Below are 104,951 nucleotides of genomic sequence, written 5' to 3'. Positions count from 1 at the left end.
AAATAACACATAAAAATAAAGTAATTTTATACTTTGTGTCCCAGCCTCTCTCCTTGCTGCAAAATTTTCATGACAAAAGCCAGGTGGGGGTGCTCGGAGGTCGGGGGGCTGCGACGGGATCTCTGCAGGGCTCGGAGGAGAGACCTGTTTGTAGGGAGCCGTGGTGCCTCTGAGTAAATCGACTGGTGCAGCTGATCCTATGGGCCCGGGCACATGTCCTGCGTTCCCAGGACTTGTTGTTTTTTAATCCCCCAGGCTCCAGGAGGTAGGGCCAGATGTTAAGGAACGTGGAAATTCGCTGCCTTGAATAATCGCGAATTGGGCTGTGACCAAAACCTGTCAGAAACCAAAAAAAAAAACACCCTGCCCTTTTTGACCAGTTCCTGTACAGAAGCACTGCTGAGCGACTGAGGCCAGGTCTAAAACAGCCCAACTCTTCCAGCGAGTTTCAGCCCGATGTGCTTAAAAATCGCTGCACTGTGAGCCCCTGGAAAAGGTGTCTGTCTTCTCTCAAAGCAACCTGGCAGGCTGCGAGCAATCCCGTCCATCAAATCTTTCCCAGCCTTCCTCTGCCGTGGGGGTGAGGGAAGGAGGGGTGTCGCAGCTTCCACAGGCTGAGCCCCACAAGCCCTCTTTCACTTTGGGAGAAGCTGGGGGCCTGGGGGCCAAACCCCGCTTTGCACAAGCCCCGGCAGTTCCGGAGGGTTTAACTTGCATCTGGACGTCCGTCATGCAAAGCACAGCAAGCCCCTGCCTGTGCCGCGGCCCTTTGGGCTGGACCAGAAAGGGCTTGCCTCCCGTTTCATGGCCAGCAGAGGACACGGTGGCCCCCAGCAGCTGCTTCGTGCCAGGCGGGTGTAGGCTCAGGCCACCAGTGACCAAGAGCAAAAGTAACTACCTCATTTGAGGGACTTGACTGAAACTCTTGAGGATGAGGTTAAGCTCAGTCAGGGCGGCGAACGCCAAAACTGAGTTTCGACGTCTAAAGAGCATCCTCGGAAAGGGCTAGTGCAAGGCCGGTTTTGACAACGTCCAGAGTTGATGAGCAGCAGATTACTTGATTCCATATTTGTACGGCCCGAGAGAATGACAGAAAGGAAATAGAGCAGCAGGTAGATAAGGGTGGGAGCATGAGTCCCACCACTGCTTCACTCGCGGGAGGAATCTGCGATGTTAGTGGACAAAGAGTAATCGCAAAGGAAATTATACATTGCTCTTTCACCTTCTTCCCTCTTCCTCACCAAAGGATGTAAAGTTAATCAAGGGAAGGCGCGCTCCTATTCAGCGTATCAGAGACTCAGCCGGCACCTATTGGGGTTTTTTTCTGCAAACGTACGGAGATGAGGCTCTTCAGACCTCTAGGAAACAAACCCTTTGGTGGAACAGAAGTATTTGGGAATAGACCTCTCTATTTTCAGCTTTCAACAAACCAACCAAGGAAGAATCTGTAACTTCCCTCAGATCATGTTTTTTTTTCTGACTTTCTTTTTTAAGGGTCATGCGTACATTTTCTGCCATTACTTTTTATCTGTAATCTAACATCTGTAAGTTGTTTTGCAGTCGGACCCGCAGTAGCTCACCACCTCGGCGGGGGGAAGCAGCCTTCTTGCCGAATGGCCGCTCTGGATGCTGCTGACCTTCGCCAGCTATGTAAAGTACATTTCCTTCCTACGCCAAAGGATCAAATCAGCCGTCTGCAGAACAATGCTCGCGCGGACAACATGGAAAAGGCTGCCGAAGCCCTTTGGATAGGGAACCGTCGCGCTGGGCTTGGCCTCTTTCCAGGCTCCGCACGCTTGAGCAGACACTTTGATGGCAAGCGCCTTCCAAGAGGAATGGCAGCCAAGCAATTCAAAGGCATTTTGGTGTTTAATTCGCAACGCTTTCAGCGAACGTGAGGCAGCAAAATACCTTTGAAGTTTCGTGCTCAGATTTATTCTTTCTGTGAGACTTGGGTTAGGGGTATTTCCAAGCGAGCAGATGATTAACTTGAACTTTCTACTAGAGTGGAGATGTAATACTACACTGACTTGCAGACCCTTCTGCTGCGATTAGATATGGTCCCACAGTTTTATAGTTCCTGCGAGTTTTACAGCCCATGCCTATTAAGGACTGAAGGGGTCCACGACTGCTGCCGTAGCACAGGACCAAAATCTGTGTGCCTGTCTGAATTAACTTATTCTACACCCTATCCCTTGAAGAAAAAAAACATTGCTCGTTTAATCTGGTTTTGTTCCTGCGGGCGAGGCTTACACGCTGCATTTACTCACGCAAAATAATGCTGACAGCTTGTAACCCAGCCCTGCTCCACGTGGCAATCGCAGCTGCCCGTGGGGCGGCGGGAGGCAGCAATTTGGGGAGAAGCAGCCCCGAGTGGTGCTCCCTGGTTCGGTGGGAGCGCCAGGCACATGGCCGCGGCCTTGTGCCGGGGCGGCACAGCCCTCCAGGGCCGGCGAGGTGCCGCGGCCGCCGGCAGGCTGGGGCAAAGCGCTGCCTGCCTGGGTAAACAGGGAAGTCGTGAACGAGGGCGGGGAGGGGATCATCTGTCTTTACTTCTTGCTGCCACGTTTGGCTCTGGGCTCACGTTGCAGAGAGCTGGAGAAAACGCAGAGAAAGGCCCCCCCCCCCACCTCCCAGATCATTTTTCTGTCTGGGAGAAAACGCCCTCAGGTTTTGAGGCACAACAACAGCGCGGGGCTGTATAGTTTATGGAAAAAGACGATTAGGAGGTGTCTGGGTGACAATTTATAGCTAGATCTCTCTCCAAAAGCAACTATCGTATACTCACTATTTGCAAGAGAACCAGCATGAGGAACCAGCGGCTGGCAGCACACCAGTTTCTTTGTGGACATTTCCAGGTCTAATCCCTGGTGCCTGTGCCCCCGCCCCGGGCCGTAGCTGTCCCAGGCAGGTTATTTCCCGCAGGAGTATATGCATGCCACCTTGAAATGCCTGAGATACGTACTCTGGTGTCTTTTAGCAGGAAAGCAATAAGGGTTTTCAGTGCTAGCATATAAACAGAGTGAACAATTTATAAGGCAGATGATGTCTTTCCAGGATGGAGCCTGGCTTGGTTCTTGCAGGAGCAGACGCATCTCTCGGCTCTCGCAAGGTAGCGCCGCAGCATCCCCGGACTCTGCATTGACTGAATCCCACCGGGAAACGATGAACGCTCCCTCCGGCTTTCTAAGGAGCTTTTCAATAAATGTGCAATTTATCTGCACCAGCCGGGTGCTTTATACCAGGGGGATGATGCCCAAGGCAGTAGGGTAAATAAGAGGGTGACGAAGGGAAGGATGGAGGGAGCTGGCAGTGGGGTGAGCCCGGGGGCGGCTGCGGGCGGGAAAGCCAGGCTCAAGCCGGTGGGCCAGGCTGCTGAAAGGGGCACTGTGGAGGTGGAGATGCCAAACCTCAGCCTCTGCCTTCCGAAAAGTTTGCAGGAAGGCAGCAGGGCAGGGTTGGGAGATGTTGTTCCTCCCCACCGCTGCTCCAGGCGCCTCTGCATTCCTGCGGGAGGCCTGCCCTGCCTGCTGCCCGGCTGCCGCCTCCCGCGCTGCCTCCGCGTTTAACCCCCGCGTTGCAGGGGGAGGCTGGGGGCTGCGGGCAGGCTGGTGCCCTCCCCTGCAGCCCGGCTGCCCACCGTGCGTGCGTCCCCTGCTCCCGCGGTCGGGGCAGAAACGGGTCCGGACTTGGATGTTTTGCTTCTGTTGCAGTAGGACTGCCTGCTACGGGGCATGATCTCTGCCATAAATTACACTAAGAGTCATTTAATTAATACTAACGGCACAGAAGGGCCAGGGCAGCACTGGGACAGCTTTCCAAACTGCCTTTCTGGAGTGGCACGGGCGCTTCACAGAAAGGCTTTCAGGGTCACGTCCCTTAAATGACTACACCCTGCAGCATCAGTTCAGTGGGGATGCTGCCGGCCCTGCTCACAGGTGGGTAAACTGAGGCAGGGAAGGGTTACCTGGCAGGGCACACCGTGCGGAGGCGAGAGAAGCCATAGGGAATCACCAAGATCCCAAACAGGAGCCCAGGCAGCAGCAGAGAGAGAAAAGGCTGCGAATCCCCGAGCTGCAGCGGTTCGGTCTCCCCGAGGAAGGCCAGAGCCGGGTGCCAAGCGCTCGGCTGCCGCTCCGGGGCAGAGAACGCCCTTCGCCTGCCTCTCTTCAGTTTCTCCAGGTGCCATGAGCAGTGGCAGAGACCCTGGTCTCCCTTCGCCGTCAGTCCACTGAGCCAAAAACTTGCTTTCGGTGGCGTCAGGGTTGCACCAAAATAATGCAGGTAGCTTTGGTGGTTTTCCTACCCCTGCTCAAAAGAATATGGAATAGTTTGTTTTCTCCGTTTTCTACTAAAAAGAGCCCTTTATCAGGACAAGAACTTGCCTGGAGAATTTTCCAGCTCCGTTTCCCTGCCTCTTTATCAGCGCATTAACACAAACAGCAATGTGACCTGTTTAACCAACATACGTGGCCTTTAGTAATCCTCAGCTGGAAGCACTCCGCAGGTCAGACGACATCCTGCCATCAATCATTGGCCTCACGTGGCTTGGTGGACTTTGGGTGGACTTGCCAGATGCAGTCAGTGCACCCACCCCATTCTTCCGTGCATGTCCTAGGAGAAGCTCTCTGACCAACAGATGTTTTTAAATGCTCTTTCACATGGGAAAATTGGGAAGTATATATTTTTATTGCACCCTTGCTATTTCATCCAGCCACGTGGATCTCCAGGGATGGAGACGTACTTAAGAAAAATATTCATTTCTAAAAGCTTGTACATTTTTTTTCATAACACTTTCTTGGCTTAGCCAGCCCGACAACGCACATTCACATCTCTATTTTGCAGCAATTGCTAAGAATTGTTAATTACACTGCTGTGTATTTAAAGACAATTGATTTCCCTTTGTAGCAGAAAACAATTTCCTGTTATACCAATTCTCTTAATCTTCATCAGAAACAACCCCAGGCTGCCAATACCAGCAACGTGTCACGCTCCGATATTAAATCGCTCTCTTTTCTGCCCTGGTTATGTGTCCTGTGTTTATTATTCCTGATCTGTGCACTCGATCACCTACAGCTGTTATGACTGTATGTATTTCGCCTCACATCTTGTTGGCACCAAGCACGGTTATTGGAGAGCAACTCCCCTCGCTCGGCAGCTCGTGCGTCTCTTCTGGCAGCGGGAGGTGGGTGTACTGGGAGAACCTTGGACCTTTTATGCTCGGTTTTGGCACGTGTAAAAAATTACTGGTAGATAAGGAAGTTCAGAGCCTTAGATGTGACTGTGAGCCTTCCCCTTGCAACCAGCCCAGAGAGCGTGCTTGTATCTAAGAGAGCAAGCGCATTTCTGTTCATGTGAATGTATACGTTCTGCTCAGACTTATACTGAAGAAGATCAGGCTCTTCAAATAAAAGAACTTCTTACTCCCCAGATGTCCCAGGCCGAGTGTCATGAGGGCAAGCAGAAAGAATATGGATATTTAGCTCATTGTACTTGAGCCTTTCCCATTTACGTGTTCCTTTGCTGAGTGAGCAATTGGGCAGCCTAAAACGGAGAGCAGATTGGCATGGCGCAGGCAGATGAGCGTCCAAGGAAATATCCTGGATGTTCAATATCGTGGGGTATTTTTGATGAGATTCCTGTGATCAAAACCTCTCGGGGGTTTGGGCTATGTTCACCTGACAACAAATACAAACATCCACTTGACCCTGAGCGAGTTTCCAGTCTCTCACTGCCAACATAAAGGCTGGCAGATAGAACAAGAGCCATCAGGGCTCCTCTCTGCCATGACCCATGCAAAAATACTCCCATTCAGAGACCCCAACAACTTATAAATCCAGGAAAACCTGTTCAAACTCTCTGACTACACATAAAAACTAGAGTTAATTTTATATGAAAGATGATGCTGGCTTGCGACTCTCCAGGGCTAAAAGCAGACCTGAACTTACCCAACCCAAGGCTTACTTGAGCGAGAGAAGTGCCGCGAGACAGAAAGGTCGTGTGTGACCCGGGGCCTCGTGGGACAGAAGGGGTTCGTGAATTGCAGAATGCTTTGTGGTACCGGAAAGTCACTTTAATCAGGAAAGGGAAAAAAAATCCCACCTTTCCTCTGTGTGTCAGGCAAGATCTCTTTTGTCATCTGGGCTGCAGATGAGAGCTCTGATCCTGCTCCCTCCTGCGCAGAGATAATGCTCCAGTTCAGCTCTTCTCTTGCTATGGCTGGGACATGCTAAAAACTGCCTCTGATCTACTGGGATCAGCTTCATGCTGCTTCTTTGAGACATAAACCGCATTTCCATAAAAAAAATGACACGGCTGTAGTTCCAGCAACATTTTTTAAAGTCAAAAGTGGACATTACCTGGACTGATAGAAATCAATGGGCTAATAAGTATATTCACCACTCGGGTTCTGGTGATAGACCTGGCTTCACATGCGAGACTTCTCTTACAGCACAGTCCTTTGATACAAAATTAGCTCAGATCCTAACAGGAGGGAACTGAAGAAATAAAGCAGCATAAAAAGCATCCAGCAAAACCAGTGTGTGTGCACTGTTTCAAGTCGGTAAATATACATAAATAAAGCCAATCCCCTCTCTGTAAACTGCAATAAGTATTGCAAAACTAGGAAAAAAACCCAGTGATTTCTTACCCTGTCCTCATTTATAGCCAAGCCTTTAGAAAAAACTTATATACTGCAAACTTCCCTAGGAAGGAACAACCAGCAAAGTGCTAATTAACATTCTTTCTAGTTCATGTTGATTGTAAAAAGTTTAGAGAAGAGGAATAGCTTTCTGTGAGGCTTTACACTGAAGACGGAGAGACAAAGAAGAGAGGCTGTATAACCTGCGTTATCTGTGGAATTTCTCCCACAACAAGAAACAGGCAGGCTTTTACAAAGTCAGATCAGAAAAAGCCATCATTAACCAGATGTCAGTTCTGAGGCATTACTTTAATCCCGTAAATCACAGAGAGAGAGCAGAGATTTTATTTTGCATCAAATCTCCACTTTTAGATTCTGGTGAAGGGCATGGAAAAATACATGCTTGTTCAGCAACACCCTTGTATAGGTTTTTGTTTGAAGCATAGGTGGGACAACCTGCCTAGAGAACTGCCTTAGCTGGTGACCTGAGCTGTAACATTGTTCCTTAATGCGATGTAAAAAGCCCTATTGCCTTGCTGCAAAGCAGCATTGGTGTGTCCATGTCATCTCAGTCACTAGAGATGGCAACGAAACACCCACGCCTAATAACGCATTTTTCTACACTGTGCTTTCTTCCAGCACATTACACTGCCTCCATCTCCCCAGCTCTGAGATCCTTCCTGTGTGAAATCAACAGCATCAGAAAGGTACTTAGTGACTTTTCAGGACTTTGCCAACTTTTATTTTTCCAGGATCAGTGTTTGAAGGCTGGACATTTTGGAAATTCAGTTACACGAATGATTACGGGGTAGAAAATGTACCAATAATTCTTTTTAAAATTTTTTATTATTTGAAATAGAAACTTGATACAGACTGGATCGGTGCTGTGACCAGTCTTCTATCACCGTGAGTGACAGGATGGGGGGAATGCCCCTTCCGTGTCATGGATCCGTTTCTTGGAGTAGTTTGTCCTGGGCCTGTCCCACGGGGTTTAGCAAATGTCCCACACCTTCTTTGGCTCATCACTTTGTGGAATAAGGACAGTGGCACCATATCCATTTTAATGTGTGTGACAAACGCAGTGCCATTTGATTGATTGCCCATCAGCGCCTTTCCTTCCCACTCCTCAACCAGCCCTGCCCAGACTTAAAACTCCCATACTATTTAGCCACTGAACTCTTCAAGGCCACACAATCTCTGACAACGCTTTATACCACCTTCAGCATAAAGATGCATCCGTACTGTGACACAAGTAACGACTGTTAAATAAATGAGAGGCATCTGCGATAAGTTATTTTCAAAAGGCTTGGTAACAGGCTACAGCCTGTGCATCAGTGTCAGTTTCCATCTAGGCACAGACCAAACCTGTGAGTCACAATTATCGTAAGACAAACGGCAATCGTGCTTCAGAGCAGGTCAACCTTATGAGAAATGCCAGCAGCTGTCAGGACAACGGCACAGCTCCACATCTGGCACCTCTGCCGTACACGTACCAGGGGACTGGGCTCTGTCAGACTTACCGCATCATCTCTCTCACTCACTTTTTCACCGCCTTTTTTGTATCCTCTAGACCACACTGAATTTCAACTTACTGTAAACACGCTGGCGTGACTTCTGACCGTACACTTCTTGTGCAATTGCTGTCCACTACCTTTCCTTTTTTAGCGTGTAGAAGTCCATTCCTTATTTTGATTTTTGCCTGACTCGCCAAGTGACATCTACAATTCATTTCCTCTGGCAGGAGCAAATACCCGCCAGTGCTAACAGCAATAAACGCCGTGGGCTGCTGCTCAGCCCTGGAGTGACTGCAGCTTTTGTTTAAAGGCACCGGAGGGCTGCTGGGCTTACAACATCTTTCTTCATCCTTGTAAATTTTAAAAGTTTTTATTTACACCAAACATGTCACCTTCCCCCCAAAGAAAAACTCTGTTAAAATGGTTCCACAGGGTGTGTTAAACTTCTATACAGAAAAAAAAGCAGGGCTGTGCTGTGCTACAGATTTTACTTTAAAGGATCTCTTTCACAGTCCTTTTAGGGGCTTCTGAACAGGAGTTTTATGAATTTATAACAACATATATGTCAGGCAGACACTGGAATTCAAATTATTTTAACTCCAACTAAAGGCCTGTGTTTGAATGTCTGAATGCATTCCTTTGTGGCTGAGATTTTTTGAGTTTTAAAACTGCAAAGACCATATCTTCATTATAAATATTCCATTTCTTAGTCATTCTTGTGTCAAAGGACTGCTGGAGAGAAAATCTGCACGAGTGTGGTCCAAGAGGAAGCAGAAATCAGAAGAGTTTTATTGCAGAAGTAGGGATGTGTAGAGCTGAATCTGCTCGCTGAGCCTGGCATCTCTGTTATGCAGCTAAATCTTCGGTACCAAAAATGCACAAAACCTAAATGGGTATTGGTATTGCTTAGCTAGTACTCACACTGCAATGTGATCTATCTTGATCCTAGTGGCTTAGGATCTATTGGACTTATTTACTGTTACGTGGGAGATTTTTGCTGGTTTCCTTGTAATCCTACACACAGTCTGGATGACTGCTGGGCTGGAGGGTTAATACAGACCCCCGTATTTGCCTAGCTGGTCCTTATTGCCGACTTCTTAACTGTCAGAATGGCTCATAAATGGCTGGCTTATTGGACTACTTAGTTTAATGGCTGTTAAAGAAAAGACATTCTTACACAATGAACCCTGTAATTGTCTCTTTGGAAACCCTTTTTCAAGCATTTGCTAAATACAATAAACATTTCCATGTGGATATAACAGCAATGGAGCGTACAAATAAAATGACTGAAATGAGGCATGAGAATGGCTTTGTGTTTTATGAAAGTCTGATTGATTTTTAGAAACATGATGGCTATTTCCACTTAATGAAGCCCTCAGAAAAAAAAAAGAAAGAATTTTGATTCAAACTTTACGATCTAGGCACTACAAGAACTAGGAGTAGAGGCAAATGCATGCTGTCTGCCTTCACCACTGCTGCATTTCTAGCAGCCGACTCATCCCTTTCTTGAATCCCCCCGAAAGTCTCTGAGATGGCTCGTGCGTAAGAAGTAACTTCCATTCTGCTCTGTGCAGAAACAATGGCCGGCACTTTGCTGAAGTTGAATCTCTCACATATGAGCCAACAGAAATAAGCCAGCGAGGAAGGAGGATCCTGGCTGAGGCAGGGCTTGGCTAAATAATCTGACCTTTTTCTTGGTTTGGCTCTGAAACGTATCAATGTGAAATGTATCAAACCACCCCAATTCTGGCTACCTGCTGTGCCCAAGGCCATTGGCCAGTGCTAAACAAATCCTTTTTTAAATTAATGCTCTGTAGTAACATTTTCTTACAACTTAAAATGTTAGTTAATGGTAGGTATCTCAAACATGAGATATATGCAGCAAAGACTGACTGTGGCACACCTAACATTTGGTGTAGCACATGCTCAGGGCAGTTGTTTAGTCCTGGAATCATATTTATGCCTCTCCATTTAGCCAAGCCAACTTTCCAACAGGATATATTCCCGAGGCTGACACTAAAGCCCCTGCGCTTTATATCATTTACATTCTGTTACAATCATTTCGTTCTTCTGTGCTTCCTTCTCATTATCCCAGAGAATACAGACAAAAAGCATCTCACCGTGACCCGATAAGAAACTTTTAATTCCGCGCATTTCTCCATGCTGAAATGAAGATTTAGCAGCAACCTGATTTTAATAACATTTCTTCCCCACTGCTACATGAAATTTAAATAACAATAACTAGTATTTTTGAATTGGCTTCATCTCGAAAGATTCCAGTTCCCTTTTGCCCAGCAGAGCCTGTGCTATTCTTGCACTAAGAAGTTGATCAGGGCAGTTCTGGGAGACAGAAAGGCCTTTTTAATGGTTCGTCCCTGGAGATGCTTGACTCCAAGTTCACTTTGAAGAACAAGTTCATGGACTTCTTCAAAATTGCGGGCTGCTTGCTGAGGCACAAAAACCTTGCCACAGGCTTTGTTATTGATCTGAAAAAGAGAGACATGAAAACAAGAAAACCAGAAGTTACTAGACTGATTTACACAAATTCATTTCCTGAATCCAGTCCATCTCATTATGTGTGGGGGAAAAACCTGGATCAAACTCTCTTTTCTCCAACACCAAACTTTCTAAGTAGAAGATAAAATTCTCCATACCTCCTGTCCCTCTACCATAAAAGAAGAGAATGAAACTCTGACTCACAATACTCAAGGAAAATTGAAGAAGTGGCCATAGGAAGTCTTAGTTTTGAAGACAGCAAGCAGCATGTGACTATGCAATGCGGCGATCTTTTAAGTTTAAAAACGTAATAGTTACACAAGCTGAATAATGAGAGTGAACATAATGGTTTGTCAGGTGGGAGTCTTGGTTTGTACATACTTCTAGGCTGCAATTTGAATTCGTTACAGCTAAGCAATTCCTCACAGAGATTCAAAGGCAAGATTTATTAAAATAAAAATATTTGTGGCTGAAAAGATATCTGAAAGATTCATCATCACTCATTTTTAGAAAAATAGGCTTTAACTCATTATATGTTGCATTCGTACTAAACGCATGACTCATTAAGCCAACACCAACCACAAAGACGACAACCACTCACAAGGTAACGCTTTCCTGTGTGTGGCTGGTTTTCAGAGCAGCTTCCACACTGGTTTTGCATCAGCAAGACAGAATCATTTAAGTAAAATTGAGTAAGGCCTTCAGTGGGAATCCCCTTAATTTATAAAATGGTCTTATAAATCTTTTCTGTCATCCAGTAAGAGTAGATAACGGACAGAGACTACAGAGCCTTACTAAGTACCTTTCTGGAATTGGCATAAAATTCATTATTACAAAAGCTTTCAGATTTATATGGAGTACTTTCAGTGGATTAATTAAAAGAATATCAATCCCACATTTTAGCAAATTAAATAATTTGAATGTTTTAATCCAGTTCAATCAAATTACTTGCATAAAAATCTGCTGCAGGTACTGCAGATCTTTGACCTTTAAACATAATTGTAACGAGTTTTCCATCATCTAAAAGGAACATGTGTTGCTTCATACAGCTTGGACATAAAAATGCACACGGCTTGGTTTTCACCTGGATTTTATCCAGGATACATGTATGCAACATACCACGGATGAGAGAGACCTACTTCATTTACTTAGTTTGTATTTTATTGAAGACAAAATAATCTGTGCAATTCTCAGAGAGAGGAAGTTGGGAAAGATTTTTAAGGAACAAGATGAAGTTTCAAATACAGTTGGGATGAGTCACTTCTGTTTTTTGACTAGACTTGACAACAATTTGCAGTGATAATGTAGATAGGCTTTTAACTATTCCTACATGCATCCATAACGTGGTATCATAAAAGGCCAGCTGTGTTAAACTTTGCCTTTAGCACCTCGTGCAAAGTAAATCCCTTGAAAAACACGGAAAAGTTCATTTTTAAAGCTTTTGTGAAAAATAAATACAAGTAGTTCTTCTTGACAGGGCACTTCAGAGAAGTCCCAGAGAGCGCCCTTTTTCCACAGGAAAAAGAAAATGGTAAAATCCAAACGGATACAGTTTTAGTGAGAATATAAAGCAAGCTTGTGAGCTCGCTGCTAGGATACACAGCCTGCAGTTCAAAACTATGCCTGCTTAGTTAAAATGTCATTCACTATCCTCCATGATGCAAATTAATATGTCCCAGTGGATGGATGTTGGCAGGGGGAAACTTGCCACAACTAGCCTATTTGGTGCTGTTCTCAACAGAAAAGCCAAGTGGTCTAAATCAACTTAGTAAATAAATGACTGCTAGCGGTTGTGTTTTCCTAGAAAGGTCGAGAAGCCTAGGCGACCTGACACTGTGTACCTTCCCACAGCACCTCTCCTGATCTTCCCACCCCATGCTGCAAGCTGAGTCCAAAAATCCTATCAAACGGCAGATTGGTTATGATTTCAGCGCGTTTGCAGCCTGGCTTTCATTGTATCGTAGGTATCGTAATGCAAAGTCAAACGTATTAATGCCATTCTTAAGCATCTACAGATTTAATCACACACTGTGCGCGACAAGCATCCTATTCACATGTTCTTTTAGTCAGGAGTTAGATTCTCAGCAGGACAAGTATCTTCTGCTATGCCTCCATCTCTCTCTCCTTATCTCACTAGACCAGCAAAACCCTCGGCAGCTCCAGGTAAAAGTGCCAGCACAAGAAACCTGGGTGCTAGCAGCCATCTGAAAAACCATGGCAAACTGCAAGAGGAGAAATAAATGAGGCTTGGGTCCTTTCTTCCCCTGAGGAAGGAAGCTGTTGCTTTTTCTTTTCTTCTTCTTTTTTTAACATTTGACATTTTAGACTATTTTGGATCTAGAGGGAGCTAGAGGGAAGTAGAGAGGTTATGAAGGATGAAATGAAATCACAAAAGACTGAAAAATAAGCACCTGGAGGCTGCAGAGAGGAATTTTTAGTTCAACTCAAATATTTTTTTACCATTGATGCATAATCCTTCTGAGAAGTAAAAAGGAAAATAAAATATCTGTGCACTTTTAGGCCTTCCTCATACGCCAAAGCAAGAAAAATGCCACCAACTTTTTTTTTATTTTATAAAAACATCAGTTACAAGACCACAGCTGCCAAAGTTCTGCATCACCTAGAAAATGTGAGGAATGCTAGTCAGAAGTGTGTTCATAGGACGAAATGCACACTACGTTCAGGTCATATTTTTCACAGCATTAACAATATATGGTATGATTAAAAATTCTCAACTTTGTAATAACATTTAGAATAACAGATACCATGCTTATCCAGTGAATTTAAATGTCTGTCTTGTAGGCAATCTGTACTGTATCAGCCAAGGATGCAGTGAGTTGGTTGCTTTTGCTGCTTTGGGTTAAATATGGAAAGACGTTAACTCCAGCACAGACAGGAAATAATGAAGTATTTTGTGTCAAGAGAAATAAAACCATAATGTCTCAGCAGGCAAATCCCTGGCAGCCTGAGGCGGTTTGATGTCTTGAGAAGAATAGGGTTGTGGCCCAAAGACTCAGTGTGACTGCGCAGCCTTGTGAAGAGACACTGCCTCTTTCCAACTAACCAATTCCTCCATATGTTGAGTGTTTCTTGGTTTAATGAGGGCAATTTATTTTTACAGCCATACAAAAACCTACAGTGTCCACAAGACTTTAAAATATTCACATTTACGATGATCTCTCCCTGCTCCTCCGTATTTCCCTTTTGCCTTACTCTTACAGTAGAAAGCGAGGCATACTCCCCAGGCACTATTTTTAAGAATTATTCCCAGTTCAAAAAATGAACTTGTCTCTCTGGTCTTCCAGTCGCTTGCTTTCTCAGAACTAAGGAAGGTGTTTACATACATCATATTCTTCCACGAATATAAGCCACTGAGAACACAGGGCTTGCTTTTTCTCTTATTCCAAGACTTCTACACAAGGCTATGGCTTTGACAAAGTCAGCCAGGAAAAGAAACAAAAGTAATTGTCATAATGGTTGTTTAAAGCAAAATTAGTTTTTATTCTTTTTTTGTGAAGGAAGTTTTAACGTCAGCAGAAAAATATCAGTGAAATGTTTAAGCATTTTTATGTTCCGTTGTACAGTCTTAAAAACATTGAGTTCAGAGTTTTCCCTGTATTGCTGAAGTTTTTATTTTAAAGATATATTTAATAGCATGTTTGCTTTAACTACAATTGCAAAGAAGTTTCTATAATTACACAATTTCTCATTCATAACTTCCTTATAAACTGAACACTGGAATTTAAGATGTTTGCTAGCTGTGCTTGAAGGTGAAGGTTTATTTTAAGCTTGAGCAAAGTGATTATACCCAAGTGAAGATTTTTGTGGATATATGACCTTTTTACTGGTACAAATAAATACTTAGCACTTAAGAAAAAAAGAAAAGCAATAAACCCACAGTGAATATTAGGCTAAGTCTGTTATTAACCCCAGCTGGCACTTCAGTCCTTCTCCTTGATTTGGGAAAAGATGCCAATTGAAAATTTCCTCCAAAAAGACATGCACTGTGGCCTCTGCTAAGCATGTATGTCGAACATTAGAAAAATTAGTTTTTTAGCAGCATTTCTCATTCTGTTCAAGTGGACTGTGACTGAGAGATCTGGCAAGATAGGAAATCATTTGCAAAGATAATTTGATTAAGGAAATCTACAGCAACACAACTTCCCCTAAATCCAAGCAGTCTCTTCCCTCCTCAAAAAACCCAGTTGAACAAAAATAACTGAACTTACTCCTCCTACGCAAAAGAGCTAACATAATAAAATAGATAAAATACAGATAAAATACATTGCTTCTCTTTCCCTTACACGTGCACATGCACGCGCGCGCACACACACACACAGAGCATGCAGTTTTACATGACCTAATGACATTTCTTCTAGAGGCTCTATCTCATTCCATGTCCAGAAACACAAAAAGTGTTTAAGTTGAAACATTTAATTTAAGTTAAAACATTTAAGTTTAGAACGTCTGCGTGGTACATTAAAGGTTATTCTATTCTAAAGGTGAACAGTGAAAAAGGCAGGAGTCCTGCAGAGCTAATAGTATGCTCTACGTAATTACAGACCACCATAATGCCTGGGCATGAAGCACTTGAATGCAAGTTGACCAGGAGCCAGTTGATGGGAGAGCTGAGACAGTGCTCGTGGATCCCACCCCCTGGCTCCAAGCCCCACAGTCTCTCTATGGCCTGCAGCGGCACTTGCTGCTACTGTGCTCCATGTAACGATAAAGCTTAACGATGCTGAATACAGACTAGTTAATTGGAGATGTAGCAAAAAAGACAGTAAACTACACTGTGCATGTGCACATACACATTTTGGAAAATTACAGGTTAACTAAATGTAGTTTTATATCCACTCTTCTACTGAACTGCCAGCTCTTTCCCTAGACCACAAAGGTGTTGGAGCTCAAAGAAAAACTGGAATGCAGCTCTAACATTAGGCGAGAGACCTGTTTTTCCTCAACCTCATTCCTGCAAATACGCTCTGCTGAAATGTGCCAGAAGTTCAGCCCCAGGCAGACGGGAAACATCGTTTGGCAAAAATCACAGCAACTTAACCCAGCTTATGGTAAGTTGTATTAGGCAACCATAGCATTACAGGTACCACAAGAAATGTCACCTGATTATACGTTTTTGTACAGGGCCAAGATCATAAATGCACTGTCAGGCAAAAAAATCTGGAGGGACCTGTATTTTGATCACAGTTTTGACTGTACCATCCTTGCCCACCGCTGTTCATTGGTCAAATTTCCACAGGTACTAATAAAAAAGATTTATATTTAGATTGTCTCCCTTCCAGACTTGCTACATTTTTTTCATTTAGGAAACCATTTTAATTACTCAGCACAACGGTAATTGCAGCTTCTATTCTATCTGACCTTTCACTGAGCCACCTAAGAAGGGAACTGACTTCCACCAGAGCAGAAATTTTGTCATCCTCTGAGCTCGTAATGCATTAATTGACCACCATTGAAAATAAATGAAAACGCTCTTACCAGAACAGACATCTCCACAACATCTGATGGCTGAAGGTACTCTGGGTCTACTTTGGGCCAGGACTGATGCAGCACATCAACATCCCAGTGATGATGAGTACAAAGTTTATTCTGCATATGTGCCAGACCTGGAAAATGAAACCAGTCAAACATTTAGCTGTACTGTAACCAGAACATTCGATCTTTGGAATTTGTTTGATAAATAAGATCAGAAAGAAGTTGACTTGAAAAGTAAGTCCCTTAGGAGGAAATAACATTGTTTAGATTAGCATACAGCACATTATAAACAGAAAGATATACACCTTTGAAGCGCTTGTTTTATACCATGTGTAGGGATGCTAACATGAACGTTGTGAGCACATTTTAGATTTGGATTAGCACTTCAAAACTTTGCCGAAAGCACAGAAGACCACTGTTTATTATTTTACATTGTAATACTGCAACACAAGCTGACCTCTACTTCTAGAAGTCAATCATAATACTGCAGTTTTTTCAATAACACCAGCAATTTGATTAAAATTTTACTAACAACTCAATCAAAATGATACACAATTTTGGCGTATTGTTTTACCATCTGTAATATGCTGGGTAGTTTCTAAATTTGCAAGTCAAGCTACTTGCAAGATTTTCTTGTATTTTGTGAAGTATCTGTTTTTTCACAAATTAAAGGTGCCATGTAAGAGTATTTTGCACAGCTTGCTCTTATGACACGTACATTCTGAAATGCTTTATCCTTTGATTTTATTTTTAAAAACTCCTAAAATGGCTATAAGTGATCTCCTTTTATTAAATAGGCTTTGCTCTCCCCACGACAATTCATTCCTGATTTGTTTAAGTAATAGGAGAAGAGGATGCAATTCATTCTGAAGCTGCATTCTTTAACTGAATAAAAGCTTCTGAATCAGATTTATGTTGCTGTTTACTCCAGCTGTAGGACAAAATAAAAAGATTTCACTTAACAAGAGGCTGTCAAATATGATCAATATTGATGATGATTGCTCTTGTGATTCTCACAAAGCCAGGGGATTTTTAAATGAAAACATTCTCTGTGTATGAATAAGCATACAGACTAAAACTTTTTTTAAGCACATGCTTCATTCAAAGCTGCAAAATGTATTTCAAATCTCATCTGGTTTAGGCAAACTCCAGCAAAAGCATAAATAAAACCCATCAACACAAGCTTCACTGTTGAGACTGAGGTACCTGAAGCTGTTCAAAACGCAGCACAATGGCAGACATAGGAGCAAAACCAGCCCATGCATAATACATACATCAATTTACCTAGCTGGATTGTTTAGACTAATACAGTGAATAATAGCAAACAGAGACATAAAGGGAATGCAACTTCCTCCAGGAAAATATGCCAGATTTTTGTCAGCACTTTTTCAGACAAAGCCCTTTGGTAAAATGACACACAGCCTTGCTATTTGCTGAATGATTCAGAAAGGGGCAGCGGGGTGGACCAGTGGGAGCTATTTCTAATGGCAAGCAAGAACGTGCACATTTCCTAAGAATAGCAACTAAGCCACAATCTTATTAGGTAAATAATTGATTAAAACACTTTAATGGATCTGGATTTGTGTATTTTTTTTCTCTTGTGACAGCAGCTCAGAAACTGAAAAGCAAAAGATAGGAACTCAAGCAGAAAAAAAATCTTTGCATTGGTGATTCATTATCACGTTGACTTTAAAGACAACAGCTGCTAGATTCTTCTCTTTTTGGCTTTTGAACATCCAGATGAGCTCATTTCTTTCCAACTGATCACATGCCTTGTGGCAGAAGCATGCATACTGGCCACTCCTTATTTTCCTGTTGAAGTGGATTCTTCAAACTATTTAAAAACCACTTTCTGATAGAAGTCAAGAGCTTCTATCTATGAAAGCAAAACCAGGGCCACTTTTAATCCCCGTGGAGGCTGTCAGTCGTAATAGACCTACTAATTAAAAAAATTAAAATGTCTTCTGAAACAGATAAAGTGTGACTAAGCACAATGTCTATCTTTTCGTTCGTTTTCTTGCTACAAAATGAGTTATGAGCTCATCCATATTAAAAAAAAGTGCAAAAGTCAACAGAACTAGTTTCAGAAAACAGAGTTTGACAGGAAACCAAAATGAAGGTTTTAGTTATGTTGCCTGTTTGGCTTCCTGCCTTAATTCACATTTTGTGAGCTGAAGAACACAATAATTTGGTTTGCATTTTCAGAATGCAACACACACAAAACCAGGAACTTCATCGCTATGATCCAGAATGGCGATGGTCCACTTGTCAGGAGCTAGGCAGAACCATCCTTCAGCCCTCCCACTTGATTCTGAGATGTTATGCAAAAGCGCTGTTTGAGAAGTTAAGAACCAACCATTTCACAGGCTTTTATTGTGAAAACACTAAAAACCTGTTTTACTGTCTTATTGTACTGGAAAGCGCCTAGTGAAGTGCACATTATGAAGCACCGTGCATTTTGCTTTACATTTTTTGACATATTTTGCTTTTATGGCTATAGATTCTCTTGCAGACGTAGGACAGAAAGCCACCTGAGTACATTTTTACTTACTGTAAGCCATTTACTTACACGTACACATCTCTACATCCATACAGGACAGATCAAGGACAACATGTGCTCAATCTGAAGCCCTGATCCTGCAATTGGATCTGCTTCAATGGACTTTTACTGACTAGCAAGCTAATACTAAAACAAGTTTTCCCTAACGAGTAACTCACAGCATTGAAGCTCAAGTTAAAACACCAAGTTAAACACATATTATATTACTGTAAATGAGTGAGTTGAGAGAAGGAGGGGACAGCCCAAGTCTAACAATGTTTCAGCTCATGGCAATGTTTTATTAGCATTACATGAATATTTCACAAGCATAATACTTCCCCTAAGGTGCTATTTTGCAGGGAAGAGCAGATTCTCATTTTAAAGAGATTTAAGAAGGAAGATGTGGAAGCAATCATATATCAGCATGGTAAGTTAGGACAGCAAGGTAATTCCAGTCTTGCAGAAAAAAGGGACTAGAAAAAATTATCTGTAAAATTCCAGCAATAGTGCAGTTGGTTTGACACAAAATTATGTAGGCAAGAGAAAAAGATGTGATTAGGGAGTAAACTGAGTAAGAGCTAGCATGGGACAAGGGCCGGCATAGAGAGGTTGGCAAAGCAGAAAAGGCAAGGAGGACGGAAGTCTTAATGGGTGATAAAAGGAAGTTAATGAAGGCATCTGAGGCAATGCCAGTATCAGAGTTTAGGACTAGGGATTTTCTAAGCGGTGATACAAGGAGATCAGAGGGGGCAGTATGAAGTGACTATGAGGGCGCATTATCCAAATGCTGCTAACTTTTGGGTTTAGCTAACTCAAAACAATAGAAATCTGTGTTAAGTAAAAATCCACCACACTAGCAGACAAGCAGATAAAGTTTTCAAAAAGCTCAGAGCAGGAGTGTGTAAGGGTAAGTGGAGATGCATTCTGGGTCAGTATCTTACTCGCCTCTGCAGCCCCTTCCAAGGACAAGATTGTTACCATGTTACTTTGTTCTTGATATGCTTTTTTACTATTTAATGAATCTTCCTATTTGACAGATTCAGGCAAGTTGTGTATCCAAAATACCTTTCTGCAGCCCAGGAGGAATATGTCTGTCAGTCATGTATGAAATGGTCTGCAATCTCTAAGACATGATAGCGATACGATAACAGCAGTTCCAGACAGCTCTGAGAAAAACAGTATTGTACTGCTGGTATAGTAGTACACAACCGGGTGAAGTCAGGAAAATTTACATTTACTCAGTACAGTGCTAGGGGATTCATTTTATACATTCCCTAGTGACAGATGTGGAGAACCAAGGAGGCTTGTGAAAAACCTGGGTTACTAAAAGCTAACTCTAGAATGTGTTTCCAATTCAGCAAACTCCATGTGAATCATTTTAACCTTCTGAAAACGATCTGCCTTTCTCCATTTGTACGGACTTACTATCCTTCACTTTGGGTTATTACTCTTGGATGAAAAAAAAAATTTTTTTATTCCAAATCGTGTTTCTTCTTCTTGGATTTGTGAAGGGGGATTTCTGCATTCAGATTTTCAATTAAAATCTGCAATATCAATTAGCTTCTACTCAGCTCTCTTCATTACAGAAGCCTTCTTGAGCGAGGACTGAATTCAGAAGAAGAAATTTTTGCAATAGAGCTTTTGTCATTGCAATGACAGTTAAAATGTTGCTAAGACAATTGCACATTACAAATTCCAATAATTATGTTTCATTTCAATACATCTTAAGATGTGTTTATCATCAGTGTATATCTTTCATGTGCCCTCTCTAATAAAAATTTAACAACTCACAATAAGCAGTTTCATATCCTTGTCTGGACAGCAAAATACTGTACTACTACAAACAAACTAAAAAAAAAAAAGTCTCAAATGGTGTCTGTATATTCCTCAGATACAAGGTTTCAGGAAGGAAACAGATTTCCTCATCCTGTTAGTGTTCATGAACTGCCAAGATATCAGCCGGATGAACTCTTCCCACACTGAGGGGCTACAGTCGCTTTTTATGTTATTAAGCGATAAACCAGTGTATTCACTGCACAATTAAGACCATTAGGTTGACACACCAAAATACTGAAAACTGTTCCTTCGCTAAGCAGGAGAAAGAACTACTTCACACACAAAATATCAAAGCGCTGGGTTACTATTGTTCAGCTGCTGAAAGGTGAGGCACTTATCAAACAGCATTCAAGCAGCTTTTCCCTTCACTCAAACTGGAAATATTTACTGCCAATACTGAAGTATGCTCTTCATCCAGCTCACAAAGGGACCAAACCCTTCATTCCTGCCTGATGCATGAAAACAAGGTGGTCACATATAAACTAAACCCCATGGGAGAATAAGCCTTCAGCTGCGGAAGAACAAAAATTGCTATATGTTGAATCTACCTAATTTTACTTTAATTGTACTTAAAAGTCGAACGTTACATCAGAAGCATCCTTGGGATATCAAACTGAAGTTCTGAGTTTGCAAAGTTTATCAACAAACTAACAAAGAGAACACAGTGGACTAAAAAGCTAGAATTTCAAATGAACTCTGATGCAACTCCTACAGAGCAGGATAGCATTATTACAACCAAAATTACTTATACCACTGATGCTTGTCATTACTTAAAATGTCAAGCAAAGCATCTTTAACACTCTAAAATTATCTTTGTAATTTTCCTAATATTTTCATTAGTTGGCAATCATTAAGATGGACTGATTTGCAGTTAAATCCAGCTGTAAAGAACCTTTTGCTAATCAAGAGGATACCTATATACATATATATACACTTAGCCAAGTTTTAATTTTTACAAGCTACTGTATTAGAAAACACTGTTTTGAAATTTTTTTTTCTTTACATTTCACTGTGATCTGTGTCAAATAGCTTTTAGATTGAAATGGAAAACAATTAAAATGCAAAAAAGCATTTTTTGCTATTTAAATATAAATGCATTCAGAATGCAAGTATTTAAGAAAATTTGTTAGATACTTAAAGTTTATCATATAATGTTTTGCAGTTAAACGTTATTTTTTCGAGCAAAGGAGAATATTTTATGTAGTTACTGAATAAAACTAACAGTATCAGATATTTTTGGACATCAGATCCTACAAGATTTTACTATTTATAGATGCTAGCCTCTTTTGCCTAGCTTTTTATTCCAAAACTAGAAAAGGAAAAAAGGTTGGCTGATTTTTTCAATTTTCAGCACACCTGTCATTTAAACAGAAAAAATACTATCTGCACCTGCAGAAGGGCTTCCAGTTGTCAAAAGTTATTTTATTACCTCTACAAAGCCTCATTCCAGGTGCTTAACCAGAAAGTTCTATAGTTCTGTGGCTTAACTGCCTTTAAATCTTTGGCAGAATTAACTTAATATAATACGATACATTAAGTCAGGGTTTTATTGTAGGTTGTCATTATTTCACATTTAGTTTTAAATTCTATTGTAATTTCTTCTTAAATGTTTCTTGATCATAATCAGTGGTCAGCAAAGCATAAAAGGAGGGATTACAATGCAACAGTAAAAGTATTATTCATCCTGTGAAGCACAATGTAAACAGTGAAAATTAATGAGAATGCTCTTTTCTTCTCTCTCTTTTAAGGCTGTAGTAAAATTAATATTAGGCATATCTGACTATGTGGTAAATTTTCTAATGAAAAACACTAACAAGAAAGCAAATAATTTTCTTCAAAAAAAGCTTAAATACACAAGGAAGTGTAATGTGGTTCAGAGTTAACACAACAAGTTACTGTTCCTATCCGCCTTCCTACTCAACTGTAAAGTTATCTGTTTGATATTAACTATAGGGCTTCCAAATTTTTCAGTTTCATTTTCCCCTGTAGAAAGAAAAATGCTCCTTGTTTTAATCACTAAACCAAACAAAATGTAAAGGCTGCATACAAGTTATTTTAGAATGAAATGTCAGTATTTAATTATAAATACGCTGCTTATGTGTTGTTTATTATTGGCATTTCAATAGCAGACAGAGGCTTCCATCAAAGTGTGGGGGTCCACTGCTATAAGTGCTATTTATAGAGCTAATAATATACAAAGTCCTCTTCCTGACTAGTGTACGAGAGAGGAAGCAGCACCATCCCTACATTTAAATGCAAAGCCAAGGTACAAAAGAGAGACTTACTCTGAGTGTGTATGGAGAACTAAAGCACAAAGAAAACTAAACAGAGTATTTAGAAAGCTTAATTTTTATACCGAAATTATTTAAAATAAGAAAGCATAATCACCTATACATAATAAAGTTTAAGAAATTGGTTACACCAGAAGAGCAACAAGACTTGGTGGAACTAGAGTGCAATTCAGAACATGAACTTGGTGAATCTGTCTCTAGAATATAGTTGGACATTTTTCACCAGAAATCCCAATCCCAGAGCAGACTTGCTAGATGTTGGCTATTTCAAAATAATATAGTCTTCTTACCACAATGCAGTAGTTAAATGTACATACGTTCTTCTGATAAAATTGTTTAATAACTTTGATGTAATGTAATGATGACCATGCCAAAAAAGATTGTGATTTTCATGTTTGGTCACAAAATTCTTCAGGCAATAACCACCACAAAATGTTTTTGTGCACTAGTCGCACTGAATTACAATGCACAGTCTTTGGACCACACAAGCAAAATTTTATCTTTAAATGCAGACAGGAGCCGAGGACAATACACTCCCAATTTTTATTCTGCTTCCTTTTCATTCTTACATCACCGAGAAATCCAGAAAATGTTTATCGTTCTCATTCTCCAGTGATTTCAGTAGTAAGAAAAGACTTCTTTCTCTAACATTCAAAACGTTACAGGATTAAGCTTTACATTTGACAAGTTACGTTAATTAAGACATCATCCTAGTGTTGTCATTTTATCAAACATATTTGATATTTCTGTATTCCCTGACATTTATTTGAATTTCAAGTTCACAAGGCACTGTATGTGTAAGTAATTAGTCCGGACTTCTTCTGTCTCCATCTCAACCAATGCGGAAAACAAAATCGTGACCATTACTTCCATTTAAGTATAATTTTAATTAGATGGTACTTCATATTGTAAGAGAATATTGACCAGAAGTAGTTTTCTCCAAATGGATCATGTCTGATGCCACTGTATTCTAAACAATTAAGTTTTTATTAAGACATCTTGAAAACATTGGAAATGAAAACACAGAAAAAACCCCACTCTCCCCAATATATCTTGCTGTTTCCAGAGTCTCTGCCCCTGTTATTGCTTTGAACAAAAGCAGCCTTTCTTTGGCAGGTAACATTATTACAGTGCCATGCACAGCTCTGAAATAGAAGCAATTTAGTAGCTCTGCTCTGTAAACACTTTAATGCACAAGTTTTAGGATGACTGTTGAATATAAAACTGTTAAAACAGCATCCAAAAGCTAACACTAGGTCCAAAACCACACAGCAATCTGTGGCCAGTCTTAATGCAGAATATATTCCTATCTTCCCACACACGTCTTGGGACTTGACCCAATAAACCTTAAAAGCAACTGCTGAACTCCGGCATGCACATCCCTTATTTCACAAGCTTTAACTGCAGGAGCACCATGCAACTTAGCCCACTTGGGATGCAGACTTCAAAGTTTACAAAAGTGATAGATCTTAAAAAAGATTTCCTGTCTACCATTCCCACTCTCCATGAGAGGTTAATTTGCAGCATAACATCACTTAGCTTCTGCAGAATTTTAGAAGAGTAGGATTTTTATTGAACACTCTTTTAGTCTTTTTAGGATACAGCCCTCTGACATGGTCCTCTCTGCCTGAATTCCTGAAAGAAAGTATTTGTAATCCAAAGACTCTGAAAGAGTTGTTTGAAAAAGAGCTGTTTCTATCCTCAGGTTTAGCTTTTAATACTGCCATCCACATACAGGAGCAGCTAGCAGCTGACATATAAATTCCTCATGCAAGTCCTGTCTTGAATTTTCTTCCTTCTCTCTTTCTCTGCCTAGTCTTAAGAAACTCACCTTTGTTTGCAAAGGGAAAGAAGCTAAAAGCAGACAGATCTGGGAACACCAAAAGTTTCAAGTTTATTTAGGAATTATGACAGAAGGTGACAAGATAGATGCAGAATTGAGGGATAAGTGACACATGTATTATGTTAACTTTTTGCCTTTTTTTCCTGCAACATCAATAAAAAGTGTATTTCTAGAAATACCTTTCCACATCTCTGATGCAATGTGCGGAGCCATAGGTGCAACCATGATGCAGAGTGTAGCCAAAGCATCTTCAAATTCTGCGCTGTGGAGAGTAAGAGGCCGAGAAGCTTGCTAAGTGAAAAGACAGAAGGAAAAGAAAACAAATTGTTAATATAAATATTCTGGGGTGGAGGGGAAAGTAGTTTAAGAAGAAAATGCAGCAATAAAACCTAAAATCAATGTCTATGCTCAGGATAGCATAATTTCACAATAAGTTAGAAACTTCTTAAAAGTTTGGGAGAATTAAAACCCAACTCTTGGTCACAGAGTGCTCTCTAACACTTGGAAGCTAATCCTGAAGAGGCTGATGCAGACCCTTGGGGATCTGCTCTGGTACAGGAGTCTGAACACAGACCCATGCGGACAACACTGCCCCTCAAAAAAATAGAGTGCTGCCACTTTTAGAAATGCAATCTTAGATAAAATCAGAACTATTGAAAAATCCAGATTTTTATTTGTTTTCTGGTCTAGATCAGGTTACCATTATATGCCTGAAGGCTTGCTCAACCAGATCTAAGAATACTGACAAAAATAATTATAATAGTTTATTATATTTGCTCTATCGCCACTGGCTGATAAACAACATAATCTACATAAAAATGCTAACGACTTAAGTTATTTTTACGTTTGTTTTAAAAAGGGGAATTTGCAAACTCTGTTACTAGCAGACAGTTCAGTGGTGAAAGCTGTCTCTGAGGAATGTAAGATTATGTGCGATTTTCCTTGTAAAGAATAACCCTTTTCTTTAAATCAGAATGTTTGGTAATTCTGTAATGTACTACTATACCTAGCTACCTATGAACTTGTTTAAAATCAAAAGAGAACAAAGAACAGAGCTAAACAAAATGTATCCTTTTGAAATTACAGGATGCAGATGTAAACATCAGAACCTAGTAGCTCTAATACCCTCAAGCTCATCCCGCAAAACAATATATTTCAGGGCTACAGTGATACTAGAATGTACGGCTTTACAACCAAATAATTCAACGAGGCTCTCAAGTTAGTAGCAATGTTAATGACAGTAAATGACTTATGGAAAGCTGGACCTGTAGTTCAGGCAGCTCTTGCTTTGTATGAAGACTTACAGGAACAGAGTCTGAGAGAAAAATATCTTCATTCGTATCGCGTACTTACATGGAGTACGTTAGTGAGGCTCATCAGTCGAGAAATAGCTGCATTGAACAAATGATCCTTAGTGAAGTACTCTGTTACCTTGTATTAAAAGAAAAGGTTTGTCACTAATCACTTAAAACTCTCAAACATGGAATATTGGGTTTTAAAATGAAAAATAATTATTCCTAATCAATTTCAATTTGTGAAATATGCCCATATTACCTCTTACATGAAAATCACTTCAGCATGCAAACACATCATAAATGCAACCACATGTGTGGATGGGAAAATAATAATCATATAAAAATTCAGTTCACTAGTTCCCCTCTGTTTCAGGATTTTAAAAGCTTCAATCAATGCCAATTAGAACTGTGTATTAGTAATCACCCTCTATTTCCTTTAATATAATATCTTCCCTTTGCCCCTTGAAGAGGTCTTCACACTTGTATATGCAGTTATGCTGGTGACAGCTTGCCTATCCATAACAAGATTATAGTTCAAATGTTTGTTAAAACACCTGGAAGGTCCCTCGCCACAGGATTTAAATCAGGAAAAGTTTTTATCTGTAAAAAATATTTTAAGTTAATTTTGCAGGTATTTATGTCTCCTTCTGAGTCTTCGATAATTGAATTGACACTAATCACAGCATGAGACAACACATAAGAGATGAACAATCATTTCTATAATTTTTAGGATACGCTAATATATTTTCTCCAACAACTTTTTTTCATTCTATATGAAACAGCAGGCATGATAATGAGGTGTGAAGCAAACAGATCAAAAGCTCTTGTTAGGGATAACCTGCATAACTCACCTATAGCTTTGCTACTGGAAATGGAATTACTCCAAGCCCAGATTGACAATATTTTAATGCCAAAACGCTTCATCCTTTAAAGGAGGCACACAGCAGAGAAATTTTGCCAATCCAAATTTACTATTTTGCAAGACTTCTGTCCCATAAGATTTGTACGTAAATAAAATCACTTATACAGTGAATAATTCACTTAAAAATTATTTTATGAACTAATCATCTGGGGAAAAACTCTTGACTCTCTAAGGCAAGCATATGGTTTTAGCATGAGCAGCAAAACTTTTTTAGTCATTTACAAACTATGTGTTTCTTTTAACCTCAGATATCACCAGATTCTTCTGATCCCAGATCTTTCTGGCTTCAGCCTTCTCTTTCTTATTCAGAAGCCCAGGATTGGGCATGGTTCCTGAAGTCCTTGCTTCAATAAGTTTGGTTACAAGTGTCCAGAGGCGCGTCTGCCATCTCTGAACTCCTGGCATAGCATCAGCTGAGATTAATGAAAGATTGCAGAAACAAATTTCAGTTACAATGAATTAATCCAAAACTTCAAAGAAAAGCAGAAAGGAAACTGAATGCTAGACTTAAACATTTTTTTAAAAAAACCTGTATTTTAAATGAAAAATGTCAATGCAATTAAAAATGCCTTTACAAATAATGCCAGGTTGCCTTAATGGAAAGAAATCAGTAAGATAAAACAAAAGTATTTTTCTGCAATGACTTTAAAACATCGATACAGCAAGAATATTTGCTAAATTGGTAAAATAACCCAATTTTATGTCAATGTTAGAATGTTCATCTCGTGTTTTAATGACTCAAGAAAACAGTTCTTCTACACGCTCTCATTTTTCAAACTCATGGAAGAATACAAACATATATATATACACACACGTATGCACACATGCTTTTTTAAATGGAGAGGTTTCTTCTAAAATTTGATTTTAGAAATTACATATACTTTTGTTGCTACAGAGATGCTACTGTGCTAACGAGTATAGGCTCTGGTCCTTGGTACCATCTTTTGACACAGTTTAGTTTGGGATGGGGAGATTATAAAGCTGTTCACCCTGACCCTGCAGGCATCAATCCTGGTAGGCTTGGCATTATCTAGACTGTAGTAATGGTGTAATAAGCTGCTGGGTAAGTTTGACCACATCTGGTCCTGCATTGTCTGGAAGATTGCTTGCCCACACCAGGGGAGAGGGGGAGAGAATGACATGAGGCCCTGCCTACATGTCCACCACTGAAAAGACAAGGAGTCTAGTCTGGAGGGCCATCCTCAAAAGGGTATCAAAACACATCCAGTGAATAGAAGGATCATGGCAACTGAGAACCAGTATTTAATTATTATTCTCTGAGTAAGACAATTTTCTGCATTGGGTTTCCGTGGCAAGGTTTTGGTACCGGGGGGGCTACAGGGGTGGCTTCTGTGAGAAACTGCTAGAAGCTTCCCCCACGTCCGACAGAGCCAATGCCAGCCGGCTCCAAGACAGACCCGCTGCTGGCCAAAGCCAAGCCAATTGTTGACGGTGGTAGCGTCTCTGGGACAACATATTTAAGAAGGGGAAAAAAACTGCTGTGCAACAGCAGCCAGAAGAGAGGAGTGAGAATATGTGAGAGAAATAACTCTGCAGACACCAAGGTCAGCGAAGAAAAAGGGGGAGGAGGTTCTCCAGGCACCAGAGCAGAGAGTCCCCTGCAGCCTGTGGCGAAGACCACGGTGAAGCAGGCTGTCCCTCTGCAGCCCATGGAGGTCCATGGTGGAGCAGATATCCACCTGCAGCCCATAAGGACCCCACGCCAGAGCACATGGATGCACCCGAAGGAGGCTGTGACCCTGTGGGAAGCCCATACTGGAGCAGGCTCCTGGCAGGACCTGTGGACCCGTGGAGAGAGGAGCTGACGCTGGAGCAGGTTTGCTGGCAGGACTTGTGACCCCATGGGGGACCCACCCTGGAGCAGTTCGTGATGAACTGCAGCCCGTGGGAAGGACTCACATGGGAGAAGTTCGTGGAGGACTGTCTCCCATGGGAGGGACCCCACGCTGGATCAGGGGAAGGGAGTGAGGAGTCCTCCCCCTGAGGAGGGAGGAGCGGCAGAGACAACGTGTGATGAGCTGACTGCAATCCCCACTCCCTGTCCCCCTGTGCCGCTCAGGGGGGAGGAGGTTGAGAAAATTGGGAGTAAAGCTGATCCCGGAAAGAAGGGAGGGGTGAGGGAAGGTGTTTTAAGATTTGGTTTTATTTCTCATTACCCTACTCTGATTTTGATTGGTAATAAATTAGATTAATTTCCCCAAGTACAGTCTGTTTTGCCCGAGATGGTAATTGCCGAATGATCTCCCTGTCCTTATCTCAACCCACAAGCCTTTCGTTGTATTTTTCTCCCCCTGTCCAGTTGAGGAGAGGGGAGTGATAGAGCGGCTTGGTGGGCACCTGCTTGATTTCTTCAAGTTAAACATTCACTATTTTGTTATCATTAAGAAATTCAGACGAAACCTTAAAGATTTAAGAGGTGCTCTTCACCTACTTTCCATTTTTTTCCCCTGGAAATATCTTTAGACTGCTAACATCTCCTTTTGTTCACATTTTCCAATACTCTTTTAACACGACATAACTCCGAAATCTTTCTTTGTATTTGTCAAGTCATAAACAGGTTGGTTTGAATGACTAAATGCATTTTTGCTAGCATTATACCTGCATGTGCTTAGCTTTCTTAAAGAATATTTAACCACCAAGCCCTAGTATACTTTGCAACTAAGATTTTGTACCCACAATTCTCATACTAATTTAGTTATTCCATTTTCAAGATGGAAAAATACAGCAAAAAGGTTGTGTTATCACTGAATTAGCTGCTTCAGAAGGAATTATGTACCTGTGCACCGTTAAGGACGCAGGAATTTAGCTTGATTCCAAGCTGTTGTTTTTTTTTAAGAGACATTACCTCTTCATATGCCTAGCTCTGTACTGTTATGATTAGATGATGACAGAAAGCCAATTGACAAAAGTCGTATAGCGCTCTCCTCCAGTACATACAATAGTGCAATAATACGTAAATAAACACATATGAATGTAAAGGGTGACTGACACCAAGTGAAATAACGCTTAGTGCAGGCTGAACTAAGTAGCACGAAGCTAACACAAGAAAGAATGAAGGAATACAGCTTTTTAAACCAGGCATAGAATGTTTTGTTAAAGCCTTATGCAACAAGAGGGCTAGATGTAAATGTATGCATAAGACTACATTAAAATGTATGAACCACAGTAGGTAAAAGAAATTAATATCTGCCAGTATGACAAATTGCATGATGGCAGTAAATAAGTGCGTAGGAGGGTAAATCTTATCTTATTGAAGAATTAAGCTCATAAAAATGTCATGGGTGTACAAATACTAGTTACTAGGAACTCTGATTATCTTCTAATGAGATTCTTCTGAGAAGTATTTCATGGTCCAGCTTACAAAAGCCATTGCATAAATGTGTAAATAAATGGAAATAATAAAAAATTGCAAAGTTTTATCTGTAATCTGATATGATTAAAAAAACATCTTATAATGAAGAAAATAATCTTAAAATAATCATTTTCAGTCAATCAATCACAGCTAATAAAAAAATAAGAGAATGAGGTCCAGGTTTGCACTCTATTTCAGAAGAAAATACCACTTGAGAAGTACTTTTCATACATGCTTTTAGCTTGAAAGAGGTAAGCTGCTTGCAATAATCTTCCAAGCTGCCTCTCAGTGACAGCTTTGTGACCCCCTCTCTTTTAAAAGAAACAAACAATAAAACCTGCTCATTACACTTTTTGATTCAATTGTTCCAAAACTTGGGCATCAAGAACCGTATTAATTTTGTGTTTTAAATATAACACACTAGGGAAAAAAAAAACCAACAACCCAAACAACAGAAACAATCTGACTTACTTTTAGCATCCCACAAAATATCTTGTTCTGGAGGAGCAGCAAACAGAATGTAAAGACGTAGGGTGTCAATGCCATACTCTTTCACTAATTCTTCAGGGTCTATTCCATTGTGCTTAGATTTGCTCATTTTTTCCCAAGCAACTTGGAGCTTCTCACCCGTTTTTAGGTAAACTGGTTCAGTTCCTAAATATTAAGACATACACAAAATATTAGAACAAATTTTGCTCATTTGTAACAGCAATTCATTTTGTTCCCTAAGTATAAGAAGAAGCAACTATTTCTAGTGCCTTTTTTTTTGTTTCCAAACAGTTTAAAGAGGAAAACCCATTGTAAATGTAATAACCCTTTTCCCTCCTAGATTTTTCCTACTTTCATATTTTAACACAATTAATATCCCAATGCTTCCATTGCATTATGACAGTCTCTTTCTGCTGTTTGGAAGCTGTATCTCGCACTCAACCTTGATAGCCCCTGAGACTCAAGCATTGTTATAACCATGACATTTAAAACCTCCTAGATAGGTCTACTGATTTGGTACAATTTTGTCCTGCACATAGCTTTTAGAACCACCAGATTTCAATTCATAGGTTTCAACTGCAGTAAGTTATCCTGACAAGAACTTGCCTTCTGTTGCATGAACTTAGAGATGGAAAGGGGCATTTACACTGATAAAGGTGCAACCGAGCAAAAACACCTGCTACGGAAAAGCCCTAGGTTTTCTGGAAGAAAATAGGATAGCAGACAGTGGTAAAGGTAAGGGGTTTTTTGGTTTGTTTTTTAACTGGCTTATGGGGTTTGTGTGCAGGAGAACAACAGTGAAAACAAGGTTGCATGAGAGGAGTGCTTAAGGGAGGCAACTATGACCAAGCCACTCTTGTTGCTACAGCTCCCCAGACAAGGGCTGCTGCTCCAGTTTATGCAGTGAAGGCACTGGAAAGAACTTGAGAAACAACACTTTTTCCTATACCCGTTTTACAAATGTCTAATATCTACCGAATACACCAACACCTGCGTTAGCTTTGCCATGGTTTTTTGTAGGTTGTGCTGTTTGCTGGGACTACTAGCTCCATTCAGCAAGCTGCTGAGTACTCTTAACAAAACTGACTTCTGGTCCTTTGGATGACACTGGAGCTAAAATAACACCACAGCACTGTTTCTGTGCTTGGATGCAAATAAAAGCTGCTGGATTAGTAGGGTCTCCGTGCACTCGGAGTGGATATGAATCCAAAACTCACAGAAGTTGCTCTCCAGTTGAAATATTACAAGGATTCATCTTCTCTTCCAAATTTTCCCAGCACTGAGACTTGTACACCAAAGCAGTCCCTGACTTTCTGGATGCATCTGTGCTGGTTTTCCCATGCACCCTCTCTTACCAGTGAGATCAACCTCCTCTCTCTTCAAACACTGGCCCGTTGTTGTCCGTCTGAATGTCTGATTCTTGATAAGACCTTGAACTAAGAGCTTATGGAAAGGCTCCCTAAGGATGGAAGAAAAAAGAAATTTGTCTGTTGAAAAGAGCTGTCAAAAGCATACTTTATGATAAGCCTCAGGTGTTGAGCCAATCAGGCACAATTATTTAATGAAACAAGAATTTCAAGTTGACTATACATAAACGGGTGTCACCTTAGAAAGAGTACTTTGTGCATTTATTCACGGTGGCTGGCTGGCAAGTGTAAGTATTTATTTGTATTCTGCACACATTCTTGCATCCTGATTTAGTACTGAGTTATTCTAACGTCACTTTTCAAATTAGCATCTGGATAATACACAAAAGTTTCTTGGTCAACTGTGCAATTTCACTAACTTCAAGCTAAATCCCCATTCGTAAAAGCATTCAAGTACCTGGCCTCACTGTCTTACAAGTATTTTGTTCTAGTTTCTCTCTGAGGAGCACAGCATTTTGAACAAATCCAAATCTTGCTGCACATTTCTTTCTATAAACAGAGAAGATAGTTTCTTTAACATAAGCACTTGCATGCCTTGTCCCTTTGCAGAACTAGCCATGAAGACCTAGCTGCAAGAAAAAAGTACACTAGAAAAATAGCAATGCTGGAATGTTCACATGTCAGTGGATCAATTTTTTAGCATCTTGAACATTAAAACTTTACTTTTCTGTCAAAATTTATATCAGGGAGAGTAAGGTCTCATCAAATGTGTGTATGACAGACCTAAAAAGAGCCTTAAAAAGACCAAAGCTAAGGGCAGTGGTGCACTCGGCAAGAAATAAACTCTAAGTAAACACTGCTCTGGTTGACGGATACATTATTGCTGCCACCTCCTTTAATGATCTTGCATTTCTAATTCATCAGGTCAGTTGTCTATCTTGAAAAAAAGACAACAAAATTAATCTCTAGAGGTTTTGGTCCCCGCTCGATAGGTCAGGAAAGGAAGACAGTTCTAACAGCAACCCCAAGAACACTGGGGCCAGGGAGGTGGTATGGAGCCAGACCCAGAAGGCATACACAGTCTGGGGAGTCTTCTCGTGGGATCCTCTGATACAAAGACATCGGTGACCATCATTTTGGAGGACATGCTAATCAGCGCTGGTTACTACTGACTTGCACCTCCTAATGCTCACACGCGTGCTCAACATTAAGCAGTCCGAATCCTCCGCACTTTCACCTAACAAAGCCCCCCATATTTACCAAAACAACTTATGTAAAAAGGATGTATCACTTATATTTACATATTTTTCAAAGAGCTAGAATAAATCCATCCATCTAAAGAAGAAAAAGTAAAAATAGGCTTCCACATTTTACTTCACATAAATGAATGTGAAGTAATTCATAATCCAAAACACTACTCATTTTATGAAGTCATTTTAGTATTTTACATTATTAAGCATATAAATTATATGACAACTTATCTCATGATTTAAACCACTGTAATTTATTTAATAATGTAGTTAAAGTATTATTAAATTACATAACAATTATGCATGTTTTAACTGTATTAAAGCAGATATCTTCCAAGTATTACTCTTTAAACCCTTTTGATGACTCTGAAGTAAGGAGATACTTGAAAGAAAAGCTTTAAACTGGGAGAGAGAAAGTGACAGGCTTCATACTTTATCTTCAACATATTCATATTTGCACACAAGTTTCCTTCCTTGCGTATTTTGTATACTTCTAAATATTATGCAAGTACTGGCAGATAGCGTATCATTCAGTCACCAAACAGCACTAGTCTCTACCATGCACCTGATTTTATCAACAATGTTAAGTAAGAGTAGCAATTCAAGCATCTCTACAAATATTTTTCTAAACAATATTTCATAGGTTGCCTGAATGTTTAGAAATTAATTAAAGGAACTTAAGGAGATGACAACTGAAGTCAAATTTAGACAGTACAAACAAGAAAAAGTATTTTAAAAATAGGAGGTAATAATTATCTAAAAATCTCAAATAATTATCTCAAATTATCCAAGTGAATTAGAAGATGAAAATCGGGAACAAAAACCTTGTAATCCTATCATCAACAAATGGTGTAAAAATGCTTCAGGAGGTAACTGTCCAGGGTAAGTTTCTTCTTACACCAAGGAAAAATAAAAAGACTTTTTCCCCTATCATTCAGTCTTCAGTCTGGTTAAGATCTCAAACAGTTATTAAAATAGCTACACTTGCTGCTATCTAAAATAAAGCTAATGAGGTAGCCAAAACATCCAAATCAGACAGGACTCTCCACTGGAAGTGATTTTTCAAGGAACACTTATTTTTAATGACAAAGAGTTAGTTCAGATCATATGCCAAGTTATTAAAAGCTGAATGTAGGAATGAGCATTTCCTATTTTTGTTTATGCTGACAGAAGCTACAAAAATGCAATACAAAAAATACATTACCAAGTATGGGGAAAAAAAACCCCACGTGTTCCTAGTGGGAGACCGCAGGAGAATGGAGACATGCCCAAAATGAGAAAGTCAGAGCCCCTCTAATAAACACAGGGCTCAGAAACAAATTGAGCCCTGTACTGAATTTCTCCTGAAGCGCATAGTGATTTTGCCAGTGTTGTGGTGGCTCCATCTCATGGTCACATGCAGAGTTACACTTTAATTTACATTAATAAAACCGCACACCTAAAACCTTCCCCTTCGAAGAAGGCTATGTATTTCTTGGCTGCGGAAGGGGACTGCCAAGATGTCGCAGCACATCAGGCGTGATCTACTGCAGCACCCACTCACGGCCTGGCCTCATAAATACCTCCTGAGCCATACCACTGGGAAATACTGGAAATTCAGCTGTGTTCAGGCAGACAGATGCTTCTGGTCCACTAAGCGAAGAGGTGGCTTCAGTTTCTTTGAATGCTCGATCACATTTCAAGTTGTAAGGATGCTGGAATGGGATATGCCTTCACCTGCCCGTGAAGTCTGTTTGCGCCCACGCTGGAGTATGGGCACTGTGGCCTTAGTTGTGTGCAGCGTTTGATCATGTTGTATGTCAGATGGGACCCCACCTGTGAAGTCTGCCTGACACCTCCAAGAAGGATCAGCTATGCTAGCCATGAAGCATGTAATCCATCTTCTTCCTGTCAGTAATGTTCATATACAGGTCCATTTCTATGATAGACCAATCTCTCCATATAGGAGCATGCAATGGATGGAGGGCCATGTCCTCAGGCTCCTTGCTCTGCTCCATGCAAGGTGACTAGCGGGACTTTCAATCCAATTCCAAATGACCTGGCTGGAAGGACTCTGTGGAGCCTTCAACAGTGATAAACAGTAGACTCAGAAGAAGGGATAGCTCTAGCAAGGGAGCTCACTGCATGTATTTGCACCCCACATTTCTAGGAAGGCTGAGAGAGCCCGACGCTGTGCCCTAGAGTCAAGACAAGACCTTGGTCAATCACTGTCAGCTGAATTCAGGTGCTTGTAAAACCTGCAGTTAGATCTCTCTGTAACAATCTGGCAATCCTGTAGAAGGCCAGAAGTGATTGGGGGATGTGGGAGTGGATCATTTTACACAGAAAAAAGATCAAACAATATTGAACATTCAGATTTTACACAGTCAATAGCTGAGTGCTTTTACTTAAAATCAACACTAATGATAAAGTCCCTAATGAACATAAAGAAGCTCTAATATCCTTCCTCTACAGAATAAGCTATTTTTGTCACACACATATCTTCTTTTATTCTGTAATGCAGCTATGTAAAAATAGTGCCTTCTTACTCAACAGATTTGTTCTCTATCACAGTCAAATCTGCTGACTTAATGGCAACAATAAACTTTTTTATTGCTTTATAATCCTTCAGGGAGAATGTGCTAGATTCCACTTACAATTATTCATCAGACAGAACCGATTACTAAAGTCTAGGGAGGAGCCAAATTCTGTGTAAGTTGTACTTGCAATAACGCAGTTGAGCAGGTGTAACCGAGTGTGTCAGCACACACTCGCCATGGTGGATTAAGCTGGAACAGATGAGGTGGTTGCTGGCCCCAGCTGCCTACTTGGCCCCTCTCCCAGCGGTGGTCACAGCTGGGAGGGCTGACTAGCTTGTGAATTAATTCCAGAACCGATGCACTTTACAGACCAGATTGCTAAAACAAAATGACATCAATTTGGGCTTTATCTGTTGTCACATGTACCAATACCCAGAGGGTGCTATTTATTCTGCGTTGTCATTACTGAGGAAATAAGCAGCACTTCCCACCATCTCCAGTTCAATGTATTAAAAAAATATAATAAAAGATCATGCCCCACCTTTAGGGGATATTTAAACTACACTGACACCTTTACAATTTTAGATGCCTATAAACATTGCATCTTCTATGAAAGCATGTATGACATCTATAAATGAATGGCCTATAATGTACATCATATGTGAAGAGATTGCTTTGAAAATCTAAACTATGAAATTTTAAACTTTTGTTTTCAACGATATTATTATATAAACAGCCACTGGTACAAAATTAAAGACTATCAGGAAATATTTCAATGGATTTGAAAGTCAGCCAATGGAGCCAAACAATGAAAATTTCCATGAGGAAAACCTATCAAAATGAAAAATTACTACAGATTAATAGGAGAACCATAAAAATTTGTCAGGATACTAGATAACACTTTAAATGGTGGCAGATCTCATTAACTGAGACGTAGCAGAATTTTACTAATTTAATCAGTGAAGAAGATCTGAGCTACTAGAGAAAGACTGAAAATGCACAAGAGGGCAGTATTTTTTAACATTTTAATGTTTTCCCTCGGAGCAGAGGGCTTCAACACCATGACTTCAAGCTTTCTAACAATAAGCTCGTTGTTTCTAATCACCCTTTTCAGATCTCTCAGACCAGCCCTTGAGCAGTCCTAACAGAAGACTGCGCAAAAGTGGCTTCTGACCAATGCTAAAACATATTTAAGACACGTGGTAATATTTATAAAGGAGTTGAGATTTCCATGTCGAAACAAAATCCTAATTTGACTTCATGGCTTAAAAGCACCTAATGCTTTAAGTGCGTAGAGCTAAAGCACATGATGATGAATTTGTTATGGTCATCTTGCATTCTGAACACACGTATGAGCAGTACCTACAATGGAACCTAGGGGCAATGCTGTAACATATCTTCACATGTGGAACAGTTCTTGAGATTGTATATGGCCTCAAAGGAACTCTCCAGTCTTGCAAACTACTTCTACAGAAAGCAATTTTGATTGTCTCTGCTATTGTCACTAGGCATAGTCAGTGCTTCTTGAGCATTTTTTTCATTGAAGTTAAGAGTTTTTTCTGCAATTTACCATATTTAGACCACTCTAGGCACACTGCTTTGGTGCTAGTACTCTGTCACAGCGGAATATGAACGAAATACATTCAAAATTCATACAGCTACAGAATCACAGACTCTTAAAATAATGTAGGTTGGAAGGGATCTTTGGAGATCATTCGATCCAACCACTTTCTCACAGCAGACCTAACTTCAGGCTGCTCAGGGCCTCATCCAGCTGAGTTTTGAAAATACCCAATGATGGAAATCCCACAACCTCTCTAGTCAAACAGTTCCAGTCTGACCACCTTCACTGTCAAAATTATTTTCCTTTGGAAAATTATTATCCAGTTGGACTTTGCTGCAATCTGTGACTGTTAGTCTCTTCCTTTCTCTGTACATCTCTGAGAAGAGTCTGGTTCTGTCTTCTCTACAATCCTCCTATAGCAGACTGCAATTAGACTCCCTTCTTAGCCTTCTCTTCTCCAGGGTGAACACGCTCAACTCTCTTAGTCTCTCCTTGTATGACACCCTCCACTGGACCCTCCCCAGTTTGATAAAGTCCTACACATTGGGAGGCCTCAAAACTGGACACAGTATTCCAGATGTGACTTCCTGAGTGATGAGCAGAGATAATCAAAGCTAATGCAGCACAGTATTACTCTCAGGCCTACTGCTGACTCACATCTAACTTGGTGTTCACCAAGATCCCTACAGCCCTTCTCTATCGTGCTCCTCCTCACACAGTCGGCCCGGCCCTGTCTGTTTCCGTGTGCTCCATGTACAGGACTCTGCATTTGCCTTTGTTGAACTTCATGAGATTCCTGTCAGCACTTCAGATTTGCTCCTCCAACTTGTCAAAGTCCTTTGCATTGCAGCCCTGTCATCCAGAATATCAATAGCTTCTCCCCGTGTGCAATGAACTTGCTGAGGGTGCACTTTGTTGCACTGCCCAGGTTGTTGATGAAGATGTTAAATACAATTGGCCTCAGCAGTGACTCCTGGGGAATAGCACCTACCACTCAGACTTTGAACATTGACTCTTTGAGCCTGACGGTCCAGACAGTTTTTCCATCCATGCTGTAGTCCACCCATTCAGTCCGCATCTCCCTAGTCAGACTACAAGGATGCCATAGGAAGAGCCTTGCTAAATCATGGTAAAAGATACGCACAGCTCTATCCTCATCCACAGAGGGAATCATCTCACCACAAAAAGAAGGCAGGTTAAGTGGGGCGTAATTTCTTTCAGTAAATCCATAGTGGCTACTCCCAGTCACCTTGTCTTTCATGTGCCTGAAAATTACTACCAGGATGACTTGCTTTAAAAATATTCTTGGGGATCAATGTGAAGCTGACTGGCCTATACGTACTTTGGATCATCCTTCTTGCCTGTTCTTGAAGATGAGTTTTGCATCTGCCTGTCTCCAGTCAACAGGGACATTCCCTGATCACCATGACCTTTCAAAAACAATTGACAGCAGCCTCACAATGGTAAAGACCAGCTCCTTCAGCACCCTTGGATACATCCCATTTGGTCCCATGGACTTGTACATGTCTGGTTTACTTCAGTGATCCCTAACTCAATCCTACTATACAGTGGGTAGCATCTCTCTCCCTCAAACTCTCCTACTAAACACAAACCTTGACAGCAAAGGCCAAGGAAAAGCTTGTCATTTGCTACTAGGCTCTTTGTTCGATTTTGTATCAGGTGAACACTTTCCTTGATGTTCCTGTCAATGTATCTGCAGAAGCCCTTCTTACTACCTTCACATTCTTCACTGGTTTCAATTCTAGACGAGCTATGGCCTTTTCTAATTCCATGCTGCCTACCCAGATAGTGCTTCCACATTCTTCCAGGGGTAGCCCATTCTCGCTTCCCCTTTCCAGGCACTTCTTTTAGTGCTTGAGCTCACTCAGGAGGTCCCTTTCCAGCCAAGCTGGCCTCTTTCCATAACTCCTTTTCTTGCACACCAGAGTGGACCACTTACTTTGCAAGCAAACCTCCCCTTCCTTGTGGTCTCAGTTTACAGTGACAATACTTCAGCCACCATAGTTAATGTTATTTTGGGAGGTGGAAGAATTTGCCTAGCAAAAGAACATTTTGCTGCTGTGTGTTACAGCTCCACTAGATGGCTGATAGATTAGGATTGTAAAGTCTTTTGTAGAACTGATAAGCCTGAAATTGCTTGCAAGGAAAAGCTCTGAAATTCTCTGCTTAAAGGAATAGTGCCTATGACAGAAAGGATCTGCTTCGAGAGGCCCATTCCCTCTGGAGGAGAGGGAAGCTGTGCAAGCTGGAGACAACAGGGTGAAACACAGGTACACAAATCACCCACATCCAAAATCTCAAATACAGCTTTCACTGCAAACTATTTTGCAGGCAAGAATGAGTGATGGAAACGCATCGCCTGTTTTCATCAAATGATTATGAAGCAACTCAGGGAAATATTCCGCTGGCTCCACTGACTAGTCCATCTTTTTCTGGCGCACAGCTAATTGAGTTTTAGTTTTGTAGCAAAACTGCTGCATTCAAGAGAGTTCAGTGCTATGTATATGTAGGTTCCTCTTTTACATCAAGTTTTTAGAGCGGGCACTAGTAAAGAATGAATGCATACGAGTTGCCAGCTGAGAAATTACTGAGCAGTTGCTCTCATGGGATCCGTCATTTTGACTCAATCTATTCAAATGTCTCTGCTGATGGGAGAACTGGACAGAGCATGGGGCAGTAGTCCGCTATTCTGACAATAGTATCCTCCTTGTTGAGACATTCCTGTGAGGGCATTTTAGGGTAAAAAAAGGGCAGAATTTCAGTGGAAATGGGGACGTCAAGCTGGGAACCTGAGAGGACAAAGAACAGAACATCAGATGACTCACCTTCCTGCCTCAAACTTCACCTCTAACCAAAACAGAGGATAATGAATTAGGCTCTAGCAGCATCAGCAACAAGGGTAGTTAAAAGTAATTATATAAAAGTCATTAAATAAAAAATAAATTGACAGCAGATACATATACTGCTTTTGCTTATCAAGAACTGGTTTGCACTGTTCAGCTCCAATACTGCAGTGAATTATAGGAATGCTTATTTTTCTACATATGCTTGGTTCCACTGAAATTAATGGTATTACTGTGCATGAAGTTACCTAACATGAAATAATAGCACTACTCCGAATGCTGGAAGTTACTAGTTTATGCAAGCTTTTGCAGGCTGAAAATCTACAGCAACATTTTATCACTTGCTCTGAGCCAGTTAATTCATGTAATAAAAATGCTATGTATGTATGCATACAGAAAATGCAACTGATTGTGAGAAACCGAGTAGTTAGCCAAGATTGACAAGCAGGAAAATTCAGGCTTATTCAATGTAATGTTCTATCATCATAACAATGTCCACTAACACTCTTGCTAGTCAAATGAAATATGAAAGATTTTTATAGAAATATGTAAGGCTTACTTGTGTTTTGTCATCTTTAGGTCATGGCAAAAATGGCTGAAAAACCTCGCATAGAATAAGTGCATAACTGCATGCTCCTTTCCTCCGATGTACAAATCCACAGGCATCCAGTAGTCTGCTAAGTCATTATTAAAGGGCCTGAAAAAACACAATTATAGAAAAAATACAGTATGGAAAAGAAAGATCAGCTCTGCTAAAGTAGCTCATTATACTTGACTAGACACCACTGTTTACTGAGAGCTATACATGTGTAATAAAACTTTTATTTTTAATTTTTAAGAAGTGATATGCTTATTAAATTATAGACAAAATCTTAATTCCCTCTGAAAAGCAGATCTACAAAAATATTATTTCCATATATTTCAGGGAAGCAACTAAGATTTCATATATGTTGCCTGAGAAAGTGATGAAAATGTTTGCTTGCTCTTGAATGATTTTTTCATAAATAGCCTGTGGCTAGCCTTTAAATTTTTTAGTATTTATCAAGTTTTACATACAAATATATTACAGTGAAAGACAAAAGACATGCCCACTCAAAAACAGTTGATTTTTTTTTTAATCAGAGGTTTGCATTGTTGCCATTAGGGGGCAATGAAGCAGTTTACTATAAGGTTGCAAAATATTTTGAAGAGTTAGATGGGCCATTGTACTCCAACTGAAGGATGCTGTGTGAATTTACAGTAAATTTGTCATTTACAGCATATTTACTATGTCGTTGGAGGTCATGGTTTCCTAGCATTGCTTACTGCTTCATTAAATACTGTTATGTCTCCTGTAATGGGCTCCTGCCTTTAAAATACCATTTGTATGTATGTTCTTCTTTAATGTATGCTTTATTGCCCCGTTCTAACAAATTTACTTGTTTTGTCAGCTTGTTTGATTATTCCATGTGTAGTATAGCAACATTTTTTTCCTCACAGATGAGCTCAGAAGCAAATCATGGATCTGGGATTCATGTCTTTAGTGGAACATGAATAAATGTGAAATAAAAGTATTCACAGAAGAATAGTGATGTTGTCAATATAAAAAAAAAAATGTAATTGGCCCAGCTATACAAAAAAAATAATGTAATTGGCCCAGCTATACTAAATCACTTGGTATGTAGTATGTACCCAGACACTGCTCTGGACAACAAATAACTAACTAAATCCCCAAACAGCCCTACATGTCGTACCAATATCTGAAAAATGCAACTCTTTCTATCTTCCTCAGATGTCACAGTTGAGCTGTTCCACTAATTCCTCTTTGGAAAAATCAGTGCTATCAGCAACACTACTACAGGCAGACTATGAAGCAGAAAAACAGCTAAATAACTACATCTATCTTCCCACACTCTCCATGCTGCAGCCACTAATACATAGCACATGAAAAATCTCCTTTCATTAATTATGCATATAGTTGAAGTGCCGAGACAGCAGGAGCTTGCTGCAATGCCACTTCACTTTAGGCCTGCGCATGAGGAAGTAGCAAGAGTTACCAGAATGCAAAAGAAGAGAAATAAGGGTGCTGCTCTTGGCAGCTGGATGTTACACCGGACTATTCCTCTTCTTACCGGTGGAAAAGCGCTGTCTGTCCACACACTGAAATACTCACAGTATTCCCAGGGAGGGTACGCTCCATGCAACTTACCACAGCCTGAGAGAGAGTCATGGTAGGCTGTCATTCTTGATGGCATCCTCCACTGAGGACTATCCTCAGCTCCTCGGCTGAATGTTTCCTCTGTGCCCTGCCCCATGCCCTTTCATGCAAACTTCTGCCCCTTGCCTCGTAGCTCCTGTGCTTACACAGCTGTCTCTACACACCCTGCTCTTGTAGATCTCCCGGCATGGGAGCAACCAAACGCCACATTTTTAGAGCGATTCCTAGTCTAGCCCGTGCTGTGCTCCGGCCAGAGCAGGGGCACAAAATCAGGGCAGCCCAGGCGTTTATGCTGCGTTAGAAGCTAGAAGCACCGGAGCGCCTGGCCTCTCCCCTCCCGACCGTTCCGTGAGGCGGGCAGGCCCGCCCGGTGGCCCTGGGCCTGCAGCCCTCACCTGTCCCCGTTGCGAGGGTCGGTGTACCTCAGGTAGTACCACGCCGAGTCAACAAATGTGTCCATGGTATCGACCTCCCGCCGTGCTGCTGCCTTACACCTGAGCAAGAGAGAAGGAGAAAAGCTGGTTTTAGATAAGTGACAAGCTTGGGAAAAAAACAACCGTGTACGTACAGAGTGGCCATGAAGACGTTTAGATGGAAAACTGAAGGGGTCTGAACACTCTGAAGAGTGAGATGTTCAGAAGACGGCCAAGACAAGTAACAGAACCACGCTCCTTCCCACTCCCTCCCAAACCAAACAAAATGCAAACCAAAAAGAAGCCTGAAGAGCTATAACATCCAGCAACAGCGGAAGACGGCACCGCTCCGGACAGTCCTCTCCATCATATGTTCCTGGAATTTTTAGAATTGCCATTTTAAAAGAAACGAAGCGAGTCTTAAAGCACAGACAAATGTACTTTGCCATAAAGTTAATGGGAACTCAATATATATCACACTCATTAGGTACCAGCAGACAAATAATTTTATAAACATTCAGCAGACGAGCAGCTGGTTGCCTCTCTGACTATCTGTACAAAAAGGTCCTTGCAGATTCCATTTATCATCTCTAGAAAAAATGAACTTAGTTTAATTTCAGCTTTCACTGAGATGTAGCAAATCTCTTCTAGACCTTGTAGCACAATTTTAATTTGTGATTACTGCAAATCAATTTTTGCTAGGAGTTATATTGGCAGCCCTGAGAAACAATTTTAAAATAAATTTTAGAAGCTCAGGTTACTTTCTGCCAGTTTCTCCCTGAATATAAATTATTCGTCTGTAGGAGCCAATAATCACATTTAATAAACTTCTGCTTGTTGTAAATGATCCCTCTTTAAAACTCTTACTGTTAACACAATAGGATTATTCTAATATAAATAAAACTTTGCAACCTGTGACAAACTTGCACAGAAATACCACTGGCTGTATGTAACAAATGTATGCAATTTATAAATGTATGTAAATTGACATGTATGTATATGTGTAAAAAATACACATAATAAATAAGCACTGGCTATCTAATATTTTCCAACTGCATATTTAGTCTGTGATCAGGCTGGATAACTGAGCTGCAACACATATCTGCCTGTCTGCCTGATACCTCAGCTTGGCTTGCTGAGGCAAGTTTAGGAGAGTATCACCAATTAACATTTTCCTTCTCTCTGTCTCTGCCCCAGGTCCTTCTCTACCAGCATGTTTTTCTTTCAGTGGAAATAATATAGTAAAGGAATTTTACTTCCAACTGCTTTTTAATATAGAATAACCTTTTTATTAATTTGTACATATAAGCAGAGACTTGGCCAATGTAAAATAATACTGTATTATATTGAAACAGAATGGCTTTTCAGTCAAAAGCAAGAATACTTCACAGTCATTGAACCGTAACTATATCTGTTTCATGCCTCTGTTGTTGCCTGTACTCTAAATGGACATGGCTCACTAAGACACAGACAGCATGGGCATCTTTCAAAATTTATACAACAGGCGCAATACTGTAATCTCATTAGACGATCTTCAGACAACTAACACAATCACCTGGACTTGTATAACAATGAGTAACTTGGGCATCTCCTCCCATTTATGATTGCTTACATTATTGTCCCTCAAATACTCACAGACTTTTGTATCTTCCCATCTTGCTTCCCTTATTAATTCTAGATATTAAATGCAACTAATGAAAAAAAACTATTACTGGAGAGAAGGACTAAAGGAAAGGATGACGTAATTTCTCAGAGTGAGGAAAACCAAGGAAGACTGCACACACAAAGGCTATAGCTCAAAGGATTTGAAACGGTAGCAGACATATAGATGAGCAATACTGAAGATAGCTGTCAAGTAGGTGAGAATTAAGAAGCCAAGTAAAGGTGGGAATTAAAAAAAAGTTAATTTCAGCAAACTACCACATTTTAGGCTAAGAAACTAATCCTGTACGCCTTTATTTCTGACTAAACAAATGCCCTTGATTAAAACTTCTAAGTAGGGCAGCCACAATAACTATCCAGAAACCACAAGGATTTGCTATACATCAAAAGTACCTTGTTGCCTGGCAAACAACAAAACCACTTTTGAATTAAGGTAGGAGGAAGCCAGGAGTGCAGACAGTGACTTTCAGTAACATCAGGAAAATTTTTCAGTTGAAATTAGGAATTGTAGACCAAGGCATTTCTAGAGATTTTACTAAACCTGTGGATCTTGTTTAATAAGGCTTCCCTGCAAGAGTCACACTTTAAAATACACTAACTATATGTAATTTAAACAGGCATATCGGAGAAGAAATTTTCTATGCAGAACCATAGAAATAAATGTGTGTTTTACATAAAATACATGTTATCAACAAAGGTCAATATACATGTTCCCAGAGAACCACAGAACTGCTGTGCATAAGCTACCTACTTAGAAACGAAAACCACACTGATATTCTACCCTGCAAATGTTAAAATACAGTGAGATATTATGAAACTGCTGCATTATCAATGAGAGCCCTAATGCCATTTATATGTCTGATTCCCCTGCCTGGCAGCCCAATAACGTACTTCCCATTTGGTCAGTCAGTTAGCAGCAGCATTGCATTGCACTGCTGATGAAAAACTTCTCTGGGATAACTCGTGTTCTGCCAGTACTTCTGCAGAACCTGTATGCAAACTCCAGTGTACAGAGTATCTAAGCAGCCCTCAAGATTAGACAACTGGTTTTCACGACGTATCTCGCACTACTTAATTTACGATGTTTTATTTTTTAAGCAGCTGGACTACAAGCGATAAAGATTACAACACTGACAATATGTATATACTCACTATCTTCTTCAATCTGAATTACATGCTGTCATCTCTAAGATACAGTGAATGTGATTCTTCATGATAAAGAATTATATAGCTGAGGAAACACTTTATTGTTGGACTATTGCTAAGAAAATGAACACAATGTTAGTTTCCTTAACAAAAGGAAATAATTCAATAATCATTATAAGCTTTATATGAACTCTGCTGGAGAAAGATAATGAAAATTCTTGTAGTAAATGAGGTGAGAAATACTGTTAAGAAACGGAGAGCAGGGAGAAAATCATTCTCTTTTCCCTTTTTTCTTTCCTCCAACTTAAAAACAAAGAGTTTTGCTTCAGCTTGTTTATGAAGAAATAGCAGTGGGTGTCTGTGTTGCAAAATAGGAGTTTTACAGAGTATATAAGGAAAAAAACCCCATGCTGGGTCAGACTAAACATCATTCTGGAGTAGTATCCTGGCTCAGAGTGGTCAGTTTCCAACAATTTCGGAAAGAGCACAAGAAACAGGCAGGTACAAAGCGATCTCTCCCAGTTTGCAGTAAATTCAACATTGGCTTACCTCGGACAGGAACAGTTCACCCATTCTGGAGCAGTTTCTAAAGGTGAGGCTCCCTTTCCCGTGAAGGTGGTTACATTGGGCAATACCACAGGTAAGTCTTCATAAGGTACGGGGACAGTGCCACATGTCTGGCAGTGAATGATAGGAATAGGTGTTCCCCAGTACCGCTGTCGAGATATTAACCAGTCTCTTAATTTATCACTTGTTAGGTCTCCACCTATTCCTTTATTTTTGGCCTGCTGGGTAATAGCTTTGAAAGCCTCCTGACGAGTCATGCCTGTCATCTGATTAAAAAAAAGAGAAACAGAGGAAGAAAGAAAAATGTGTATTTGCTATCAGTGAAAATGCAAGAACAGACAAAAAAGTCACAAATGCAATTTCTGAGAGTCTAAGTTTATGAGCCTCATATTAATTTCCCCCTTCCTGCTGCTTAACATCCTTCTATCCAAGAGACTATTCACATACCAGTTACTTGATTCATTTAAACTCTCTTACCAAAGGGTAATGTTCTTGATGGTCTGAATAGAACAAGGCTGAGAAACTGCCCTGTAGACCCTTTCAGCCTTTATTGGCAGATATTTGCATTTACTGCTGATATTTTAATCAACTGCTGTATACTGAAACTTCCAGAATATCACCAACACAAGGTAGAGACTGAGGAAATGTGGATAGTGAAACAGCTTTCATTCTCCTGCGTTCATTTGGGGTTTTTCTATTCTTGCTTACAGATACATCTTAACCACTTAGACCCTAGCTGTCAGGTAATAGAATATGAGCTTTTTGTCTGCTGTCAAGTGCATTTTTTCAAGAACTATAAAACCATATATATTTTACATTTAAATATAAGATTTCTATGCCACTTCAGGCAGATGTTACCAGAAAGGCTTATGCCATGTTTCAATGAATACATGGAAAAAAGGACTATTATATTAATATTTAGCTTAAAAATGTATTGAGATGATGAAATAAGAATCAACTTTTAACATAGGATCAATTATTCAGTTTCCATTATAAAACTCAGACCAATACTGTAGCTTCTTCTCCTGCACAAAAGGAAAAAAACCTTATTTTATTGCTACAGAAGGCCCAACATATTTCGCCATTTAATTATTCCTAGAAATTTGGAAGCATAAGCCTGGCTTGATTCTTTTAAAAAAAAAAAAAAAAGCCTTTAAACATACAAATTATTTGGCACTCTTGAGAAAACAGATTTAGTTTGCATTGTTATTGTAAGTTGGAAAGAATTCCATACTTGTATACCCACCTCCCCAGAATTAATTACTTTCTCCAAACCATTTGGCAATGTTTCAGTGACTTCAGTGAAAGAAATGCCCAGATTCTTAGCTACTGCAGCATCTTCTGCACTTGTACTAGGTATTCCTGGGGTGGGGCGGAGGGAGAAAAAAAAAAAAAGAAAATTAGTTCTGGGATTGACTAACATGGATATCAATCATCAATTTGAGGACAAAACATTTTATTTCTATGACACTCTTTTTATAATGACTTATGTTTGCCCAAAGGAGTTTAAAAATCTAAGAACAATAAAAATCTTTTAATGCTCTTTAAGCAGTGAAATGCAAGCAGCAATAATTACAAACACATTTTCTCAATTTCTCTGTAATTCAAGCATTAATCAATGTCCCACCACAGGAAAGGCTGAAAATTAGATGGTTCAGAAAAAGCCTAAAAGTAAAGCTACACAATTTGAATAAAGAATAAATTTTTCAACACAATTATATTATCTAAATATAATATATTTAAATAATACAAATTTAAATTCTATTTGCTAATATGAGAAACAAATACTAAACAAACAGCCTAAATAGTCCTCTTGTTTCAATAGTAAATTTAATCTCTTTCTAATTTCATACTTTATTAAAATGTACCACAACAAAACAGTCTCTGATATTACTATCCCTTTAACTTACTATGAAAGATATGATTTGTTTATAATCTCAGGAAAACAATTCAAGTAACATCAATTTTCTCTTCAGAATATAACTACCGAGAGCACTTCCTACTGCTGTTCAAGTCAGTTATAGAAGTCACAGTATTTAAGGCCCCTGATGCTATCTTTCCCTTTGCATCTTATTATTTGGCTCAGTCATACATCTTGAATGCAAGTTCCTCTTCTAAGGATGGAATGACATCTTCCCTCTGATTTTGCTGCATGTATTTTGAAAGATACTTTGTTCTTCTTTGGAGGACTACCTTTCAGGGTGAGTTAAGAAATTTAACCTTATTATCACATGTATTCTGAAATAACATTGAGATACTAACATTTATTATTTCCACAGGGAGATACATCTTTCTGCATATTTTTTTCTTTCAGTGATAATTCATTTAATATTTTGAACAATCTTGCACAATTGCTGTCATCTTTAAAAGGCAAAGAAACTTATTTCAATAAGCCAATGTCAACATTAGGTTGGTGAAAACTACAGACAAAAACTCTCAAAATATTGCTGAACACATCAGAATTATTAACATACAAACTACTTCATTGAAAACCAGTTTAACAATCGTCTTTGTTCAGGCAATGAAATGCCTGCTATAGATTAGCTCTATCAATATATGGAAGTTTGGAAGCAGATAACTAAAGAAAACCAAGCAAAACTGCCCTGTGACAAATAACTCCCTAACTAGCGGAATCGCTATTTTATTTTTCCAGCAGATGTACGCTCTTGCCATTTCAAGGCCATATTATAGAATAATGTATGTATCTTAATTTGTCAGAGAGCCCTGCAGCCTGCAACAGGTGGCTTCACAATATGCTCTACAAATGGAAAAAAAGCAGGTCCCACTTTTTGGTCTTCCTTCTTTTGAAAAGATGATGCTATTAATGCACATTCACAAAGTTCAACAGCTGGCATCCAGAACTTCCCGGGAAGAGCTGGCCTGTTTCCAACAGACATAAGGCCAAGGTACGTGCCAGTGAGCAAGCTGGAAGCTTTTAATGAAAAATACGATTGGGTATCTCGATTATTTGGCTTCTCTTACATGAGCAGAGGTTCTGGTTCTCAAAAACAGATTCATTCCTAAAGTGTAAGATGCGGGCATGTTGTAAGTAAGGTATAGAGCTCAAGTGAGTAATTTCTATCAGCCTTGTGAGGGTCATCCAAGACATTTTTGCAGTGTCAGCTGGTTTTATTCAGTCCAGTTGTTGTGCAAGGACAGCCAACATTGGCAGTGGTGTAGAGAAGAAAGGAGTAGCTCCAGGGCAGGAAAGAAGTATCAACAACAGGGAGGCAACAAAAGGGACTTAAGGGATAAGGATGTAGTGGAAAGGGGGAAGAAGAGATAAAGAACTATTTTCTATGAGGACTGGCACAGAACATTGCCTACTCATTGCAGTTGAGATGAGACCACAGCAAAACACAACAGTGAACAAAAAACTTGGCGGATGCTACTGATGAAGATACACTTTGCAGATTAAAACGGACACAATTTTTAAAAGTTAGTACAATTTCTAATTTTACTTAGAAGGACAGTCACATCATCTAACCATATGTACTTAACTGCCTAAGTTGAGGGGCTAGGCTCCCTATGCAGGAAAGGAGTAAGACAACCTGCTTCATAGGATGACTTTGAGAAGAGAAGCCCACTCCAGGCAATTCAGAGTATCCTCTAGCAATGCCCTTCCCCCGCCGTTTACGGATGCTCAACCCTAAGTCAGGTGCCTAAATCATGGGAACGCTTCCTTTAGAGATAAAGGGTCCAAGATAACTGTCCAAGACTACCTGAACAGAATTATTACCTATTCTGGTTTATTTTACTGATCTCAAGACAAATATTATCAGATAAAAGTCAAACTTGGAAGTTTCGTACATTTACTGTCTGAAGCATTTCTCTATGAGGATGCACATAATTTATGTAAACATAAGACAAAACACAAGGTAAAAGTTTGGGTTGTTTGCAAAATGTTTATGTCAAACAATGGTACAGTTCTGTTTTGATTAAGAATGGTGAGAGACAGCCAAATACACATTCACTGTAAGTAATTAATCCTCTTAAGATAAGCAGATCCTCAAATTTAGCTCATTAAATGCACTAATTTTATAATATTTCCATTAAAATTTATCATCCTGTAAATCTCTCCCCCAGACAGATTCCACATAGCTACTTTTCCCTTCCTTCTTCATTAATGAAGAACAGTAACGAAGAACAGGATTCCAAAGTCCAGAAGAGAGCCACCGTGTTCAAAGATTTGCCTCAACAGTATCTGGTGCTCCAACACAGCAATTGAAAACTATACTATTTCACTTACACATTAAATGTCACATACCTATTTTAGTATCGAGAAAATTCTCAAAATCGCTTTTTGCTGAGATGACTACAGGAATCTCCTGATGGGTAAGCAAATTCACAGCTGTCACTGAAGTAAGCGAGTCTGAAAACAAATGTAATGATCATGGTAAGTAAAATATGACAGAAAATATGCTAAGAACATTACTTACTATTAAAACTCAGTTTATCTTAAATATGCATGAAATTTAAATTAGAATTTTGTTTAAATAAGAAAGAAAATGAAAAGCCTAATCACATTTCTAAAAAGTTCAGACGTATTAAAATCTTCAGTAAGTGTGACTGATAAATTTTCATGATTAGAAAACATACTTATAACAAACATCTGAATAAAAACAGAGTAAGATTTGGACTATAACAAAAAAAAATAGTGAGTCCTTGACCACTATTTTTGTGCTGCAGAATTGTATGAATTGACTCTAGTGAGCCCTGAATTATATACTAGCAGACATTACAAAATTAAGCAAAAAAAATCCAGTTATTCAGATGAAACTGAAGCGGAGCACACAGACTACGCTTATGATTTGCTTTCTTACAGAAGAACTACAAAACATGAGAGATACTGACCAGCGTAAAAAAAAGAAACCTAAATAACCAATCGATTTCCAAACAGAATATTCATATTCATATTAGAGATGAGGAACCTAATGTCCACAGGGAACGGGAGAAGAGGAAAGAATCAAGGGTGATAAACTGAAATTGATTTACAATGTGCAGCTTTCGTGGCTTGGCAAGAAGAAAAATCAAACCTGAATACTCCAAGTTTTGAAGATTCAAACCCCACATCTCAATTTGGACCTGCTTCTAACTTTTTCAGTGCCTTTAAGTTGATGATAATTAAAATAATTAAATAATTAAAATAATTAAAATACAGACTGTTAAGAGCTTCCTTTCACCTATCTTCATAGCTAAGCTGAGGAAAATCTGTCTTGTACTGCTACACATAAAATCTGCTTGAAATAAAATAACAGCATTTTAGAGAATAGGGCTACTATATCTCATCAGTCTTGTTAACACAAACAATATATTTATTTATTTCTGATTACTACGTTTTCAAATTTCAGGTCTCAGAGATACCCATATTCTAGATAAAATTTCTCACGTTCAAACCACCGCAGAGCTTTCCTCCTCTGCTTAAAAAATATACAAAAGGAATCATTTCACTCTTTAACAGCAACTAAGCAAAAAGCCTCATGAACAGGATACTGAGTGGGTAGGACAGTCTGCTTTTAAAAATAACTTCTCTCTTCCACCCAGCAATAATTTTGATTTTATGCTGAAACCCAAAATAATAACTCCAGTTTATGAAGGCACTCTTTCTTTTGCTCATTTGCTCACATCATTATTATAATAGCCGTAAAGAGAATGATATTACAGTTACAAATGTAAAAGAATGCATGCACAGTATTATAATGAGATAATGAACAATGTAAGGATCAAATCTTTCTATCTCAGATACCTCACACTGACAAAACTAGACGACTTACCAGATTCTAAATTAATGTAAATTTTGCTAGGCTAAAAAAAATGAATGTTTGAAAACTGGTTGCTCACCTCTATTTAAATAATAATAGCCTAAAATTTCTAAAAAATTAGAACATACAACATCTTTTTTTTTCCTCTCCTAGAAAACATAAAAACATACCCTCCTAATTATTTAAATGAGAACACAGTGAAGAAAGGGAGTTACAAGACTATCTCTGCTGAAAAGAAAACAATTAAAATTTCAATGTTACTGGTGAATGTTTTAAAAAATCTTGGTTAATGTGAAAATATGGTCTATCCAAGGCCATCAAAAATTTCTTTTTACTTAAATGCCATTGTTGGCCCTTCATATGTACCATGGCTGAAATGCAAATCTGAAAGTCCATATAGAAATTCTTCTCCTTTATGTTATCTTCTTTGGAAAATACCAGTCCATGCCTTTGAAATGCTCAAGAAAATAGTGAGAAATATGAGCCAATTTCAACTGAAAAATGCATATAAGTATATTTATGAGTAGCAGGAGTACACAACAATAGCAGAGTTACGATTCTGGAATTGTGTCCACTTTAAAGCCTCTTTTTCAAGGTCTTATGGCTGTCATTATTCTGGATGAGAGTTTCTTAATTTAGCTCAAGCAAAAGGCGAAATTTATTGTTAACAGAAACAAAAAAAAAGCCTTTCAAGTATTTTAATGTAAAAACAATATAAAAAATGTATTGTAGTCCTTATTAAAAACAAGTTTTGCACCTGTGTGGTTTGGCTTAAAGCACAAGATCCAACAAAGATACAGGCACATACATGGATGTGCGTTTCTGGAGTTAGTGCTTTGATTTGGCTGAATTGTAAGAACTGCAAATTTCTTCCTTTGCTCCTTAATAAAAATTCTCCAAGCTTTGCTCAGCTCTGAGACAAGGGCTTCACATACTCAACACATTCAGGCTCCATTTTTTTCTGCTAGCAAGCAAACTTTATTAAGGTTATAGAAAGGAAGCACTCAAAAATAAAGCAGGTTCTGTTCAACCATCGGTTTCCCACAAGATTCCTGCTTCACTGCTGTTGACATCAGATGTTATATAGACAATGAAGCCACATGTTTACCAGTGAGGGAAAAGTAAATATTGAACACCAGCCTGAAGTGGAAACAAAAATTATTCAGTATACTTTGTATTTACTCTTATAGTCTCCAGGTTTTCCAAACAACAAAAAAATAGTAGGCCAGGGATGCTAAATAAAGGCAATTGGTGGTAGGAGCCTTCAGGAAATCAGTCAACCCCAATTAAAGAATTACCTCTTATTTGTATGCTCTGTATAAGTCAAGACCTCCCATAGGGCTACTCTGAATTTACTCCATTAGAATCTTGTATTACCTAAGGATCTGCACAGCAGAGTATTGTTTTGCTATCTATCGATGTATTTGCTACGTATTAATGATCTCTTGCCCTCTTGATATTCCTTATGACAGGAAGAGATCATCGTTGGTGCAAGAGCTGGTTCTGCTGTCTTTGTGCTAACGACAAATTACCATATAGCCATGAGATTTTCCAATGGGCTGGCATAGTCAGAGTTGGACTATTCACTTCTGGTACATGAGGAAACAAGAATCTGTTCCACTGCTTTTATATACTATGAAGTTTTACAGCCATTATAAAAGGAAGAATTCTAACGTAGCTGCTGTTACTGTATCTGAAGCCAGGACAGGCTGATGTGATACTGTCTGACATATACAAAGAATCAAAAGACTTGTTCCCTCTCAACGGGAACAGCGCATGCTCAGCTTGACACACATTCTCTGAAGATCACTCTCTAAAATTCTTACTCTTCTACAACAAAATGCAGTATGAAAAAACCACCACCTTTCCCTGGGATGAACTCCTTCTGAAAGACTTTCTTGAGACTGCTATTCCCATGCAGCAGTCTGTGAGTCGGTAAGATATATAAATGGGAAGCTCCATAAATGGCTTCAGGCGTATAGGTGTAAGCTGCTAGCTTCTCTTCTGTTACTTTACCATTAACCTGAAAAGGAGCAGAAAATATCCCCGATGAATTTACTTTTTTCTCCATTGGAAGTGCAGTGGTTTTAAGATTCCCCTTCCTTTTTATGCAACTAACAAATATACATCACCCTGTAGAAATATACAATTCTGAATATCAAAGCCAGATGTATTCTCACTACAGGGAGTTTCTAGAATGAAATCTTGACAAAATTTAGTTTTACTTGAGAAAGCTCCTTTACAATCTTGCCCCAGTTTATCCAAATATATAAAAAAAATTTATATTCTAAAACCCTATGTAACATTACATTGTGCTACTGAGCTAGATTCAATCCCTGGTTAAGTAACCTGGAATCCTTCTATTCCCTTTTAATATGCATGCCCTGATTCCAAGAAACGGAAATGAGATGTTACCTCTGAAATCTAAGGAGAATTTAAGATTTTCTCAGCTACCAGGCTTTTCACCACACTTCTCTGATGAAGTCAATGCTGCAACTTACGTACAGGAATAAAATAATAAAAGGTAGCACAACATTAAAACAACTGGACTTAAAATGAGAGTAATAAACCCAGAAGGCTGTTTAAGAATTGCTTAAGAATTATCACCCAGCACTATCAACAGGCTTTATGTTTTAGGTCAATTAACTCTGGAGCGTATGAGGGTCTTAGAAGGAGATTTTTCTACAACAGGTATTGGTTGATATTGATACATTTTCAGAAACAATTGGCAAAAATAACTTAAATACAAAAATGCACCTTCTAGCAGTGCGCAGTTCAGAGGTATTAAGAAAGTTTAAGCTGTCTCAATTTGAGGTTCCCAAAAATTCAATATTTTAAAATAAGACTTCACTTTTAAAATGTTAGACCAGAGTAAATGAGCACAATAAAGCTCTGAAGCCCAAGGGCTGAAATTCCATCAGGGTCTCTGAAAATCTCTTCTGTCACTATCATATTCAAAGCCTTTTGTACCTCTTCAGAAGGACTTCGTTTTACCATTTTTCTTTAGATAATCATAATTCTCTTAAGGTTTCTCTTTCCTTCCTTTCCTTTCTTTCTATCCAGACTTCTCTGTAGCTCCATCACTACCCAATTGTCTGGTTTTCATTATTTTAATTCCTGTATGTAATAAATTAAATAATGGACAAACATCAATAAAGTGGCTTGCCTGAGGTCAGCTTGGGTCTGACAGAGAAGCTGCTGTGCAGAGCGGAGCTAAAGCCCAGCTAGATCCCAGCTGACTGGTGCAGTGCCACTTGATACTGCTCTTGGTACTGCTCCCCTAAATGTCCTGGCTTTCGGGAATGCTTATTAGCTGGCATGTATTTTGGCACAAATACACACAGCCAATTTGCATCCGACGTTGCACTTGAACACACAAACCCTTTCCTAAGGAGGACAGCAGGGAGTATCTCTTCAACCCACAAGTGGTGTTCTTCAGGATCTGTGCTGGTCTGGGCATGAATGTACAATAATCTCTTTTAGTAGGTTTCAAGCTTTTTAGATCTGAAAATCCATTCCCATCATGCATTTCAGGGGTTGCGGTTAGCCCAACCAAGGTAGCAGCACTGAAATTTCTGACTTACCTTTAGTGAGAAGTCAAGATAGCATCCAACACAGTCACCTATCCAATTTGCTTGCATTTCTTTTATACCATACCACTCAGGGAGATCGGACAAAGCATCAAACATAGCCTGATGCAATAAAAGACAGAATTAGAACATTCAGCTTTGGTAAGCATACAAATTAAGACTATGGGTTTAATTATAACTAACAGCAAAATTATAAGGTGCTGGTAAAAACATAGGAAGAGGTGGTTTTATACGGCTGCTGCCCCAAATTAATCTCTCTGAGAACAGAATTAACATGGCACAAGCCAGAGGTCTGATGTCTCCAACAGAGATCCTGTTGTTATTAAAAGAGGCCTTCCTTTTGAATGGACTAAACTTTATACACAGAACAAAACCCTTAGATGAAAAGAAACACAGAAAATATTCCCAATGGGTGTGAATTGTGGGACATGCAAGTGACCTAACGAGCTGAACAAGACTACTGACACAAGAGATGTGCTCGCAGGTATGAAGCCTGCATTTGGATTAGTTTTTCTAGACAATAGCCTGGAGATGGCAGTCAAACAAAAGACATTTACGTGTCGTAAAATTTTCAAGCTCTGACTTAAAATGGCAAAATAGAGTTTCCAGCTGCCTATCTATTTTTCGTATTTCATATTGATATTTTACCACGTACAACAGGCTGTAAAATTGAGTGGGATCTTTAGGTGATATCATCCTGTAAAAAAAAAACCAAACCCAAACCATAATAATAAGGGTTCATATTAAATTCAGAATATATATAATAATACTATAATAATATAATAATGGTATAATATATTATTATGCAGCAGAGAAGAAATTAAGTGTTGGCTCCTTCATTAGCCATAATGTCCAACAGCCAACCTGTAACTTCTATGTATACTTATACTCAGCAAGAGATATATTCATATATTTACGTGCTTTCTGATGTGTGGCATGGAAACATAACAGACTATTCCAAGTCAACTAATATTTGCCTAAACCATTTGAATAGTACGTTTTTAATAAAAGAAGTCTATAAAAAAAGTAAAGGAGAAGATGTACAAAGGGATGGATAACTCAAAGCTCATCTTATTTTTCACTTCATAACACTTCACGTTTGTGTTATGAATACTCCATAACTGTCCAAAATCTTTACTTTGGCAGAAGTACAGCCAGAGGCATGAGTCACTCAGACAGATGGTGGATATGCTGAACAATTACAGTTAAAATCTAAGAATAAGGCAATGTGTTGAATAATTTTTCCTTCGGCTGTGACTCCCAACATCAAATGTGCAAGCTCTTTATTATCTCATTAATTGCTTACAACCTGCAAGGATAGACAGTAGCTATTACATGCTGCTCAAATTAAATAGTGGGTAGTTAGATAATTAGTGAATATACAACTCATTCTTTTTCAACTGTTGTGTTTTAATTACTTTCTTAAATATTTTCAGAGTGACATGCAGAAAAGACATTATAAGGATTACTTTCTAGTTGCTGCTCTGTTGTGTATCTCTCATTCAAAATACAACAAAGGGCATGTCCTTCGTAAATCATAGTATTATACCACCACTTGGGATTATTATTGCTTTCTACATCCTGAAGAATCAAATTCATTTTCTGATGATTTACAAATAATAGAATGGCAAGGTTTTGGAAGGTTTTTAATCATACTGTAACTTTAATCAGTTGCAGCTCACAATTGCAAGTATACTATATCACAGAGAATTCCAAATTCTCATTATTCTCATTAATTTTAGTGTTCCAGAGACTACTGAGCTTTATCGGCCATGAATAATCCATGTATATACATATCTACCAATGAATAATGAATAACTGGAGATATATATAGATATAGAGATATATAGACACAATACTTGGATACATTCTTTGTAAGAACTTTATGCATTTTAGAACGAATGAAATTGTGCCAATACACATAGAACTGGCTGGACACATTAGCAGATTTTTATAAATTCTCCTGCTTGGATATCCACCCTAATCTACATTATATTTTGCTGGCAGAAGCAGCTAAATGTGCATGCGCTCTACTGAAACTGTACAGGCTGTAATTGCTTGCCAGCAAAACTTTCAAGATGTTTTTTCACTGCAGGATTAATACATCAAGATCCTTAATACCAGTGTGATAATGATTTTAACTCTAGTTAGTTGGCCTTATTAGGAGCTATAGGCTACAGTTTGACTTAGCCCAATTCTTCTTTAATAATGCAATTGCTTCATGCAGCTAAATACAGTAAGAGCCAACTTAGCTTCACCTGAACAAATATAACAAAACTTATTCTGCATGATGACACAGCCTAGCAGAATTTGCAAACACAAACCCTTCACATCTTAATATGCACATGAACAGTAGCATAGCGTGATAAAAAAAAAAAACACAAAAAAAAAGTTTAAAAATTTTCACTGTGGAATTATGATTCTCTGTTCTTTGTACTCGTCACACTACTTTGGTTTCTTGTCAAGGCTACAAATAGCAGGTGAAGTAGAAGATGAACAAATGTAAAACACAAACACTTTACAAATTGTTACAGAGGCAAAAAATATACAGTATGTATACTGCTAGCATGTTAATAAGTGTTTCTGGATGGTAAATTAACCTAGGATACTCACTAACAGGAAAGTAGAAAAGCACATTAATTCTTACACACATTAATGCACTGTACATTCGAAATTCATCCATGCAAATTAGGAGGTTTTTAAAAATTGCTTAAGGAAAACCCTTTTAAAAAAATTTTTGTTTTCAAATCCAATTGCACTACACCTTGCAAAAACATAAATCTATAAATATATGTTAAAACTATTATTAATTTTAAAAAGTTATATGTAGCCTGTTTGGGTATATGAAACTCTTGAATTGAAGCTGACCAACGCTAGCATAGAAATTGCTGAATATTATAAGCTAGTGTTTGAAAAGTTAAATATTGACTCCATGAATTTTGCTTCCATGTTCTTTTTTAAAATCACTGCCATGTTTGGTAAAACATCTTATGAATCATTAAAGTAGTCCCATGAATTCTGCTCCGATTATTATTTTGCAATTACTGATATGATTTCCTTAAACAAAAATTCTGACTCTTAAGGGCATGTACATAACTCCTAGTCATCTGTGCCACAAGTTTGTAAAATAGGTAACACAGAAAAGACAATCAACAGGAAGATTCCCAGCAGATAGGCAAATAAACAAAAGTAAAAGCATGTTGGGCGCTGCAAGGGACAAAGAACAACAGCAACCTTACAATCCAGTAAGCAGAGAGTAATAAACTTATCAAATAAATTCCACTTTCAAATTTCTGATGATGACTTAATAGTGAGAAACTTGGGAACGTCAGGTAGCAGAGTCTTTCTACTTTCATTTTTCATGGCTCAGGAAGAGACGATAAAACTTAAAATGCAAATGTCTAATTACAGGAGAAATTACTCCCATCTTAATTAAACACAAGTCAAGGTAAAGCATAAATACATTTTGGCAGTCTTTCAGATCTAAAGATAGACTCAGGAAAAAGCTAAAGAATTCAAAGCTATATTCAGGGATGAGAATGACTTCAAGGCTCTTACACCTTTAGGAAAGTTTGACTTAAGTGCTGGAGAAGTTGAAGATTCAGGATAAACTAACGTTTCACAGGACTGCTTTACTCTTTCAGAACACCTAGAAAATTCTGGCATAGCTAGAAGATGAAAGTCAACCAGCTCAGATGACCAGAGAATCAGAAAATCAAGATGAGTTTGCTGAAAATTCATCACACACAACGATGACCAAGTCTGAAACTAGAAGTAAAGCATCTGAAAGTGCTAAACTGATCTGACATATCCAGCTGCTTAGTCTGTTGAAGATTCATAGAAAAACAGAACTTCAGTTTAGCAATCTTCAGACAGAAAAAAGTACATAAAATCAAAGAACAAAGTGTTTTATAATTTCCCAAGAGTATCTCAACTCCAAAAGTCCCGCTCTTGCTTGTAGTTCAAAGAGGGAGGATTCTGCTGAGCCCCTAAAAAATTCAGTCTCTGACTTCGGGAACTAAAATTTTTAGTATGATCGGTGCCTGCCACTAATTTCACACTTAGTGAGAGAATTTCAACTCCTCCATGATAGTAAATGAAATAAAGTGAAAAATCTAAATGTAAGCTATAAAGCCAAATGTTTACTCTTTTGTCAATGAATACACTTCAATGAAGTTTGACAAATTTACAAGAAGACTAAAATAAAAAGGTCAGCAAAAGGTTTCATTTCAAAAGCATTCAATTCATTAGCAAAATAAAATTGTCTTCCACTAAATTAAAATAAAATTAAAATAAAAAGCTTTGCTTCTGAAGAAGAGTCAAAGAAATATTCAAGATCTATTTGGATTAAAACAAAATTCTTCACTTTATTTGATCAAGCTCCCAAAAGAGTAACCAAATATAAACTAAAGATTACACAAAATAATTTTATACAACTTAATATATTAACTAAAGTACAGAAAATTAAAGTTAGGCTGCCCACTGTTTTATTCTGCGCTCTGTTGCACAGTTCCAACTGTGATTATGCAAGTACAGCTTCTGCTGGTATTTAATCTCTTGTTTTGTTTGTTGTTTTTTTTACCTTCAGTAGTTTCTGCCTGTACTATCGTAGGTCACTCTTGACTCTTATTTCCCATGTGTGAAGTATATTGAAAACACACATTAAAAAGGAGCAACAACACAGATACTGTGTGTGCTTAAAATTCTTTCTTATACATGTCTGAACCATCAGAGTTTTCCCCTTTCTTTATCATATAATTTATGGTCAACAAACACCTCTAGTTTGACTGTGTAGAACTGAAGCAAAGAAATGATTCCTCAAAAGCAAAAAGTAAAGCCAGCGTTCTTCTCCAGATTTGCTCTCCTGTGTTGTTCTCATTGTAGCAATTACCAAAGAGAAGATACTCCCTCTCCAATATAATGAAGCATATCTTTGGGATAAATGAGTAATTGATTCCATAAATATAAAAGCTCTTTAAAACATCTCTTACCATTTTTAGTAGTACTGAGCATTCACTGTTTTGATTAATCTTATGCCAACAGGAACTTAAATTTATATTGATGTAGCATCAAATGAGATGCTGCATTTAAACTTAGGTGAAAAGATCAGCCTGGTCTGGATATCCACAAACAATTTTCTGTCTTGCCAAGCTGACAAAGCCGGTGTCATTTTTTTATTAATGAAGTGCTAAGCAAGCTGTGGAAACAGTGCTCTTGGTCCCTGTCCAGGAGAAAGCTCTCAGCCTGACTCAAGAGGAAGAGTTTCAAAGCAAGGTTTATCAGGCCCATTCTGTTGGAAGAAGACAACTATGAGCTAGACCCCAAGCGTGTGAAGTGAAAAAATCACACATAAAGCCTGAAAAACTATAAAGAGCCAGCATTTCTATTCTCCTCAATGATGAGGCATTACCTCATGCTATGAAATCCAAAGTACTGTCAAGACTCTCAACATCCCAAAATGCAGTACTTCAGTTTCATTACATTTCATTACCATTCTGCTTAATATCTCAGAAAAAAAAAAGAAAATAAAAAAATCAAGCAAAATACAATTTACCTGAAACAACTCCAATTCTATTCAGACCAGACAAAGGGGCTGTCAGATACAGCACAAACCCAGAGAAAAACTGGAGAAGATCTGGTAGATCTTTTGTTGTTTTCCCTTCACAGAGTTAGCACCATGTTAAAATCTAAGTTCCTGTGCTTCACAGAATATGAGAAGGATTTGTCTCTAAATGTCTGTACGAAAAAAAAAACTATTAAAAAAAAAAGAGTACTCCTTATCTGTATTGCAACTGTAAATTAGAGTGGCAGAATTTTGTAGGCCCTGTCACTTTCCCCAGTATTTAAATTAAACATACATATACTACCTTACTGCTGTGCAAAGAAGGGAGATGATTTAAAACAAAACTTGAAGTTTCAAGTGCGATTTTATTTTGTTCAAAAAAAGATTATATTCTGGCTATTTGGGTGATTTTTAAAAAGTAAAATATGAAAAAATGTCGTACAAAATTAATTTAGGAAGAACGGGAACTATGCAAAGACTAACTTTACAGATTCTCATTCGAGGACTCAGTTGACTGTGCATAAAAAACCATAACAGCAATTTACAGGTACACACAGAAAATACTAACATTTACAGATAGATTTTTCCAATGAATCTGCCTACAGATTCAGCTGGGTAACCATAGCAACTAAATGTTTTAGCTTAAACATCTTAAATGCACAGACAACAATTTGAATAATAATGCCATCAGTTAAGGCATTCTTTTATCAAAGAAATCTGTCAAAAGAAAAATGACAATTAAAATGTTCTTTAAAAATCCATAAAAGCTGCTAGACCATTTCATATATATTTCACAGTTTAAAAAATGGGTCATGATTACTTTATTACTTTACATAACCAAAGTGCTCTCTGCTAAGCGTTTATAGCATGGTCAATATTTTTGCCCTTTGAAAAAAATTCATTGCCAATAGTAAATTGCCATGTGAGCAAACACTGCTTTGTTTGTTCACATTTTTTTATTTCAAGAAAGGACTATGAGTTGGTGCAGTAACAATAAAGAAATCAAAGAAAACCCACAGAAGATGATTCCTCTGGACACAACAGAAATCTAAAGAATAGCCTGTGTAGGAATGAAGCACTGACTCCTGTAACACACGAGATGATTTCACAGCCCATTACTGATCACATAACTCCTTGTTGCTATTTGACTAGTAATTTAAGCATTGCAGATGAAGATTACCCTTACTAGTATTTATTTTTATTAAGGTTGTGAGATACAGGAGAAAATATACAATGATAAATAGGTGAAAGAGAGGAACACAAATGACTAGAAAGATCATCAATATGCCGTATAAATAGGTTGAATAGTTAACAACAAACCAATTTGTGGATGCTCCAAGAAGAAAATGAGTTGTAGGCATACATATTCAGCCATTATTGCTAGCTGGTAATTTGGATGAAGAATTAAGGGATAGCAGATTCATTAAATGTATTTTAAATGGAACCTTGTCGATGAAACATGGTTATGAAATAAAGATTTACATTTTCCTCTAAGCCACACAGGAAAGGAGTTACTTACCATAAATAAAGCTTTTTTTCAACATGCTTTCCCCCATGTCAACTTAAATAAAACTCTGGGATAACTTCTGGAAGGAATAGGGAACAGATTTGCAGAGAGCCTTGTTGGAGAAAAAGGGCAAGGAAGGTGGAGCTTTCTGACATTTGATCTTCAATTTCTGTAAACTTTTCAGAAGAAATAATAGTCACCATGGAAGGTGCAAGCAAAAGGTGACCAGAATCAAATGGCTTTCCCCATGAGATACCAAAGCCAGATTAAGGCCTCACTGGAGAAAGATGAGTGGGAGAGGTGGAACACACTTAAAGAATACTAACCCTCTAAGTCTAAAAGTAGCCAAAGTGAGAAAAAAATACAAATCTTCCCCAAAAGGTGCAAGGATTAAATTACTATCAGATAACCTCTTAGTGCCTCCCATTTTTTTAATTTCAAAATAAAAAGTAGTGAAACTTCAGTGAATAACAGAAATCTAGCCATACAACTCACAGAAAGCCTGATCCACTTAGCTCTCTACCTTTTCCCAAACCAAGTAAGAACATCTCACACAAGGAAGGAATAAACCTGCTCTGTGCCCATGAACTTGTCCAAGCTGTGAGATACAGGAAATAGAGGGCTAGGTGAGTTCTGATATGAATTCTGGCAGTATGGCTCAAAAACCTACTCTGTACTGACAGAAAACATAGGTCTTCGGATCAGAATGATTTTGACCACACTCATCTGGCACCATTTTGCCTTAACCTTCTAGACACCTTCAAAAGAAGCAGAACTGGACAAAAGATGTTCAACAGGCAATTGACTCAGAAATGGGGACTAAAGACCTCAGAGCCAGACAAATTCTGGAAGGGTGAACTTCTGTTTCCATTGTTTTTTTAATGAAAAAAAGGTTGACCATGGATTTGAAATCCCCAGTCTCATTAAAGATAGTCTTTATAATGTCCTCTCAGATTTCCCATTTACAGGAGCCTGGCATTTGGACCACCATAAGTAACCATCTAAGCCCAGCTTGGATAAAAATGCTCTCTGGTACTGTAGCATCCTGAGCCTTCAGGTGCCTGAAAATAACTGCAGAGAAGGTACTATACAGATATTCATGGTGAGCCTCAAACAACTGAAGAAAAAGGGAAGTGAGATCCATAAAGAACCTGGTATTATTCTAGAGAGGTATGTTCATTGGCAAACTGTCAGATAAGGATAAAAAAACCCAATTGTTGTACTTATTTATCATTAGAAGCACAAATATGTGAAGTCACTAAACAGCAAAAACTTTCAAGGAAGTTGTACTGGTAGTGGTCCATGATGTAAGCCAGGAAAATCTCTTTATGGAAATGAGTGTCTTCAAGATCAAGAGACATGAAGTAATATCCCCTGTTGAAGTGAAGTTATTATCACCACTAATGTAATCATCCTAAAATCATACTAGTGATTGAAGACCTTTAGCTTCTTAAAGTTAAAGTTGTCTCTACCCTCCACACGTATTAGGACTAGCTCTGTAAAATCTGGACCCTCTGCTCCAAGATGAAAGGCTCTGTAAATTATAAAGGTAAATGAACATCTCTCTCTCAAAAAGCCCGGTCTCCTGGCAAGGGCTTTTGAAAAGAGGTGGGAAAGAAGGCTTTAGGAATAGGCTGGGAAGAGTGATTGCTGTCACCATGGTGTTCAACACTATGCTATTTAGGACAATATGGATTCAGATCAACTGTCAACAGCCTGAATCCAAAGAAAGAGTATACAAAAGAAACAGATTTAGAAGGAAGGACTCATGTCTCCTACCACTCCTTGAAAAGAACTGGGATGACTATTGTAAGGAATGAAGAAATGTGTGCAAAGTTGAGTTTTGAGGATAATTAGTCAAGATATTCGGAAAGAGGAGCCAAAGTTGTAGCATTTAAGATCTGTAATTTGGCTTCTGTCAAAACACTGTTGTGAAGCTTCATGGTTATGTCAGTGTGGGCACAGAGTCTCTACGATTGAAGTACTTGTCCAGTGTTAGCTCAGAGACAGTCTCCCTCCGATGTACAATCTTCAATTGCGGCTTGCAGTTCATGGGCCATTCAGAGCTGTATGACCAAAACAGTCTTCTTCAGAAAGTAAGACACAACATGCTATGTCATCTAGCCTCTTGCAACTTGAAAGAAAAAATTAAGTACCAAAAAAGGCAATTTATTTATCTTAATCTTCCAAAGCATGAAATCCATCTAATATCAGATATTGGACTTAGAACAGCAGAGTCTGGTAATCTGCTATTCTTAGTTGAAGGTTTTGGGGGGGAAGAAAAGTAATTTTTTTCCCCCTCTACAACCAAATGTTTAAAGCCCTTGCCAAAAGAAGCAGAGTGAGACTGTTCAAAATGTGCCAGAACCACAGCAACAAAAACGGGAGTCAGTGGAGGGTGAGTAAAAAGGAAAATCCAAACCACCTGCTGATACTTGGTAGCATCTGTCACTGTACAAGAAGTGGGAGCACATGAAGGCAATGCTTGCCAAAGCACTTGAGCTGGGAGCAATATGGCATCATTCATCAACGCGGTTGTATCAGCTAGCGTAGACCCTACAGAATATCAATCATGCACAGAACAAAATGTTGGGAAACCTTTACAGAGATCTGTAGAGTACTCAACTGCCCTCTGTGGTAATGCTTAAAGGTTTTGTAGGGGTTGACATAAATATTCATCCCCAAATGAAAAGTAGAAGCAGCTCTCATTCATGATGCCACTAAGATGTTCAAGAACAAGGGGTTGTTTGCACTTTTGCCCTTCATGTAAGTATGGGATATGGTAGTCTCCTGAGGTGACATCTTCGGGGGGAAGATGAGGGGGTGCTGTGGAGGCATAAGTTACTTCTTGTCATCAGCTGAGCCTGCTTACCGGAAAATACATGTGGGAGACGTGATCATCCCAAGAGCTGATGCCTTTCCTGTAACGACATTTCTTAGGTCAGAGACTAAAGACAAAAGATAAATCCTCCTCCCTACACGAGGTGGACATTGAGCAAGAGGTAATAATCCCGTAAGCCAAGGGTGTTTTCAAGGTTACTGAAAAACTCCTCGGTCTTGTCTTTTGGTCTTTATGAGTAAAAATTTAAGGCTGATTCACCCCTCTTAGAGGGAGGTAAGTAAACAGTGATGTGGTGCGAGCATGGATACAGCCCAGAAATACCAGTCATTACTTCCTACAACCTCTATAAAGACAATAGACAAAAGATGTATCAGTAAAGGTACAAGCTCTAGTGAAGCTCCAGCCTCAAACTGAGGGAAACTGTGAGTTGGGGCAGACCCTGAAATATCACAAAGGTGATCATGAAATCTGGTGACAAGAGCACCAAGAAAAAGCTCAGAACATTGTGATCATTTTGTGATTGTGCAGACATGCTCCATTTTTGCTTCAGCTACGGCAAATGTTCCCTCCTTACTGCCAGAACAGGCAGCACAAACAGAAAACATGCATCTCAAGTACCTCTCTGTGCATGAGGAATCAAAGCATCAGGCAGAATATCTAAGGTTTTTCTCTTTATTATGAGTGGACCTAGAGTGAGACCTGAATTTCTTCTCCCTGGATGATGGTGGAAATTCGGTCTCTTGAATCTGTGGCTCAGGAAAAGGGTCAAAGATGAATTTTTAATATTTTCTTGGGAATAACTTTCTCAATCTGTACTTGAAGTCTCAATACACTAAACACTTGGATGGGATAAAAACTTCACCCAAACAAAACAGGAAGCCGATACTTTCATCTCAGAGAGCATAAAGCCAAAAATTTTGTTGAAGAATTCCTAGGTGTGGAAGCTATGCTGTCCCATCACAATCAAAATCTGAGCTCGTAACAAGAAAGGATGTTTAAATAACTTGAAAATATTTTTTAAATTACAGATAATCAGAGTAGAGTATGAAGTAAAGTATAATAGAAGCTCCAAATGATCTTCAATAAACAGCAATTAATCATAAAGAACTATGGTTCAGACACACGCGGAAAGGAATGCTAGGTGACAGGCTGTACTCCATTGCTTATACCATGCCCATAAGTCCAACAGGCTGACTAGGCGAACAAGTTTCTAGTTCAAAAGATTGCACAGCTGTACACTGAAAATATGCGGAAAAGCGCTTGATGGTAAATATGGGATGACAATGTGTGAATGCAGAATTCATTCATTCACCTCTAATTTATGCTTTTTGATTTCTTCAAAACTTAATCCCATACCAATTACTTAGAATTCTTAAAGATGTGAACAGAAAGACTTCAGGGATAATAATTTTTATATACACACGTACACAGGGATAGATCACGTATATTATTATATAATTATATATTACACAAACACGCATATATAAAAGACCACATTCAGCTTGACGAATATTTCTGGATGAAAAGTCACTTCTTTTAAGTGCTACCATAATTTCCAAAAACTGTATTCACATACCTTTGCATAAGCAGTAGTTTTGATAAACCACTGTTTGAGGTATTTCTGTTCCACTTTTGCTCCTGAACGCCATGAGCAACCATTGTCATCCACCTGTTCATTAGCTAGAACAGTCTGATCCACTGGATCCCAATTAACCAAGGCCTAAAAAAAGTTGCAGGAAGAAAAAATATTTTCAGCAGCTATTTTAAAACCAGAATCTTACTTTTCAGACACCAAAAGAATTATCCAGAAACATTCTTTGGGCCCCCGACTTTTCTACATTTTTATAGCATCCATTTGAATCAGTGACATGGACTCAACTAAAGATGTTTTAAATATTCATCTTCTCAGAACTCCAAAAACCCAAGAATGCAGTTGGCAGCATTTGCCTTGATTGATCATGCTAGCAGGATAGGTTGACACTTGAATATTAAATAGGTAAGTGTTCCAATTGACTATATTGCAAACTACATAGTCTGATGCTTAAAAGCTGCCCACCACTAATCCAAAAGCGTTGAGTCAGACTGAGGGGGATGAATAACCGAGGAGCTCCAACTTGAGAGGACAGAATCACAAAGAAGTATTATAGTGGTCAACTACATTTCAAGTGAGAGAGTTGGTATTTTCTGCACATAACTTCTGTCAACTGTGTGAATTACTTCTGGAATCATCTTTCCTTATCAATACAAATACATTAAAGAAAATTCGTGTTCATGTTCAACTCCACAAACCTTGTTTGTTGAGGGCTAACTGAAATACCAGACATAACATACTGGGGAGGGAGCAAAAATCAAACTCACTCACCCCAGTGTTGAACAATTTAGCTGATCATTTATCATAAATGATCTAAGACCACAAAAGAATCCTAACGGTCATTCCAGAAGTGGTACTCAATGCTAGACATTAACTTGAAAAAATGAATAGAAAGAAAAAAAAAATCAAAGTGATAAAGAAGAGCAATCCATTATTTTGACCGTTTTTTAGTATTTGAGCTAAATCAAAGTTAAATCAGCCTGACTGAAAAACAGTAGCTCCAGCTGCATAGTGTTCTAATACATTAATCATTATTTGAAAATTTCAAATGCATTCTTTGGGTATGGGGAGGACTTAATACCTCAGTCTAAAAACTAATCACTGTCCTCATATTACTCACTTTACATTTTATCTATCACTGATCACATTCTGAAATGCCCCGGTTTCCAAACAACTGATATTGCTTAGTTTTAAATATGCTACATATTCTTAGAAAGAGTAAAATATCACAACCATTTTACAAATCTTACAGCGAGGACAGCAGAAAGACGGATGCATGGATCCTCCTCCTTCGGAATACTGTTGCTGGTTTTGTTATCAGTGTGTGGTATATGTGTGTGCGTGCGCATGAAGTCTGATTACCTACATCGATTTATACAAAATTTATCATAATGAAATGAATGAAAGTCATTCTTTGATAAAAACAAACTCACTTTCAAATGAAGCTTGTGTGAATTCAGTATGTCACTGGAATTTAAACTTTTTACAGTTTGCCTACCTTTTATCTGTTACCTACTAGTAATACCAGTTTTTTATAAAGGCTTTTGAAAAGTCATTGGGAAATTAAAAGCAATCAATATATTCCACTATTACAGATCTATTTTCTAGACTTTCAGAACACACAACTTCTTCAGTAATGATACAACACATTATGAAGTTGGCTCTAAAGTAACGATCTTTTAATTTATAAGTTCTGAAAAAAACCCCACATCACTACAAATTTAAAATAACAGCTAAAGAGAGATAAATCAGATAATATTAAGAATTAATAAAATGCCAGTTGCATAAAACAGTATTAGCATATGCTCGCATTAAATTGGCTATGACTCAAAGTTGAGAAAAAATACTGTTTCTGTTTTGACAATATTGGATCAAATTTATGATGAAAATTTTAGAAGGTAACTGAACTGATCTATAGGAGTATAATTATTTAGCATAACATTCTCATGATTCATAACAGGAAGATTCATCTAAATAAATCATGTAAAACAAAGCAAATACGCATTGAAGAAATCGATAGCTGAAAGGTCTTGTGTGTGAATTTTTAGAGTTGCATTTTTTTCCTTCCATCTCTCACAGCCTTTTGACTAATATCCAGAACCTGAGTATTAAATTAAATCCTTAGTTCCTACTTGTACCTCACACAGGCGACCTCTTGACAATGACAGCCTTTGAAACTATGGCCCCAGGAAGCTGCTAAAGGAAAGCACAGTGCAAAAGTCTACAGAGACCACAAACTATTTAGATCTCCTCACTACACCAATGTAGACCATATGCTTTTAAGATAGGATTCATCTCATCTAACTTCAGGTATCTATAGCATAAGTATCTATCTCCAGGTTTGGTGTCTACGGTTCCACTACAGTCTACAGATACCTAATCAAAATAATCAATAAAGTCTAGGCAGAAATTAAGCTAAATAAGACACCCATACCCGGCCAGGTCAATAACCTCTACAGAACATTGACCAGATCAGTATTGCAGGAAGAAGAGAGAGGATTTTGCTACAATGAATAAAGACGCCCTCTATGGATGCTGCAGCACCCAGACGGACATTGTTAATTCTCACTAATTCCAGCTCCCGGACATACCGAGTCTGTGTCTCCCTACCAGGGTAATTTCTGGCCAGACACACATACTCCTGGAACAGAGCGTTAACTAGACTAACACTGTACATACATTATTCTTATCGCCACAGTAAGGCTACAAATTATCTCCTTGTACCCAAAATGAAATTGTAAGACAGGAGACTTCAAGCTGTGCAAAAGTACTGCCTAACATATATTGCAGCTAGGCTGAAGACATGCGATAAATATAAGCATTAAGTATATATGACTGTTTGAAGGGACCCAGGGTTATGGGCTGCCTCTACCATCTGTTTCCTGCCAAAAAACAACTGGTTTATATCCACCAGAGATTACATCCCCTACAGGTTGACAGATGCTGATTTAAGTCCTCAAACTGATCCTTGACTCTTAAGAGGGAGGCAGATGCAATCACTGGTACCCAAACACCTCTAGGATCCCACAGTCCTGGGAGCCTGCATGCAAAATTTGTTTTGTGTATCATCACTCCTTCTAACAAAGCAGCAAGCCTTGTGCTTTTCAGATTCATCTGGGATCACTCGTCAAGCAAATAAATTTACAGATAACTATAAGTTTGTTATGGCAAAGGTAGGGGTTTAATTTTTTTATTACAAACACAGAAAATAATTACAGACACCACCCCACCCCCACCCAGCATGTTAGGACATATCAAATATTGAATCTTTTTGCTGGTTGTCATTTAAGATCTCTGAATACATCTTGCCTATGCAAATAGGAGAAGTAGCTCAGTAACACCCTGCCATTCCAAATGCTACCTTTCACCATCAACCTCTTTCTCTGGGTTTAGAGAATAATTAGAGTACATCCCTAATTATATCCTATGGGGTTTCCTGGTTTCTATAGAATACAAATGAAACGTCAAAGCGTATTTAAGAAATACGAGTTTCCATTTTAAGTTAAAAACGTTCACTAAATTGCAGCTTTGTTTAGGTGCAGCTGTTCAGGTATTTGGCAACTGCATTGCCTTAGCTATACAGAGAGTTCTTTGGAATGCTCATTTAACACCTTTGTTTCACCTCCTGCTTAAGAAGTTAACTGAACCCTTCCCTTTTCAGATAGCCTGATACATATGTTTACAAAATATTATAAGGTCAATGTTTTCCTAATGTACTCTAACAGAAAAACAGCTGTGATAGTCTTATAGCATCTAATATTTCTGTAATGTTTTAGAGATCACAAACAGGGTCCAGGAATTGGACGGTTAGGCACATAATCTCCAACTATCCTATCCAATCCTATCAGTTCTGAGACAGCATCACAGTAATGTTATACAGTTAAATAATCTTGCTGCTGAAGAGACTCCTCATGTTCACATTATCTTATATGTTTTCATGAGAGGGAAGTTAAGCCCTAGAAAATTCTATATTAAAGCATGAAATAAAGTAATAATAGCTATATTCTGATCCTGCACTTCAATGTAAATCACTAAAAATAAACATTTCTGATTTAACTTGCTACAATACCCATTCATGTTAGTTAGTTACATATAAAATTTACCTATATATAAAATTCAGTTACATATAAAATTCATTGTATTTTGCACTGATTTAAAACCAATAGAACACAAAATACCTTTCCACTTAATGAATGTGAATGGACGATCCAGAAACGTGCCACTGACATAATGAGTGACTTGAGTTAGTGCACCTGCAAAGTATTGAAGGTCAAAGTTTGCACCTACCTCTTTTTGATACACTATCCCAGCTTCAAAAAGCTTAAGAAAGAGATATTGTGTCCATTTGTAGTACTCTGGTAAGCAAGTGGTTATTTCCTGCAGAAATGAAATAAAATAAAAATTCCTGAAGCTATTCTTAGTATTTTCTCACGGTGTTTTAACTTAAACAATTAACTCAGGAGTGTATAATATATGCCACAGAGAAAACATAAATGCAGTTTGGGGGAACGTTTATAATGAGTGATATTCAAAACCAGAGAACAGGGGCTTTGTGTGGGTTTGATGTGCAAAGAAAAGTTTCCCTGTTAACATGGAATATAAGAACCCTATAAAATCAATGCTGATAGATACAAGAACAGAAGATGAAAGGAAATGACGACAGCTGCCTGACCAGGGAAACAGCAAAACTAGAAGAAAGTAGAACTCGATCAAATAAGTCATCTTAGCCACGTTGCCTTTTCCTCTGTTGCTCAGCAATGACAAGCAGGAACAGTCGACTGCTCAGAGGCAGCCGGGAGCTGGCTGCAGGGAAGCAAGCAGACCGGAGGAGCCTGCAGCTGAAGCTGTAGATACAGAAGGACAGCGGAACGGCACTGAGGAACCGAGGGTGTCGACAGATAGAGCGTGCGGGGCAGACAGGAAGGGGCAAGACTCTCAACTTCAAGATGAAAGACTTGCAAAGGATATCTCACAATCAAAGGTCAAATAAGCGACCATTTTAAAAGGCAAGCCAGCTCAAGGTAGGAGAATGCTCTGCGTTAACGTGTGGAGAAGAAGATAGAGTTGTGAAAGAAGTCACAAACGAGGGGGACTGTTAAGAGGGAAATAAAGACAGATAAAAATAAAAGACAACATAAGAAGAAGGAATGGGAGTTAAAAGAACAGCAGGTAGCAATATAATGGATAGCTTTTTTTAAACTTGCAAACATTTTATAAGTTTTTAGTGAACTTTCATAATTAAAAACCAACCTACTTACCACCTGCTTAGAAAGTTCCATATTTTAAATGTTTGTTCTTAAAAAAACAAACTGCATTTCAAATAAACATCTCAATATGCAGAGATGACTACAGGATTACATGATTACAGACTCCCAGTTTTCTCTACACACACGCAGTGTTTTACAGGCACAATGGATACACATACACTTTCACCCACGTATTTTAAAGTTTGGCCAAAGCGAAAACAACTGCGCAACTCAGTATTTAAGCTCTAATTACATCATAAATATGTAACAATAAACAGATCACACTTCTCTCCTCAACAGCTTTCCTGTTTAACTTGCACTTGTTTAAAGAAGAAACATTTCTACAAACTTTCTGTTTGGCCACATTTGTACTTATTGAACTGGAAGATGAACTTCAAATCAACAAGAATTTCTCTTGATTTTAGAGTTACAGGGTTGACAGCAAGCCACTGATAAAATTTATTCCGTTTGCAAATAGTTATCAACTACCTGAAATAGCTCCAAATGTGAAATGTCTTTCACCCAGGCCTTCCTATCATCTAAGCTTCCCACTACATGATATCAGCAATATCATCTGCTACTCAAATGACATCTGAAACACTCCAACATAAAAATTTTATTTTTTTTCTACAACTTTCTATTCTGAAATGCCACTTCGAACAATTAATATGACCTTTGAATAGATATGCCTCAAAAGTGTGTATAAGAAGCTTTCAAGACCAGAAAGAGACATTTAATGGCAAGTTTTCAGCACAGCATGTGAAGACTTAGTCATGAAAAACAGTTACTTGATTAAATCCCTTTGCTCTGCACTGAAAAAAACACTTGATAAAAGTCTGGTTTCCATCTCTCCAACTAAACACTATCCAGTTAATAATTTTTATTTTTTTACCCCTGCTTCTCCACAGAGTGGAGTTCTTCTGCCAGTGTGATGCCACTAAGGCAACAGAGCTTCATCACTGTAATATGAGAGAGACAAAAGAAGAGAGACAATCCCTTTTGGTACAATATAAGATTATGTGAGCAACAGGCAAACAGGTCAGACAACCAAAGTGAGTAAAATGGACTGAGATTTGTCCTTTTGGTCCTGAACGGCAGATGCGTGTTACCCGAAACAAAAAGAGATGACGTTTCTCAGTCTAAGCAGGCGTGTTTAGGACACGGTACAAGCTACCTCCTGGGAACAGATTCTCATGTCCATGCTCTCTCTCACAAGTTGTAAACTGACATTTTTTAGAAAGAAATGCAGCAGACTGTTATCACTGAAGAAAATTTGTTGTGTGGTCATTGAGCTGCAAAAAGATCACTCAAGCTCATCATTTAACTTTATAACCAAGAAGGTTTAAAGTAACGTTTGAAGTTAACGAAGAAAGAGAAATTACATCACTACCAAGTGAAATGAGCTGCTGATGACAATCGGCAACCTCTTGTCAATCTCAAAATGTGTTTTGGTTTTTTTCTTACCGTTTAGCACATTAAGACTTACAGTGAAATATAATTTTCCATATGTGCCAGTTACTGATCTTGATTAAATAAATAACGTCTGGTAAAATGTTTCCATTAGGCTGCTATCATGCTTAAATTAAGGTGAATGTTAACGTTTCTATTTATACTTTATGAGCATGGCAAAGATTTGCAGTGCATTAACAGAACTGACTTAACGCAGAAATACAGGAAAGGGTTTATAAAAGGGTTTGCAAAATAGCACAATGAAGCCTTTGCACCCTGCCAAAACCCGTAACTTTCTGCTTCTCATTTGTGAGCTGTGCATTAGCATAACAGCATACATACAGAACCCCATATCCTAAAGCAATTCAGTGAATATATATAAACAGGATATTAGCATATTTTCTCCCCATCACCCCAGCATTTCAGGAGGTACTATGAAACGGGAGGCACAGCATCTCCTTCTTCCCCCCAACTGTTTTCCCTTTTCCCTTTGTCAGCTTGCTGGTTAAAAAGACTACGGTCACCAAAATGCACCTTTATCATCGGTTACTGTTACTGCGCCTTATTCCTACAGGAATGACACTCATGCATTAAAACAATTCATTAACACAATTAAAACAAACCACCTTTAAAAGTGGTCAGCTTTTAAAAATACCAGATATTGCCAAGGTATGTAAGAGAAGGATCCCTACCCTTACCAAAAATTACCTTGCTTAATCCCTTTATCACAGCACAGCAATCTCTTCCTAACAAATAGAATGATGGAGGGGTTAGTATCTTATTTATTTTTGCAAATAAATTCTCAGTTACAGACTAAATAGTGGTATTACAATTTAGATTTGACAGCAGTGCGACTTGGGAAGCAACCAGTTCATGTTAAGGTTAAAGGGCCATTCATTATTAAAAAATCTGATAAAAAACCACCAGCTACCAGAAATATGGGAAAACCAACAGTAAAGAATCCTGGATAAACAAAAAAACCCCAAACTGGATGGAAGATTTTGGTCATTAATAAAAACTAATTTTCAAATGCCTTGTTTTATAATTCATCACTTGTTCTAAATCTGTTCCATTCTTACAACTTTATATTATGTAGCTCTGAACCTAAAACTGGTTTTTGTTTGTTTTTTAAGAAGGTTACACCTTCAAGCTACTTTCATGGCTTTTTTTTTTAAATAAAAGAAACACTTTTATGCAGCCTGTAAATGTTAATTTGTTGTAAGCTCCACCAGGCTTTGTGAATAACATATAACTAAACCAGAGAGAAGTAATTTGCTAGTTTATTACTAATAATTTTATTTCTAGCACAGTCTTATGCTATCCTGAAGACAGCCATGTTGCACTTGGTACTTATTAAAAAGGTGATAAGGAGAAAAAGTCTGAATGGATTTTTTCAAGATCTATTTGGGAAGATTAAACAGTCTTTAATCTATTATTTGCCTATTTTGGTATTAAAGGGCATGTACCACCTCATCTGGAAGTATAATAACTTGATATTCAGAGGTTTAGAGCCAGACCAAACTACATTTCTAAATTCTTTTGAATATTTGTATTTCAAAGGCCCTTAGTTTCATGCTTTATTAGCTACAAATACAAACGTCATGCAGTGCCTACATTTTAGAGCACAAATATCTTTCCTGAAAAAAAGCAGCCTTGTATCAATGGTTTCCTTTTTTATTTAATTACAAGTAGGGTGACTGATTATCAGTGATATGTGGATAAAAAGAAAATTTAATAGGTAATCCTCTATCTACCGTTACAGTTTTATGCATGCTCAGGCAGAGCACAAGAATGACAACTTCAAAACTAAACAGAAAAATATCTGCACAAAGAAAATCTACCAAAGATTTCATCTTTTTTAATGTACAGAGCAGAAGGGGAACATTACTCTTATGCAAAAAAATTATGCCACTTGGCATGCATGAATTGAAAAGACTAAAAAAATGTTGGCAGTACAAGCTACCTTCTAGAACAAAGTTACAGATTGATATTACAGTGGTGAACTGATAGCTTGTTGGGAACATGCATTCAGTCTGATGGCACTCCTGAGCAAAAGAAAGGAAAAATGTTACACGCTCTCCATCCCTTGTTGCTGATGATAGGAATCTTCGAAATTGATATTGCCTAATTCCCTTTAAAATCATGTTTAAAAAAAGTGGCAGGCAGTTTGCTGTGCTGTCTGTTATGGTATTTTGGAGAAATCTGATCAGCAGGAATGCCCAAGTTATTGTTTTCTTAAAACCAAAACATAACTACAATAATTATTTTATTTTCCAGGTGTTTTTAATGTCACTCAGAGACATTTCTTCCATCCTCAAACTGAAGCTTTTTAACCCTGGATCTGACAAACATAAATGTTCAGAATAGAAATGTTCTCTCTCTTCTTTATTATTTTTTTAAAATCTCTCCCCCAAAATCATACCATTTTCAAAGTGATTTAAAAATATAACATTTGTTACTTGAGGCACTTAAAATACCTACATGTTTCAAGGAAAAAGCATCAGATCACTATTAGTATTCAAAACGACTCTAAAGCAAAGTACTTACAGAGCTATTTTATGCATTTAATTACATTTTTAGCTTGCTTACATTTTCTGTTTAGGAGAATAATTTTCAAGTGCCTTTGTAACCTGGCTTTCTGAAATAATCTAATTAGCTTTTAATAATGCCTTATTTGTGGTACCTTACTGGTTAAGTAATTTCACTGACTGCTACAACATAAAAATACTTTTGCATTTTGATTTGTAACACACAGAGAACAATGAAAAAAACCCAGATAAATAAAAGGAAACTTCTAGTATCCCAGGTGCACGGGGGTTTGTTCATAATAATTTTACCAAGCAATAAAACTACAACTAGACTTCATATTCCCGGACAGGACTTTCTTGAACACCAGACATGACTTTGTAAGCAGTCAGCTTCTTCAGCACAGCTACATGCACGAGGTATTCAAAATGTACTTTTTATTATTTTCCCACTTTTTTTTCCCTCTTAACATTTGTAAAATGGTAAAATTTACTTATGTTTCCTTCACGTCATCTAAGCGTATACTCTAAGCTGGCCACAGAGGACAGAGACAGTTAACACAAAAGGTTTGCACTTTAAAAAGGCAATTCACCGCACACTAAGATAGGGATCTAAGGTAGGTGACTGGGTTCCCTCCAGCATATATTTGCTAGGTGCTATGCTCTAGCATAATGAAGGAGCACACTTAAGCAACACCAACGAAATTAAATTAAAAACAAACTTCTGTTTCATACAATAGTCTTCGTTAATTAGACTAACCCATATAAAAAGTATTTTTCTTGCATTTTTCATAGGAGTCACTGACGCTAGTGGGTTTGTTTGTGTTGTCACAGTATTTTGTAAGCCACTGATTTAGTGCCATACAAGTACAGAATAATAAAAAAAAAAATTCCTTACCTCAAAGAGCTCACTTTTAAGATAAGTCCCTGCACAGTGCAGTGCATTGCTGTGCAAAGATGCTTCAGTTAGCCCAGAAGCAGCACAGCTGAGGCAGTAAGATGCTCTGCCCAGCCTAATCAGCCTTGCAGAGAAGCAGGCTTTATCAGCCTGGAAAATACACTCTGTCGCAGCTTAGCCATTCCGCTTCTAAAGGTAGTTTTTTCACGGCTAGCTCAAATATCCATGCATTTGGAGATCATGTAATACAGATATATTTCAGGCACCATACATTTTTTGCAATGAATAAACATATCTATTTCTAATGGTTACCATTCAGGTCACTCTTACTCCAGTTAATAAGGCAGGCTTTCTAGGTAAAATAAAACTTAACTAATAAGCTAAGGAGTGAAAACTCCAAAATTCATTGTGTTTCAAAGAACACTTTTTAGCTGTTTTAAAATCTTACCTTCAAAAACACAAACTATGTGCCCCTAGAGGATTCTAAATTATTTTAATTACACAACTGTTCAAATTAACTTAGTTGTACAGCATCAAAGACCTTTTCACAAGTATTCAGAGACTTCTGAAAGTTCATTAACCAAAACATGGCTTACTGGAAAAGTGAAGGTGAGCCTCAAAGAACAGGCACAGAGATAAGAAATTACTTTCCCCGGTACACTTACACTTCCTGCCATGGTTTTCAGTACTGCCAGTTCTCCATCTCTTCTTCAGAACAGAAGGGTTAAACAAAAGTCCATACACAGAAGTGAATTTTCTCATCTTTCTTGAAAGGCACTCTGCAACATTCAACTCTGGTGTGTTCCATAATACAGCCTACACATATGATTTCACTGCTTTGAAGTATTGCTGTATTACACACAGAGAAAATCTCTGAGATACTAACAGTTTTAAATATAAGAAAATAATTGTCAGGAATGTGTGCAGTAAGCCTTCCACAACAAACCTTTTATTTTCAGAGTAACTTTTTGGCTATGAAGAAAATGAAAATCTTACTAAAAAGGCTTATAATGAAAATCTTGCCATATATATAACACGATGAAATATGGTTTTTAGATGTAAGACATACAAATAAACAACTTCACCTTCAAGATTAAAGAAAACAGATGGCAGGTCTCAGACTGCCAGAAAACTAATCCTTTTCCTTTTCAGATCTACAATACTGCTATAAAAATCCAAGATTAGCATTTCCATCACTCTATTCAGATTCATATTAAGGTGATAAGCAACAGTTATTGCTGAGAATATAAAGGTAGTGACTAACTTTGTTTCACTGGTAAATGCAATAACCTTACAATTGCTTCAAAAATTAATTTCTTTTTTATCTTGAAAATGACATTAGCTTATGTCTGATCATGTTAAGGTGAACACCTGATTCTCAAGCATTAGTGTTTTAAATAAAATTTCTATTTTCCAAAACGGTCATGATATATGAAAATGCAGACTTATGCTTCAAATTTAGAATAACATAACCAAACCACCATTTGAAATTACTAGCTTTGAACCCTTGAGTATATTATAAAAACATTGAAAAAGGCACTCCTCAAAACATATATACCTTAACACGAAGGCATGCTGCTTCAAAAATATCTATTTAGACTATTGCCTAACTTCTAAATAGAAAATTGCTACTTTGAAAGAGCCGAAAAAGCAAAGAAAAATCGAAATCCAAAACTGAAATTACTTTAAAGAAAAGATTCTCCTAAACCTTGAGATTATCAGATTATGTCAGTATGCCAACAATAAGAGAAGTTCGATAAGAAGCTTGAGAAAAGCTCGATTTCCCTCTTTTTTCACATGTAATTTTACAGTTTAACAAATTAAACCAGTTGCTTTCACAGACTTCTATATTGTCATAAATAAAATAGTGAAATTCCATGTTTTTCAATGTTCCATCATACAATAAAGCGGCATCCCTTAAAAAAGAAAATCTTACCCTTTCCCATGTAAAAGACAGACCTAGTGCATCAAACTGTTCCCTCATGTGTTGAATATTACTGCAAAATAAAAAATCAAAAAAATTTATTAACTTAAAAATACTTCTATCATGGATCATACTTAAAATCAGGTGCTTATAAAGTTCTGAGAAATCAAAAGCACTAGTTAACGTCTAAACACTATTATCTCACTAACAGTGAAACTCAAGGAACTGTCAGAATACTCATCTTAAATAATAATTCTAAAAGTCCCTTGGTTCAATTTCAATGGCTGTGTGTACAAGATGACGCTTTTTCTTCTCTTGATTTGAGCATAACTGAAAAGCAAATATGGCACTGCAGTTTGAGGGAAACGTTCCTGAAGCACCCCTTCTCGTTATTTTTAATTCTCTTTACTGCAGTTGAGCCAAGGGGTACTCCGAAATCTTCACAATGCACTAGGATGCTTCCACGATCAGCTTAATCCTGCTATCCTGGCTGTATTTTGCTTTGGCTCTGGTGATCGTGTGGCTATAGGATGAGTTGAATCAGCTTACCCATTCAACTGAAGACATGCCCTACAAAAAGTTCTCCAAAAACCCCCCACCGGTTTTCTTGTTCCCTCTGACCAACAGCCTGATCACACCAATACTGCGGCCGCAAAAACAGCTGAGCCAACACAAAGGAGGTGGTGGGAACATATCTCCTGAGAGGTGAGAAGGAACCCCTAAACTTCTGGTGGCAGCACAGCCAGAGATAAAACTTAAGTCAACTGTGAAACTGTAGGACTAGACCTTGCCCCAGATGGATTATATTCAAAATGTAAAATAAGATACATCAGAATATACAGTGAAGCTTTAGTTTGAAAATGTACTAAATACAGTTTACTAAAACACTCACACCTACACAACATTCACTAGTGACCCGGTGTGAATTCATTCACATACTTTAAAATTGCTTACAATTTCTCATGGACTTCTAACTTTCTGCTAAAATGCATTATGTCAGATAAAGTAACATCTATCCTCCCACAGTGGCTAATTTGACAGTCATGAAACCAAGCATTTAATTCTGATCCAGAACAAACTTGCACTGCTAAGTAACTGCGTAACGCAAGTATCCCGTATGAACGGTTGCAGAGCCCCAGTTACACTAGAAAAGGCCGCCAGCAGGGTCATATCAGGATGGGTATACCAGGAAATCCTCTTACGGACTCACAGCTTCCACTGGGAGAAACCATACTTTCAGTAGGACTGCTTTATTAAAGTCCCACTCAAAATGAACTGTACTAATAAAAAAATTTCAAATTTGAGTGTATTTTCACAAAGCTTCTGCCACTATACTAACTCTTACTAACAAACATTTCTGTGTGTTTTGTATAAGTAACTCTGTCTTCAATTTCTGAGAATAAGTAATAGTCAATTGGAGCTTCAGAAAATTATGATGCTCTGAAATTTGGTTGTTCACTCCTGAACCAAGTAAATTGAAATGCGTACAGAGTGCCCCCTTTCACATGGGTGGCTGGCTCTGCTCCAGGGATGACTAAAACACATCAGGTTGCTCTCACACCATCACAGCTTTACGTTCAGCTCAGTCATCCCTGCTGCAGGCACGAGAAACATTCAGGACAGGGACAGTGGAGAAAACGGGAGACAGCAATTACTTCAGTGGTCAGAATTTAAACTGCTGGTACAATGAACCAACTCCCTTCCCTAGTATAATCAAAAAAATTGGGTATGTAAATAATTTTCCTATTTGGTTGTTATTATCATCAGTCTCAATGATGATGTGCTAACTTGTCTCTGTTTGTTGTTACAGTATTATTATTTAACGCTTAAAACTAGACAATCACTCTTTTCAGTACTAAGGAAATTTTCAAACCAAAATTTTCTTCCAGTATAAAACACCTTGTATGGAGCAACATGCACCTATTTACAGGGAAAGAGAAAAATAGAAGAGCACAGAAAGCAGCAGAAGAGGATCAGCTCAGGCTGTGCCCTGCCACATGCTTTTTGATACAACCCAGACAAACAGCTTAGATGAGACAGGCTGAGCTGATACAGCACTTTGCTACTGCAGTCTCTCTGCCCCACAAGCTCACTGCTTTTCTGTTGACCCCATTCAGCTCAAGTCAGCTGGCAGAACGGCTTTCTTCTGAGTTAGCAAGCTGAGTCAGTTCAACAAGATGTCCTACCAGCGCCAAAGCTAGTACAACAGGTGAGGAGGGACCACGTAGCAGAGAGGAGGGGAAAACACTGACCCTTTTGTAGTGACAAGTACTTAATGTCAGCCTCATTGTCTCAAAACTACAACCTTCGCTTCCTTATGCCTCATTTGTCATGTAGGTAAGGATCACAGTAACCCTCTATCTGGTGAAGGTTCCATCAAGATAATCGAGTTAAAAATGAGGCACTCAGATGTAGATTTGTTTTACAGCTGAGCTTCAGTAGGCTTATTAAAGGAAGACAGAAATCTGTCTGACAGAAATCAATTTACTGACCATGCTACAATATAATTGATAGCCCCCACACACACTGCACAGTGATGTTTCAGACTCTCAGAAGAACAAAACCAGGGTTTTGTGTCTTGATGGTAACTGGTTCTCACTCATATTCTCATCTAAACCATACGTGAAGGAAATTTTAAAAAATGAGCATAACTAACTCAGAATTTGTGTGTAATGCACTCATGCATTCTCCCTAAGCGAAATCAGTTGCCATCATATGTTAGCTGCAAAAGTATCAAGTATCTTACCTTGATACTTTCTGGGACTAGAAGCATGGAAAAAACTTAAAAGAAACAGCATTATCAAAGAAGGAAATGGACCACGATCCAAAAAGATACCACAGCTAGATTACTGTACCCAGAGGACAACAAACAGCTTCACTTAAGATTGGTTTCTGAGTCATTTACAGAAATTAATGCTTACTTATATAACTTTCTACTCATTTTAAAGAATATTAGGGGAATGCAACACCCAATTCTGTGGCCCAAAATTTTCACAGAAATCAGCAGCAATAATGGCTGCTTATCACTTTCCAAGATCCAGTTTCAAATGAAAAAATGATCTTCTTCCTCTTTTGCATGATACTGAAAACTGCTAGTAAATCTAACCACGTAGCTCATAATTTTCAACCGTGTATTCCATACTAAGATTTAACTCACCATAATGAAATTCTGATTTATTTCTTACTTACTGATTTGGGTGTTTGGGAAACGTCACTCTTTCAATATTCTATCTTTCTGCAAGTTAAAAGTAATTGAGATGAAAACCTTGAAAATCATCCTGATACATTTGTTTTTCGAAACTGAATCATGTGCACAGTCCCATAAAACATTGGCAAATAACCCTGGTTCTTTCTGTACCATCTTTCTCCTACTTCTACACTGGTTTTGCTCAGTTTTGTTGATTTATGGGGGCCACAGTACAGGTATTCACAGTGGAAATGTCACATTACTTAAATTCATTAAAAACTACCTTTGTGTCCAGCTTGCAGGGTGAAGCCCATGTTCAACAGCAGCATTTTCTGCTGGTAAACCAAATGCGTCCCATCCCATTGGATTTATCACCTATAAGCAAAAAGGAAAAACACAATCTTATGTAACTTTCTGGAATGGCATCCACAACACACGCAGGCCTCTAAATAATGAATGGTGTTTTGCATCCAAATAATGAACTGTGGTTTGCATCCAAATAATGAATGGTATTTTGCATTTCAGCATTTGCTTTGTCTGAATTGAACCTCTTCAAAATATGCCCAGTATAGCTAGGTCTGTTTTAAAAGATGAATATGAAGCATTCTTGCTTTCTACAATGTGATGATAGAGGGAGCTTAAAGTATTATGTAATAAATCCTCACGACTATTTCAATACCAGGTTAACAATGACAAAAAACAATCCTTTATAAATTTGTGTGGTGGTCAAAATTAGTAGTTGATGCTACTGCTGAACAGAATCAAATATTCATCCTAAAGAAGGAGAAGAAAGCAAGCAAAACTAATTGAACCAATGGTTTTGTAACTGTACCTGATGTGTAGCCTAGGTTTTTTTTTTGTTGAAGAAAAAAAAAGAAAAATACCCTATGATAACCTTAAATCCAACAGCTAAAATTAAGAGAATGGGGAAAACCGTTTTGGTCAAATTTCACTAAAATACCTGTTGTAAATACAGATTGCAGACTGACAAATTGTGTTTCATGATGACAAACAAATAAAGGTGGGAAAAAACATTTACTACAAAATATAATAGATAATTTCTGTTGAAATAGATATATATCTTTCCTATTAACATGCAAATTTTTTAGAAAAATAATCTAGCAATACCGTAAGTATTCAAAAAAACTGTTTGATAACCAGGGAAAGAAAAGCCAGTACTTAAGATGCTGTCATTAAACACCCTTATATATTGGATACCTGATAAAACCAATCCCATTTCTTACACCTACAGATGTGCTATAAATTCAATAACTATGATTAAAGTTACACAAGTTTAACAATAGCAAAACATGATTGAGTAACATTTTACAGGTTCTAAGAAATCAAAATTTTACCCATAAAATATAAAGAACTTGTTCTTTAGTGGCATGTAAGCAAACAAGCAGTAAGAAAGAAAGCCCAGCAATACTAATCTCATAAGCTATATCCATGTGAAAAATCTGTTCATTTCCAAAGCATAAGAGCTACTTTTGTCACTGGTTTGAATTATTTTTATTCTTCTTTGCCACAACCTTCCAGTCCTCTGACTTCAACGGATTCTTTCATAAAAAATATTTGAGAGACCTGTTTATAAAGATGCCCTAGGCACCAACTCAGTGTAAAAGCAACAGAATTTAACAGATGTGACTCCTCAGCATTCTTGTTCTCAATACTGAGCTAAAACTAAACCTGCTGTATATCATTACTCTGCTGGTGCAGCAATAAAACCAAAGGTATTAACCTGTAATCAGCTCTGATTCAAGCCAGTACAATAAGCGTCCATGCACAGCACATTTTTTATCTATAAATCTAATGGAAATTGGAATGCTATGCTGTGTTACAAATTTTCCTATAATCAGGCAGATTATTGTTCCTCATATCACAGTGTCAGAAAATATAAGAGTCAGATCTCCTAACTCCCCACTTCCTCACATTATAAAGCATTACATGGAAAACCTCATTTGGAGCCTAAACCACTTGCAAACACCCCATTGAAGCGCACCTCTCCCCAGCCCTTCTCCTCTCCCCCCCACCTGTAATCAAAACTATTGGTATAAAAGAGAAAAAAGAAGGATAAACTTTACATAAACCACAAATCTCGATAGAATTTTTTAAGGACACACTGAAATACTAGTTTCTGCAGCTCAGCTCTTTTTGACTCCTACTATTGCTGACCACCTGTCTCTGGACAGAAACAATGAAATAAACCAGATTTTTTTTTCATGTATAATACATATTTTCTCTTATTTAAACCCTGTTTGTTTAGACAAATGCCCTACATTCGCATCCCTACAAACGCCTTCTTTTACTACAAGCTGATGCACATTAACTGACATTTTAAAAAGTACTCTTGATTAATTTTTGTAAAATTTGACTTCTGATTATAGATATAGATAGGCAATCAAAAGCAAGGCACAATCTCACTCCTCACGCTCCTGAGCAAAAGGATGTGGGAAGAACACCTTCACTACCGGCTACAGGCTCCCCAAAAGGGCTGACTGATGCTTCAGACAGCTAATGTGCAAGACATTTTATCACTGTACCATCAGTGCTAGCAGGAGTTATCTGCTCACACAGATCTTCCCAATTCTAGCATGTCTATTAAAAATATACAGTGTATTCACTTATCACATTCAAAAGACGGTTCAATTTAACAACCAATAGCATTCCTCATGTTAAAGGGCTGAAGAAATACGCTAATTCAAGTTTCAATCAGAAACCTGAATTTAAAGAGACATTAAAAATATCCTCAAATTAATCTCCAGGATAGATCTATTTATGTAGTTGCTATAGAGATGAATGTAACACGCACAGTGGTTTAGAAAATGATTTCAAGTTTATTGTCTCTTTTACTTCTCTACCGTGAATGGATTTGAAAGGTTTGTGAAATGCATTTGTCTAAACAATAGGTCAGCTGCTTCTGGCTGGAATGCATGTTACGTATCTGCAGTGAAAATGCCACGGTCTCCAGGCAGCACTTGGCATTACATCTTAACTTTACTTAGCCAACATAAAACACGAGGCTGAGATTAACTATATAGTTCTGAAAAGCACCAAAAATCTCAAGAGATGTGGAAGGAGAGAAGAAAATATACCACTAACATGTCAGAAGTTGGCACAAAGAATAAAGGAACAGTTCGACTGTTCAAAACAAAGAAAAAACAGGAAGAAAGCAATTTTGAAGATCAAAGGGTATTCCTTGTAGCTCCTTGATGGGTTGCTCATAGGCTAGCAGAAAACATGGCTGCTCCCTCCAGCATTACAGACGAGCAGAAGAAAAGGAAACAAAGTCAGCCACTTTCTTGAATGCTGACTTGATTGCTTCTGACAGCAGTCTCTAAACCTTATGCAACTAAGGGATCAGTTCTGCTCACTAGAGTGACCATTCTTCCAAGCATCGCTTCTCTGCACAGACAATATTTTCTCTAAGCCACAAGGAGAAAGAAAAACAAATAATGAACATATCTTGTAGAGAGAGGAGGCTTGCATACGTTCGAGCATGTCTATACCTGCTAAAAGAAGGCAAGCTGTAGTTTCAGTCATTTTAAGACAGCAGAAAACAGTACTATCTCCAAAGGCAGCTGTGTGTTTCTGGTCTTCACGATGAAGTAGACAGGTAAACTCTTCCTGGTTAAAACTAGGTTAGTCTTGAACACAGAGGGCTTATGATCCTCAGAAGTTCACATGATCTGGCAGGATCAGCTATGAAAGACTGGCATTTTCTACCACTCCACATACTATGTTTTGCACAGGAACATGAAGTTGCAAGGAAGCGATTTATTACTGGGGGGAGAACAAAGTCCTTGGTAACCACCACACTGAGCGCTCTTTTCAGGAGCAGATTGTTAAAAAGGAAAACAGTTGCATCTTGAAACGTTTTCGATCCCAAAGATTCTGAGTTCATATTAGCTTGAAGCATCGTTGTAAGAATCATTTCACAGCATGGTCAAAAATCTGTCGTTAACGATGGCTAGAGCTCTTAATGTGACTGTGGGACGAAGCAGAAGAAGACACAGTAACTCCATTAATTCATTTCTGAGATCTCACTCTTCCTTTCAGAGGATTTTCATCTATTCACTGCCGTAACAATCAGCCCATCACACCGACGTTAGTAGGCGAGATCAGCAGGTACTACATAACACAAAGCTGACAATGATCTCATAATACTGTTCTCTGCCTCCGTCAACATAATTAGGACAGACGATTCAGCGAACTTTCTTTAATGTTTGTAAGGAAACAAAGAACTTGTTTGCTCTCCTGATGTGCTCAGTATGTCTCAAAACTATGACCAGGGAGCTGATGTATCTTTCCTACATCTAGATCGATGCATTCTAAATTTTAAGAGAGAATCAGTGTCAAAAATGCCTGTAAATAAATAGATTTATTTCAGAGAATGTGTGATAAGAGAAAAGAACCAAAAACTGCTGACAGATTAGAGAGTTGAATCAATACAGCAAAGTCTACATTCCTGTCTCTAGTTATAGCCCCATGACACACTCAACAGGAACTAACCAAAACAGGCTGACAAAATAGGTGATCCGTGGTCACGAGTTCCAGCTTCCAGAAAACACCCCTGGCTCGAGCAGCAACTTTCTGTTATCCTCCCTGCACTTGATCTCACGATTGTGCAACTGCGCAGCAGTGAGACAGTAAGGATACGCGGTTGGAGAGGCGAAAGGAGAGGACAGCTGCTCCTTCCACTGGCCACCTACAGTTAGGCTGAACATGTTGAAAATCTGATTTGTAAATCGACAGATTACAGATACAACACGTTTTAAATACAAGAGCTCCACCTGAATGCAGCCTAGATTGTCTTTTAAGTGTACTAGGTAATAAACACCATTACACAACAGCTAAAAATTACCACCACCACCAAACAAAAAAACCTTAAGCAGACAAGGCACACCTGGAAATAGATTAAAATAATGAATTTTTGACTAGTGTGTACATTCCACCAAGGACTATTTCAATGATCCTCTGCAACAGAATGCTGCATATTTGCATTCTGATAAGGCACTTTCAAATTAAAAAATAATCAACCCACACAGATTTCTATCAAAACATAACTCTGCTTATAAAATGCTCTCATTTCTTTCTTGTTCTCACAAGTTATAGAATACAAGAAATTATTCTACATCCACACCCTACAAACATTTAGAAAACAAAGGTGTCACCTCCTTAATATCACACATTCTTGTATAACATAATTGCATTTAAAATAATATCTCATTTTCTCTCTCTTTCTTTCAAAATGAAACAGAGTGAGCTAATTAACACTTTCAGTACTTGCTACTGGAAAACTAAATTTAAATAAGATTCAATTCACATAGGATACTTGTAATACCTTCTACTTGGTTTATACCACAGAAAATAACCTGGCAAAAGGACACAACAGCCTCACACAAAAAAATGGTGAATAGCAGCTAATGATGATTGCAAAATGGAACTGTATTGAAATAATTCATCCTACTGATGAATTCGTTATAAAGTTTTAAACTTGCCTGTCTTTCTTCAACACCATTCACTTTTGCAATTTCAAGAGTATTAAGATTCACTGCTGGAAGGGAAAACAATTAATGAAAATACATCCAATTTAAAAAAAGACATTCTGGATAAAACGAAAATGCTCTTTAAGTCATTTTGGGATATTGTGGAAATATCACTGACAATATTCCAATCCCATCTATCAAGATGCAAGTATAAATTAAGAAACCTGATCCTAGTGTAGAGGAATTTCACCCCTAATTGTCCAATGATCATTCTCATTTCTGCACAACTTGCATATGACAGCCTCACTGTGGTATCAATTACAATTCAAAATTTTATTAAAAAGATATCACAGGAACTATTGAAATGATTTGCTCTCTGTTTACTGATTGCTAAGGGAATTAGTCTTAGTCCTCTGGGAGGCACAAATTATCCACTTCGGAATTTATCAAAGACATGATAATGATAGCATGATAAAGCAATGGTAAATACTTTTTCGCCAAGCAGAAGCAGACTGGAAATCTGCCATGGTGAAAATCACCATGAATATCTCTATAATTTGTACATGGCACTCTCAAATAATGAATAGGAAATCTCTTAACTTCTTACAAAACTTGAACATTTGAATTCACAACATGCATGTAAATTTACAGAGAAAACACAACCAGAAACTTCACGGTTTAGTTCTGGATTGGTTTATTAATAGATACAAAATTGCAATTTAAAATATGTAAGTTACTTTTTCATAGCATTTTTAAAGAAATATGTTTGTAATAAGATCTGTGACTAGAACTCTACATGCACAAAAATTGTTTTGATTGCACTTCAAGAAAAATGTTATTCTTAACACATTTTCGAAAGAGACTAGCTCACTGCATTCACGCTAAGTAACCTATATGGTTTACAGTTCCCACGCAAAGGCTTCAAACTTCATCTTCAGTAATTAGAATGTAAACAACTTATCTTACAACAGATGTACTCTACAAATCATTTACCCAGCAACCTGATCCAAGTGCATGACAGAGTTTGTTTCCCATGCACTGCCTACAGGTACTTGCAGAGTGTTGGGACAAGACAGTGCTTCACTGATCACACCTTCAGGTAAAACAAACGGGACTTCCATCACCCATCGGCACAATCAACGTGCTGGCCCCGTATCGATACAAGTCTGGTGATTACCTCTGTACTGCAATACACACATCCACGCAAGCTCCTACTGCAAACTCTGCGAAGCTTATCACTCATCAGTACATTAAAAAAGTGACTGCCTATTGCCATGTTACACTTGCATTAAATCCCACCCCTGCACACCATTTAATAAATGACCAGCCAGTCACGTATTGCAGAAAAGGCTGCTGCTCATTAGGTAATCTGTTTGATTGCCCATTTTCAGTGTCATTAGTCACCAATATCATCTACGGCTTTATGTTGAAGCAGTATTTCTTCCAAAAACAAGGGGCAAAAAAAGAGCAACAAATATTTATTTTCCCACTTGAAATGCTGGTGAAGTACAGGTTTTTGGCAAAATCAGTAGATTTCAATGCGTATTACCTCTCTAGAATATTTTAATTGAAACAAAATCAGATCCTATCCAGCTAGAAAAATGAAACACTAATGTTCCATTTTAGAAAAACAAAAAACCAGCATCCAAATGATTTAACACTTTCCCAGTTAAGACTTCAAACTACCTCCAATATAAAGAAATTACAGAAATGCATTCCAAAGAATGGTTCCAATTTACTAAAGGAGCTCTAATCCCTTTATAAGGGCATTCAACTTATCCCTACTCAAGTATTACAACAAATAAGACAATTCTTGCCTGTCCAGATTAAATCAATATGAAACTAATTTACTATTTTCTCATGAAGGCATTCCCTAAGAAAAATATCTCCACCTTACTCAACATACATAACTCTCTTACTCAACAACATATACTAGTCAGCTATGTACACACCATATATATTTTCCCTGATATTTCCCCTCACTGTTTATTAGACAACAAATATAAATTGTAGCCTGAGTTTTTCCCTGGGAACTGTATATCTGAATGGTTTTGCCTGTCTTTTTCATGGTAACAGCCCATCATTCCTCGTTGCCTTACAAACACTTTCAACCTACCTGTATGGCTTCTAGCATAGTTTTAAGACTTGCTAACCAAGGTCAGTTCTACACCTATATGTAAAGATATAGTTCCTAGGATTATTTGCAACGACTCTTCCCTTTTGTTAGTTTGGAAATGATGGAAGCAATTACTACTCAAAAATCTTACCCTAAACTTGCCTTGAATACCTGAAATACATTCACTTCTACTTAGAATTTTGACTTGGGAAAAATTAGCAGTCCCTGAACTTCCAAACATGGACTATTAAAGCTGAATTTCCAGAAAGGGAAAAAAAAAAAAGATCAATAGAATAACTTCAAAATTATGCATACTAATATTTTTTGTTTCTAAAGCATTCTTTCTTTTTATGTACTGAAGAATACCAGTAATTCCCTGAATACAGGGAAAAACATTTTTCTTGGGTATATCAAATTTTATGTATGATAAGACATAACCATGTCATAGCCTATAACCATCACAATAAAGAAATCTTTAACAGACTGGACAACTGTGACAGTGGCCAGAGAAAACGCCCAGAGGCTGATAAATTAATTGCGAGGAGAAAATAAATTATAAAGACTTTAATTCTAAGTTATGGAGAAATTAGCATGGCTAATAAAGAAAAGGTTTTTTAAGGTAAATATAAGTTCCAGCAAGTTAATGTACATCACTAGCACAATAGCTCTTAGTCTGACATACTCAGAAAATCATTTGAGAGATCTTTAATGTCTCTTAATTATAGATGAAGGTTAAATTCTTCGGCTGCCCACCTTTAGTCATAAATAGATGTTCAAAGCAGTTAACACAACAGAAGATACATGTATTTATAGAAATTCAGCATGTTCTACAGGCACTCTAATACCCTTCAAAATCATTTTTACATGAAATGTAAAAATAAGCTGAAATGCAAGATTTAAAAACTTTAAAAGACTTTCAAAACTTTTCTGGAAAAAATAGGCAATCATGGAAATAAAAACTTGCTTTCACAGTGGCTCTTGTATTTCATTGCAATTACATTATCTTTTTGTTTTCTCAAAGGTTTCTATTAAAGGTGCTTAATTCCCTTGTATTCAAATGCTAACACCTACAGCATCCTACTGGATGTAGACAATTACTTTCACTTTATTTTAGCTAGTAGAAGAGGAAGCATGTTTTCGTCTCTCTGAACAGAAATTTAGTGGTTATCTCCACTGTTATTGATGCGAGATGAAATAACATCTCCAGTGGTCTTAACATCAAGCAGGAATCAAAAGTCCCTTCAAGAGCTCAGCTGGCTCAATTTTTTTAATGAGATCTAAGTTCTGGTTAGGAAAGATTAGTATTACAACAGACGTTGGGGTTTTTTCCTCATTTAAAGTCTAAGGTAGTTGTTTCTTTTTCTTGTAATTTTAAAAGCATGAGAATGCATTTCTGTAAAGCAACAGCACATATTCAGTGCACGGCATGTTCAGCATTGGCATAAAATACATAGTATTTGGAAAGGCAGCACACTGAATAATTCAGTGACAATACCTTTTAAGGGTCTCATGGATGGTGATAAATCCAGGAAACACTACACCTCTGCAACACTTGTAGCAAGGAAATTGCACTTAGTACAACAACCAGCAACATTTATTTCTCCATTTCATCTTCTTTGTACTCTTTTGAGGCTCTGATTCCTATATTCTTGAACTGCTCCTTCTCTCTCCTACATTAGAGAATTCCTTTCCGAGTCTCATCCTAGATTCTTGCCTACGGCTATTTCTTTCCTTTTGTTCCCCACCCTAAAATTAGGAATTCTCTTTCCATATTCCTCCTTCCTACTGTTTCCCAGATTCTTAACATTTTCCCCCTACCAAATGTTGTCTTCCCCCTTGATATGGTTGTCATTCAGGCCACAATTCTCCCACATCTTCCTCACATCCTTCAAATTTTACCCGCCAGTCTTTACTGCAGAACACCAGTTAGGATCCCACCTGTAGACAGCAGGGACTAGGCTGTCAGCTACACCTTCTACCTACCAGAGAGAGAGAAGGGAGCAAGGGAGAAATGATGGCAGGCATGGGGCGGACTGGGAAACAAAGGAACACGGAAGGGAAAGTTGATTTCTCCTTGTAGATGTGGCAAGTAGTTAGTCTTAGCCTACTTCACAGACTTGCACCCTCAGAAGACAGCATTTCATACGTATGAGCAAGGCTGAAATACACAAGTCAAAGGGCCAGCCGCTACAGAACAGAAACTTCTACAGTTACACCCAGGTGACGTGACGTGTGACGGGATCCCATTCATCTCATGAGAACGGGTTCCCCTCCAGGCTGGCACAGAGGAGCAGGATGTCCCCTCCAAGTCTGACAAAGGACATCAACCTTTTGTCAGGAGCAGAAGAGATGAAAGGAGTTGATTTCTGTGGCATCTCAGTTTTCTCTTGCCGGCTACACTTTTTTCTCCCCCATGGTCCCACCTAGATGTCTCCTCTCATAGAAATGGTGTGGCCCACACGTCTCATCGACCCTGTGCTGTACATCAAAAGATTCAGGTGGCTGATACAGCATCAGCTGTATCATTTGAGATAGCTTCTAATGATTTGTTATCAACTGTGAGTTCTGGACACCACCTGTTTTTAAAAAGTCTCAAATTTCAATATTCAGAGCGCCACAGGTCATTATCTATGTATTTGTAGCATACATTCCAACTAAGCCTTCACCTTCATGGATTTTGGAAAATACTAATTTCCTGACCAATAGTGATATTAAAACATCAAAAAAACACCCAGTCCTACTGCTGATCTTTTCTTACCTGCATCCCTCTCATTTTCTGGAACCGAGCTACTGCATCACTGATAGTGTAGACACGAACATGGCCCATGTGAAGCTTTCCAGAAGGATATGGGAACATAGAAAGCACATAAAATTTTGGTCTTGATTTCTAGAAAGAGATTTTTAGAAAGTTATAACTATGAGTTAGCATTTCACTTGAATAAATATACGTACATATTATAAACCACACAGTGCCATGAAAAGACATGAGGTTCTGCTGGAACTGACCCAAGTGAGCACTGACAAAGCTCCAAGGATCAAATTCTTTGGGGCTGTAAATGGAGATGTTTTACCAGACTTTGCCGCCATCTCATCAATTTATATTGGTATTTATATGACACTTGAAAATTGTTTTTAATCAACTTTCACTCAACAAAAGATATATTAACATAACTGCAGCTTAACAAATCACCATTCCCTACCATAGCATCTGTCACTGATTATCTATGCGATCCTAATCTGTCCCACCAAAAAATGAAAACATGACAGATTAAGTAAGTGTTTTACTTTGTATTTACATCAAACATGGAACTCGGGGCCAGTTGCTTTTTGTCAGCTGAACTACAGTAACTCACTGAGTGACTAACTCAATCAGTTGCAATTGCATGAACATCCACTGAAGTGAAACTGTTCAGTTCCACTACGTACGCTCAGATCCAAAGACATCTTACAAGCAGTATCTCGCATAGTGAAAAGAAAGCAAAAATTTCATTTAGCTAGGTTTGAGTAAATTGATAAAAGCTACAAAGAAATCAAACATTGTCTCTCTCACATAAATTCTTCCCAATACATCTTGATTACCATTGAACTTATCATTGATACATGCTTGGTAAGTTCCTATATTATTTTTCTTATGTTAATAACACAAAAAAAGAAATCATGGGCAGCTTTTACTATACTGAACCAAATTCTATTAATATTTATCAAATATTACTTCTTTATCACTTTTGTCCAATAGCAAAATTAGAAACAATCTGAATACTTCATTGCAGCACTATATGCTGCACTATTTGCCTCTTAATATGAGATGGTATTAAATTTACTTCAACTGTAAGAACAAAAATACCATTAAAAATACAATTTAGAACTTGGCATACGTATGAGATATATATGATACCTATGTATACATGTATTGTCAGATATCAAAGACACAAGCCTAAATTAATGCTTTCCCTGCTACATGTATGCATACACACCATTTTCACCTCAGCTTTGTTCCTTAGGAAAAGCAAGCCCCTTTTCTCTCTTTGACACTTTGATAGAATCAATTTTTTGTTGGAGATGGGGCACATTTTACGAAAGAAGAGCAAACATGAAGGGGCACAAAAATGTTTTTATACCTATGTGACTGAGCATAATTGTGAAGGCAAAAAGAGTCAGAGACCGAGATTACGATTGTTTTCAAGATCTTTTATTGCATGGGAAAACTTTTTTTTTCCTGCAAGTCACTCATTATTTCTAAGACACTGTAAACCAGAAAATATTCTTAAAGATCACCTTCCCTTAACAGAGATTTTAATGAGTCACAGTGTGTAGTGTAATAGATTTGTCATAACCATTGGGAACAAGATCTTTAGAAAATTAATTGTTTACAAAAGTTACGAACGTAGAAGATGTTTCTTTTAATACTTTAAATAATTAATTCCCAAATGTGGTATAATATACAAAGAAAGAATTGATTACTTAAACACTTCCTAAATTTACAAGCACATACTTTGCTGATTGTGTTTTTCCTCAAGATTTTTTTATTTTTCCACCTATTTCATTAACTGTTTTTAATAATCTGCTATCATATAAAAGTATTTTCCCCTGAAATGTAACATGCATCTCATCATTGTAAGCCAGCTGTACTAAGTAATTTTCAATTAATTTCATTCTGCGAAAATAAAAATATCAAACATGTAATTTCCAAATTTCTAATAATGCTTACATCAGTTTCTGAAATTTTGCAGAACTGATCCTTTATTCTTGGGAGCCACCAACTTTCAACTCTTTTTCTTGTCTCCAACCCATAGCTTTTTTCCCATTTCCCCGTCTCACTGTAAATACTTCTGACACAAGCAGGAACCAGTCTTCTCTGCCATTTAATTAATCCCAGGAAGTCATTTAGTTCTCTCTTCAAACATGAAGAACAAGTGCCAACTCTCTGACAAACCAACTGCATTCTTAAGGTTATGATATCTGAAAAAGACAAAAATATGCATTTCAGTCTACAATATGTAATAGGAATTCAGTGGTTATTATGATTATACAGAAATCTGGTAGCTATGAAACACATTTTAGCTTGATTTAGATTACTTGGCTGTTTTCCACAGTACTTGCATTTTACTCTCATGTGTTTGAATTACAAAAGCATTTATTTTTTAGCCAAGAGAACCAACTGTGGCCCTTGCACACAATAAAACTGTTCTGTTAGACTTCTTCTCTAATAAGATACAATTCTTGCATTCAATCTCCCATAAAAGCAGGATTAGTCAACTGAAGGTTCAGGAAATTCGGCTGAACAGGAGAAGATGGCTAACAGGGTGTTAATAACAATTTAGAACGAAAATAGGCAGAAGAGGAAGTTGGATGACTTCATCACTGAAAAGAGATGGGGGAGGATGACTATAATTAGTAGATTTCAACTAGTTATTCTAAACTGAGTATTTTCCTAAGAGCTTCCTTGTCAGTATAGTTTTCTGCAAGAACTACATGAGAAACTTACACTGTTCAAACAAGATATAATTTAACTAGTCAAGCAAGTAAAGCAATCCTGTTCTCTTTCAACTAAAAATCCAGTTAAAAGAACTCCTCATACGCTTTAGAGTGAGTCTTCTAAAATAAAACTGCTCAGATGTGAGAAAGATCAAACAGTCCACAAGTTTGGGATCAGTCTCGAGAGGGTATTTACCAATTTTACTTCCTACAGTAGGAAATATGGCATTTAAAAAAAACCTATGCTGAGAAGATTTCTTCCCCATCTTCACCCCTAATTCCTTTTTTAAAAATCTTGTTTGTTTATTTATATCAATATTTCCTATCCTCTATGGTTGGTTTTTTTTTTCAAATTCTGGCCTATACACTTGACTGTTGTACCAAGCTAGCTATTTCAGTCAGTTCATAATTTTTCTTGCAGAGTTACATCAGTAAAATCTCTGTGTAGAGAAACTCTGTATAAGAAACAGTTTTATTTATTTCCCATTTGATAGCAACATCATAATCAGAAATAATTGCTATACCACCTAAATTAGGTCCCCAGTACAGCTAGTGGGAGTTATATTTCCTTAACATTCACCATTTATGCATACACAAGCCCTCATTGCCTGTATCATTACATATCTAAAGAATTGCACCTTTTCTCTGTAACTTATCAAACAGGCTCTTTCAAACATTTTTCATTTACATAAGTCATGCCAGTGCCTTGAATTTTTTGTTGCTAATCTCTAAAATCTCTCATATTTATAATAATAACAAATCCAAGACTGAACTCAGGATTGCCAGTGCAGGTGCACACGAGTTATTCAGGAGACACCTAATTTCTCCCCCTCCATAACCTTACACTTCTTCACTCAGCTGAAAATTATCAAGAACATTCCAGTACTTCACCGTTTTGCTTATTTTTATGAATTATTTCCTTATTACTTATTTCTATTATTTCAATTTATTTTACAACAGAAAGAAATGCTTCCTTTTCTTACGGTAAACCACTTTCAGCATTGCTGATTTACAATATAAATATATTTTAAAACACAAATTTTTAAATTCATACATATGAATCCTTCGTTGAAGACAGAAAGACACAAGCTAGACCCCGTACCTGCGCACAGCTCAAGAGAAGCCCGCCTGCCAATGTGACGCCTGCCAGGGTACATTTGGGTGATACAGGTCACACGAGCAGGGGACAGAGCAGTGGATGTGAGTGGGAAAGGGGCTGCAGCCTTGGTCACGCAGCGTTAAAACAAAGCTCATTTAAATACATGGACTTCCAGGATGAGAAAGAGATCTGCGGTCTCTTTAAGGCTCCCAGACCCCCTCACGCACAAGATGCGATGATCAGCAAGTCACACGTTGGGCCAAGCATGGACATGTAGCACATGCAAGAGATGTGGCCCTAAGTGGTTCTGCCTTTCCAGGCTTGTGTGCATGGGACTAGGACAAGAAGGGTGCCCCACTTCGCCCCAGTTATGGCCATCCCAGCCCAGTGCTGTGTGGGTCTTCGAAGGAGCACGTTACAAGCCAAAATTGTCCAACTCTGCAAGGTGTGCCAAGAAGGAAGGAAGGAAGGAAGGGGCTGGACTGACGGAGGAACAAAGGTTGAGACCCTGCTTTGGAAAGATGCAATAAGCACACAGGAGAGGAAGCCTTTACTAAATTAAGGTACTGAAAATTGCTTGGTAAGGGCCAGTACATTTCACTCACCCTATAAGTGAGGCAGGCAAATTCCTTTCTTTTCCCTGCGGACAAATCTGAATTTAAAAAAAGAAAAAACCCATCTCCCTACATCTTTTCCCCTTGCAGTTTATTAGTAAAAGCCCTGTGGGGGCGGCCCACTGCTGGAGAAGCGGGCGCGGGAGCAGGCAGCTCCCTCAGTGGGAAAGAGCGAGCGGGAGAGCAGTCACGGCGAGGGGGGAGACTTGGGGAGGGGTGCTGCGGGGCACAAGGCCGCTGGCAGAGCCGGCTGCGAGGGGCTGCCCCGCTGGCAGCGGCACGGCGGGGGCAGCGAGGCTAACAGAGCGGGCGAGGGGAAGGGCGGAGGGGCGCACGGCTCCAGGCACCAGAGGCAAAGGCCGCCCGGGGGTGAGCATGAGGAGGAGCAGAGGCGGCGACAGTTAGAGCCATTAGGCTGACAGGCGGGGACCGTTACCTGCGCGCGGGAGCCCGCTGCTGCGCCTCACACGCCCTCAGCTTCCCTTCCTCACCCTGGGCGCCGCCATCTTGGTCTCATTTTTGGCGCGGGCGGCCGTAGGGCGCATGCGCCGTCCCCGCACGACCTCCCGCGCATGCGCCGCGGGGCGCCGTTTTTGGCAGGGGTCCCTTCCCGCCGCGGGCGGTTGGGCCGAGCCGAAGGGTCGGGGGCTTCGGGGTCTGGCTTGTAGGGACCAAAGGGTCTGAAAGCTGACAAACTTACAGGAAATGTCCCGTGTTTCTAAGGCCTGAGCCTCGCAGTAGGCAGAACGGGAGGGAAGGGTGGCCCTCCGAAACGGCAGCCTTTCCGGAGGTTGCCCGGGTGCGATGGCTGCTTAGGCGGGATCCCCTCGGGGCCTGCGCTGAAAACTTGCCCTGCAAAACCTAGGGCAAAAGTTGAATTTCAACAGTGATAGACAGTTACTAACCTGCTAGAGGGAGGTAGCAACCGTTTTAATTGATGGCTGTAGGTACAGTTATGCATTCAGGAGACCAAACAGCACCCCACGTCAGACGGAGTACGTACGCTGTGTTTATAGGTTACACGGGCCTACCGAGATCGCAGTCTTTGCTTTTGGAAGCTCCCCGGGTAGCTCTGAAGTCCTCGGCCTCTCAGTCGTGCGAGCGTTTCGGTAGGTGTTTGATGAGGAGGACCGGGGATGAAAGCAGGCTAGTCACCTCAGTAACACAGAAGAGGACTCCTAAGGGTCTGAAGGATCTTGTGCTAGGCACCGCGAGGCTGAATTTGTCACTGTATATTTCAGATATTTAACATGCAAACCTAGGGAATCGACAGTAAATAAAAAAGATTAAATTAACTGGGATTGAATCTATGTATAAGTTGCGCAGTGTTTCATTAATTTTGCTCGCCTCCACAGCACGTACAATGTTCTGTAAATTGTACTATGCTCTGTAAAGTGACCATACAGTTTAGGGCTAGATCTCGGTAGCGTTCTGTCTTCAATAATTTTATTTCCGTTCTGTCATTTTAAATTTTTTTTTTTGAGGCAGATTCTGAAATAAAGCCAATAGTTGTTTTGTGATGTTGTTTTGACTAATGAGAAAAAAAAGCAGAAATCAATAAAGACAATCTACAGCTGTGTAATTAATTCTACCTCTGGCTGGAAAACAACATTTTACCCAGTTGTCAACACTGTACAGTTCAGAGTTGTTTTTAATTACTGCAGGTAGCTTGTAGCCTCCAAGGAACAAGAAATACTTTTTTTTTTTCCTGTGGTTGTGCCCTTTTGCTGCTGGCAACTGTTGATTCTTTTCATTTTTGAACCTTTTTCTTCACCGTTGAGTTTCCAGTGGAGTTTAAACCAACACGTCCTGTTTATGCAATGCAATGCCTGCAGTAAGGTGAACCTTTTTGTACTCTAGAGATAGGGGCTTCTTACATGACTAAAAATAAGTATTTACTGAGTGTAAGTTTTCTGCTTGCTTGTGCGTACCTGTCAAGTATGCTTAAATTACAACCTTTTCACCACAAAAACTGAGAGCAGCCCTGCTTGTAAACTAGTAGAGTTTCACCAGGACTGTGCATAATTTTGCTTTGCTTTCCTGTTGATCTCCCTTTCAGCAAGCAATGGTGACTTTGGTCTAACAGACCTTCCCATTCCAAATCTCTCCCTGAATTTGCTGCTGTGTGGGTTCCTGGGCTGGGGGAGGACAAGGCATTTTGCCCCATTTTTGGGGGAACAGGCAGTGCGGTCCTCGGCTGAGACCCTGCCCCAGGATAAGCGAGAGCTCGTGACCAGCTGGGATGTGTTTTTACATCGAAGGATGATTTCCCTCACACCAGCCCTGATCCCTGAGCTCTCCTGATTCATGTGAGGCTGTTTGAGGGCTTGTGTCCCCGCTCGCTGCCTGCCCTCCGCAGGGGTTACTGCCTGGTAAGGAGAGACAGATGAGCGAGCAGTGTATCCAACCCCTGCCTGGCCTATTAAGATGAACCCTTGTTGAATTTAATTTTCATTCATACGGTGGGCTGTGAGCTATGGCAACTCACAGACCTGATTTGTGATCCCTGTTGGATTTAGCTCAGGCACTTGAGACGTTCCCACTTCCAAAGAGAAGGGATCTCACATGGAAGAGGTGGCTGTCCTTGTTTGCAAATAAAAACCTCTTTACTTTGTGTGTGTAGTGCCTTTCACCTTGAGTGGGGACAACATGGTAGAGCTCAGAGTGAGTGGAGGTAGCAAAATATCAAGAGAATTATTTTACGTTGTCTTGAAAACATTTTGAAAGTCCAATCACTATCTCAAATTTAGAATTATGATTTTTTAATACATTTAAATCTCTGGGCTGTTGAAGTATCTGATGTTAAACATATTGACCTATATTTCTCAAGGCCTGCCATCAAGATTATAGCTGACTGAGTAGTCAGACCTTTGTCTTACCTTTTTAATCTGTTCATTTCACTAAAATACTGCTTTCTTATCCTGACAATCTACTTATGTATTTCATTTGCTTGAAGCTGAGGATAATCTGTTTAGATTAATACTAAATTAATCACAATCTTAAATGCCTCCAAAGAGGTTAGATGGATGCTATACACAAATGCAGACCTGCCATACCTCAGGAGCACTTGGGTTTGGGCCCATGTGGAGCCTCCAGCAATTCTCTGTTCACCATATTATGCAACGACCCAAACTGGGCTTGGTTAAAGTCAGATGTAGCTTGTCATACTGCTGAGATGGGTACTGCCGGAGGGGTTTATCGACGGGTGGAGGCACAGTATTGCACCAAGTCTTGGCTGTAGGTGCCACTTTGCACCCACTATTTCAAAAAAATAAACTGGAGAAAAATTAAAAACGCAAGAATATAGTTTTCTATTATTCCTTATTGTCTTCTGGGAGGACTTGCTGGCGTGATTTTGATTAGCTGCTAACAAAAACAAGACAAGCACATTCGACACAGGTTTGAACCGTGTGTTACTTCAGGACATGTAGAAGATGACTTCTATCCAGATACTACTGGGAACTTACTCTGAGAATATATTGAACTCTGAATTTGTGTCACTTTTCCACTGATTTTGTTGAAGCTTATTGTGCTGTCTGGATTCTGATAGTGAGGAAGGCAGCCACTATCAAACGAAGCTAAACAAGGTGCAAGATTATCTGTAAACAGAAGTTAAAACTAGGTGAGAAAAACTGAGACCAACCAGAAGCATACTCAGAAGGAAAGAAGAGCAAAGGTATTTTGAGTAGTATGATAATCCGTGAACATCAACACCCATGCAGGTATACACTGTTTTTTGGCATTTGGGCTTGTTTATTGGCTTACTCATGGTAAGAGTAATAGTGAGTTGCCTATCTATTAAGCACTAATTGTTCGGCATCACAGTTTTAAAAACACCGAGATCCCATGTCAGCATTAAGTCCCAGAAATGGCAATGAATGATTGTCCCACGGTGTGAAGAGGACAGCCAAAAGCACACCAAAGCTTTCCTCCAAAATCTTATACTGACTTTTTTTCTGTGGTCTCATCCAAGTCTGGAAGGGACCCGCGCTAGAGCAGTTCATGAAGAACTGCAGCCCGTGGGAAGGACTCACGTGGCAGAAGCTCGTGGAGGACTGTGTCCCGTGGGAGGGACCCCACGCTGGAGCAGGGGAACCGTGTGAGGATTCCTTCCCCTGAGGAGGAAGGAGCAGCAGAAACAATGTGTGATGAACAGACCGCAACCCCCATTCCCTGAACCCCTGTGCTGCTCAAGGCGAGGAGGTGGCGAATTTGGGAGTAAAGCTAAGGCCGGGAAGAAGGGAGGGGTGGGGAGGAAGGCGTTTTTAAAATTGAGTTTTTATTTCTCACTATCCTACTCTGATTTGATTGGTAATAAATTAAAATAATGGTTTTTTCCCAAGTCGAGTCTGTTTTGCCCATGATGGTAATTGGTGAGTGATCTCTCCCTGTCCTTATCTCGACCCAGGAGCCTTTCATTATGTTTTCTCTCCCCTGTCCAGCTGAGGAGGGGAGTGATAGAGCGGCTTTGGTGGGCACCTGGCATCCAGCCAGGGTCAACCCACCACAGGCTTAAGCCAAAATATCAAACCATGAACCCCACAAATGGTGGGGTGTTTTGTAACAGGAAGGATACAAGAGATCCTCAGACTTTTCCAAACAGGGAACCTACCCCACTCTCCTCGGATCCCCACCTTCCCCATGTGGGTTTTGCTTGTTAACCTGGACTGTTTGCTCAGTCTCCTTTCATGATGGGAAATTAATGATATAATGACATTTGTATTTGCCTTAATAATAAACTTGGTAGTAAACTATTTTCCATAAGGCTGATATTCCCCTGTTTTCTGTTTTAGAGTTTACACTAACTTGTTTTTTAGCATTTTTGTTAATCAACACAAAGCCTGGAGATGATTAAGTAGTTAGGAAATTCATTAGTTCCTGTATGGGAAATGTGCATAAGTGCCTCAGTTGTCTGTCACTTAAATAGACATGCTTCCCAGATTTCCGTACAAATACAATTTTGCCTTTGCTGATAGTTACCAGAATTGATGCTTGTGTTTCCTGGCATTGCTCTTTTGCTCCTACATCAACAACATGACTAGTATTTTTCCAGCCTCCTACAAAAAGAGGATTAAAAAACAGCATTTGGAATACAAAATAATTTTTATTGCCTGCATACTTCAAATCCCAGCCCCATTTCATGTAATTAAAGAGTTTGCTTGTTTTTTTCCATTAAACTTCTTGAGACTGGGTTTTGCTTCTGAGTTTCATTTTGCCTTTGTTTACATATACATGTATTTAGTGGTTTTGCTTTAAAACTCAAGGCCAGATAAAAAATGCAGGTGATTGGATTGCAGGGATGTGAAGAATAGCACTTGAGAATATAAAAAAGCAAGAAATTAATAGACTAAATACAAAAAAAACCCACCTCTCAAAGCCACGTCCACCATCTAAGCCTAGATCTCAAAGGGAAGAATTCTGAGTGACCCCATGAAGATCAATAGAAGCTTCATTTTTGCAATAGATTTTATTTAAAAAGCATTCGAATATTGTGGTAATGGAAGAATAAATTCTTCCATTCTTCTTGAAACAGATAGAAGAGGTAGTGTTATATTTTTTGGATAGAAGGGAATGGATTTGGGCAAGACTGGTCACATTACTAGGGGTGGAGCTTAACCTGCTTGTAACAGGTATTACATGATATGGTTGACACCTGCTCCAGCTGAGGACTAGCCTTGATGACAGGCTCTTGTCATCCAAACCAACACAGGTTCGTCATTCTTTGGTTTTGCAAAATGAAGAAGAACTTACACAATGCGTCAATGGAAGAAGAGATCAGCTAAATAAGAAGTCAACAACCTCCTCCCCCCCCACCCAGGGCTCTGTGCTCGGTGACCAGGATGGCCCCGTCTGGAAAATCCATAAACCTGTGCCTGTCCCTGTGCCACTCATTAAACCACTGAATGATGCAGAAGGATTTTGAAAATGCGCAAGAACCAGACTTAGTGGAATTGTATTTACCAGCATTGTTTTCGCAGGCTGATGTTGGCCCCTAAGCCTGGAGCTGGGATGGGGCTGAGTCCATTTTGAGTCCTAGGTGAGCCTTATTCTGAGGGGATGTTGTGCAGCACCTGTATTGTGTTGGGTGTTTGCAGAGGGGTGCATTTAACCCAAAACGCACATCCTCGATGTTCCATGCAAAGGTATCAGACCAGTGTCTGTGACAGTTAGCAGCTTCTCGCTGATTCAGACTAAAGTTTGTGAGTAGGTATGTGCACGTAGGTGGGGAGAAGTTACCACGATCAATGCACTTTTGCTTTTTTGCCTTTCATCAACAGTCCAGTTTGCAAGCAAAGTAATCTGCTGTATTTTCATCTTTGTCATCTTCTAATTCACTAGCAGAATTTTGCTGTTGTTTGGAGCTAGTTATACACAGCGGTGAACAAAATGACCAGTTTGCAGCATTCAAAGCTCTATGTTTCTTGCTTTTAATCTGGAAAAAAGCTGTTGGTAAGACTGTTTAAAGTTTTGAATTTACAGTCACGGGGCTAAGAGCCCAATCCTCACGAGCTCTGGTTATGGTGATACCATATTGTCATTAAGTTATCCACAACTCAGATGCATCTGGGAACATTATGTCTCCTTATTGTAGATAGGAGTGCAAATTTTGGAAACCTGGGTTTTCATTCTCTCTTTTTTGAAGCCTGTCATTTGAGATGGCAAGTCAGTTGTGCACCAAAAGGCAGGCGATTCCAGCTGCTTGAAGCCATTAGGGAAGGCTGCCAGCTGAGATGGTACGTACCCTCCGTATATATGTGGGGGAGAAGATCATCCGTCTGGACAGCCACCTTATAGAGAGGCGTTGTGCCCCTCTTCCCCCACCTTCTTTCACAGTAAATTTGTGTATTACAAAAGCACGTGCTACCATGTCAGACAAGAAAGAATAACAAGACAGACACCCATTAATTAAACCCTTTCTTTCATTAAGAGCCAGGCCCTCATATTTAAAATAGATAGTGAATGGACATTTTCCGTTCACTGTGACTATTAAAACAGCTTTTTTCATTGACGGCTGAACTTCATCATTGCAATTATCCAACAACTATTGCACTTAAACTTTGTAATGATATCTGACAGCAGGAAACAGTTTGAGTGCTGGGTAAAATCATCCTGCACAGTGGGTCTGTCTCACCGGCTGTCAGCTGGCTCTAGGAGAAAAACTGGAATAGAATAGGAGGAAAATATCTACAAGTCTTAAAATTAATGAGCATTAATTGATCTTTATTGTATGGAAAAGTTAAAATGCTAGTACTTACTACAAAGCTCGGTGCAGCTTGGAAACTGTTGTATACACGTATTTACATGTATGTGTTGTCTGTGTATATATATAAACAGATGACATGCATATGCACGTACACATACGTATATGCATGTTTTATATGTATATACATATATATATGCCCCAGATGGAAGTAAATGTGATTTACCTCAATTTTTTTTCTGTATTTCTACACATAGTATAATTACCAAAGGAGAAAGAATGATTAAATTATTCTTTCTAGTTAAACAGAAGACAAGATGAAAGGAGCCTGGGTTTACCAAGGGAACATGGTGCCAGAATAATCTGATAGCTTTCCTTAAATGAGATAATGGATTTTCCAAAATAGAAAATGTGGTAAATCTCATTCGGACCTTAGCAAAGCACTTGATACACTCCTAAATGGGAAAATATTAATGAAGCAAAAGAAGATGGACGTTAACAGAGGACACGAAAGGTGGGAAGAACTGACTGAAAAGGGCAGAGGAGAAGGAAGAAAAGAGAAGAGTCAAGAAGCAAGTTACTGCAAGAGTACC

General features: G+C 38.7%; 1 protein-coding gene across 3 annotated transcripts; it reads right to left on the bottom strand.

Moving 5' to 3' along the window:
- Positions 1-9,457: 9,457 nt before the first annotated feature.
- On the bottom strand, positions 9,458-97,687 carry LARS2 (leucyl-tRNA synthetase 2, mitochondrial). 3 transcript variants are annotated; one of them, XM_075143217.1, is made up of 21 exons: positions 97,594-97,687; positions 94,678-94,928; positions 92,728-92,856; positions 82,648-82,739; positions 79,190-79,250; positions 71,423-71,512; positions 67,121-67,264; positions 55,627-55,734; positions 53,906-54,065; positions 50,548-50,652; positions 47,527-47,642; positions 46,263-46,546; positions 42,888-42,986; positions 40,855-40,992; positions 32,087-32,190; positions 30,714-30,896; positions 27,113-27,282; positions 26,006-26,083; positions 24,832-24,943; positions 16,147-16,274; positions 9,458-10,640 (listed from the first exon to the last, which is right to left on the bottom strand). In XM_075143217.1, the coding sequence occupies exons 2-21, from the start codon at positions 94,909-94,911 to the stop codon at positions 10,461-10,463; spliced, it is 2,715 nt and encodes a 904-aa protein (XP_074999318.1). In that variant the 5' UTR covers positions 94,912-94,928; positions 97,594-97,687; the 3' UTR covers positions 9,458-10,460. The 3 variants fall into 3 exon arrangements, with proteins under 3 accessions (XP_074999318.1, XP_074999319.1, XP_074999320.1); XM_075143218.1 differs by lacking the exons at positions 94,678-94,928; positions 97,594-97,687 and adding an exon at positions 87,866-87,921 and having other exon boundaries at positions 92,728-92,797; XM_075143219.1 differs by lacking the exons at positions 82,648-82,739; positions 92,728-92,856; positions 94,678-94,928; positions 97,594-97,687 and adding an exon at positions 77,919-78,069.
- Between the last annotated feature and the right edge of the window lie 7,264 nt (positions 97,688-104,951).

This window comes from Calonectris borealis, chromosome 2, assembly GCF_964195595.1.
Source record: "Calonectris borealis chromosome 2, bCalBor7.hap1.2, whole genome shotgun sequence".
Lineage (NCBI taxonomy): Eukaryota > Metazoa > Chordata > Aves > Procellariiformes > Procellariidae > Calonectris > Calonectris borealis.
The sequence above is the reverse complement of the archived record's forward strand: the minus strand, read 5'-3'. Positions and strand labels throughout refer to the sequence as shown.

What these genes read in the sequence shown, in the direction of transcription:
- LARS2 (XM_075143217.1), bottom strand. Translation starts at nt 94,911, where the DNA reads ATGCAGTTGGTTTGTCAGAGAGTTGGCACTTGTTCTTCATGTTTGAAG. An exon ending in AAACTACTGCTTATGCAAAG is followed by an intron (nt 55,735 to 67,120) that starts GTATGTGAATAC and finishes TTATTGCATCAG; the next exon opens with GCTATGTTTGATGCTTTGTC. An exon ending in ATCTTGACTTCTCACTAAAG is followed by an intron (nt 54,066 to 55,626) that starts GTAAGTCAGAAA and finishes GCTCCTTTTCAG; the next exon opens with GTTAATGGTAAAGTAACAGA.